The following is a 125,751-nucleotide window of genomic DNA, read 5'->3' as shown; positions in this document are numbered from 1 at the left end:
CATGGATGACTGCAGGATTTTGCTAATATTTAATGTTGAGAGGATGAAATTCTGAGGATTTATACTATTTATTTATTTGTAATAATTCAATCATAAACAACAATTTTAAATAATAATTAAAAAAATAAGCAATTTAGTCTTTTACTAACTTACATTACTGAATAGTAAGAAGAATCATAAGAAAACCCACAAAATAAGGTAACCCTGCGATACGTAAAGATATGGTTACAAATTAAAATCTGTTACAGTCACAGATGAAAGTCCACGTAACAGCGGGGCCGTGAAAGGATAGATAAAAAGTGAACCACAATTATAGCAAGGGAACACTGAACAAATATTTGCGATTGATTTGTTTGTTGAATATTGGCACTTATTATTAAAAATGACATCATACATCAAAGTTTCCACCCCATTATCAGCATCCACATGTCACAGATGATGGCCTGATACAGAGCTCAAATGTTTAGAAGCAATTCCAGGGATATGTATCATGTGCAACCTGCTGAGAGCAAATTCATGTTGGCAAGGAGGTTGCCCATCTTCTCCTTCTTGGTCATTTGTTGATCTTCAAAGACAAATATGGGTTCCAGTTTTGAGGTAATTTTGTAGTACAGTCAGGATCATGTAACACATAATTCTGAAGAAATCTGCTGCATTAGACAAAGATAAAAATATATAAAAAAAAAAAAGTGTAAGGAATAATTTTGTAAAAAGTATTAATTTACTTCGTCAAACATACTCCGTAAAATATAAATTCACCATGCTTGAAGTTTTAGGTAAAGATTTTTTTTTGATTTTTTGTGGCACTCTTGCTCTGAAGTTAAATCTGATTTTGTGATCAACAGATAAGAAGATAATACATACATAATACAATAGGACAATTATGCAACAAGAAGACAGTGAGTTAGATTAATACGAAAATGAGGCAGGAGGGTAAACGGACTACGATGGTCGTTGATAAGCTATACATAGATGGCCAACTATTCCGGAACCCCAACTCCACTCCTTGGCTGTTCTAATTGCCATTGGTGGAACTAAACTTTGTTTGATTATTAGATGTATACATATACTGTATATGTGGTTATAAAACCTAAAATATGAATACTTATTAGGTTTAGGCTATATTATAAATATAATATTAATACATAACTATATCTAAAGTATATTTAAACAAAAACTCTCGCTTAGGTTACCAGTTACTGTTGTAGTTTTATGTTTAATCCCCCGCTAACTTCCTTCACTTTCACCTCCCCACCCATTTTTTCACTGTTATATTTACTTACACGTTACCTCATATTTTACACAAATTACATAAATCACCTAACCACTTTGATTCTATCCTATAACATGCCAATATTGACAAATGGCCTATACAGATATGTACACAGGACTGAGTCTATATTGTTTGTATGCATAAATTAGTTCTGGTTTCCTGGAATGTTTGTGGCGCTCGCTCACAGGCAAAAAGAATAAAAACTTTAGACCATCTCTTAAAATTAAAAGCAGATATTTGCCTCCTACAAGAAATCCACCTACAAAAATCTGAAGAAAAATTACTTATTGATAAGAATTTTAGCCAAGCGTACTCTGCCCCTTATAACAGTAGACAAAGAGGAGTCTGTATACTCATACATAAGAATTTACTTTTTACTCTAAATAATACAATAACAGACCCAGAGGGCCGATACATTATTATTCAGGTGACTATATTTAATAAAATATATACATTTGGTAATTTATATGCCCCTAATAATGATGATCCGACCTTTTTCCATGAATTTTTCTCTCAGCTGTTTGATTTAGCAGCGAACTCTACTATTATGATTGGAGGAGACTTTAACACAGTCTTAAATCCATTAATAGACAGTTCTAATAATACAATATGTATAAGGCGATTACAATCTACTAAAGTAATAGGGGAATATATGGATGATTTTGGCCTCGCCGACAGCTGGAGACTTAAAAACCCAAATAAGAAAGAATTTACCTTATTTTCCGCTGTGCACCGATCTTTTTCAAGAATTGATTATTTTCTCACAAATAACTCTATTGCTGATAAAACTGTTATAAAAATACATCCTATTATTATTAGCGACCATGCACCAGTCTCCCTTTCCCTACAAGTTGATTATACCTTTAAACCACCACCGACATGGCGTTTTAACATCTCACTGCTAAACGACACAGAGTTTGACAAAATTATAAGAAAAGAGTGGGCAGACTTTTTGGAAATAAATGACTCTCCAGACCTATCGCCATCTCTTCTCTGGGAAGCTGGGAAAGCAGTAATTAGAGGTAAAATTATATCATATTCATCTTGTAAAAAGAAACAGGATCAAAAATTAGAAAAAGACTTGGAAGATAACTGACGGATGAGTACGCAATAAACCCAAATAACCAAATATGGACTGACTTACAAAATACAAAAATACAAATAGACGATATGCTAACTAAAAAGACAGAGTTTATAATACAACAATTGAGATACAACAACTTTGAATATAATAACAAATCAGGTAAATTTCTTGCAAACCAACTTCAACGCAATCGGGAAAAATCTCTTATAACGACTATTAAAGGGACAACTGGTGAATGCACACAATCACCAGAAGAAATTAATCAAAAATTGTATAACTATTATTGCAACCTATACTCAGAAACTAACAAACCTAACCCTGAGCATATTGAAGTATTCCTCAGTTAACTACTGAATATAAAGATATGTTAGATGCGCCACTCACTATAAACGAGTTGTACAGTGCTCTAGATAGTATGCCTAATGGCAAAGCACCTGGCCCGGATGGTTGTCCGGCTATATTTTTTAAGCACTTCTGGTTAATGCTTGCTCCACTATTCTTAAGAGTAGTAACAGAAATCAAAACTAATGGTTACATACGCCCACACATGAATACAGCAGCAATTAAACTTTTATTAAAGCCAGAAAAAGACCCCACCCTTCCATCAAGTTACCGTCCGATTTCACTAATTAACACTGATATTAAAATTATCACTAAGGCTTTCACATCTAGACTAGAAACAGTAATCTCGACAATCATTCATAGCGAACAGGCTTTATTAAAAATCGTCACTCTACTAAAAATATTAGGAGGCTCTTTAACCTTATTAGCATGTCACAGCGGCATGATAAAAAGGCAGTTATTATATCATTGGATGCAGAAAAAGCTTTCGACAAAGTTAACTGGTCCTTCCTCTTTGCTGTTTTAAATAAATTTGGCTTTGGGGGAAATCATTTATCCACTGGGTGTCAGTATTATATGATTCTCCTAAAGCTACAGTTACTACTAATGGGATTATATCTCAGTTTTACTCTAAAGAGAGGCACAAGACAGGGATGCCCACTGTCCCCTTTATTAGTTGCAATATTTATTGAGCCACTTGCATTAGCCATACGCCAGGAAAGAAGGATTCAAGGAATTTACTCTGGGGTAACAGAACATAAAATTAATCTATATGCCTATGATATTTTACTTTATTTAGAAAAGCCTGCTATTTCGTTAGGGGGAAGTATTTAACTTAACTCTTTGACTGCCAAATACGTTAAATAACGTTTCGTAAAATCCTACGGAGGACTGCCAAAGACGTTAAAAGACGTTCACTGTTTTTTTGGGGGGGTGGGGGTGGGTAGAGGAAAGCCTTGGCCAGCTGTGCTGAAAGTATCAAGCAGATCTTGTTAGTATAATGCCTATTTTTGGGCACTAGATGGCAGCGATGACTCTCTTTGGACAAGATTGGGTAGGCGTCAGTAGAAGACGTGATGCGGAGCTCGAGTGTTGAGGGGAGAATGGCTGAGTAAGCGAAAATGGCGACCGGTTCAAATCCTGCTGCTTCTCCTTGCACGCAGGGGAGTGTTACAAAAAGAAAAACTGTATTTGAAACATCCACACAATTGTAAATAGTACCACAGTTGCTCACATTTGTAAATAGTTTGCCAAATTGTTTTATCAAATTGTTACACTGTTGAATGTAAATAAACTTATTTTGCTATCAAAAAACACTTTTTCATTGTTGGTGGTAGTGTTTTACAGAAGTAAAGCACTGTTTAGGTGTTTGTGGCATCATTCATGGGGAAAAAAAGGTGTCAAATTCACTAGAGTGCATGAAATAATATCGTTTCACAAAAAGCTTGATTTCTCCGTATTTTGTTTCAAAACAGAGCATTTGGGTGAAACTAACCATTTTCTATTGTTGATTACTGAAAAACGGAATAAGGTAGAAACAAACTTTTTTTACTGATGAAAGATGAGAGTCCAATCTTTCATTTGGTAGTATGTGTGTCTCCATAGTCCAAACACATAATTTTCCGTGGACCTTGAAAGATCAGTCAAAATGCTTAAATCGGCTGGCACCCACAGCATCCCTTTTCTGAAAACGTCTGGCAGTCAAAGAGTTAATAACTAAATTCTCACAGTTATAAGATTATTCTATTAACTGGAAAAAATCAACACTTCTACCTATTACAAAAAATTCATGGAACCCTGCAAGCCAGGACCCACATTACTCATTTCCTATAGGTAATTTAAAATACTTAGGCATAAAAATCTCACCTAAATTAACTGATTTAATTCATTTAAACTTTTCTCCACTTCTGCAAAACATTGATAGTGACTTGGAGCGCTGGAATAATCTTCCTATTTCTCTTATTGGACGAATAGCCACCATTAAAATGAAAGTTCTACCCAAAATAAACTATTTTTTCTCAATGATTCCATTTAAACCTACGGCTAACTGGTTCCAGTTGTTGGACTCAGCCGTTACAAAATTTTACTGGAATAAAAAAAAAAGCAAATATTAGTCTATCTACTCTTCAGAAAAGTAAATCCAAAGGTGGTCTAGAGGCACCAAATTTTATGTACTACTATATAGCTAACCAGCTACAATATATCATTCTATGGGCACAACCCAACAGAGATACTAACTGTTGGCTGGAACTAGAACAGAAGGATTGTAATAACCTCAGACTTCTAGATTTACTCTTTATTACAACATTGATTATGCGACATAATTGTTTTAAAAACCCAATGATTTCCGCCACCCTGACTGCCTGGTGGAAGGCACTAGAAATTACAAAAGCCCAAGTGGAGCCCTGTGGGCTTTCTCCCCTATGGCATAACCCCGACTTTCAACTTAACAACCAATCGTTTCATTTAGGTGTGTGGGAGCAGAAAGGAATTACACATCTCCACCATCTCTTCTCAGATAATATGTTTATATCATATACATCCTTGCTCCAAAAATACAACATTGACATAGAACATTGACTCATTTATACTCAAAAGATAAAAGGTTCCTCTTCCCCTCCTAAGTTGATTAAAGGACAGACATGTCGACTCCTAGTGAACAAATGTGTGATGTTATTAGTAAGCAGACGTTTACATACAGACATGTTGATTCCAGGTTAAACAAAGGTGTAATGTTATTAGTAAAGACATTTACATACAGTTCCCCTTCTTGACTGGGGGAACATATGCAATCAGGATCTGACCCCAGACTTTTAGTCTCTAATGACAAAAGGCTCTGATAACATCATGCACATTCCTATCTTCAATAGCTTTGAGGGTGAGAGGATAAAATAAAGTTCACAAAATCATTATTCCACTGTATTCTTTTAAACACTCATGATTATATCACATCTATATGCTTTATAAGTAAATTCAAAAACAGTAAAATTATAAATTGAAAATATTAAATGTCTTCAAAATCAAGTGTACCGACTGTGGTAGTGACAGACATTTATCAGTGTTACATCCAGATCCACTTCCTGCTCCAGCTGAAAGTTCTGAAGCTGACAAAGATGATGGCGGGGAGACACAGAATAGTGAAAGTGTATCAGTTGTTTCTAAATGCACAGAAATATGTGGTGATGCAGATAGCCCACATTCATGTTCAAAAATAAGCCCTGTGTTCGTCTATCCAGTTGGCAAAAGAGACCAGGCAAGAAAGATGTACGCGGTGCTAGATGAACAAAGTAACAAGTCACTTGTTAAGTCACAGTTTTTTGAGCTCTTTAACATTAACACACGCTCAGACACTTTCAAGCTCAGAACATGCTCAGGACTGTCAGATAATGTCGGCAGGACAGCAGTAAACTTTATGATTGAATCGGTGGATGGTAGAGCCAAGCTCCCACTCCCAAACCTAATTGAATGTGACATGATTCCAGACGATAGGAGAGAGATCCCATCTCCGCAAGTTGCTATGCAGTTCCCACACTTACAGAAGGTAGCAGACAAAATACCTCCTTTTGAAGAGCAAGTACCTATCCTTCTACTTTTGGGAAGAGATCTTATACAAGTACATAAAGTCAGAGAGAGAATTAATGGACCACACAGTATGCCTTATGCACAGCATTTAGATCTAGGGTGGGTTATAGTTGGAGAAGCCTGCCTAGGGAAGACGCATAAGCCTCCTACTGTAAACGTCTTAAAAACACGTGCTTGAAAACGGCCGTGCCTCTTACATGAGCCCATGCCCGAACATATTTCAAATCAACTACCAGCCAAATACCACGTGCCTCCAGGATGTACAGTGAAAACAATCACAACGATAAATTAAGAAAAACAGTTTTTGCCAAAACAAAAGATGATGACAAACCAGCACTGTCAGTAGAGGATAGAGACTTTATTGACATAATGGAAAAGGAAGTGTTCCAAACCGAAGATAATAGCTGGGTGGCACCGTTGCCATTCCACTCTCCCAGACTGCAGCTTCCAAGTAACAGAGAACAAGCGTTCAAGCCTCTAAAAAGCCTCAGAAAAACACTGGAACGAAACTCTAAAATGAAAAGACAATACACAGAGTTCATACAAAACATGTTGGACAGAGACCACACGGAGATTGCTCCACCCCTGGACTCAAACAAAGAACATTGGTACTTACCGTCCTTTGGTGTGTATCACCCCCAAAAGCCTGACCAGCTCAGAGTGGTTTTTGACTCAAGTGCAGAGTTTCAAGGGCAGTCCCTCAACAAAGTCTTAGTGAGCGGGCCTGATTTAAACAATACGCTACTAGGTGTTCTCATGCGTTTTAGGAAAGAACCTATAGCATTTTCAGCTGATGTTCAACACATGTTTTATTGTTTTGAAGTAAGAGAGGATCATAGGGATTTTCTGAGATTCCTTTGGTATGAGAACAATGATCTGAGCAAAGACATTTGTGACTATAGAATGAAAGTGCACGTCTTTGGGAATAGTCCCTCCCCAGCGGTGGCTACTTACTGTCTAAGGCGTGCTGCAGTCGAGGGAGAGGAAGAGCATGGACATGTCACCAAGCAGTTCATAATGAGACACTTTTATGTGGACGATGGTCTTGCGTCCACAGCTTCACCAGAAGAAGCTGTCGAAATACTCACAAACGCACAAAACATGTTAGCCAAGTCGAACATAAAGTTACATAAAATAGCCTCCAATGACCACAAAGTTGTGGAAGCTTTTCCTTCTGCTGAGAGAGCAAAGGATCTCAAAGACTTGGATTTAGAACTGGACAATTTACCCCTGCAGAGGAGCTTAGGGATGCTGTGGAACCTTGAAAATGACTGTTTTACTTTTCATGTCTCCGCTGAGCAAAAGCCATACACCAGGAGAGGCGTGTTGGCCACCGTAAACAGCCTATACGATCCCCTAGGATTCGTATCACCCATTACGATGCAGGGAAAAGCCTTTCTCCGTGATGCAACGACAGAGCAAAGGGACTGGGATGAACCACTGCCCATTGAAAAAGAAGAGGAATGGAACAAATGGAAAAACTCCTTAAAAGATCTGGAGCAACTACAGATACCAAGATGCTACTTGACGTTTTACCAGATAACTGCCGGAAAAAAAATAACTGTGCATATTCTCAGATGCCTCCACTATGGCCATAGAAACAGTAGCATATCTGAGAGCTCTGGACAATAAAGGTCAGTGGCACACAGGTTTCATCATGGGCAAGTCTAAAATAGCCCCCCGACACGCGCACACTGTTCCCAGATTGAAGTTGTGTGCAGCAGTTTTAGCTGTAGAGATGTACGAACTCATTAGAGATGAGATTGAGCTAGAAGTACACACTGTCAGATTTTTTACGGACAGTAAAATCGTGCTAGGCTATATACATAACAACACAAAGAGGTTCTACACATATGTAGCGAATCGAGTGGCTAGAATCAGAAAAACCACACATCCTGCACAGTGGAATTACATAGTTACTAGCAACAATCCAGCTGACAACGCCACTAGACCTATTGCAGCTTCCACACTAGCTCACACAAACTGGTTTAGTGGTCTTTCTTTTTTGACGCAACCCAAAACAGAGACAGAGACATTTCTTTGTGACACTTTTAGACTGATCGACCCTGACACAGATGTAGAGATTAAATCAAAGGTAAATACCTTTATTACTTTATTACTGCAGCAACACAGCTAGAGTCACATCGCTTCGAAAGATTCTCTCAATGGATGAAATTATGTCGCACTGTTGCATCACTAAAGCGTGTGGCAGCATCATTCAAGAAAGCAAACACACAAAGTATAGGCTGGAAATGTTTTAGTAACATGAACACTGCAGATGAACTGTCAAAAGCAGCCAAGTTTATCATTCACACTGTACAGAGTGAAACATTCAAAGAAGCGTACAAGTGCATAACAGCAAAGCAGCCACTCCCAAGACAGAGCCGTCTTAAAAAGTTAGACCCTGTCATTGATGAAGCGGGCCTTCTCAGAGTAGGAGGACGCTTGGCACCTGCCAATCTAACTATGGAAGAGAAGCATCCACTCATTATCCCAAACGCTCACCATATAGCTGTTCTTCTCATCAGATACTATCATGAGAAGGTAGCGCATCAGGGGCGCCACTTAACAGAGGGAGCGGAACGCTCAGAGGAGCTGGACTTTGGATCATCAGCAGTAAACGGTTAGTTTCCTCTGTCATTCACAAATGTGTGCACTGTCGTAAGCTTAGAGGACAACTGCAAACTCAAAAGATGTCAGATCTACCCGTTGATAGACTGTCACCTATGGACGTCTTTGGCCCTTGGACAGTCACCACACGTCGCACCAGAGGTGGGAGTGCAGACAGTAAGCGCTGGGCTGTACTTTTTACCTGCATGTCTACAAGAGCTGTGCACATTAAACTCATCGAATCAATGTCAACCTCCAGCTTTATCAACGCGCTGAGAAGGTTTTTCAGCATTCGCAGACCTGCACAAACACTCCGCTCTGATCGAGGCACCAATTTTATTGGAGCGTGCAATGAATTGAAAATCGATCACAAGGACTCTGAACTAAACTCTTACCTGCAGGAGAAAGGATGTACGTGGTTGTTTAACTCTCCACACTCCTCTCACATGGGTGGGTCATGGGAGAGACTCATTGGAGTTGCTAGACGCATCCTGGACAACATTCTTTTGAAAGCAACACATATCCAACTCACACATGAAGTCCTAAGTACTTTCATGGCAGAAGTGATGGCTATGATGAATGCAAGACCCCTCGTACCAGTCTCAACGGATCCGGACATGCCAACCCTTCTCATTTCCGCAATGCTCCTTACACAAAAGACCAACACAGTATCTGCACCATCAGGAGTGTTTGCACCTCCAGATCTTTACTCCAAGCAATGGAAGCAAGAACAGTGTCTGGCGGACTCTTTTTGGAAACGATGGAAGAGTGAATACCTTTCAACTTTACAACAAAGGAAAAAATGGACTGATGATAAACCAAACCTAAATATTGGTGATATTGTGCTATTGAAAGATGCCTTAGCACACAGAAATGACTGGTCTATTGGAAGAGTTGTAAAAACATTTGAGAGTCAGGATGAAAAAGTGCGTAAAGCAGAAGTGAAAACTGTAAAAGATGGAAATGTAAAAGTATTTTTGCGACCCATTGTTGACATGGTTTTACTTTTACCAGATGAGAAGTAGATTGTCATTCATGTAAAAATGTCTAGAAATGTTTAAGTAAAAGTTCTAGTGGTACAATTGTATATTGTACCAGGCGAGGAGTATTCTGCCCTTCAGAAGGTCACCGTTTGAGTTTGTGCAACCTTAGAGCGCCCTCCAGGGGTTGCTTTGTTCATTGTTTTGGTAGAAGAGAGAATTCCAATCTGGCAGCACGCAACGCAGACTGGTTTATGTGCTACGCGAACTTTTGGATCCTGTTTTGTTGTTGCTTTAGACAAGAATTGTCCGTAAGTACATGTGATGTTAAGAAAATAACACTGTGTATTAATTTTAGTTAATTTAGGACAGTATTAGAGATAAGAGACTGTTGTGCAATGTAACTAGCTATTAGCATGAGAGTGTGTCGTGTACAGTTATCTAATACACATGGTTTGTTATTGTTTTTTTGTAGTTTTACGACGACCTAAAGAGGGTAATGGTCAGAGGCCACTGTTCAAATAAACAGCCCAAAAGGAAAACAGAGTCTGGTTATTTAGAACGTCGTTAACTCGCTGTCTAGCTGGTGAAATCTAGAAGCTTTGGAGCGAGGACAGCACATCCTTCACATTTTTTATGTTGTCCCTTTTATGCAAGAGCATACAGAAGGCTTTGGTGCAGCTTCTGACTTGAAGAAGTGGCTTGAACCAATGGTAGTTATTAGTGACGTTTGTTAGATATTAGTAACATTTAAATTCTTTATTTCCATATATTAACCATTGTTATACATTATTAACATCTTAATTCTTTATATTAACCATGTTGAAATGTTTTATAGATGTGTAAAGCAAGTAGTGTTGAACTACTACTAGTGTTGAATAATTTGACCTTAAGCTGGGACATATTATTTGGTCTAGAAGTTCCTTCTCTGTGGGAAAACACATTTGGTCCTTGAGAACAGAATCTGCTTCGAACACACATCCCTGACTTTGTTTTCGCTATCGCTCACGGAAAAGTACCCAGAGAGTATGTTTTGTCTACAAATGAAAGAGAGGTGGTCTATTTAACTCTAAGAAGCCATTTTACACGTGGAAGAGACACATTCGGCACTCTGAAATTCCACCTGTTATGTGATGTTTGGAGCCTGTCACGATGTCCAGATATCTCTGTTTTTTAATAAATCATCTTGCAAAGGTGTTTTTTCTTACATTAAATCTGTCTTCAAATTTTTGGAACACGCAAAGAGGACAAAATTATTTTATTCCTCTTCAAATGGTGACCCGACGTAGAACGACGTTTTGCAGCGGGGCGTTCACAGACGAATAGAATTTCCCGGCCACATTAATCACGGTAAGTGGACACTTTATCCACGTTTTAGAAATTCTGTCTGTCTGGGAACGCTGCGGTTGGTATATTCGTCTTGCAAAATTATATTGAAGATGGAATTTATGTAAGAAAAATAGTGATAAATTTTGAAGTCGTTTGGTTGGACGCGAAGTCCCAGATTTCGGATTTTACCACGGTATTTGAAGTATACACATGTGGTGACGAGCAATATTTATGAAAATTCTGTCACGTTGAATTGTACGCAATTGCTTTGTTTTGGTAGTCAGTTTTGGGGAACATTTTTGTGTTTTTACAAGACGAGAGATACTTGGACGATTGACATAAATTCCTTGTATAATAAAAGACGTTGAATTGTACGCAATCGTTTTGTAGTCAGTTTTGAGAAACATTTCTATGTTTTTACAAGACGAGAGATACTTGGAGGATTGACATAAATTCCTTGTATAAAATAGAAGCTGAAGAGGAAAACAGTCTTGTTCACGCAGACGAGAGGCACTTAGATAATTTGTTCTTAAAGGTCTTTGTGCAAGGAAGCAGTTTGTTAAACGCAAACGAGAGGTTCTTGGATAAAATTTCGGAGATACTACGATTGAGACAGCGGAATAGTACTGCCCTGATTGACATCGTTAAGATCCTTGAACATTTATTCAGCTTTGGTAGTCAGGTTGACATAAAACGGATTTAATACGCCGCTTTAAGATCAATCGGGAGGTCCTTGGATGATTGGATATGGATATTCATGGACAAGTCTGTTCAGCTGAAAGACAACAGAAATACGAATGCGCAGATGAGGATATATTACCAGAGATTGGTACGTAATGTTACGAGGGGTTTCTGCACAATTGAATCGAATAATTGTGAACAGACAGGCTATATTAGTCGAGAGACTGCTTCGTGATTGATTAAAAGCAGTATTTATTATTTTGAGGGGAGATCATGATATTTGTTGTGTGTTATTTGTATGTTTGGTATTTGGTAGAATAGTCGGACTTTAAAGGGACCGCGATGAGATATGTTGTTGACTAATTCTGTTATAAGTGAGACGTCACTTCATTTATAAATGTTAATACGACTTAACTACAATATAATATAATATAATATAATAAGTTATAAAATACGAGAGCCAATAATTAATAGAAATTAAGGACGCTCTTTTTGAACGCGAAACAGAATTGTTTGACCCAAATGAGCTTCCGTTAAGCGAGAACATGATGACGCTATGAAAAAGTTGAGTTTTGCCCACTAAAACAGAACCGTGAATTGAAAGACTAATAAAAATGTATGCACGATTGCGGTGGAATAAATCTTTTGGCGCCGTTATAATCTACGGTAAGTTAATTAAATTGATGAAAAACGTTAGAACTTGCATCGCCAGGCGTTCGACGTAAAATACGAGATAGAACCGGTAATTTCTTCGAGTGAAACAAAAGCGAGACATAATCGTGGATTGTGTATTTTTGGATAAGATGATGAATAATGCTAAAATACTAGCTTTAGGTATTTTTGTGAAGTTATAACCATTTATATAACTTTAATAAAGTAATAATGTTGGGGCTACGGTGCGCTTTTATTCTGAAGGACTAAAGGATTTTCCGCTAGACGTGACTAAAGCTTCTAGGTCATATAATCGACCGTCGAATAATGATATAAAATGTAATTAATATTGAACGACGGGACTTGAATTTATTGTGGAAAAGGTTAGTTTATTCTAATGAGATGTGTCATTTGTTCGGTGGTTTTGGGGGCGGCAGTTTGGCTGTGGATGTGCGTGAACGCCGACCGCTGATTGGAAGAGTGTTGGAGCTATATGTATTTTATATAGAGGAAAGTCCCGGACGTAGCTTTAACAAAAGTGTATTGAATAATGATTAATGCTGAAATGTTGCTTTGCAAATAAAACAGCTGTATAATACAAATTTACGTAATAAAACAAATGAAACCGTTTAATAAACGCTGAACGGGATAAATTGATTTGGACGATATATTACTAATAAAAATGTTAACGCTAAAACCGCGAACGTCAGGGTCTGCGTTAAATAATTGAACGACATTACATGAATTGTTAACGTAACTACTTTTTTAAGGCCTCATTTAAATCTCCTAGCTGACCGCCAGGTGTCACCCTTTTATAAATTAATGACGCAGGTCAATTTGAAAATTGTAGTTGCTATGACTCTAGCTGACCGCCAGATGTCACCCTTTTTCCAAATTAAAATTGATAACAGCCTTAAAACCTTTACAAATAGAGAATACAATTTTTTCTATAAAAGACAAGTTGTTAAATGTGTCATTGTTGCTTTTGTATGTGCGTTAATTAAATTTATTATTTAAATAATGAGAAAATATATATTTAACTTTTTTGGATTGTTTTTAGATTAAATAGTTTAGTCTCTACTCTCCGTATTTTAATAATAATAATAATAATAATATTATTAATAATTAAAAAATGAATAATTTGGATAGCAACTAATGTGGAATATTTTGTTATAAGATGATTGTTTTTCCTTTATAATTATTCTTGTGCGCGAGAACATTATTTAACCTTGAAATATCTTTTCAGAAGCGGCTGTCAGCCATTATGAGGAGGAGACGACAAGTTCCTTATCTCCCGTCCTGGGGATGAAGTAATGTGTTAATTATATTTTAAAAAGGGGCTTTTCCCATGTTTATAAGTAGGAAAATAATTTTAATCTCTCCTGAATATATTTAACCTTTGAATTCGACATTTGAAGTCCCATTTCAGAGTTTAGAGCAGGCCTTGCGAGTCCTGGAAGACTGGATTCCATGGGGGAAGCCATCTGGGAGAATCACATTTTTGACATAATTTGAGGTGCTATGTAATTAAAAAATCATTTCTGCTTGGATGTTTGACCAAAGGCTGACTAGGCAGGCTGCGGCCTCCATTGAGAAATATTAATTGAAAACTACACACTGGTTAATTGACTCTGTATTATATTCGTAAATTTTTAGAGCAAAGCTACCCTTTTTCATCTTAAATATTATTTATGAAAGTATGCAAAACATATTAAATTAAATATTGTAAAACATAACAATACTGAATTATAATTAGCAATTATTTAATTGTAAACTTTTATTGTTTTAATTATTTTTTAATTAAATAATAATAATTTAATTAATTAATTTTAATAAAGGAGGATTTTTTCTTCTGACTATTTACTGACATGTTATAACCTAATACTGTTGGGGCAGATTTTAATGTTTTCAGTCGAGTGAGGGTCATTTGTCGGGGTCATTATTTCAAAACAAGGTCAACTGGACCGATGCAAGCAAAGAGACCACAGCTGCTACCACCTGCAGAGGGGCGTGGTGCGGCCATCCCCTGATCAGCACTCCACCTGTTGTGCCTGCCACCAACTGATGGACAGCAGAGGTTCCAGGCTTTGGTGCAGCTTCTGACTTGAAGAAGTGGCTTGAACCAATGGTAGTTATTAGTGACGTTTGTTAGATATTAGTAACATTTAAATTCTTTATTTCCATATATTAACCATTGTTACACATTATTAACATCTTAATTCTTTATATTAACCATGTCGAAATGTTTTATAGATGTGTAAAGCAAGTAGTGTTGAACTCAGTATAATTTGACCTTAAGCTGGGACATATTATTTGGTCTAGAAGTTCCTTCTGTGTGGGAAAACACATTTGGTCCTTGAGAACAGAATCTGCTTCGAACACACACCCCTGACTTTGTTTTCACCATCGCTCACGGAAAAGTACCCAGAGAGTATGTTTTGTCTACAAATGAAAGAGAGGCGGTCTGTTTAACTATAAGAAGCCATTTTACACGCGGAAGAGATATATTCGGCACTCTGAAATTCCACCTGTTATGTGATGTTTGGACCCTGTCACGATGTCCAGAGATCTCTGTTTTTTAATAAATCATCTTGCAAAGGTGTTTTTTCTTACATTAAATCTGTCTTCAAATTTTTGGAACACGCAAAGGGGACAAAATAATTATATTCCTCTTCACGTTCCAAGACCGTTTTTTGGCCCCCGATACTGATACCGATACCCAGCTTTGCAGTATGCCGATACCATACCGATACCTAAGTTGTTGTTTTTTTCTCAACATGAAAAAGCTGTCCTGCCATCGGTTCAGAGCATTCAAGGGCCAATAGGATATCTTAGCTTGGCATGCAGTGAACATGTCACACATCAATGAATGTTGTGCATGAGCAAGACACAAGATGCTGCATCCAAAGTCCTATTTTAGCCTCAGAATGAATGGTATCGGCATGTTACTTGTTAGTACTCACCAATACCGATACTACTGTTTTAATGCAGTATCTGGGCCTCTGCCGATACCAGTATCAGTATCGGAACAACACTACTAGTTATTAGAAAAAAAAACAGCCAGGTGGCAGCAGAGTATAAGAGATCAGCCAGGGCCATGTTGCAACAAGCTCCTTTTGCCAGTGTTTTCAACAGGTTTGTGAATAATGATGGAACTTAGTTATGTTTTAATGCTAATTTCTGCAAAACTTAAACAGATACAAATAGACTTTTTTTCCTGGTGAAAGAAAATACTCAAATTTTTCTTTGGTAGGTTCCATGTTTTTATAGCAACAGAACACAATATTCTGTGGGACTTGCAAAATCAGTTAAAATGCAGTAAAACCGCAGGAGCGAAGGGGGTTGCTTCAGTGAAAATGGCTGGGAGTGAATGAGTTAAAAGGTTTGATTCATCTATTCAGTGGCCATTCTTTTTGGCTTCTCAGTAAGCATTCTGTAATCCTGTTCAGATACATTGAAATCTAGAGGATCAAGGTAATCTGTGGTGAAATGTTATTTATTTATTTATGTATTTGTTTGTTTATTTTTAATGAAAGAATGGCCAACAATTAAGACAATGTTTGTATATAGATTTGAAATGCAATCTCTATTCTTTGCGTAACCAGTCAATGCATTTGTGTGCAATTGCCATTAAATCGCCATTCGCGATTCCAAACGACTTCTTGTGGGGTGAGAACAACGTCCAAAAACCCGGAGCACAAAAGAGGGGAAACTCCAAAATATTAAGCTTAGACTGCCCTAGATCGCTTTCTGCTTTTATGTGGCTGCCATTTTTGTCACGTATTGCTCAAAGACACCACTTTTCATTGTACACCCAAACCTCAGTGCCATATAGTCTTTTCAAAGTTTCCCCATCCATTGCTAATCATCTTGTCACAAAAACAGTTTGGAAATACCTATTAAATCACTACAAATACAAATGTATTCACTGTAGCCTAATCACATTTTAATGCCTTCATTATACAGTATAATTATCATAGAAACCCCGTTCCAACAATAATCCATGTTGGACCTTTTAATTTTTACAACATTTGATTTTTAACAATCATTGTTCCATGCACACAAAAAGTGTACTGGTATATAGTTGAGCAGCATCTGTAGTTGCAGTCGTATTCATACTTTTACATCAAATGCAAAAACTAGTCTGTGGCTCAAGCAAATACATCAGCTAAACAAACCAATACAACTGCTATTAATAGGTAAACATAAATCATCTATACCATTTAAACCTTCCATCACACTGTGCAGGCAGTATGTGATGGTTCAGTGACTACTATGCGAACATATGGAATTCACTATGGCAGGAAATAAACTGAGGGAGATGAAGAATATTGTAATTGAAGTGTGATTGCAATCCCTCTAGGGGCTACAGTTTATTAATGTGTCACTTCCAATAAAGCTCTAGGTGTTCAGATTTTGGTTGTCATGGAGATTTCAGTCACTCCTGAAATGGAGGCAAAGGTTAGAGTGTCGCTGCATAATTGCGCAACGACAGAGGGCAACCGTGTTTCTGCCACTCACAACAGATGCTGATAACAGAGACAGTTTTAATTCATGTCTATTATTTTCTTCAAATTTTACAGTGTTGAACTAATTATTTAGACCACCTGCCAAGAGACCACCCAGTATCATGAATTACTTTTTTTTGCAGGCTGTATCTTTTTATTTGGAGCTCTTTTCCGTTTTGAGCAGTAGTAATGGGTAATTCCAAACTGAAGTCACCTTTTTGTAACCAATTTTGAGCTTTGTTAGTCAGAAATTAATAAAGCAGATCCTTCAATAACAAAAACTCAAAAAACCCCAACAGGCAAAAAATGAGAAACCTTGAGAAGGGAACCGCCATGAAAACTAATTAAAACTAACCACTAACTATTTCAAAAACAAAACTCAAAATAAAATAAAAACTAACGATAACAACATTTTCAAAACTATAATATATCGGATCCAGACATCCATTTTCTGCATCGCTCTCCTCAAACTCAACCTCCCATAGCGCCTGCCATACTTAAAAAGCAATACATTGATTCACAAAGCAAATTATAAAAGACACAAACACAAAAAACTCCCACCCACCCGCATTCTGTGGACCCTGACATCATCCAACACCCGTGTGTTAAAATTGTAGTAGCAGTTTTGAAAGATTGTTAAATCCATAACATGGCTACTGAGGCAAGTCTGAGCACAGAGGGGAGTGAAGATAGTGGTGGGCGGATCGATCCAAATATCGATATTACCGATAGCAAGTCAGTATCAATTAGGCGGAGGGTGGCTCGATCCAAATATTGATTTTATTGATTATTGGTCAAACAGATAACAGGCATGTCACAGCAGACACAGGCAGACTTGCTATCACTCTCCCTCCTCCTCTCCTGTGTTTCGATCGTGTGCTGTCACGTGATTTAGCATCTCAACTTTGAAGTAGATTGCCTGAACACATACAGTATTGTACTTGAAAAATAATTTGTTTTGTATGTTGTTTATGTTTTATATTTGCTGCATGATAATCTTTATTTTAATTTATGTTGAAAAAATCCACAAAAGAAGTGCAATGAAGGCAGATTTTTTTGTTTCCGAACAGTATATGATAAAGAATTTGTTTAAATTTGTCTTCCTATGATCACTTTGCCTGGGCTGTGAGTAGTTTGGCACACGGCACTGACCACAACAGTGGGCACGGTGGACTTTGGTCCTCGTACTGCCTGCGAGTTTCTGTAGGCCATGCCTGACCGTGGTTACGGCCGCACCGGAATAGCCGCGTTGAACACGTCAAGGCTGGAACCTTTTCCCGAGACACTTTCCCACTGTCTGCCCATTTGAGGAGGAGGTTCCAACCCCTTGCATTTTAAATCAAGAAACTGATTTTAACTTCCTCCTCTTGAGGAGCTTTAATATTTTATCCTTATTGTTGCTATTGATCCACCTGGCGCCCAAAAATAAATTGTTAATCCATCCATTGTATGCATCTCTTTGGTCCCTCAGTGTGCTCTTCGCCTGATTAAATTCAAAACTTACTTGTCATGCATTCCCTGCAATAACCACGTAAGGTATTTCCCAATTTCATAACTGTTCACCCCCCCTCCTATGTGATCAAAAACCCTCACATGTATCTATTGTGAAGCGTCTTTACGTGTCCAAAAAAAAGCACTAGCCGGAGCCCTCGAGTTACGTCGTTTCAACTTTATGGCGCCATTACTGTACAAAGTATTTTTATGTAAATATCAACTTACGGTGAAATCCGACTTAAGTCGAAATTTGGGTTACATCATCAGCGTAAGCACAGAACTCGTTCATAACTTGACTCCCTGTATATAAATCTGATGCATTATTATTATTATTATTATTATTATTATGCATGCTATGATAAAAAAAACATCTGATCCCGGCATCCATATACTGGCCAAATTGCTTATGTTTTGTTTTATTTACATTTTGTTTCTGCATCAGTTGTACAGCTTGTTAATGTATTTATCAGTATTTGCTTTTATTTTACAATAATAATAATAATAAATTTGATTTATGTAGTACTTTTCAAGACACTCTAAGGCAATTTACAATGGAATGGATAAATTATTCACGCATTCACACTGTAGTGGCGGTAAGCTACTTAAGTAGCCACAGGTGCCCTGGGGCAGGCTGATGGAAGCATGGCGGCCAGTGTGTGCCTACAGCCCCTCTGACCACCACCAAACATTCACACCTTCCATACACTAGTGTGAGTAGCACTGGAGTAAATGTGTGTGAAGTGCCTTGCCCAAGGACACAACGACACATGACTCGGGGAGATCGAACAGCCGACCTTCTGGTTACTGGACGGCCGTCTCTACACCCTGAGCCACGGCCCATTTATTTGATCTTGTTTTACTCTGCTTTGTGCAGCCAGGTTGGCATTGAAAAAATCTCGGCTTACCTAGAGAATTAAAACAAATCTTCTTGGAATGTTAAATGTAGAATTTACCTCATGTTCTATATTTGGTGCCTGAGCTGGGCGGTGAAACAATTGAGTGAGCCGGTGAAATGTGAGTGGAATTTGCTGTTGAGTTTGCTTTTAAGGTGAAGTCATTTCCCGGTTCCGCCAGCAGTCCACCCAGATAACCGCATGCATGTTTTTCTTAAGGAAGTGGCACAATGACCTAAGTCATTAGCTTTCACAGCTGGTTTTCAGTCTTTTTTTCTTCAACGAAGGAAAAATTAGAATGACATTGTTCAGTCTAATCACAGGTTACTTTTAGATCTTTCATTGTGACATTGCTCTCCATTAGGCACATTATCTGCCACCTCGCTCACTAAAAAAATCCTCCTTGGATATTTTTTGAATGTGTCATTTTTGTTTGAATTCTCGCTGTCTTTGAGCCTCGTGCAAATTATTAATTATAATGTCTGCTGGTTTCTCTTATAATCCAGTGATGTTGCTCAGCTGACCAGCACTTTCATGAACACATTCAACGTGATGTCAACAATGATGTCATAATTATAACAAGAGAGGAACAACGTTGATTTCCATCTTCATCTGTATGACCTCTGCTAGGTATGTACTGTATGTTGCACACAGTGAACCATGCCTTATGCATAGCAGGGGTGTGTAGAGGGGGCGGTGGCCCCGGGCATCAACCTGAAGGGGTGTGGGGCATCCACATTACCCCCGCCTCCAGCTCGACAAAAACTTTGAAACAAATAGTCCGTTGGCCCTGACTTCTCTGTCTTGTAGAAGGGGTAGCTGCTTTTGATCGAGAGGGCATAAAGCTAAAAATCTTCCATCTGTACCCCTTTGTCTCTGCACTCCCACACACCACCCTATACCATCACCCTCCCACCTCGTTTAAAACATTTTTTTCGGGGGCATAAATAACAGCCGTTCGCCCTGGGCATCAAGCGAGCTTCCACACCACTGCAGCTTATCATTGACAGTCAAGAATGAAACATTCCTCTTCCCTTGTCCTTCTGAGGCACTTGACCTTTACCAGACACTTCCTTGAAGATATTGCCCTGTGACAACTTAAAAGATGATGGAGATATATTTAATAGAATGACCTATTATAAATTGCATTACAAAGTTTGACCTATATCTAAAATCTCCAATGACAAAGCGATGGCACCATTACTTTACAGAGAAAGCACTGTCACCGACAACTGTCGGACAGCATTTTGTGGCAGTGTAAACAGCCTGACCTGTTTTCTTTTCTTTCTTTCTTTCTTTCTTTTGTTCTTTAAAAAATAAAATTAAAATTGCACGTTGGCATGGCCAAGTACGGAGCCCCTAAGGTGACATGGTAGGGGGGAAATTTTTTTTTGCGTTCCCTCGCAAAAAACTTTGCCTTCACTTGTAAAGATTGCGTTCTCTTGCAAAAAACTAGAGATGAGCGAGTACAGCACTATCTAAATCTGTTCGACCATCTAAATTATTTGTATCTGTATTCGGAATGGGGGGTGGCATAAACCGGAAATGGGTGTGGTTTAATCAGAGGTAGGCATGGCTTAACAAAAATGGGTATTTTCTTAGTATGAAATTGGGAAAAAAATGTTTGAAATTGATATGGATTGATCAAAAGTTTATATTTTTTGTTTATTTGAAAATTACAAAAAAAAACCTGCCTAATAAAGATTAAAATCACACAAAAAATAACTGTTTTTCAAAAAAGTTTTTATAAACTCAGAAAATGTATGTGTATGAATAAATATTTAGAGAACATTCTGAGAATTGAGACACACTTTTTTAAATCACAATAGTAAAAAAAACTTTACAGAACAGGGTTTTATAAACTCGGGAAAAGACTGTTGAATACATCTAATACAGTAGGAAATAATGATTATGTGAATAAACAAGAGTTGTCATAGCAACACAGATTTTGTTTATTTTGTTTAAAATGTTTAAATTTTTACTACCTAACAGTATTAAAGGGTGTTAAGCTGTGTATGTAAAGCTTAATGTGCAATATTTATATTTTTATGGACTGCAGTGGGATCACAATCTTTGCAAGAGAACGCAATCTTTACGAGGGAACGCAAAGTTTTTTGCAAGAAAACACAATATATGCGAGAGAACTCAAAGTTATTTGCAAGGGAACTCAAATATTTTTTTCCCCCTACCATGTCACCTTAGGGGCTCCGTAGCCAAGCAATTCCCCCAAAACTAAAAATAAACTCCCATTGAAATTGAATAGGGAAGAATCTAAATTACTACCTTTTTTTTCTAGGTGTGCCGCTCTTTTCAGAATAGTGTGCTACTCGTCCAGAAAGTGTGAAACTGCCATGAGCAAACTTTCAGAGTCAACAAGAATTACATTCCAGAGGTGGTTAAGCAACGAAAGACTTACGGTAATGTCATGGCAATGCATAAGAAAGGTCACTAAGAGTCAGTGGTCCAAATCAATGGCGTCTGTGTTTCGGATTGGTTTATGGGTAAAATAAATCCATTTAGATGCTCAATGTCTCTGTTTAATGAACATGATTTACCCTGCTTTTTACTAGATATGAACATTCTGCTTTAGGGGGTACTTAGCAATACACTATCAACATGCAGACATGACACATTTTGAATGTTACCTATTCTGATTTGAAGATGCACATATATGTATATGCACATTTATTTTCAATCATTGGGTTTACAAATGTTATTGTGGAAGTACTAATACTTCCAGTACTACAGCTGCTTAATCATCATATGGATAGTTTGGTCTAAAGCAACACAAAGGAACTTTCAGTTTACGTTGATTATGGAGGTGCCATATGGACAAAAACGGTAATGTTATTCCTGAAGGAAGACCATATTTCCACTGAGAAAATCGGATCTCGTCGTTTTTTGAGCTGACGCCAACAAGCGAAAGCCAGGCCAATATTTATTCTTGACTGTCCTTTTAGCTTCCCTTTTCCTTTTTTGTCTCCTCAGACACAACTTTTCAGTTGTTTTGCAGCTTATGCCAGGAAAGCAGTAATTGTGCGTCGACATTTAAATTGACTTCTGTCTTTGTAACGGATGGGGAAAGGGGGACGTGATGTATGCCATAAAGCAGTCAGCGCATTTGTAGTTTTTTGTGTGGCAGTGTTCCTACCATCATCCTCAAAGTTGCTTAGTGTCAGTAAAAATGATACAGACCCCGTCAGGCCGTGGCAAAGGTACCATTCAACTAGTTTTTAGTCGATGTTTCATCAGAAGAGTTATGAAAATATTTTATTAAGGTTGAAAAGTTCCTTAGTGCTACTTTAAGGTTAGCAGATTAGAATATGTAATGATTATTCATTATTTCTGGACTATGGCTGACTGATTAATGTAATTACTTACAATAGTTTTTTTTTTTAATCTTAATTATATTTTTCTTCCTCTGTATTTGTTTCATTTAGGTGTTGGAATCAGTGAGATTGTTTAATTGTAGCCATGCATACAGCCTATTTAAAGCTGCTCTTTGTAACATTTTGCCCCAAAATATAATAGCCATTTTGTTTGGCCATTTATGACTGGAACATCTTCTAATTAGTAGATGAACACCTCAGCTGTTCACAATGGGTACTCCTGCAAGCCTCTGGCCAATAGTTTTCAGACTGGTTTCGGGTTTGAATTTCCCGCCCTCTGTATGCGGATGTGACATTATGTGCGCATTGTGTACGTGAAGAAGGATGAGTGCAGTTTGTGAAAAAGAACAGAAAAATTAGTTTAGCCAAAATTCATGATTTAGCAAAGGGCCAAGTTTGTTTACACACAGAGTCAAAGTAGCTTTAAGTATTGTCGTACAGCTTTAACATACCAACATTTTCTCAAAAGTTGTTTGAAATTGTACAAATGTAAGACTTTTCCTTTTTATTGAGAATAAAGTTTGATATCAAACTATAAGGCTAGTCCAGCTGCAGACCCATTCAAAGTTTCCACAGCAAATATACTTAGTAGTATAACATTGTATATTCTCTACTCCTACTCTCTACTTCATTGTCGGTACTGGAAATGCATTTAAAAAAAATAGCCCATGTGTAGCTAAAATTACATTTTAGACACCTTTTCCTTCCTCTTCCCCTCACCATTCATATCCCCTGAACTTAATAATTCATCTGGCACCTCCATTAGGAGGCTGCCTAAACACGTTAAGCTACACTGATATTAAATCATACGTCCCAATAACAAAAGGGCATCAAGGAGCATAATTTTTGTGATCGTTTGTTTAGTTTTGTCACTGTGATTGTCCATAAAAATCCTGCTTAAGATATTAGAATTGCACTAATAATATAACCTGAAGTAGGCCTGTATGTACTTTTTCTCCAGTTACCTTTCCCTGTGGCGCTAGTGGTCATGTTTGCACTGTCCTGCTGTGAACCGACCTCCTGTGGCCTTTTACAGAAAATAAATGTCAATGTATCTCCTGCCCTGAAGCCCGACAGTAGTATTTTTCACAGTGAGACAACTTCTTGAGACCATGCTGCTTCTTAGTCTCCTTAGTTATTTCTCCAAAGTAGAGAAATCTTTTCTTGACAGTGCAATAAAGGGTAGACAGGGGGTATAACTTTGTTTGGAATTACTCTGGGTAAAAGTCCTTCTCCTTGTCTGGTTCCTGTCTTCTTCAAGTGAAATTAACAACAAAAAATCCCAAATAAAAATGCCCTCTTGATGTAATGAGTCTGTACATCATGTGAAGGTCAACAGTCTCATGTCGTTGCACTTGCAAAAACGTAAAATATATATTTTTAATTTTTATAAGGTTAATCTAAAAACGCAATTTAATTGTCCCAGTCTCACACAGAGAGGATTAAGAGTTTCAACAGAGGTAGAATATCAACAGCAGAAATTTCTAAGCCTTAACCATGGTAGCGGCCACTTCTTAATTAATGCTGCTAGATATTCAGCAGATGAAAAGGCAGATGAAAAGGCCGCTGCATTGTCCATGCCCAATCTATGATGAGTCAGCCTGACAAAATGATGAGTCAATTTCTAATCTCTTCCTATCTGGACAGTCTTACTACAAAACTATTACAACCTTCATAAAGTTATATTAATTGTGGTGACCTCTTTAAAGAGCAAACTCCAGTCAACAACCGTTTTCATACTGACAATCAAATATCTGCTGTTTTTTGGTCACTGTCCTATCTGAAAGGTTACCATACGGAATCATTTGCAGGCTCACAGTAGTATCAAAGACATATCAGAAGTGTGAATGTTTTAACAGGTATATCAAGGAAAATGGTGGCGAAACAGTGGGTGTTAAACTACAAAGGGTGGGTTGTAGGGCTGGGTTTAAAAAAAAATTATAATTGAAATAGAATTGATTTTCTTTTTCAAGCCTGATGTCAATTCATAAAAGCATGAATCAATTATTTTAATATCTCTTTTTTCCACTTTTTTTTTTTTTGTATCTTACAGTTTTTTTTCTGATCGGAGATGTGGCCAGAAGCTGGTTGGTGCCTGGCGTGGCGGCAATCCTTGAACTCGCTGGTGGACCCAGTGGTAAGGGATGCCGTCAAGCTGAAGGAGTCCTTTTGGGCCTTTTTGGCCTGTGGGACTCCGGAGGCAGCTGACAGGTACCGGCTGGCCAGGTGGAATGCAGCTTCGGCGCTCGCTGGGGCAAAAACTCGGACATGGGAGGAGTTTGGTGAGGCCATGGAAAACGATTTCCGGACAGCTTCGAAGAAATTCTGCGTCTTAAGAGGGGAAATCAGTGCACCATTAACACTGTGTGTAGTGGAGATGGGGTGCTGCTGACCTCGACTCGGGATTTCGTGAATCGGTGGGGAAAATACTTCAAAGACCTCCTCAATTCCACCGACATGTCTTCCTTTGAGGAAGCAGGGTCTGGGGACTCTGAGGTGGGCTCCCTTATCTCTGGGGTCGAAGTTACTGAATCTTGGATTCAGGAGGAGCAGTGTGTTTTTCGTCCCGGCCGTGGAACAGTGGACCCGCTCTACACACTCGGCAGCATCCTCGAGGGTGCATGGGAGTTTGCCCAACCAGTCCACATTTGCTTTGTGGACTCTGAGAAAGCGTTTGACCGTGTCCCTCGGGGAGTCCTGTGGGGGGTGCTTCGGTAGAAAGGGGTACAGAGCCCCCTGATACGGGCTGTTTGATCCCTGTATGACAGAGTTTGGTCCGCATTGCCGGCAGTAAGTTGAATTTGTTTCCAGTAAAGGTTGGACTCAGCCAAGGTTGGCCTTTATCACTGATTCTGTTCATAACTTTTAGGGACAGAATTTCGAGGCGCAGCCAAGGCGTTGAGGGGCTCCGGTTTGGTTAACTCAACATTGCATCTCTGCTTTTTGCAGATGATGTTGTGCTGTTGGCTTCTTCAAGCCGTGATCCTCAACTCTCACTGGAACGGTTTGCAGCCGAGTGTGAAGTGGTTGGGATGAAAATCAGCACCTCCAAATCCGAGACCATGGTCCTCAAGTTGGAATAGGGTGGTGAGCCCTCTCCGGGTCGGGGATGAGATCATGCCCCAAGTGGAGGAGTTCAAGTATCTTGGGGTCTTGTTCAGGAGTGAGGGTAGGATGGAGCGGGAGATCGAAAGGCGGATCCGTGCAGCGTCTGCAGTGATGTGGACTCTCTATTGGTCCATTGTGGTACAGAAGGAGCTGAGTCGAAAGGCAAAGCTCTCGATTTATCGGTACGTTCCTACCCTCACCTAAGCGAGCTGTGGGTCATAACCGAAAGAAAAAGATCCCGGATAGAAACGACCGAAATTAGTTTCCTCCGCAGGGTGTCCGGGCTCTCTCTTAGAGATAGGGTGGGAAGTGTTAGATATTATAACATTTTTAATACTTCATTTCATTTATTAACCATTATTATACATTGTTAACATTTTAATTCTTTATTTTAACCTTGTCGAAATGTTTTGTGGACGTGGATAGCAGGTGGTGTTGATCTCGGTATAATTTGACCTTAAGCTGGGACATATTATTTAGTCTAAAAAATTCCTTCTCAGCGTTTTGTGCGAAAACACATTTAGTCCTTGAACAGAATTTGTCTCGAACATACGCCCACACCTGACTCTGTTTTCGCCATCGCTCATGGAAAAGTACCCAGAGAGTATGTGTTGTCTACAAATGAAAGAGAGGCGGTCAGTTTTAACTATAAGAAGCCATTTTACACGCGGAAGAGACACATTCGGCACTCTGAAGTTCCACCTGTTATGTGATGTTCGGAGCATGTCACGATGTCCAGAGATCTCTGTTAGATTAAATTCATTTTTTTCAAAGGTGTTTTTTCTTACATTAAATCTGTCTTCAAGTTTTGGAACACGCAAAGAGGACAAATAATTTTATTCCTCTTTTAGAAGCTCGGCCATCCGGGACTCAGTGTCGAGCTGCTGCTACTCCGCGTTGAGAGGAACCAGTTGAGGTGGCTCGGGCATCTGGTTTGGATCCCTCCTGGATGCCTCCCTGGAGAGGTGTTCCGGGCATGTCCCACTGGCGGGAAGCCCCGGGGACGACCTAGGATACGCTGGAGAAACCATGTCTCTCAGCTGGCCTGGGAATGCCTTGGGATACCGTTGGAGGAGCTGGTTGAAGTGGCTGGGGAGAGGAAAGTCTGGGCTTCCCTCCTAAAGCTGCTGCCCCTGCGACCTGACCCTGGATATGTGGTAGATGATGAATGGATGGATGGATGTTTTCTTGAAATGTACTGTTCACATGAACTTAAAAGTATGTCTTCCATTTATGAAAGGCCTGACTTAAGGCAATTCAGAATCTTTTAAATTTATATTTACAATTATTGAATTAATTATGAAAATATTTTCATATTATCCTTGCTGATGTCAATGTTTGTGTAAGTGATTATAACATATGTTACTTTCATCAATAAACTCAATCATTTAACAAGTTACTGCACCCGCACAATTTATTTTGGAATTTATTGTTTGTGGAGATTTTATCATCTTCTTGATATCTAAGAAGAACTGATGTTCCTTAAAGGGATACTTGACTCATTGAGCCATTTTTAGCAGTAAAAAGTTAATATTTTGTCGAGAATTGAATTTGATAACATCATTATTTTTCATGTACAATTAATACCTTTAAAAGGTCACTGTCGATTGAAGATGACCTAACCCTAACCCAACCTACATAGGTCAGGACTGAATGAATCCCACTGTACTGTTCACACAATATTTCTTGAATAAAAGTTTACCCATGGAAGGGAAAACATTGTCCATTGATTGTCATCGTAATAAGGAGTTCTTAGCTCTGCTTTGTCTGGTAAATGGCAGTGGCTTTCACTTGTATAGCGCATTTCCACCTACAAGGTACAGTACTCAAAGCGCTTTGTCTGGTCGATTGCCTAGGACCCGCTTGCCCTGGGTGAGAATCAAGAATCTTTATTGTCATGCAAGCATAACAAAATTTCAGCTTTCAGCACAATTTAAAAAGGCACATAGTATAAAAACACCAATCTAGACTACATAATAAATAATTAAATAATTAAAAAGTGCAGACAAATTGTGCAAATAGGCAGGATATTGCAACATTTTGTTAAAGTGTAATACAATGTGGGTCTTTGCAGTTTAAAATACTTAATCCGTAGGTGAGCGGAGAGTGAGTATGTTTAGCGATGGGGTGATGCAATTCACCGCTCTGAGGAAAAAACTATGCAGCAGTCTGTTGGTGCGAGTCCTGATACTCCTGTACCTCTTTCCGGTGGGAAAAGGTACAAATAGTTCGCGTCCCGGGTGGGTGGGGTCTGCAGCTAACCCACTTCCGTCAATGCTGAGTCCGTGATTTTTCCAAGTTTCTCGTTAATCATCAACAAAATGGGCGTACATCAGTGACGGACCTACTGTCAATATTGACGGAACGCAATGAATGGAATCACTTCATTAATTCACTTACTTTTTTCTCAGTTCAGTTGAGCACATTCTGCATTAAAACCTCCCCCACAAACGAAGAGATGCCAGGTGGCGACGATGGCTGAGTGCGGTGGCGGCCTTCATGGGTTTTGCTGCACGGTGGCTATGACATCGTCAAAATATGCCGATGGCTCTACGCCGGTCCATGGTACAAAAAAGAATCAGGACTAGACCCGTGCACTAAAATTAGTCGTTCCCAACCTTTTTTTGGCTAGTGTACCCCCAAACATTTTTGTCATACCATGAGTACACCCCCTCATATGTTGATGAGTCTCCAAAAGTAAAATGGAACACAACTGATCATTAAATGAAAATCATTTTATTTTGTTTACCGTATTTTCACAACCATAAGGCGCACCATATTATAAGGCCCAGCCACAGTTACTAGTGCTATTTCTGTGTTTAACACACACATAAGGCGCACTGCACTATTGGGCGCACGCACGGTTAAACATACGCTAGCTCAAAACATATGGTAGCATGCTATTATACTAAAACATATGCAGAGTGCTAGCGCATGTTTTTAAAAAGGCAGCAAATGGAACAAGCGCAGCGCAGCAGGAGAGGGAGAGGAGGGGCTGGAAAACTCGTCACCAAGTGGGCTCTTCCGTGCTCTCGTCTGTCCTCAGTCAGGTCAGCCTTTCTTGTATATAAGCAATGTGTGCGGGAAGTGCTCTCACACAGTCAGTCAGATTTTGGACCTTGGTCCACACACAAGGCGCACCTCACTATTATTTTGGACACAGTTGCCTGAATCTCAGCCTGTTAGAGCTATGTTAGTCCATGAAAAGGCATAATTTATTTGTTTTTGTTATTTATTTATTCATTTATTTGTATGTTTAATGTTCAGTGTTTTGAACAAATAAATGTGTGTAAAATCAACATGGTGGTTATTTTTAATACTTAGCCATAAATTTCCCCGTTCGGTTTTCTTTTCTACTTTCTACTAATTGTGTACAGGTCAGTAACTGACATTTGCCTTATTGCCGCCAATTGGCAGAAAGCTCTATTGTAACTGAGCAACTCATTGACAATTGTAACGGCTCCAATGCATTGAATTCATAACATATGCTCTGAAATCATTTCATGCACCCCACTAGTCGGTGCTCGCAGCTCAAGGTCGGTATGCAAATGATATGGCTGCATGGTTAAGAACCACTTTTACATTTCAGGTATGAACTTATGGCCAACCCAATATGAGTCATGGTTTCACCCTGGCCACCCCAATGAAACATTTCTGGCTACGCCGCCCCTGTGTACAAGTACATTTCTGGTGCTGTCTTTAAGCTCCTCAATTGTTTTCTGAAATAAAAACACATTTTTAAACTTCCTGAAAAAACACAGTTGTCATTGGCCAGAAATAATGATTACAAGTTGGTAAAGCTTTTTGTTGTTGTCATTTGTAAATCTAAATGGTTGATATTCAGTATTGTGATGAGTTATTTATGGGAAAAATAAAACAACTGAACCAAGTCTCTGCTAACCTACCGATGCCATGGTAACAGAGCATACTGGGTGATTGTTTCTGGCTTGTGAGGTGACAATAACCAATCTACGTAAGGCAGCAGCAGTTGGAAAATAAGAGAAAAAGCTTTATTCACTGTTGAATTTGATACAGAGCAGTAGTAAATAGTACAGCATTCTGCATTCTTTTTTTATTGTGTATTATAAGAGTGAAGCCCCCCTCCGGGTGGTTTTATTGCCAACATATCACTTCTTCAGTACCCCATATAAGGGGTGTACTTCTCATTCTGAGGGGAGCTGCGGTTTAATCTTACAGATGATTACCAAGCTTTCTCCGACAACAACAAAAAAACTTTCAAAAATATATAAATTGCTTTCATATACTGATCAAATGTCTTTAACCATCTTGAAATGGGAGGCAGACTTTAGCTCCGGAATCTGACTTTTGGATTCAAGTTTGTGAAAATGCATTTAAAATGACAAAACACACAAATTTACAACTTATCCAATATAAATAGAACATACATTACTCAATATATGATGAAGAAAATTGGGACTCTCAGACTCCGACATTTGTCTCCAGTGTTTACAAAACACTACAGACACTTATTTTCATGCTTTATGGTTATGCACTCCGGTTATGTATTTCTGGACTAAAGTCTTAGAAAAACTTTCCGCTATCTTGGACTGAAGGATACCTTTATCTCCAAACTTGTGTTTGCTAGGTGACCTAACAACAACTGACTTACCACATAAACAATTTCAATCTACACTTGTAGCCCTTAATCGCAAAAAAAAAACAATTCTTGCTAACTGGAAAAATAAACAAACTCTGAATATTGACCAATGGTCTAACCCAGACATGGGCAAACCCCAGCCCGTTTTGCTTTTCAATCCGGCCCGCCGAACTTATCCAATAAGGCTAGAAAAAAATTCAAAATCATTAATTAAATTTTGTCCCTGCAATGCCGTGTTTCACCAATAGGTGGCGCCAGCCGCGGCGCCAGGATTTTTATTGTGGGTGGGCCTGAGGAAAAATGAGAGAAGAAGAACGGGAGGCTACTGCACAGCGGTTGGCGGCTAATTTACAGGCACAGCAGAATTTTTTTCACCGACAAACTTCAATTCAGGAGTCAAGTACCAAGGCAGATTTTTTGCTGGCGTTCAAATTGGCGAAGGTTAGCAAGCCTTTCTCCGAAGGCGAGTTTTTGAAAGAATGCATGGTAGAGACAGCAAGTCTCTTGTGTCCGGAGACCAAAGGCAAGTTTGAAAAAATCAGTTTATCACGCAGGACAGTGACTCGCCGTGTGGAACTGATTGATGAAGATATAGTGAGCACGTTAAATAAAAAGGCGGGGACCTTTACGTTATATCCACTGGCACTTGATGAAAGTAACGACATAAAAGACACTGCTTGTCAAAACAGGGGGCTTTAGGACCCAGATGCGGGAAGGCAGAGGTGTAGTCCAAAAAAAAGGGATTTAATTTCTATTGACCAACAGGTTTCCAAAGTTCAAAAACATAAAACAAAGCATGAACTTGAACAAAAGAGGGAACAAAAAACAGACAGCAACAAAACATGAACTTGAACTAAAACTAGGGAGGGAACAGAAAACAGGCAGCATGACATGAGGACAAACATACCACAATGCACAAACACAGACAGAGGAGAGACAGCAGACTAAATACACCAACACTAATGACGCAACAAGACACACCTGGACCAGACACAAGTGGCTGAGGGCACTGATTGGACAACACAAGGAAGGGCAGGGTCACAATCAACAAGACAAGGAAAACACACAAGGAAAGCAGAAACTGAACATGACAGAACCAAAACCAAAACATGACAGAACCCCTCCGTCGAGGGACGGCTTCCAGACGTCCCTTAAAAAGTTCAAAAACAGGGCGGGCGGAGGCGGGAACCTGACACATCCCTCCAGTCTAGTCCGGGGGACGTCCCGGGCGCCAGACGAGGCGAGGACGCCCGGGGTCCTGAGGCTGCCGTGGAGGCTGCCGTCCAGGCGCGAAGACTTGAGGCGGCCGACGAGACGCGAAGACTTGAGGCGGCCGACGAGGCGCGAAGACTTGAGGCGGCCGACGAGGCGCGAAGACTTGAGGCCGCCGTGGAGGCGGCCGTGGAGGCGGCCGACGAGGCGCGAAGACTTGAGGCCGCCGTGTAGGCGGCCGACGAGGCGCGAAGACTTGAGGCCGCCGTGTAGGCGGCCGACGAGGCGCGAAGACTTGAGGCCGCCGTGGAGGCGGCCGACGAGGCGCGAAGACTTGAGGCCGCTGTGGAGGCGGCCGACGAGGCGCGAAGACTTGAGGCTGCTGTGGAGGCGGCCGACGAGGCGCGAAGACTTGAGGCTGCTGTGGAGGCGCGAAGACTTGAGGCTGCGGAGCCGGCACGGAGTCCGGGGGCTGTCGTGGAGCCGGCACGGAGTCCGGAAGCTGCTGTGGAGGTGATATGGGAACTTGGAGCTGACGCGGAGCCGGAAGCTGCTGTGGAGCTGATTCGGAATCCTGGGGCTGCCGCAAAGCCGGGACGGAAACCTGGGCCTGACGCGGAGCTGATACGGGATCTTGGGGCTGACGTGAAAACGGGACGGAAACCTGGGCCTGACGCGGAGCTGATACGGGATCTTGGGGCTGACGTGAAAACGGGACGGAAACCTGGGCCTGACGCGGAGCTGATACGGGATCTTGGGGCTGACGTGAAATCGGGACGGAAACCTGGGCCTGACGCGGAGCTGATACGGGATCTTGGGGCTGACGTGAAAACGGGACGGAAACCTGGGCCTGACGCGGAGCTGATACGGGATCTTGGGGCTGACGTGAAAACGGGACGGAAACCTGGGCCTGACGCGGAGCCGGCACGGAAACCTGGGGCTGACGCGGAGCCGGCACGGAGTCCGGGAGCTGACGCGGAGCCGGCACGGGGACCTGAGGCTCCGACGGCTGACGCGGAGCCGGCACGGGGACCTGAGGCTCCGACGGCTGACGCGGAGCCGGCACGGGGACCTGAGGCTCCGACGGCCGACGTGGCTCGGAGACCTGAGGCTCCGACGGCCGACGTGGCTCGGAGACCTGAGGCTCCGACGGCCGACGTGGCTCGGAGACCTGAGGCTCCGACGGCCGACGTGGCTCGGGGACTTGAGGCTCCGACGGCCGACGTGGTTCGGGGACTTTGGACTTTGGCTGACGTGGTTCGAGGACTTGGGGCTGCCGCGGAGCAGGCACGGAGTCCGGGAGCTGCCGCGGAGCCAGCACGGAGTCCGGGAGCTGCCGCGGAGCCGGCACGGAGTCCGGGAGCTGCCGCGGAGCCGGCACGGAGTCCGGGAGCTGCCGCGGAGCCGGCACGGAGTCCGGGAGCTGCCGCGGAGTCGGCACGGAGTCCGGGAGCTGCCGCGGAGTCGGTACGGGAACCTGGGGCTGCGGCGGCCGACGTGGCTCAGGGATCTGAGGCTGTGGCGGCAGACGTGGTTCGGGGACTGAGAACAGCGGCAGACGTGGTTCGGGAACTGAGAACAGCGGTGGCAGACGTGGCACGATAGGGACTTGGGGCGGACGTGGCTGACGTGACACGATAGGGACTTGAGGCTGCGACGGTAGACCTGGCAGGATAGGGACTTGAGGCTGCGGCGGCAGTCCTGGCAGGGAAAGGGACATGAGGCTGCGGCGGCAGTCCTGGCAGAGAGGCTTGAAGCTGTGGCGGCAGACCTGGCAGAGGACTTGAGGCTGTGGCGGCAGACGTGGTTCGGGGACTGAGAACAGCGGCAGACGTGGTTCGGGAACTGGGAACAGTGGTGGCAGACGTGGCACGATAGGGACTTGGGGCGGACGTGGCTGACGTGGCACGATAGGGACTTGAGGCTGCAACGGTAGACCTGGCAGGATAGGGACTTGAGGCTGCGGCGGCAGTCCTGGCAGGGAAAGGGACATGAGGCTGCGGCGGCAGTCCTGGCAGAGAGTCTTGAAGCTGTGGCGGCAGACCTGGCAGAGGACTTGAGGCAGCGGCGGCAGGCGTGGTAGGACAGGGACTTGAGGCTGCGGCTGAGCCGACACGGGTACCTGGGGCTGCGGCGGAGCCGACACGGGGACCTGGGGCTGCGGAGGCAGACGTGGCTCGGGGAGTTGCGGCTGGCGACTCCGAGCGCCATCATCTGAAGCCCAACGACGCCCAACTCCCTTAATCAAAGAGGACAGCAGGTCCATTTGGGAGGCCATGGCGTGCTGGAGCTCCTCCTGGCGCGACAGGCGCGCCTCCTGATTCCCCATCATGGCTTTCAGCACTCCCGCTGGGTCCTTCTCTGGTTGGTGCATTCTGTCAAAACGGGGGGCTTTAGGACCCAGATGCGGGAAGGCAGAGCAAGGAGGCAGAGGTGTAGTCCAAAAAAAAGGGATTTAATTTCTATTGACCAACAGGTTTCCAAAGTTCAAAAACATAAAACAAAGCATGAACTTGAATTTGAACTTGAACAAAAGAGGGAACAAAAAACAGACAGCAACAAAACATGAACTTGAACTAGAACTAGAACTAGAACTAGAACTAGAACTTGGGAGGGAACAGAAAACAGGCAGCATGACATGAGGACAAACATACATACCACAATGCACCAACACAGACAGAGGAGAGACAGCAGACTAAATACACCAACACTAATGACGCAACAAGACACACCTGGACCAGACACAAGTGGCTGAGGGCACTGATTGGACAACACAAGGAAGGGCAGGGTCACAATCAACAAGACAAGGAAAACACACAAGGAAAGCAGAAACTGAACATGACAGAACCAAAACCAAAACATGACAGAACCAAAACATGACACTGCTCAGCTCCTAATTTTCATTCGAGGGATAAACGACAGTTTTGAGATAACTGAGGGGCTTTTGAGCATGGAGTAGCTGAAGGGGAAAATGCGAGGAGAGGACTTGTATGCACATGTGTCCGCTGTCATTGAGAGGATGAAGCTTCCTTGGAGTAAACTTTCCAATGTCACCACGGATGGCTCGCCAAATTTAACAGGAAAAAACGTCGGACTGCTGTAAAGGATCCAGGATAAACAAATTGCCTCATCACTTCAGCTGGTGTCCTGTTGTCCCCTGTCACAAGAGCCTGAAACAGCACCGCCGGAGCTGCAGTTGGAACTGATCGATCTTCAGTCCGACTCTGCTTCAAAGGAGAAGTTCAAGTCTCTTAAACTGAATGACTTTTATGCCTCACTGGACGAAGCCGCGTTTCCAAACCTCCGGAGGACGGCACAGAAGATGCTGGTACTGTTTGGCTCGACCTACGTGTGTGAGCAGACGTTCAGCATCATGAACATCAGTAAAGGCCGTCACAGATCCAAGTTAACTGACCAACACCTCAGATCTATCCTGAGAATTGCCACAACAAAACTAACTCCAGACTTTGATGTACTAGCAAAAAAGGGAGACGTCACAACACTGTTCCCACTGAAATTTGTGAGTTTTTCTACTTATGTTCTGTTATGGAAAATATGTTTGAAAGTGCGTCTTTTTATTGAGTGTGCCTTTATGCACAGCAGTGGAGCAGAAATAATTGACATTGAGTATTTCGGTGGGTAATAATGTGTTTTGAATGTTGAAAGTGTTCATCTTTTTTAAATAAATCTTGATTTCTTTAACTTTACGCCTTGAATTGAAATCTATTAAAAATAGATGCAATCACCAGGTTTGACAGATCACAGTGTATGTGCTATTATAATCTATTTACATTTCTCCTCCCACTTTGCCAAATAGTGTGTAAATGCCGCATCTCGCATATTCATTGAGGCAAACGTACTACCTGGATTAGGGCTATTTTATAATAATCATAATAATAATAATAATACATTTCATTTAAAAACAGCACCTTTCAGAACACCCAAGGTCACTTTACAAAGCATAAAAACACAGCAAAAGTTGAGCTAAAACAATAAAAATGAAGCTGTTTTAAATAAGTGGATTTTGCACATTTGAAAAACGCAGTCCTTAGTGTACACTATAAGTAAATCTGGTTGTACGTTTATCTGTGTGTGTTTACTGTGCTATGAGGTCCAAATGCTCCTGGTCCGGCCCATCTGTCAAAATTTCAAACCCATTGTGGCCCGCAAGTCAAAAAGTTTGCCCACCCCTGGTCTAACCTCCTCATAAATCACATTTTAACCAAATATCAAAATTTATAGAAACATGGTCTACGTATATAGAATATTTTAACCTAAATCTGGTTACTTAATTCTGCCTGTTAGCGAGAGCCACCACATCACGATAACTTACATTGCTGTTTCTGTATTTGGCAATTTGTAACTAATGGTTGTGTTTTTTTATAGTCACGAACCCAGTTGCTGCCAGCAGGATCCAGCAGACTACATCAAACGACACCTTAATCACCAGCTCCTCAAGATTCACCTCCAACGGGCACTAAGGGTTAATATTCGGATTCACTGCATGCCAGTGGGTTAATTCTATAGGTGCTGTCCCCCCCTGGCTGGGCGTGGGCGGCTCTGCCCCTCTGTTGGCTGCTGGGTGGCGGCTGCGTCTTGGCCGTTCCCTGGGTCTCTTGGGGGGTGCTGCGTTGCGGGGCTCTCAGTGGTGACATGACTGGGAGGCAGGTGGATTGGAGCGTTGGGATATCATTTCCCTCTGCTCCGGCTCACCTGCTCCCAATTTTAATGCAACACACACACACACTTGTATATACACTGGGTGGGGTCACATTTAAGGTGTAGGGGTAGAGTTCGCCAGTCGGCGAGCTGGCGAACTCAGTAACAGGGTTAGCTTTCACTAAGAACGCTGGAGTGATGACCGGGGCCTTTCCCCGCTGGGCCTGGGGTTCGGGGGTGCCGCCCGTCCCCCAGTGCCCCCATCTCCCCTTCTGTCCCCGGTGTTCCGTCCCTCCACGCGGCGGGTGGTGGGGTGGGCGCGGGTGCCCTCTCCACTCCGCTGCCCGGACCCTCTTTGGCACCGATGCCTGGGTGCGGGTGTTCCCGGGGTTTGGGGGTCGGGGGCTGGGGGTTGGTGGCATCTATCGAAACTCAGACACAATCTGCTTCTTTCTCTGGTCGTTGAATCGGTGGAGGCTGGTGTCTGTGGATCTCACTCTGCTTCGTGTGTCCTTCCTTCCTTTGCTCAGTCTCTCCTTTGGTCTCTTGAGGTCTTACTGATTTGTTGGAATTTTGATGTCTGTGGGGTTGGTGAAGGACTCTGGTTGGTGGCACGGTGGGTGGTGTCTGGCTGGATTCCACTTTCCTTTCTTTTCTTTGGTCCCTCCTCGGGTCTCCTGATGGCCTCACGGCTCTGGCTGGGTTCTGAAGTGTTCGGTTTAGGTGAACGATGTGGGATTTTTTAATAGGTTTTAGGTGAACTAATGAATACACACTCACACACACATGCACATACACATACTCACCCACATACAAAATAAAAATTAATTCAAATAAAAAATTAAAAAAAAGAATATATATATAAAGAAAAAGAGAGAGAGCAATGATGATGACATGTCAAATCGGTAAAATGACCGAATAAATAATACTGAGCTCTCCAGAAAAAAAATAATAATATTGTGACTGTAGTGTGGCTACACATCTGGTCCAAGACACAGAGCAAATTTATCGGATAATCTGACTAACGGACTGTCGTGAAAAACAAAAGTCGTGTAGTGTGAGATCGGCATAAGTACCTACCTCCCTTCTATACCAGAACTTTCTGAAGTGGAAATGGGGCTTATGTAGGCGCTGTTGGGGAACCTTCCAGTGGCAGAATATCTTTGACAATTTATCTCCTAGGATTATTAAGACACAAACCCCTCCAGCCTCTACCACTGTAAGGGAAGTTTTTAATGGTCTTCATCAACAATCAAGAATCTCATCTGCACCAATCAAATCGAAAATTTTCCATTCTGGACATTTTGCTTATGTCTGACTTACTGTCACTTCTGAAATACTCAATATTCACGGTCTGGAATAGCTCCTCACCCAAATCTGTGGGGCCTGGATACATTAAATTGAAATTTGTGTTCAGGCATGTTTGAAATGCAAATATTTCATAACCCTGAAATCAAATCATTTCCATACTTACTGAACCCAAAAGGGATTTTCTCCTTTATTTAAGCAGCACACAGGTAGTTTGCCTGCAGCACCGAGAAGGATCAACCTCAATGTAACTTTTACACCTCAGTGAATTGTCAGACTTTTAAAAGTTAAGTGTATTTCTTAGACAATTTTTATACAAATAGAAAGTAATCTTTCATCTGTGTCGCACAGTCTATCAAGGTACTCGAAGCACATTTATATTATTCTTCATTCACTTAATGATGATATAGCACACATAATAATAGGACTAACTGTTGGGTTAGTAATTTAAATAAAATAGTCGCCGCTCCTTCTTGTCGTCTCCCCCTCCCCTGGGGCTCCAGCACTGGCCCGGGTCTCAGGGCTCCGGGGGCCAGGCGGGCCGGTGGGGGTATTGCGTGGCCTGCCTCGCTCCAGTGAGCCTCCTAGCACCTGGGGCGGGCTCCGGTATCCGGGGGGCGATTCCTATCGACCCACTGTGCTGTCTCCATCTGTACGCCGGGGTTCCATTGGGGGCTGGGTTTGCGGTGGGCAGGTGCACCTCCAGCTCCCGCCGCGTTGGGAGAGGCCCCGCTGGTCGCTCCTCTAAATGAAAGAAGAGGAAATAAAAAAGAGTAAAGGAAGTAAAATGTATTGGTGTTGTAATTGATGCAATGCTGGAAAGGTCATATAGAAGAAGTTGCCGCCATGGAGATAGCTGCTCCGACCAACCGGGCTGGATTTGGATGAGGACCCACTTCCCTGACGTCTTCTTGCTTTGCTTCAATTTATTTAATGGACTTTTGCACTATTCTAGTTAATAATGTTTAATATCACAGACTATGTAAATTTTTGCCTTTTCGGCATCCATTGCAGCCTGATCATCTTGGAAGGTGGATTACCACATTTGTGGTCGAAGGGACCACAAATGTGGTAATCCACAAAAAATGAGAAACCTTGAGAAGGTCAAGGTTTCTCATTTTTTGCTTGTAAGTTTTTGTTTTAGTTTTTCCTTGCCCTCTTGTGGTTCGATTAGGGGATGTCGTTGATATTTCTCAACTGCGGACATGTGAAGCACTTTGGGACTCGTGATTAAGGGCTACATAAATAAACTTGACTTGACTTGAAAATAAAATATTAATTTTTTTAGGCATATTATATAAAACTAAAAATCTAAGCAATGCAAGACTATGCTGGAAATCTCATATAGCAACTGTTAAAAGAGAAATATCCAAAATTGTAGGTATACTATATAAAACCAAAGATCTCCTAAAAAGGAAATCATTATACACGTTATACTGTTCATTATTATTGCCAGACCTGACTTATTGTGTGAAGATACAGGGTAATACTGTACATACAAAACTCATACTCAGTCCATCTAAAAAAAAAAAAGAAGAAGAGCTATACAAGTTATTAAATGTTCCAATTATTTAGAACCAACCAATCCCTTATTTATCAAATTAAACACTCAAATTCACAAAAGCACAATTAATGTACAAAGCATAACCAACTTTGCCACAGTATCCAGAGGCTGCTCAAGGTCAGAGAGTGTTTCTGTTATAAGGTAAGGGGCAAAAGTCATTTTTAAAAATCCAAGATATGAACAAACATTAAGCAAATGTATGTTTCTGTAAAAAGTATTAATTTATAAAATAAATGAAAACACCCTATAAAGCCTGAGCATCATTTGAATTCCTTGTATGAAAAATGTAATAATAATAATTATAAAAATGTATTATTAATAGTATAAATCCAAATTATTTTATATATAAAAAAAAAAATTAAGTAGTGAAAATAGTTACTTTGCCAGGTAACCAATTACTTTCATTATGAAGTAAGTCAATTACTTATTGTTTAAGCATAATTTAATACAGATTTTGGAAGAAAATATAAATAAGTCTCAGACAGTTAATGTAGATGTACCAATGTCAAATACTCTATGCTCGCAGTTATAGAATGGAAAATGGATGAGTACAACAGAAGCAAAGTAATCCACCACCACTGATGGTTTACCTATCGACCATGTAGAAACTGCATTGAAGACTTGCATTTTCCAGGCACAGATTTGAGCTTTGAGATGGCATTATTGGGTCTATTTTACTCTTTACATATTTTATTGGAGCTCATTTTTGTGCACATACATGCAAGACAGTTTTGACAGATACAAATTGAAGCTAAGACAGATTGTGTATGTCTGTGCTCTCTCTTGAAATGCAACAGTAAAACCTTGCAGTGATTCTCCCCGTTGAGCTGAGACTAGCTTTATTCACCGATTTGCATATTCTCCATAGTCAAAATAGGCGCTCTGCTCCTCACTTTTTTTTGGGCTGCACAGGTTCTCCCGCCAACTTAAGTATGTCTCTGAACTCATCTTCATGAAATGTACACGCTCTGGGTGGAGTGACCTTGAAATGAGGGGGCTCCCTGACAAATCCAAAGACTCAAACATCTGTCTTTCACACTTCGGAAGCTGTACTAAGGTCTAGCACCTCTGGAAGGTGAAACATCATATTGCACGTTTTGAGTCATTTTGCAGCCACTGACTCGGCTAATTCGTGCTGATGGAGCAAGGGGCTGGGGGCACACCTGTCCCATATACACGCACTAACTGCCCAACAGCTGTATATGTGTCCCTACTGCTTTAACAATGACATATCATCATATTAATTGGTGAAAAAAAGGATCAGCGCCAGCAGACTTTTTTTCTTTACCCATGAGCAATATTTTGACATGCTGGTGGGGCTTGGAGTGAAGCGTCGATCATAAACAATGCAGTCATCGTCATAATGTGCCTGGGTTATCTAATTTTTTTTTTTGTATTTGATGCACTAAACATGCATTGTGTTGCCTGGTAACCTGGTCAACTCTCAGGTTGCATTTATTTTCCTTAAAGATAAAGTTCAACGTTTTCACTCAGAAATAAACACTAGATAACTACAGAATGTATACACATGAACTCCTTCTCAATCTACACTTCTGGGCTTCTGTTAATGTGTGGTGGTAATATTGTCCTCACATGTTGTCACTTTTAAACCTATAGGTAGTGTAGGCTTTCTAAAATGAAATAAATAATTAAAATAGAAAAAGCCAAACGGTTTCAACTTTCATTTCAGCCAGGGGTAGGCAGTGCCTACCTTGTCTATCCTGACCGCACATCACTGGAAAAGAAAATGTTAGCTTGCTGATTTAGCAACATGTTAGGCTAAGTCACATTGACAAGGTAACTCGGCAATATAGAACAAGGGTCGAACTTTTTTTTTTTTTTTTATATATCCTTATATTTACACATGGCAATAAGTGAAGCTAAGTTAAAAGACAAATGTCGTTATGGGCTATCATCCCTGTTGGTGATCGTATTAGTAATGTGACCATTTGCAAGATACCTTGTCACTCATTCTCGCAGGTACCACAGTTGAGACTTGAGTTGCTGCTATACAGCAAGCTACCGGTGCTTGGCTGAGTGTGGTTAGAGGCAGTGGGTGTGGACATTGAGCTCGTATGGGTTGAACCATGGGAGGGGTCCGTTTTGAATTGTTTACAAACAGAAACAGTCAAAACTCTGGACTTCTCCTTTAAGCGTTGTAGTTAAAGATCTGCATTTTGGCTATTTAGTGATGTTTGCCTGACCACAATAAAACACTGGCATCTGTTGGCTTCAAGCTTGAAGGATCAACATAGAGAGAACGATACACACTAGCGATAAAAAGGCACAGCAAGGCAGTTTTATTTCTATAGCACATTTCATACACAAGGCAACTCAATATGCTTAAAAGAAAAAGACGTTCCGTTTATTGGTGTATCACTTTCATGACCTCCCACTACTCATATCCTCAGTCTGGTAGCATCGTAACACTAGAGACCGGTCTTGGTTTGGAGACCACATTTTAAAAGTCTTGGTCTTGTTTTGGTCTCTACTCCCAAAAGTCTTTCTCTCTTGTCGGTTTCAGACTCTGAACTCTGGATTTTTCATCAAGACCGGTTGAAACCAGCACTGACCTGCTATTCTTCAACTTGATTGATGTGATAATGTAGAGAAGCACATGGCAAAATAACCAATACCTTCAATCCATGTGTTACTAACCCTTTCAGCCCCTGGAGTGACTGCAACCATTTTTTTAAGATTTTAAATTTATGCATATTCTTTGAAAAACTTGCAGACACTTTTTTGGGTGTCAAATGTGTTGAAAAGAAAATCTAAATTGTTCTGTTCAACCTTATCATTGTTTTTAATCTATTTTTTTTTTTTCTTGGGCTTGCCTCAGTCTTGTTCTTCTTGGTCTTTGTCTTGACTCTGTCTCAGCACTCAAATGTTTTGTTCTGAGGTGGGCTTTACAAAATTTTGCCGGTGCATCATTCGCTGGTACCCTGGGCACTCATACGTCATCATCGAACTGTCATTTTTTTAAGCCGAACCAAACTGTAATCCTCAGTCTTTTTTTTTTAAACCACGCTTCCGTTATCACTCCGTCACCACTATTTTAGGACCGACAGACAGAATGGAAACACAAAATATTGGTTCTGGTCCTTCCACGTCGCTGAAATATTTTAGTTTTGTTTTTTAAAATTACTGTCCAAAGTAGTTTGATGTAAATATTAGGGGTGGGACAAAAAACAACAACTATTCGAATGGATATCGTTCGTCAAGGAGAGTCATAAGGACCGTAACGGTAGCAGACTCCTCAATCGATATAAAATCCACCGGGAATCCTTAGATACATTGTAAAGCTGTGGATCGGATATCGCGTGGCTATGAAACGGTTGTGTGTGTGAGGCTTTATGATTTTCATCTTTTATAACAGCTCTGCACCGTGCTCTACTTGTTTTGTTTACATTTCAGTAGCGCCACTTTTCAAGTTTCTTCCGTGTTTACTGAGAGCCAGCAAAGTAGCGATCATAGACGCTTCATTTCCCGGATGTTGTAAACGTAATGCAACGGCACATTACACACCTTTTTGGGGGCTCCACCGCCAACGCCGGGCACGCACACGGTGTGCGCGCGACCGCGCGTCACAGTGAGTGACATCATGCAACTGGAGATAACGGCAGAAGTCCATACATCTTGGCATGTCCCATGGCTATAGAGTCCTCTCGGTCCATTTGTACGTTACGGTGTTGGTCCTGCGCGCAACCCAAATTCCAACTCCCGTGACAATCCAATGCATGGATTCAAACTTCACACAGTTATGTCCCAAAGCTAACACATCAGCTAAGCTAAATGCATGCCACAAGCATCTCATTTCTCTGTTTGTGGCTCCCTGTCAATGTACACAACTGGGACGAGAAGTGAAGTAGATAAGATCATTTAGACCTGCCTGCAATTACATCATCAAACCAAAATTTTTGACAAACATGATTCTGTGTGTTCTGGAGCTAAAAGGAAGGAGCTGATTCTTTCAGGGGGCTTACTGGAAACACGACAGTGTGCCGGTCAGAGCGCAGGCAGGAAGAGACAGGATTCCAGGGTGGGATTCAGCAGCCTTTACTGAATGGATGATTTCCAGGAATATACATTGACATGACCTGAGTTTGATTGAATGGGCTTTAAATGGACTTAACAGGAAATTGGACTTAATCTTGAAATTTTATTAGCATTGATATTGAGCTGCAAATTGAATGAGGCTGAAATTGAGTTTTGTTGTCATCAACTCAGTACGTAAAGGAACATCAATGAGGTAAGTAAAGGTGCTTTATAAGATGAACAGGCTTCAACTAGCTGAACTGGATTGCAACTGACTCAAACCGGAACAGGGAAAACATGCGTACTGTGTAACAATGCGAGACATCAGTGCGCGAACGTGAACTCACGTAACTAAATTCATTATAATGCTGAGCCTTTATTCCAGCCGCCCCCAAATGTGCAAGGCACATTTGCTTCCAAATAAAGGCTCAACAAAGGATACAAGTTTAGTCCTCCCCAGATGGTAAAGCGGGTAGCCAAACTAAGCGGGCGACAGGGCGGGTGTAAACATGACCTTGAATGTCAACATCAGCTGAACGAATACACCCGACATCACTTTGGTGAACTTTGATCACAGGTCCAATGGGACACGAAGCTCTGGGCCACCACGAGAGCAACGGACTTCTCCAGGAGCTCTGGGGCAGCAGAATGCGATTTCTGCCTGATCTGCAGTGTAGGAAGATACTCCCTGATGTACCTGGATAAGAACTGGTCAGCAAGCACCTGAGAGTGCCGCCAACGCTTGCGATACACGACTTGTGGGAGCGATTCATCCGGCCGCCTCATCAGCAGACTGTTGGGAGTCACAGGGTCGGCATCAGCTGCGTCGGCGGAGGCGTAGCCCAAAGGCTTAGAGTTGAGGATAGACTCTACTTCCAGCAGGACATCCTCGTAGACGGGTTGGGCTCGAACACAGATGTACAGGGCAGTCTTTACAGAGCGGATTTTGCGCTCCCACCCACCCCCGCCGAAATGAGGAGCCCGCAGGGGGGTTAAAGTTGAACTTAATTTTCTGACTTGCAAGCTGTTGCTGTAGAGTCGGTGTCATGTTGGCGAAGGCCAAGTTAGTGCCTTGGTCGGACCACAACTCTGCAGGGGTTCCGTGTCTGGCTATGAACCTACGGAGAGCCATCAGGTATGTGTCTGCATCCATGGTCCTCAAAAGGTCCAGATGGACAGCCCGGGTTGTTAGGCACTTAAAAATTATCCCCCAGCGCTTCTCTTGACGTCGGGCCACCTTGACCAACCTTGGCCCGAAACTGTCCACACCCGTGGAGTAGAAGGCTGGCTTGAATAATCTGAGGCGGGCAGATGGTAGATCTGCCATCTTGGGAATTGAGGGTTGAGCTCTCCAGCGCATTCAGCACAGGAATGCTGGCGTCTACGGACTGCTTCTCTGCCTCTGAGGATCCAGAACCACTTCCGCAGCTCAGCGTAGACCTGCTCTGGACCAGGATGGTGTAGGTCACTGCCGTACTTCTGGGTAAGCAGCCGGGTGACTGAATGTGATGGATCGAGAACAACCAGGTGTAAGATCAAGTCACAAAGGTCTTCTGAATGCTGTAGACGACCACCTACTCTTATCAGGCCAGATGACCTATCGAGTTCAGAGGATAAGGTCAGTAAACGACTCTTGGATAAGACAGGCTTCATGTTTGCTAGAAGCTGGTAATCTTCAGGAAACGATTGTTGTTGTGCCTCCAGCAACACTACTGTCTCCGCTTGCTGGTACTCTTTTGCACTTGGAGAAGAGTCTGAGGAACTCTGTCCATGAAGCTCCTGGGCCTTGGCTTCAATTAACCTCTGTCAAGTGTGGTACACTGGGTCACTTGGGCTTGTAGGCGAGGTAACTGTCAGGGCACAGAAGGTTATCTCGCGTAGCTCAGCTGGGACCTCGGTAAGCTCTGTATGGGGCTTCTGTGGCCAGTTGTCTCGACTTTGAAGGAGGAAGGGAGGTCCCTGGGAACATCTGTTTGGTTCGGTAAATTCTCTCAAGTACTTGCCTCGTGTCAGGTCGTCAGCTGAATTGTTCGCTGATCCCACATAGCGCCAGGTACAGTTCTGCGTGAGCTCTTGAATCTCTGCCACTCTCGTCCCCACGAAGACCTTGTAACTGCATGACTGGGATTGTAACGAGGTCAGGACTGTCATGGAGTCAACACCATTCGGGTCACTGACAGGGTTAACTCTTTCTCAAGGAGCTGGGCGAGCTGCGCAGCCACCAGGGCAGCACAGGGCTCCAAGCGTGGGATGGACTGCGTACGTTTAGGAGCTACACGTGATCGGGCAAGGATAAAGGATACGTGCACTTGACCCTCCCCATCTTTGGTTCTCAGATACGCTACAGCCACATAAGCTTTCTTGGAAGCGTCGGCAAAGATATGAACCTCATAGGTAGCGCCTTCCATCTTGGCACCTGTAGAAACGTAAGGGCGGGGGAGTTACAAGACAGCCAAACATTCAAGCTCTGCTTCCCATCTAGACCAGGCCTGCATCAGTTCGGAGGGGAGGTTCGTATCGATACGATACGATACGATACGATATACTTTTATTTTCCCCGTGGGGAACTTTTTCCTGCACTCCGTCCAGCTGCAGTTTACAGTAAAGAGAAAACAACAGAATAGAAAGATAAAATTAAAATTAAATAAATAAGAAGTGCAGCAATAAGTAGAAGACTTCCCAGAAGTCTTCACAGAAGTATACATGTGTAGCACATGCAATGGAGCACTGACAGTCAGGCCAGTACATTGCACACACCCATATACACACACACATATACACACGCCTCTATATATAATATATATATATATATATATATATATATACATACACACACACATGAGTATGTACACAACATTGCACCATATATCTTATTGCACTGAGTTAATGTCGGTTGTTAAGCAGTTTGATGGATGTCGGCAGGAATGATCATCCCACCCACGCTGCTTATCCCACAACTGTCTGACAATAAGCTTCGCTCGTGTGGAGTAGGGCAACAGGTAACCCAGGGGGTCGTATTGAGAGGCCAGGACTTTGTAGATGTTCCTCAAAGTTGGCGCTTCATAGGCCACAAGTCTCTGCTTGTAGTTCAAGGAATCTGTCTCCCAGTTCCAACTGAGACCAAGGGTAGATTCTTGGGGGTCGGCCTTATCTTGGGCCAACCAGTTGTCCAGGCTTTCGGACCGAGCTTCTTGGGGCAAGTGGCTCAGAACGTTTGCTTTGTTGCAGGCCCACTGACGCATGTTGAACCCTGCTGAGGCTAGCAGGGCTCTGAGACGATCCACTAGGGACTTGGCTTCTTCTGGCGTGTGCAGGCTTTGGAGACAATTATCTACATAGAAACACTTTTCAACTGAGAACTTGAGGTCTCCATCAAGTTGACTAGGATCTGCTGCATGGCATTGTAGGGCATAGGTTGCAAAGCACGGACTGCAGGCTGTGCCAAATGGAAGAACCTGCCACTCAAATACGCTGGGGGGTTTGTTCACCTTCAAGTCGCACCACAGGAATCTGAGTAAGGAGCGATCCTCAGGAAGAAGGTGTACCTGGTGGAACATCCCCTTTATATCGCCGCTTACTGCTATGGGGCACTCGTGGAACTTCAACAATGGAGCACTGACAGTCAGGCCAGCAAGTAAGTATTGGTTCAAGGATTGTCCGAGGTACTGGTGGGAGCAGTTGAAGACGAGGTGCGACTTCCCGTTATAGTTAACAAGATGGTGTGGAATATACCATTCCTTCTGATGGGGAATCTCAGATGTGACTTCACGCACTGCACCAGAGTCTATGAGCTTCCGTATCTCTGCCTTATAGGTGTCTGCCCGTTTAGAATTCCTTAGGAGGCGTCTCTTGGTGCTGCGTAACAGCGGAATGACAGAATCTTTGGGGGCTACAAGCATCGGCATGTCAGGATGGCGAAGCAGCGGTGTAGCGTACCTTTGGCTGCCATTCACGTCAAAGCGAAGGGTCTTAGCTTGAAGTATAATTACAGCCACCTGGTCTTGCTTGGACCGCACCACTTCCTTTTCAGGACGATGGGGGACAGAGTCCATTTTCCACAGCCTCTCAACGTGTTTGTATAGTTCCTCGAGCAGTGGAGGGGAAGAGGTGAACAGACACTGAACAGAGCTGGTGGGCCACCCCATGAGCTGAATTGGGCCTTGAAGGGTCCACCCAAACCTTATATGGACAGCAGCAAGACTACCAAGAGGACCTAGCCTGACAGATTGAACTGGTGTGACAAGGTGAGGCTGATCTGAGCCAATCAGGAGTGACCGCTCAGCTTCTTTGAAGGCAGGGATGGGCAAGGTTTCTGAACTCCTGCTGAAGGCGGTCAACGAGATAGATATGCTTGCCTAAGCTCAGACGGCCGGCTGTGAATGCACCTTCAATCTTCTAGCTAGTGCGAGGATTGGTGACTGAGGAGACATGAAAGGACACTGTGTATCAAGGAATCACTTCAACGTCTTGTCTTACTGTACACAGAGGAAGGTTTTCAGGAATGCCTTTCATGCCCAAAGCTTTGGCTGCCATAAGTAGAAGCATTGATCTTTCCGATCGATCATCTAGGATCGCAAAAGTGTTCAGAGTCCATGCCCCATAGTGGATGAGGATGGGAACCACCTTTTAACATGACTCTGTTCCCTGCGCCTGGCCGATCTAGGTAAAGAGAGCTGGAGGCAGAGCTAACTAAACAGCTCTCTTCTTTAACTACTACTTCTTGGGGGGCATTCCCTGTCTTAGTATTCACCTCATGGAGGGCTAGAAGGTGCTTTCTCTGACAAATGCTGCAGGGCTTCTTTAGGGTGCAGTGGGCAGCTCCAACAGTGTGTGTTAGCCTGGATCCACTCTTTAAGCTGCTCTGTGGAGAGTTTCGCAACTTCAGTAATGTTCATTGCTCTCGCAGTAGGCGCAGTATGGGCTGGCCTTAGACTTCCCCTTTTCTGCTGTACCCCCAATAGGAGGGGGAGCTACGGCCTCTCCAGCACCATGCAGAACTGTCACGGATTGTTTGGCAGGCCGACTGTCCTTCCCGCTTGGCCTCTCCTTTCCAGCTCGTGTGGTGGTTTGGAGGATCCATCTCCTCCACTGGATCCATCATAAATCCGGCTCGAAGGACCACTTTGTTCTGGAGATAAAAGGAAGGAGCTGATTCTTTCAAGGGGCTTACTGGAAACATGACTTGATGAGGCAGACAATGCACGGACATAAGGAAATCATGACAAATAATATCTCACCCAAACTTTGCTGTTGTCGTAGGTAACTACAGTATGAATAGAATCCCTAACATACAGGTATCAGTATCGAGCTCATTTATGCCAATTTTCTTCTTTGACCTATTTTAATAATCCTACGTCATTATGAGCTAAAAATTACGTCGGGAAGCCACAGGATCTTCCATAAACATTGGCGATAAACTCTAGCATAGCAACAGTTGCTATACTGGAGTTCATGACCCCAAAATGCTGGCCTCTGATTGACCTATTGGAATTGGTGTGAATAGCATGTGTGATAATCACAGATATACACCAGTGGGCTGTAGCAGCCCAACTTTCCCATCAAAGGCAATGTTTGAAAATAAGTCATTACTTGTTCTAATTGGGGTCTTTGTAAAAGATCGCAATTAGTCGATCATGCGTAACACGCCCGCCAGCAGTGTGTGCAATCTATTAGTGAACATTTTAATGCCTTTTATTTAGGATTTTAGAAAATCAAGCTCTTTGTCTCAATAAAAATATATAGCTATTGCTTACAAAAAGAGGAGACGAGATGGCAGGGTTAACTTACATTGGATAAACAAAATTAGTTGGTTGGAAGAACTTGTGCATGCGAGCAATCTTGTTTCACAATTTGTTTACTTTGTGTGTATGTACAGGGATGTAGTGCATTGCGGCTGGCTCAATATCCACTTTCCTCGACGGGTAATGTTCCCATTTCTTGATTAGCATGTGTTGGGGCAGATGGGAAGCAGAGGAAAAAACGCCAGTTGTGCCAGATTGCACCATTTCTGACACTTTGCGCTGTCACATTTGCTCTACCATTGCCTGGTTTGTTTCTGTTGCCTCTCTTGGTGAAACTGAAAATATGCAGGTCATGGAGTTGCGAATTGTGGTTAAATTCAAGAAAAAATATTGAGCCTCCCAAATGTACACACAGGGTTCCAGGTCAATCATCTCGATGGAAAAGATGAGAGCAAAAAAAATGTTGATTATGAGCATCTCGTATCCTGCTGCCATATACTGTTGGTGAATTATTTATTTGCTTGAGTGGTTCATCATAAAGCTTTATGATGAACCACCCAAGCAAGGTCATCAGGAAATATCACTGTGACTATGTGTGTGATGCTGGGTTGATCCCATCACTAGCAGGATATCAGGTGGTCTTTTAATTACTCCTCTGGTATGGGTAGAAATCACAAATGTGGCAGATGGGATACTTCAGTTATCAAGGTCCAAATATCCAGAGCACCTTGAGTGTCATTCAATAACAGAGAGCCTTCTACCTGTGGTTTTAGATGCCAGAAGGAATGTCAATATGAAAATATAACCGCACGCTTTCACACCCCTTGACCTGCATGCCAATTCTTGCAAAACACTCTTGGTTTCCTTCTCAATGACGCCCACCTCCCTGGGCTCACAAACGCAAAGCAGCTGGCTATCCATCTGGGGCTCATCAGATGACTTAGAGAATTAAAGCAGTCCTATCTTTGGTGGACTGGGCATCAGAACTATATTATCATAGGGCATGCGCGAGGTGGGCATGCGCGTGGGTGGGCATGCGCGAGATGCTGTGATTATCGCGAGACCTACAGCGAGACCGGGACACCCCAACATGGCAGCGCCCTGCTGCTAAGATAGAACTAGCTCTATTATGCTAAACTAATTCGAGTTTAACCATCATATATCTTGGCTTTTCTCTTTTCTCTTTCATCCGACAGATTTGGAATACCATCCAACGTGGAGGACCTCGAACGCTTCATTGACGGTTATTTTTACAACTGCGCGATGGAGGACTCTTCCGTCGAGAAACCGTCTAAGAAACCCTCTAAAAAGAGAAAGAATGACTCAGCGACGGACACGGATGACCTAACTACTACGGAGGTCTCGGTCAGTATGCTGGAGTCCATAAATAAAAAGTTAGAGGTCCTCTCCCTAATCTGCGAGGAGGTGAAGGGATTTAAGGTAAGTATGGAATTCCTCAGCCAACAAATAAATGATCTCCAACGCAACAATGCCGAGATACACGCTACACTCGTGACTGTTTCAGCCGAGTTAGAAACCATTAAAAAGGAAAATAAAATGCTAAAAGAAACTATTCTGGATGTTCAATCCCGTAGCATGCAGGATAATTTAATATTCTTAGGTATATCCGAGAACACCTCTGACAATCCAGAGGTTGAGATAAAAAAAATTATGACGACATCGTTAAAAATTCCTCAGGAGACGGTAAATAACATCTCCTTTCACCGGGTACATCGGCTTGGAGCCCGTAGGGGCAACAGACCCCGTCCTATTATCGCCAAATTTGAGCATTTTAAACAAAAAGTATTTGTTAAAAGTAAAGGACGGGAGCTTAAAGGGACCTCATTCGGAATGAATGACCAATTCCCTAGAGAGATTAATGAGCGGCGAAAGGTACTGTTTCCTATAATGAAACAAAATAGGCAGGAGGGTAAACGGACTATGATGGTCGTTGATAAACTATACATCGATGGCCAACTATTCCGGAACCCCAACTCCACTCCCTGGCTGTTCTAATTAGCATTGATGGAACTAAACTTTGTTTGATTATTAGATGTATACATATACATATACATATAATGTATATGTGGTTATAAAACCTAAAATATGAATACTCATTATGTTTACGCTATATTATAAATATAATAATAATACATAACTATATCTAAAAGTAGATTTAAACAAAAAAAAAAAAATCTCGCTTGGGTTACCAGTTACTGGTGTATTATAATGTTGTTTAACTCCCCACTAACGTCCTTCACTTTCACATCCCTACCCGTTTTTTCACTGTTATATTTACTTACACATTTCCTTATATTTTACACAAATTATATAAATCACCTAACTACTTTGATTCTATCCTATAACATGCCAGTATTGACAAATGGCCTATGCAGATATTTACACAGGACTGAGCCTATATTGTTTGTATGCATAAATTAGTTCTGGTTTCCTGGAATGTTTGTGGCGCTCGCTCACAGGCAAAAAGAATAAAAACTTTAGACCATCTCTTAAAATTAAAAGCAGATATTTGCCTCCTGCAAGAAACCCACCTACAAAAATCTGAAGAAAAATTACTTATTGATAAGAATTTTAGCCAAGCATACTCTGCCCCTTATAACAGCAGACAAAGAGGAGTCTGTATACTCATACATAAGAATTTACTCTTTACTCTAAACAATACAATAACAGACCCAGAGGGCCGATACATTATTATTCAGGTAACTATATTTAATAAGATATATACACTTGGCAATTTATATGCCCCTAATAATGATGATCCGGCCTTTTTCCATGAATTTTTCTCTCAGCTGTTTGATTTAGCAGCGAACTCTACTATTATTATTGGAGGAGACTTTAACACAGTCTTAAATCCATTAATAGACCGTTCTAATAACACAACATGTATAAGGCGATTACAATCTACTAAAGTAATAGGGGAATATATGGATGATTTTGGCCTCGTCGACAGCTGGAGACTTAAAAACCCAAATAAGAAGGAATTTACCTTCTTTTCCGCTGTACACCGGTCTTTTTCAAGAATTGATTATTTTCTTACAAATAACTCTATTGCTGATAAAACTGTTATAAAAATACATCCTATTATTATTAGCGACCACGCACCAGTTTCACTTTCCCTACAAGTTGATTATACCTTTAAACCACCACCAACATGGCGTTTTAACATCTCTCTGCTAAACGATGCAGAGTTTGATAAAATTATAAGGAAAGAGTGGGCAGACTTTTTGGAAATAAATGACTCTCCAGGCCTATCGCCATCTCTTCTCTGGGAAGCTGGGAAAGCAGTAATTAGAGGTAAAATTATATCATATTCATCTTATAAAAAGAAACAGGATCAAAAATTTGAAAATGACTTGGAAGATAAAATTAAACAACTGACGGATGAGTACGCAATAAACCCAAATGACCAAATATGGACTGACTTACAAAATACAAAAATACAGTTAGACGATATGCTAACTAAAAAGACAGAGTTTATAATACAACAATTGAGATACAACAACTTTGAATATAATAACAAATCAGGTAAATTTCTTGCAAACCAACTTCAACGCAATCGGGAAAAATCTCTTATAACGGCTATTAAAGGGACAACTGGTGAATGTACACAATCACCAGAAGAAATTAATCAAATTTTTTATAACTATTATCGCAACCTATACTCAGAAACTAACAAACCTAACCCTGAGCATATTGAGGCATTCCTCAGTAGCTTAAATATGCCTCAGTTAACTACTGAATATAAAGATATGTTAGAAGCGCCACTTACTATAAACAAGTTGTACAGTGCTCTAGATAGTATGCCTAATGGCAAGGCACCTGGCCCAGATGGTTATCCGGCTATATTTTTTAAGCACTACTGGTTAATGCTTGCTCCGCTATTCTTAAGAGTAGTAACAGAAATTAAAACTAATGGTTACATACGTCCACACATGAATACAGCAGCAATTAAACTTTTATTAAAGCCAGAAAAAGACCCCACCCTTCCATCAAGTTACCGTCCGATTTCACTAATTAACACTGATATCAAAATTATTACTAAGGCTTTCACATCTAGATTAGAAACAGTAATCTCGACAATTATTCATAGCGACCAAACAGGCTTTATTAAAGATCGTCACTCTACTAATAATATTAGGAGGCTCTTTAACCTTATTAGCATGTCACAGCGGCATGATAAGAAGGCAGTTATTATATCGTTGGATGCAGAAAAAGCTTTTGACAAAGTTAACTGGTCCTTCCTCTTTGCTGTTTTAAATAAATTTGGCTTTGGGAAATCATTTATCCACTGGGTGTCAGTATTATATGATTCTCCCAAAGCTACAGTTACTACTAACGGGATTATATCTAAGAGCTTTATTTTACAGAGAGGCACAAGACAGGGATGCCCACTATCCCCTTTATTATTTGCAATATTTATCGAGCCACTTGCAATAGCCATACGCCAGGAAAGAAGGATTCAAGGAATTCACTCTGGGGTAACAGAACATAAAATTAATCTATATGCCGATGATATTTTACTTTATCTAGAAAACCCGGCGATTTCGTTAGGGGAAGTATTTAACTTAATAACTAAATTCTCACAGTTGTCAGATTATTCTATTAACTGGACAAAATCAACACTTCTACCTATTACAGAAAATTCATGGAACCCTGCAAGCCAGGACCCACATTACTCATTTCCTATAGGTAATTTAAAATACTTAGGCATAAAAATCTCACCTAAATTAACTGATTTAATTCATTTAAATTTTTCTCCACTTCTGGATAACATTCATAGTGACTTGGAACGCTGGAATAATCTTCCTATTTCTTTAATAGGACGAATAGCCACCGTTAAAATGAAAGTTTTACCTAAAATAAACTATTTTTTCTCAATGATTCCATTTAAACCTACGGCTAAATGGTTCCAGTTGTTGGACTCAGCTGTTACAAAATTTTACTGGAAAAAAAAAAGAAGCAAAGATTAGTCTATCTACTCTTCAGAAAAGTAAATCCAAAGGTGGTCTAGAGGCACCAAATTTTATGTACTACTATATAGCTAACCAGCTACAATATATCGTTCTATGGGCACAACCCAACAGAGATACTAACTGTTGGATGGAACTAGAACAGAAGGATTGTAATAACCTCAGACTTCTAGATTTACTCTTTATTACAACATCGATTAAGCGACATAATTGTTTTAAAAACCCAATGATCTCCGCCACCCTGACTGCTTGGTGGAAGGCATTAGAAATTACAAAAGCCCAAGTGGAGCCCTGTGGGCTTTCTCCCCTATGGCATAACCCTGACTTTCGAATTAACAACCAAACGTTTTATTTAGGTGTGTGGGAGCAGAAAGGAATCACACATCTTCACCATCTCTTCTCAGATAATATGTTTATATCATATACATCTTTGCTCCAAAAATACAAAATAACAAACGGAAATTTTTTACATTATCTGCAAGTTAAAAATATGATAAAGAAACAAATTCCAACACTTCAGGGTACGCTCCAACCGCCTGGCTTAGCTAAAGATATTACCAAGCTTTCTCCGACAACAACAAAAAAACTTTCAAAAATATATAAGTTACTTTCATAAACGGATAAAATGTCTTTACCCATCTTAAAATGGGAGACAGACTTGTCTATAGCTCCGGAATCTAACTTTTGGATTCAAGTTTGTGAAAATGCATTTAAAATGACAAAACACACAAATTTACAACTTATCCAATACAAAATAATCCATAGAACATACATTACTCAATATATGATGAAGAAAATGGGCCTCTCCGACTCCGACATTTGTCTCCAGTCTCCACAAAACACTACAGACACTTATTTTCATGCTTTATGGTTATGCACCCCGGTTATGTATTTCTGGACTAAAGTCTTAGAAAAACTTTCCGCTATCTTGGACTATAGGATACCTTTATCTCCAAACTTGTGTTTGCTAGGTGACCTAACAACAACTGACCTACCACATAAACAATTTCAATCTACACTTGTAGCCCTTACTATCGCTAAAAAAACAATTCTTGTTAACTGGAAAAATAAACAAACTCTGAATATCGACCAATGGTCTAACCTCCTCATAAATCACATTTTAATGGAAAAAATATCGGCCTCAAATAAAAAACAAATATCAAAATTCATAGAAATATGGTCTACGTATATAGAATATTTTAACCTAATTCTGGTTATTTAATTCTGCCTGTTAGCGAGAGCCACCACATCGTGATAACTTACATTGATGTCTCTGCATTTGGCAGTTTGTTACTAATGGTTGTGTTTTTATAGTCAGGAACCCAGTTGCTGTCAACAGGATCGAGCAGATTCACCTCCAATGGGCACTAAAGGCTAATATTCGGATTCACTGCATGCCAGGGGACTAACTCTACAGGTGCTGTCCCCCCTGGCTGGGCGTGGGCGGGTCTGCCCCTCTGTTGGCTGCTGGGTGGCGGCTGCGTCTTGGTCGTTCCCTGGGTCTCGTGGTGGGTGCTGTGTTGCGGGGCTCTCCTTGGTGTCCGGGGCGGCGCCGCCCCGGCGCGGTCCGTCGCTCTGGGTCCGGCGACGCGGGTCGGGGCCTGTGGGCCGCCGGGGTGCCCCGTGGTTCCCTCTCCCCTCCCCCTTCCTCCCCCTTGCTTCCTCTCCCTCTTCGCCTCTCCCCGCCCGTCCTCCGCCTCCCTGTCCCTTCTCCCTCGTCGCCCTTCCTCCTCCTCTCCCCCTCTCTCTGCGGCCCTGCCGCTGCCTCCTGCCCTTCCTGTCGTCTCCTTCCCCCGTCCCCTCCCCCTCCCCTGTCCGCCCTCCTCCCCCTCCCCTAGGCCGGGGGTTCCATCCGTGGCCCGGATCTCGGCGCTCCGGGGGCCGGGGGAGTGGGCGGGATTGGTGTTGTGCCCACCCCGCTCCTGTGGGCCTCCGGGCACTTCGGGCGGGCCCCGGGGTCCCGGTGGGGTGGGTGGGGTTTTTGGTGGGCGGGTGCGCCTCCCCCCCCCCGCCCGGTTGGGGGGGGCCCAGCTGGTCGCTCCTCTTAACTCACTGCACTAGTTTTGCACAATACATTTTAGGGCACATAACACACTTTGGGGGGGAGTGGGGTGGGGTGGAGACACCGTCTCCGCCCTGCAGCTCCCCTCTAAATTTTAATGCACCACACAACTGGGGGGGGGGGGGCATCGGTTGGGGCGGCCGCGGTATGGAGCAGTGCTGCGGTCGCCTGTCCGTGTGCACCCCCCCCCCCCATTAATTTATTTTAATGCACCACATACGCTCATTGACATGCCTGAGGGGCGGGTGGATCGGAGCAGGGGGGGATATCATTTCCCTCTGCTCCGGTTCACCTGCCCCCAATTTTAATGCACCACACACACACACTTATGTATATACACTGGGTGGGGTCACACTCACGGTTTAGGGGTAGAGTTCGCCAGTCGGCGAGCTGGCGAACTTAGTAACAGGGTTAGTTTTTCACTTAGATCGTTGGGGTGACGACCGGGGCCTCTCCCCGCTGGGCCTGGGGTTCGGGGATGCCGCCCGTCCTCCGGTGCCCCCATCTCCCCTTCTGCCCCTGGTGTTCCGTCCCTCCGCGTGGTGGGGTGGGCGCGGGTGCCCTCTCCGCTCCGCTGCCCGGCCCCCTCTTCGGCGCGGATGCCTAGGTGCGGTGTGTCCCCGGGGTCTGGGGTCGGGGCTGGGGGGCTGTCGGTTGGTGGGGGTGGGGGCGGGGGATTTGGGGACCTGGGGGCGGTTGGGGCTGGGTTGGGGTGGGTGGCGGGGGTGGGGGGGCGGTGGGGGGGAGCGGGGGTTGTGGGCCGGTGGGGTGCCTGGTGGGCCTGCAGTGCCCCGTCCTGCTGCGTTGGGTTGGGGGCGCGGGCCGCGTTGGGGTGGGGGGCGCTCCTGCTCCGGGGTTTGCTCTCCGGCCGGTGGCCCCTGCGGGACCCGGGGGTCGTCCTTTGGCGCGGCCGCGGCCTGGGGGGCCCTGAGGTGTTGCGCTTGCTCTGTCCTGGCGGGGGTCGACGGCTCCCCTCTTTGGTGGCGATTTTCATGCATGCTAGATCCACCACACCAGCATCTATCGAGACTCAGACACAATTTGTTTCTCCCTCAGGTCATTGATTCGGTGGAGGCTGGTGTCTGTGGATCTCACTCTGCTTCGTCTGTCCTTTCTCCCTTTCCTCAGTTTCTCCTTTGGGCCCTTGAGGTTTCCCTGATTTGTTGGAGTTTGGATGTCTCTGGGGTTGGTGAAGGTTAGTGGCCCGGTGGGTGGTGTCTGGTCGGTGCTGGGCTTCGCTTTTCTTTCTTTTCTTTGGTCCCCCTTCGGGTCTCCTGGCGGCCCCACGACTCTGGCTGGATTTTGAAGTGTTCGGTTTAGGTGAACGGTATGGGAATTCTTATTTATTTATTTATTTTTTTCTCACGCACGCACGCACGCACGCACGCACGCACACACACGCACGCACACACGCACGCACACATGCACAAACACACATACAAAAAAAAAAAAAAAAAAAAGGGAGAACAATGATGATGACATTTCAAATGATCAATACTGAGATCTCCCAAAAAAAAAAAAAAAGAAAAAAAAAAAGAACTATATTATCATCAGCGACAATGAGGATCCATCCCTTCCTTATTCAACTGCTACTGTATGTTATCAAGCATTCAATCACCAACTCAACAGTATAAAGCACTGTAAACTCAAACATTTCACTTTTTTTTTTTACACCCATTTTGTGAAATCTAATCTGGCGCTTTATGTGAGAAGGCATTTCCCAGAAACATGGACAAAACGGTTGTCTGTAGATTAGCAGTGCATCAATGGTGTAACAACACCAAGACATACAAAATAAATACATTAAAAAAATAATAATTTCAAGTGATTTTTCTTGAAATATGCATGGTAAATAGTTTTTCATCTTATATAGTGCTTTTCCACCTTGCAAGGCCCTGCTTTACATTTGACTACTCATTCACCAACTGATGACGCAGGAGGGATACTTCGACATGGTCACAATGAGTGTAGACCATGAATGGTTCTCTTGCTCCCTCCAATCAATGCCTCGATTACTGTAGCGCCGATACGAAGGCCAGTAGTACCCTGTTACCTACGTTGTAGTTTACTTCGGCCAGGCAGAGACGTCTAGAGTAGAAGGCACAGGGGTGGATCACCTGGTCAACTGGGGAGCGTTGAGACAGCACGGCCCCCCATTCCTGAATCGGATGCGTCAACCTTAACAGATGGAAAAAGAGGATTTGGACGGCGTAACACTGGCGGGCATGTAAACCATCCCTTAAATTCCACAAACGCCTCCTCTGCCTCCTTAGTCCAACGAAACTGTAACTTTGTAGACGTTAACTTATTAAGTGGTCTCACCCTTTGACTATAGTTCCTGATGAAGCGACAATAAAAGTTAGCAAGCCCCAAAAATCTTTGTAATTGTTTGCGTGTGGATGGTCGTGGCCATTCCAATACTGTTCGAATCTTCACGGGATCTGCCGGATGCTGCCCATGTTCAGCCACAAAATCTAGGAACTGGACTGAGGGGGAATGGAATTCGCATTTCACAGCTTTTACAAAGAGGTGATTCTCCAGAAACCTTTGGAAAACCATCCTAACATGCAGTCGGTGTGAAGATAAGTATATCATCAAGGTACGCAAAACAAAAAACATTAAACAAGTCACGAAGGGCATCATTGACGAAATGTTGGAAGACAGCTGATGCATTTGTTAATCCAAACGGTATAACCAGATACTCAAAATGACCCAGCGGAGTCTTAAGGGCCGTCTTCCATTTGTCGCCCTCGCGTACCCGGATAAGGTGGTAGGTGCTACGTAGATCAAGCTTAGTAAAAATCCTAGCGGTTTGCAGAGGAGCAAACCCGGAATCAAGCAGGGGTAACGGGTACTTATTTTTAATAGTGATCTCGTTAAGTCCTCGATAATCTGCGCATGGGCAAAAAGACTTGTCTTTTTTTATCCACAAAAAAGAAACCAGCACCGACAGGAGAAGTGGAAGGGCAGATTACACCAGCTGCTAATGCAACCGAAATGTATTCGCGGAGGGCAGCCTGCTCAGGTCGGGTAAAGCTGGGAGCTAGGTAGTGGACCATTGGGGATCAAATCAATAGCACAGTCATATAGACTGGGGAGGCATTGATTGGGCTCTATTCTTACTAAACACTTTATACAGATTGTGGTATTCCTGTGGAACATTATCAAGGCAGATGGTTTTGACAGGAGGACTGGCGGACGCAAGACTGCGGACAGGAGGCAATGTGCATGGCAGTAAACGCTCCAGTTCTCCAAAGCAGGTTTATTCCAATTAATCTGCAGGTCGTGGACTTTTAACCACGGTAACCACAGGACTACCGGTGCGGAACGTGAAGGCATTACAAGGAAGTGCAGCATCTCAACATGTTTGCCGGAGAGACGCAAGTTTAACGGACTGGTGGTGTGCGTAACAACCCTAAGGAGGCGCCCATTGAGATAATATACTTTATGCTCTGCAGGTAGAGCCATAGGCAAGTAGTAACTGAAGACATTTAACATTTTCAATTTATATTTTTACTGTTTATGAATTTACTTATAAACATATATTGGAATATAACTGTGTATTGTAATGAATAACACTGTGATAATGTTGTTGTGAAGTGTATTGGAAATTTTACTCCCTTCAAGTTCTCATGGAGATAAGAAATGTGTGTTGCTGAAAGGGAGTCAAGTTCTCATGCTATTACTCATTATGTCGTAAAAACTGAAGGTCCAAGATCATTACCTGCCTACATCATATATCCGGGAAGGTAGGAGAACTGGAGTAAACATGTCAGTAAATCACTTGTCTGTCTATTATAATTACTAACCCTTTGTCCAGCCTCAGAGGAGGAGTATGCTTTTTTCATCTATAAAACGACTGTGTTTTCATATTGACACACTCGAGGCTTAACATCACATTAGAATGTAAGCATTAAATCTTGTGTCTTTTAGGAGCTCCTAAAATAAATTCTCTTTGCAAAGAAGGCTTCTTCATCAGATCTCATTTTTCAATTATTTTTGAACACGCAAAGATTACATTTAATATAGTAATCAAATAATACCTTCATAACCCAGAGCTTCTACGACACTGGGATCAATAAAATTGTCATCTGCCCCCGAATCCGCTAAAGCGACCACCCTTATTCTTTTAACCCCAAACGAAACTTCTCCCGACAGTTCTAGTCTCTTAACTCTAGACTCGCAGGGTGGAGACTTACAGGAGTCAGTCCGGTTGTACTCACACTGCTCATCAGGTTCAGAAGATGTGGATTCTGGGCCTGCTGGGTTCTTATTTGGACCCTTTGAGGCAGCCGTCGAGGTGTAACGGGGACAGGTGGCCACCAGATGGTCCAGCTGGCCACAGTAAAAGCAAGCCCTGGACCAGAGCCTCCGCATTCCGTCAACGGGCCGCAGGCGTCCGCCACCAAGCTGCATGGGCTCCACCTCCGGTTCGGGGAGACTCCGAGCTGGTTGTGGGTCAGAGTCCCTGGAACGCCAGCGCCCAACTGGGAGTGCAGTCCGAGTGGCACGTCCCTGGCCACGTTCCTGCTGCCTCTCCCAGATCCTATTATCGAGTCGGATGGCAAGAGTCATGAGTTCCTTGAGGCTTTCCGTGTCGTCACGTACTGCAAGTTCATCCTTCACTACTAAACTGAGTCCTTGCCAGAAAAAGCAACGTAAAGAGGGTTTGTTAAAACCGCTCTCAGCGGCTAATGAACGGAAGTTAATAGAGAAGTCCGTAACAGAACAGTTCCCTTGTACACACTCAATTAGTTGACTACCGGCCTCCGTGCCCCTAACCGGGTGATCAAATACGTGCCGTAATTCAGAGACAAAAGAATGATAAGATGACCAGTCAGGAGATTCATAACAAAAGCCAATTTTGAATTCTCACTCGAGTATGTAAAAGAATGCTGATCAAAAATTAGAGAGCAATGATGCAGCAAGAAAGTCTCACAATCTCCCGGTTCTCCCCTATAGCGGGACGTGTGTGTCAGAACTGGCTCTCTGGGATTGACATGTGGCAGGGGCGCCCCCATAGCAACAGCAGCTTCCGACGCCGGCCTAGCGCCAGCTGTCCCACCCGGGTACCTAGTTCCTTGAACTGGTGAGAAACTGAGAAAATGAAACAGCACAAAGCTGGGAAACATAAAGCGACGTAACACAACATAAGTGAACTTTGGAGCAACTATGAAGTAGACAATTACTATAACAAAGCCTAGAAAACCACACTTGACGACTGCTGTAAGCAGGTGAATTAACCGACGAAGACAAGCTGAAGTCCTAGTCCCTTTATAGCCCTAATTGCTGATGTGCCGCAGGTGTGTTATAGTGACTCCTTTGAATGATGCTGAATGCTTTTATTTTGTGAAGTTCTCGGATCTGCATTGTATAGTGATGCTCATGCTTTACTGCAACAAAGCAGTGATGCTGCTTTACCGCAACAAACGAGGAAACGATATCAATGTTACATACACTTAACAAGGCTTTCCAAATAAGGAGCGGTCGTTAATCGAGCGTTAACAAAATTTGTGCCATTAAAGTCACTTTAAGTTAACTCAAAAAAAAAAAATATATATATATATATATATATGGCAATGCTATACATAGCTGCAACACTTACTGCAAGCGATTGACAGCTTGTATATCTGACAACCAGACATTTTTAGAACGGCTGTATTTTGGAATGCAATGAAAGACAAAATGCTGTTTCTGAACTTTCACAGCGATAAATTACCCAGGCCCTGGTGAATTTCAGAAATGGTCCTAAGTGCCTCATTTATATACTTTGTTGTCGAGCAAATCAGACTAAGTGAGGTTATTGACCCACATGGCCTGAGGATTTTTGTGTGATGTGGCCACACCATGCATTGCAATGGGATTAATCAACGACTGATAATCTACCCTCAACTTGCTCTGATTAGAGATGCCTCCAAGGTAACATTTGCTCTTGTGCAAGCTAATGTGCAAGGGTAGCATGACATTGGGCAAATAGAAAGGCTATCTTGTGTGTACTGTACCTGCAGGCATGGACAGATCTATTTTGTTCCTTTAACTTGTTGGTGTGTGCATGTTTCTCAAGAAAACATCAGTATGCACTTCAGCACATTTGCTGTAATATCAACCAGGATTTGAGTGTCATCTATGTTTTTGCAAGAAACAAAATACCTAAAGGAGACATTTGGAATTTTTTACTTCAATTGTGTGTATACAAAACATGAGTTCTTTGGAAAGCCTGCAAATTTAAACAAGCTTGTTATCTCTTTATGAAAATGTGTGTGAGGGAGCATTTTTCGTGCCCAGCGCAAATTAGCACAACCTAATAGTGTGGACTTTTCCTTTTTTTTGTTTTTTTCCTAGAATTTTACTCGTTGAATTCCAAAAGATGAGATTGGCGCGCCTCAAAGTGAGTTTATACAGGTAAATGGCAAGATCTCTCCTTGCGGATGATGTAGTCAGCCACATGTGTGGTGGGCAATTGGAGTCCGTCTTGCACCCTCAATCGAGACCCACCGCCTAGTTGTGATGCGAGGTCAGGGAGGTGCTATTAAAATTATAAATCAAATGCAGCGTAGGCGTAATGCATCTGGTAAATTCACAAACACGAGACATGCCCCGGCACGACGATGAAGATGTGCCCGTTTTTTTCACCGAGTGCAGTCTACTTTTTGTCACAAAATTGCAATATGCCTGTGAATGTCTTCTGCTGTTCTGTTTGGAATTGCTCTTATGTTTTGTGCTTTTGGTTGTGTGAAGCATATTGATTTGGCTTGTGTATGAAATGTGCTATATAAATAAAGTTGCCTTGCCTTGTGCTGTACAATTATTTCATAGTATATAATCCCCCCACTCCCCTCCCCCACCCTCTAGCTATAGCACATTTGACAAATTAGAACTAATGAGGTCAGGGACCTCTATTTGTCAACAGCAATATTACTAACTCAATAAATTCTTAGTTGACATTACCAAATAGAAGCTGTAGTAAAAAAAAAAAAAACTAGACTAAATGCAATTTCTGCAGAAAATTGTGTGGCAATGCTGAAAGCTGAATACTAATAGCTGAATGATAAGATGAATGCTTATGAAGTAAATTGAAAGATAAAATATGTGAAAATTACAAAGTATTGATTGTAGTTGAAAGATAAATGAATAAAGAGAACACTTGATCCGAGGCGTGTATTTTTGAAGCAAGCTGACATTTATATGAAAAATAGTTATTGAAAGTACCCTCCATTCATTTAGATGGAAAAGTTGAACTAATAATATACAATGGAAAATAGAAAAAAATTTAATTAAATAAAAAAAAATCACTCAATAGCTCCACCTATGCATGCAGTACCCACTATTCATTTAGATTAAAAAATATGTAATTAAAACAGTGTTTTAAAAAAAAAAGATGGGGGGTTGGGCTGGTGGCAGTGCAAAGTGGCATTAAGTTGGGTAGGCAATTTTAAACAAGTGTGTTTTGGGGGGTGGGTGGGGGGAAGGCAGGCAGGTGAATGGAAGAAGATGATCCAAGAGTGCAGGAAGGAGTGTGTACTTTGAGAAGATCGTATAGGTACGGGGTGTGGAGGGGGGGGGGTTAAGTTATGGATGGCCTTGAATGCTAACAAAGGATTTTGAACCGGGAACCAGTGGAGCTGGTGGAGGACAGGAGTGATGTGTTGGGTGGAGGGAGTTTGAGTTATGATGCGGGCAGCTGAATACTGGAAAAACTAAAGTTTATGGAGATATTTGTGAGGGAGGCCAAAAAGGAGAGAATTGCAATAGTCAAAATGGGAGGTGAGAAGACTGTGGATCAGGATGGCGGCAGTGTGAGAAGTCAGGGAGGGGCAAAGATGGTTGATGTTACATAGGATGAGTATGCGGACCAGGTAATGTTATTGATGTGGGATTGAAAAGATAGCGTGTGCTGTCCAAGTTGACTCCTAGGCTTTTAACTTGGGTGGAGGGTGAAACAGTGGTGTTGTCAATGGTGAGGGAAAAGCTGGCTGTTTTTGAGAGAGTAGTCTTGGTGCAGATGAGAAGAAATTCTGTTTTGCTATTGTTAAGTTGCAGGAAGTTTAAAGTAAACCAAGTTTTTATTTCAGAGATGCAGTCCATGAGAGAGGTGGGTGGTAGAGTGGATGAGGGTTTGGTGGAAAGGTTTCATCAGCATAACAATGGAATTGGATATTAAATCTACGGAAGATTTCTCCCAAGGGGGAGAAGGTAGATGATGAAAAGGAGGGGCCCCAGGACAGACCCTTGAGGCGCACCTGAGGTAACAGAGGAGGGGACAGATTTAAAGGACTTAAGTTGAATGAACTGAGTGCGGCAGTAGAGATAGATGAAAACCAGTTAAACGGTGTGTGGATGATGCCAATGGAAGAGAGTCGGTTGAGAAGGATGGTGTGATTGTGTCGAAGGTGGCTGCACTCAGGTCAAAGAGGAAGAGGATAGTGAGAATTCCAGAATCAGCTGCCATGAAGAAGACATCTGTGATTTTGATGAGGGCTGTTTCAGTGCTATGAAGTGGGCGGAAACCGGACTGGAACTGTTTATACACCTGAACTGAAAAGAATGGGTGACGCAATGGTAGCAGGTGGCAGCAGAGTATAAGAGATCAACCAGGGCCATGTAGCAAACAAGCTCATTTACCATTTAAGCTCATTTAAACAGATTTGTGAACTTGGCTCTATTCTAATTGCTGCGAAAAGGAAACAGATGTAAATAAACTTTTTTTCCTGATGAAAGAAGAGTCTCAAATATTTATTTTTGTAGGTTCCATGTTTTTATAGCAATAGAACACAATATTTTGTGGGCCTTGCAAAATCAGTCAAATTCCAGTAAAACAGCCAGGAGCTAAGGGGGTTGCTTCTGTGAAAATGGCCAAGATTGAATGAGTTAATATGGTGATTTGAACAGTGTCCTGTGAGTAAAGGGGACTGAATAATTTCATATGTTTTAGGTACACATTTATTTTATGCATCAAATTTCAGTCACCTAAGGTAGCATAAACACTTTGCTCATGCTATGGTAAAGACTCTCTTGTCAAAAGTAGCTGTCACAGATTCAGACAATCATTATCATTGTGCCAAACACTATCCATTATTGTTGAATATAACTATGCGTAAGAGTGGCTTTCAAAGATTTTTTTTTTGTCTCTTTTAACAACATCCCACTCAGCCATTTGTTTTAGATTCTGCAGCCTGGAGGTGTGGACTTTTGCCATAATACAGATCACAGTATTCACTATGTGACAGATTTAGGACTCAGCTATAGAGGAAACATTGTAGTAACAGCATCAAATTAGTGGTCTATTGCCATCAACATTTTCCAAGCGTGTGCATCTTGAGGAGGGATGGAGGTTTCTATCATAGTGGCAGTTGTCTTGACTAGCAATCTGAGGTCTATAAGATCACCCACACCTCGAGCAGTCACTTTAGATGAGTCTCCAGGAGCTGATCAAAGGCATTTGTCTTGGGCCACGCAGGATGCTGATTGCTTCAATGCACTTACTGACACCACTAGGATTGTCGAAATGCACCCTAATTAAAATGGACAGTACTGTGAGATGAAGAGAGCTACTGTCTGTTTTCTGCTTTGTCTTTCTTTGTTCTATTTCTTTTATCTTATCAAATGACCTTTCATTGACTAGCGCACCATTTGTGTTGTACATAGATGAATTCTTAAAGAAGAATCGTTTTTCACTGCCAAAGCCCCCTTTTAACCTGTACGTACTGGCAAAGCCATAAGCTCAATGTCAATGATGGCACTGTGCATTGTAGGCTTTCTGCTTAATGGAGAAGTGGGTTCACATCACAAAGCAGGGCTTAATGGTCTGAGTGAGAGTAGAAGTGCACTGCATCAATATCGTTTTAGTATTGATGCAGTGCAGTAACACTCACATTCCGCAGAGACCCAAAGTTGATCAAATATCTTTCTTTCTTTTTTCAAACCCCAATAAGCATTTGTAGAGAGGGAGGCACCGCCAGTCATTGCCCTTGACCGAGCTGTTTCAGGTAACCAGACTCTTTGCTGGCCACTAAGCAGCAGGAATCAATATCATATCAGGGCCCAATGGAACACCTGACAGTTCAATTTCACAGCAAGTCTCAAAATCAATACCTTTGGAATAGTTTTGTATTTTCCCAAAGGGTACCCACTAGAGTTAATCTATAGTGTCATTAGTATGGGTCACAGCATGCATGATCATTACACTGTGTAACAATAAATGTTCATAAAAGACAACACACTTTATCCTCTCGTGCTTGACTGAAGCCTCTAATTGAAGAAAATGTGTTCTCCATGAGTCTTTTTGACTGCTTGTGCACCTCTTTGTAATTCACGTTAAAGAGAATATAGGGGAACGCTGTCAGGCCTATCGAAAAGATACAGAGCATGGAAAATTAAACAAGGGTTTATCAAGCAGAAAAGGAATTTAAGTGTTTAGTTTGGGATAGAGTGCTTAAGGGAAGGATTGTTTACCCCGAAACATGGTACTTAGTATTTTTTTTCCACAGTCCTTCACCATTAAAAAAGTTTTAAGCCTTGTAGATTTCTATGATCACAATATATTTCCTGACTAGCGACTCAATTCTGAGCCAAACACGAAGCAGCAGTTTCTTCAAGTGGTGACAAATAGAAAGTGTTGAGATATTAAGGGGCTATAAAGAAATAAATCATTTTGATTTTACTGGATCCTTCCAATCTTATAGACAAGGTCACAAAACAATTCTTTAATGTCACAGATTCTAAATGGAAATTGGGGAAATGGAATTTTCTGTGGAAAGAAATGATTCAAGCTAACCAAGCTTTGAGAGGCATGGTTGTTTTGCAAGGTCATCACCACTCTGGAATTATCCCCCCTTTTTATTACATCCAAATGTAAGGAGGGGTGAAGGCAACTACCAGCGGCAGAACAGAAAACAGGAAATGGCAAAACAAAGCAAAAGACTAATAAATCTCATGTCGTTGGCATCAGGACGAAACGTCTTATGTAACAATTTGTTAAGTTTTTTTAATTTTTCACAAATCTGGTCAATCCACCTGTGTGGGTGTTGTTATTATTATAAATAAATTTGCAAATTATTGGCCAAGTAATGTAATGAAAATGGCTTGCTCTCTTTGACGTTCCAAATATTAGTGGTTGAGCCAGCATGCCGTTTGTGGGATCTCCTGAAAAGTTATGATTTTGGAGGTACGAGGATTCCTCGTTCCACCTTATGCCAGTGATTGCAGTATACATTTGGGATCTCAAACTTGTGACCCAGGGGCCATTTTGCGGCCAGCAGGATGATATTTTGTGTCCTCCTACTTGATATCAAAGTGTTAGTTAGTTAGTCATGTTGAGGTTTTTATGGTATTAGATAAATTAGCCAGCGAAATTCAGGAATGGCTTGCTTATAGACACTTGATTCAATGGCTTGAAAAACTACCCCATCCCCCCATTTTTTTCCAGTCTTAAAGGATTTTTGTGCAGTTTGTCACTTTTTTACTCACGACTGCCACCTTTGGCCCAAAACGTAACTCCAGCATCCCAACTGTGGAAAGTTAGCAGCTAATGCGTGCAGTGTCATATGCTAGCTAACACCACAGGCAATGCTAGCACAATGCCACATGTCCGCTACTATGCGAGGACGTGCGTGACGTCACCCTCTACCATGCCACCCCTCCCCTCCCCAAAGAAACTGTGGAGTGTGTGTGTGTCCGCACACTCTACCATAAAGGGAAGATAAAAGCTGATAGGTGCAGTCAGAGTAAAACAGACAGGGCTCTTCATACTCTGACCTTTTTATATAGCACAATGCACATTTAAAGTTGTTATAGCTGTAGGTAAGTCTGGTAACCAAAAAGTGAGAACATATTGTTATATGATTTCTGATACTGTAATATACAGTAGTGGTCCGCAACCACCGGGCCGTGGACCGATATCGGGCCGTGGGACACTTTGGACCAGGCCACGGCGGGCCGCACAGTTATTTCCGGTTAATTGATTAGCCGAGGCTTAAAAATATTCTATTTTGAAAAGTGACCGGATTCTGTCTGTTTACAATGGACTCGATGCATGTCAAGATGCTAAATATCTCAGTCGCGTAGCGCTGGTACTAATCGACAAGTTATTAAAATGAGTAAAAACCAGACACACTTGGAAAGGTTCTTTGCAACGGAGAAAAGGCCCAGTGATGAGACAACACAGGAGCCTATGACCAAGAAGAAAAAGAAAGGTGCATGGACTTGCAGCTACAGGTGATTCCCACACATGATGGCCCCACTCTGCGGCAAGCGGCTCTTAATTTAGCAATATGATGAGTGAGTTACTCATAGACTTTAGATTTGTTCTGTGGCGCATTTAAAGAGGGTGCTGCTAATATAGTTACATTAAAATGTGGCTTCACATTTATTGTTATACGAGGGTCATTCAATAAATAAGGTGAATTTTTCAAAAAAAATTACCTTATTTATTGAATGACCCTCGTATTTACAAAATACCCCAGTTTTTGTGTTGCTCGTCTAATTCATAAGCATTACCATAGTGAGCTTACCATATTAAAGCTTTGTTGTTACCCTTGTTATGGTGTTTGTACTGCTACTAGTACAGGTACATAAAAATGGATTTGCATTTTGCTGTTGTAGCCTTTTATTAATTAGCCGCCGAACAGCCAAGCATCCCCCCAACCCAACCCACTGGGTTGCCGTTCCGCGAAAGTTGTGGACTTGTATGAACTGGTCCGTGGTGGAAAGAAGGTTGGGGACCACTGATGTATAGTATATTCATTATTAATGCCTCACATAACTGTGGTACAGCCAAAAGTCCTATAATGTGTTACCTAGGGGTGTCTAAGTCTATATAACTCAGCGTAATTTGACGTGAACCGGACCAGTAAAATCATATTATAATTAATATGAAAAACAATAAGTTGTTGTTGATCCCTTTGTTTTAGTGCAAAGAAATACAAACATTTTAGGTAAATTATAATCCTTTTTCGAAACATTAACAACAACCTCAGATTTCTCATGAAAAACAGGCAATTTATATCACTTACTGCTGATTGTCTGCTGCCAGTTTGGCAAAACAAATATGAATCTTTTTTAAAAAGCCTGACCTGAATAAATTAATTTGAACTAAAATAAATTAATCTACCTGTGTGCATTATTATTGTCAAGTCACCTTTTATTTATATAGTGCTTTGAAACAGCCGCAGCTGTTACAAGGCGCTTACAGAACACAGCTGTAAAGCCACACAACTTAAAGTCACATATTTGTAACGGAAAAATATAGAACAATGTTGCACTTTAAAATCACATGTTTTGAAAACCAGTTAAAAAGATATAAAGAAACTGCCCTGGAAATAACTTTTTGCCTTAAACATACAAGTGGCGGCTGCCGGTCATTCAAATGAGGGGGAAGCTTATATTTTACACCACAGACAGATCATCCAATCATCACGCAGTAGGAGACTGTCTAGGCTGGCCCACTGTTCCATAAACCCCCAGAGACGTCTGATGGGTGGGATAAAGTCCAGCATTTATCCAATGACTGTCCAGTTTCGGGCAGTGGAACAACCAACTCGACGAAGAAGCGTCTGACTGTGTAAAAGTGCCGTGGCACTGCAGAGATTAATAAGAAGGAAGTTGTCAGTTATTTGTGATAAGTAGCTAATTCTGAACAAAAGATGAAGGTATTTTAGCACATAAGTAGTACACACAGCAGTGCATATATCATCACTTTTATTTTTTCAAGGGGAGGGGCAATTAAGGGGAAGCTGAGCTTCCCTTGCAGTCTTAGAGCAATCACCATTGAAACATGCATATACTGTACATACTGGAATAACTGCAATATTGTCGCACAAGGATGTGCAAAAGCTGCACACCTTCGCAAAAAGCCACAATGGATTATGAGTCAACTGTTTTAGGGAGTTTAGGTAAGAGGGGAGAAGATATTGTAATGTAATCTTTGCTGTTTTTTGTGTGTATGCTATAGTTTGATAGTTCCTACCTGAGAGAAGGAGCTGGAAGAGATGGTGATCAGGATGTAGAGGATATGGGAGAATTTCGCCTGCCCTTGTCTTTGTTCTTGCAGCATGAAAGTCCCCAAGACTGGATAGGGAGGTTACCACCTTTTTTTTTTTCAACAATCCTAACTGTCTGTTGTGGTGGCACCAAACCAGACTGCGATGGAGGAATCCAGGATTGACTCTACGACTGCCGGGAAGACCTCCGGGATATGTTCATTGAGCCAAGTTTCAGTGAAGCAGAGAGCGGCAGGATGTGCAAAGTCTTTGTTGGAGGAGAAGCTTGTGCATTTTTTTGGGCAGCAAGCTAGGTTTGCAAGTGGAATTGGTGGGAACGGAGTTCGAAATCCACGCTGTCGAAGCTTGACTAGCATGCCTGCTTGTTTCCCCCTTCCATGCACCATACAGTGCAGCTGCTCCATCGGCTAGCATCTCTGAAAAACTTTGTGAATTTGTAAAAGTTCACCAAAAAAGGCAGAAAGTAAACTACCTAATGCTGAGCAAGTATTCTCTCGTGCAAGTAAGTATTGTAAGAGTTGCTAAAAGTGAGCAAAAATAACAAACAAAAGCAATACTAGAGAGCTGTCTGCACCATCTTGGTATATTGTTATAAGGTTATATGTGCATGTCACAGCTGCTTTAGCTTAGTGGGCATGTGTTGCTTAGCTCAGCTCCTTGTGCCATGTCTTGTCACTCAACAAGTCATTCGGTCAGACTGTTTCTCTCTTTCTCCATAATGAACCACCAGATAATGGCCTATGAGAGCTAGGGAAAGACATGTCACAAATTGCTATCTCCTCTGACTGGGATTAAAGGTAATTACTATTCGCCGTGGCAAATCAATGGGATAGGAGTGCAAGACACAGAGGCCACACACTAGCTTCATACCAACACTCATAAGGAAGCATGATCTCATAGGGCAAATTTCAAGCATAACTGCAAATGTTATTATGTTATGATGCTGGATGGACTTCTCTCATTTTAATGGCTGGTGATCTAACAGTTATCAGTCAAGTTTATTTTATGTGCAAAATCACCATTGTCCCTTTACACATTACAATAAAAATTACGCACAATTAAAACACTTAACAATGAAATCAAGTACAAGGGAAAAAAATAATAGAACACTAATGTAGCGATTATTTGGGTTGCCGTAAGGGCGAACGAGAAATTTAGACGGTACTGAAGGAAGTTGTAATTTCCTCAGCAACCTCAGGGGGCACCACGTTGACTTTGCTTGTTTTTAGGAGCAAAATAAACGATAAAAATCCTATTATCAAGTATTCATAATTTGAAGTTGTTACTTTAGTTAGTCATGGAGTCCTTTGCTTTAATAAGAGAATTACTAATCCACTCAGTAAACACAAATGACTTGGCAGAAATTTAATTTCTAGACAACAAATTTATTAATTAAACGCACACATATATCAGTCACAGCCTAACCTATTAATGAAACCGAATTAAAAAAAATGTGAATCAAAGATAAAAAGAAAACATGCAACCTAACTAACTAATAATAATTAAAAAAGGTAGATGAAAAAGGTAGATGGGGAATAGAGATGGAAGCGTTTTGAACTGTCCATCCTTTTATATTTGAATCAAAGCGATTGCAATGAAGGCGCACTTACGGACTGGTTCAGTTGCACGGAGAGAGAGCGACTCGGCGAGCGTCGATCCTCAGATGAAGAAAACTCTATTGGAGGCAATCTGGGCAGTCGGTGCACGCGCAGCTGGAATGCTGCACTGGAGTCTGGCTGATGGTGATGGCCGCACGACTGAGAGGCCGCTGCAGGTCTCCGGTTGGTGGCGAGGTGCGCGCGCGGTTGAGAGGCCGCAGTCAGTTGGTTTGGGCGTTGCGTAGCGTCTCGGGCGCACGGCTGGAGCAGAAATGGGTCGTGGCGCGCAGCGGCTCGGTGCCTAACAGCCATTGTGGAACCGGGTCAGCGGGGCGCTGCGTGATTCAGAGAGCGGAAGGTAGGTGGGTCGGCTCTCGGCAGGAACAGACGCGCGTTTTGGGATGCGCAGTGTCGTTGTGAGTCCTTGCGTGATGCGTGCTTTGGGGCGTGCGGTGTGGCCCAAGTCCGGGGCTCAAAGAAGGAAGCCACGTGGTCGCTCTCAGCGTCTTCGGAGACCACGTCTCTTGAGATGGTCAGGAGAAGTTCATGGCGCAAGAGGAGAAGAGGCGAAGAGGGAGAAGAGCGAAGAAGAAAGGGAAGTTCCTTTGCGCGCTGGCTTTTAAACTAGTGTCCCAGGGAGGACAGAGTAGTAGTCCCACCTCTTCTGTGCGTTGGAAGCAGACTTGGTTGACTGAGACCAAGCTTTTGGGATAGCATTTGATTTTTTTATTTATCAGAATTGACAAGCCAGATGCTTCATTTATCATTCTGAACACATTTCAAACATTACCGTGATCATAAAGTTATTGAATCCGCTAAGCTTACTAATTAGCTAAACTTAGATGGCTGCAGAAGTTAAACATATCATTCATTTGAGATAGACATACAGGTCGTGTACAAAGATAAAACAACAGATGTCACTTGATGTCAGTCAAGTACATAGATTCCATTTATGTCCCGAATTCTGTAGACTTCAGATTAATTACGAGGAGCAGGATTCTTGAAGATAATACCGATAGTGACCGCTGAAGGGCACTGTTGTACCGTATAACTTCCAAGGGTTTTGTTTCCCAAAACACATGGGTGATTCCTGTGGATAGCCCAAACCATAAATGTGGTCTGGGGACTGATAAGCAGTGTTATCGCTAGTCTGCTTGCTAAACAGGCTTTTAGATCTCGGTAGGCACTGAGGTATGTGTTTCCTGTGGGTTGTAAAAAATAAAATCCAGTCCCTGATGGAGAGTAATTCAAAGAGATTCCCCAAAAAATTGAGGGTGACAGGCAATATTTGTTACACTAATAATATTATTATTATTAATAATAATAATAATAATATTATAAGGCACAAGAGGACAATGAAAAAACAATCACAGACTAAACTGGGTAAAAAAAAAGCCCACTTAAAAGAGCATACTGTGTAAATATGTGGTGATATTCAGCGACTTAGGCAGACGGTTCATTTTTGACGCAAGTGGCGTGTCATTTTTACGCCATGTCATGAAATTGACAACATCGAGAAGTGATCAAAACGACATTTACGTATGTAACTATGGTTCTATGAGTCCCGTGCGACCGCCAGGGGGCGGTGCTGAAACAGCACGGAAATCCTCCATGCGCATGCGTCACTCGAGAAATAATTCATAAAAGGACATTTCCAGGGTTCCGGCTGATGTGATCCTCCTGTATAATAGGGGATCGTAGCCTGAACCGAGTCACTTCCGGCGTTTACTGCCGTTCTTCATCGCCGTCACTGGTGGCCTGTGATCTTGTTGATCGGGGCATTGGGGTTCCCCGCCCCCCTTGACTGCGATGGCTTGGTGTATTTGGACTTTTGGAATTTATGTATGGACGTTGGAGCTCCCCTTCCATCATTACATGATGTCCACTCCTCATCGCTGAGTGCGCCTTCAAGTTTGTGAGTACATCTGGTGGTTGTTAGCGACTGTTGACGTCTTTCCTGCGGTTACTTTGACTTGTTTTGACTGCAACTCGCTAGTGTTGGTACGATTATTTTGTATCCTTTCCTAGCTTGTACTGCCTTGCAACCTGTGTGGCTCCATCCGTGAGGTCGCCAGCCGACTTGATGTTGTTTGGTGGCTTTTGATATTGTCTGTCATGACTTCTGCTAGTTTCTGACGACACAGACGTTCACTTACGTGTTGCTGTGATTACTTGTGAATGTGTTTGTTCCGTTGGTGAAGAGGCCGTTTTTTTTCCACTTCCTCTCCCACACAAAGCCTGTTGACTTGCTCACACTCATTGCAAGTCAATCGGCGGCTGCTATGAACGACAACGCTTGCTGCAAGCTCTGTGACGGCTCCTTCCTGCCCGAAGAGGGACACACAAACTGCTGTCGCGCAGTGGCGACCGCTGACCGCTGCTGCGGCGGGCCACACTCCGGTGAACACAACTGATGTTGCGCCTCACCAGGACGCAGCGGCTCTCCAGTGGCTGTCATTGTCGGCGTTGGAAACGTCTGGCTTTCCTCAGCCTCCTACTGAGTGTGGGTCAAGTTTGTCACGTACTGGGATACAGGCCTCGTCATCCCACACAAGGTCATGTCACGGACGGCCGTGGGGTTCGCCCCCCTTTGCCCCATGGTCGGCCCTGAGGCTCACTCACCATGCCCCATCCCTCCCAGACCCCTAAATTCGGGAGAGCCAGGGATTGAGCCTGAGGGGCCGGCAGTCGGTTACTTTTCCTGTCGTCAGCTCAACTACTAGGCTGCCCTTGCTTCGGACCCATGGGTGCTTTCAACCTTGTCTCTTGGGTACAGGATTCAGTTCCGACGCCGGCCCTCTCTATCCATCCGGGTCCGAGAGACTGTCGTCAGCGACCCTGAAAAGGTTCTAGCTCTCCAGAGCTAGCGACCCTACTCACCAAGTCCGCTACAGAAACAGCGGATCCCTTGGCTCATCCAGGGGAATTCTAATCCCCCTACTTCCTCATTCCAAAAAAGACAGGCGGACTATGCCCTATCTTAGATCTGAGAGGTCTCCACCCTTACTTCAAGGTGTTGCCCTTCTGTATACTAACTACGTCGGTCGTGTTGGGGGAAATGGTTTACGTCAATCGACCTGAAGGACGCTTACTTCCACGTCCCTATTGCTCTTCAGCACAGGACGTTTCTCCGCTTTGCCTACAGTGTTCACACGTGTAGTGAAGACGGCACTTGCACCCCTGCAGTCGAGGGACATAAAGGTGCTCCCTTACTTAGACGACTGGCTGATATGCGCTCCGTCCAAGTATCAGGCAATCCGAGACACGTCTATGCTTCTACAGCATGTCACGACTTGGGCTCAAAGTCAACCTGCAGAAGTACTCTCTTGTTCCCTCTCAGCAGACTCTGTTCATTGGAATGTCGTTGGACACCACCTCCATGACAGCTCGACCGTACCCACGGAAGGTCGACGATGTGCTACGTCTCATCTCTCTCTTCCGTGCCAATGGGATGCTGTGATATGTCTTTTTTCTGCGTCTGCTGGGCAAGTTAACATTCCTGACGGCACTTGTGTCATTGGGCCTGCTGTCGCTGCGACTATTGCAACGGTGGCTGCTCGGCTTCCGGCTCACCCTGCTGCTGGACCGTCGGAAGCGTCTCCGAGTGTCCAGTCGGTTCATTGGTGCTCTCGCACCTTGGGGTCTATCAGAGTCCCGTTGGGGGTGGAACCCACACGTCACAAGGTGGTCACCACCAATGCCAGCCTGAGTGGATGGGGTGCAGTTTGGCAACACAGGACAGCTCGAGGCCTGTGGTCTGTAGGGGACAGATGGCTGCACATGAATGTGCTGGAGCTGCGGGCTGTGCATCTGGCCTTCATTCATTTTCTGCCCTTCGTGACAAGGCGCCATGTCCTGGTATAATCGGACAACACCTCCACTGTGTATCACATCAATCATCAGGGCGGGACAAGGTCCGCCCAGCTGCTACAGGCCACATGGAGACTCTCAATAGGAAACCCCCCCGTCTTGCCAGCCTGCGGGCCTTGTTTCTCCCGGACATTGTCAACCAGTTGCTTCGGAAAGGCGAGAGTGGATCTTTTTGCCTCCGAGGAGTCCACTCACTGTCCCCTCTGGTTTTCCCGGACGGAACAGAGCAGCCCGCTAGGCCAGGATGCTTTGGCACACCCCTGGCCAAGGGGCCTGCTATATGCCTTCCCACTTCTCCCTCTCATTCATCTGACTCTTTAGAGGGTCCTTCTGGAGGGTCACACGTTGTTGCTGGTGGCCCCGCTTTATCCAGCCCAGACTTGGTTCCCTCTCCTTCGCAGTCTCTGCTCCTCCAAACAGTCCGCACAGTCGTTTGGATCTACTGTACTGTCCCAACAGCGGTGTCAGATTTGGCATCCCGATCCCCGCCGGCTCTATCTGTGTCTCTGACCGCTGAGGGTCAGACAGGGGTCACATTGTGGCCAAATGCTGCTTTTGTGCCCAAAGTTTTGTCTGGCTCTCAAGCCAACCACCCTATTCGTCTCGCTCGTTTTGCGCCAGCGTTGATGGATGGAGATGACGCTCCAGGTCTTTGTTGTCCTGTGAGGGTGCTCCGCTCTTTGTATGCTATGTCAGGTTTTCGTACATCCACCCAGCTTTGTGTGTCTTACGAAGGCCCGAATAAAGGAGCTGCTGTGTCCAAGCAACGCCTCTCCCATTAGATCAGGGAGCTGATTCGGCAGTTGTATTGGGTCTCTGGTCGTCCCCCTCCTCCTGGGGGGCCGACTTAGTGACCAGTTTGTCCATCAAGTGCCACTGAGGGCTAGGGCATCTCACAGCCTCTCTAAGGGCCTCTTCCGGGGAGACAATGAGTGAAGCCACATAATACTCTACATTAGGCATACGGTCCAAACCGCATTACCAATTCGTTTGAAAATTAAGTGGAAAAAACATTGTTTATCCGTAACTGTTACGATTTATTATAATGTCTGCAGTGCATGATTTAAGTTTGTCATTTTTTTACCCATAAAGCAAGGGGGTATTTGCTAGCGGTGGGATCTCTGACATAAGTCCAATTTGATATGTATTTCAATACACAGGTTGCGATTCAATTGAAAAACTATATATTTCAGAGCAGAACGGTTCGATAAAGTTTAGAGGAGTGATATGATTTTCGATTCGATTAATTTCAATATTCAAAACAATATTATATATATTATATACATATATTATAGACATTTGTTGCTTGTAGACAATCATAAAACACCACAAATTCTCACAGTATCTTCAAACATGTTTAAAAAAAGAAGAGAGACAAAAACGTCTTCTATACTTTCATATAATGAATTATTTAAATAGACCGCAAAAAAGGGCTCGGCGAAGTATTTATTAGTCGTTATTGACAGTTACAATTGGGTTTTTTTTTATTCAAAAAAGGATCAGGAAAAGAAAAGGCTGATAAATTCAATGTGAAATATAAATATTTAACCTTTAAAAAGACAAAACAATTCAACAAAATATGCGCACCGTGCAAAGTATTTCAAAAACATAAATTTGAAACATGAAATAAACCTAGCCACCTGATTGAAAAATATATCCATCAGACACATTTTTACCACTTAATAGATATCCAAAAGCTGTTGCAAAAAAGTGACCATCCCTTTTTAATCAACAATTTTAGTTTTTCTTTTGTCGTCACATTTATTTCCAATTTTGGTTATTTTACGACATTATTATTTATTTTTTGAAATACGTTCTGAGACACAATGACCACGGAATCATGTCTGTCAACAGATTTTAGTTTGATGACGTAATTGCGGGCAAGTCTCAATTCTATCTTAAATCTTTGTCTCTTCTCATCCTAGTTGTGTACATTGACAGGGTCACAAACAGAAAAACGAGATGCTTGTGGTGTGCTTTTAGCTTAGCTGGTGCTGGTGTGTTAGCTTTAGGACATACCTGTATGAAGTTTAAATCCATGCATTGGATTGTCACGGCAGTTGGAATTGGGGTTGTGCGCAGTACCAACACCGGAACGTACAAATCTACACTTCTTTAATCTTCATTCTTCCTCATGAGAAGAAAAGGAGACACAAATGGCTGAAAGCAATCAATCTTGGAATAGCAGGCGGTACCGTGGACGATTTTAACCTGTAGGAACCTAAATCCAGGCACACTTACGTTTGTAGCCAACATTTTATTACTGACGAGTAAAAGTTTAATCAATTTTTGCCCTAATCAGCTGCTAGTATTCAATAAACTAGGCAGTAGTTATTATTACCGTAACCGGCAACTAACTCTCTTATTAGCGTTGTTTTGCCATGAACTGCTCTGATTGGTCAATCGCCAGAGCGATATATTATTTGCCTGGCGAGAATTGGTTATTTTTCAGTGACGTGAGTCATGCACTGTGTGGTTCCTGCCTCCTAACACCCCACTTTGTATTACCGCGATTCACGGCAAAATAACGCTTGGAGGCAAATTGCCAGTTCCAGCAAATTAACCACTTTGTAAATACTACCAGTTTGCTCACTTCCACACAATACATATCACATGTATTATTGCAAGAAATTATTGTGGTTCCCAATTAAAAATCGTCACTTCTTTCTAGGTGTTAAGGTGGTCAACATGGAGAACCACCCAGATTATTAAAAGGAAATAAATAAAGTCCTGGCTCTGGTTGTAAGGTGGTACGATATGAGAGAGCATCATGGAGATCACAGAGATCTCAAACAGGTACATGATTACTATATCATGCATGACAGGATACAGGATCTTGAAGTAATTTTATTTTATTTCTTAATGCATTACAGTTCCTGGCAGATGTCAACCCTTGAAGTGCCGACAAAGAGCATCTCTCAGAGCCTGCACGCCTTCAACTCTAAATGAAACAGAACCTTAGTTTCATGATTAAATTGCCTGACAAATATTCATCAAATCAACTCTCCTGTTTTTCGTGCCAAATTTCCTAGACTAACCACAATTGTTGACTGTTTTGAGATCTTCATCAAATAGCCAAAGAACCTGCTAGCCAGAGCTCGGTGCTACAGTAGCTACAAAAAACATTGTAATGTTAAAGTATTTGTTGCTTGCAATCCATTGGGAAATGTCACATTTTTGTCTAGTTGTTGGGGTGGGAGGGCTTCTGATGTGCAGACAGTTCCTGAGTCTGGTTTTATTGATTCAAAGTATCACATGCCTGGTGACCAGATACTTGCCGACAGGGGGGTTAGCCTTCATAGGGACTTTGCTACTCGTTGCAGCTGTGAACTTTTGACTCCAGCGTTTACGAAGGGTAAAAAACAGCTACTTGCCAGGGAAGTAGAAATATCAAGGAAAATTTCCTCAGTGAGGATGCATATAGAATGTGTTGTATAATATAGATTTAGTGTTCTGAAAGGTACACTGCCAATTCGATGTGTACAGAGTTTAAAAGATGAAGCGCTAGGATGTACTTTATCGAATTGCAGTAAGATTGTGCGAGTGTGTGCCATTTTGGGCAATATTGGGCCCCAGCTTTGAATATGATGAACAGTAAATTGAGATCATCTTACAAATCATTGTTATGTATTTATCATATTCAATTTTGGTCATTACAGGTTGACCACTGTAACCACAGAGCATTTTTTCTTAATAGTTATATTAGTTTCTTAGTCAAAATCTCATTTAATCTGTAGATTTTTAACTGTTCGCTTTTCTGCTGATGTACTGAGGGCCTCGAAAGGCGCTTCCAATTCAAATGTATTTTTATAGTTTGGAATCTGTCTTTTGATTGTTGCAGCAGATGTGCTCTGATTTGTTTTATTTATTTATTTATTTTTTATTTACACGAATAAAGTCTTATGACAGTAAATGGTACCTCATTTGTTTTATTAGCTATTTTTTTTCCTCCTATTATTTGCAATGGAACATAAAACACAATATAAAGTAAGTATACATTTTATTGCACAAAGATGAGGTAGAACACCATAAACAATATTTACATGCTATGTAAGCAAAAAAATGCAGACAAGCTCACTTTGTTTTACAGCAGTCTCAACAATACAATTTTCTTGCTTTTGGCAACCTTTTAAGTCTCAAACACACCAAGTGTAATCAGTTGTCGCATGAGTCACATCCCACCATAGGCCCTTCTTCTGAGGTGGTTTTACACTCGGAATTAAGTGTCTGGCAGTGACTCATGATAATTATAAATCATACTGAACGAGTTTTTATGAAAAAAGATGCAAAGCACAGCTGAAATATATTAATTTCGGGCAATGTTTGTCTAACGATGTTTACTTGTGCGTGCCCTCTTTTCAAAATGGCCGACACGTTGCTACACAAGATGACGTCATCGTGACATCACGCCGACTGCGGGAATGTTGTCACTCGCTTTGACGTGCGGCCGCACGTGCGTCTCCGGCATTGACGGTGGGTCCCCCAAAAAGGTGCGTAATGTGCCATTATGTTTAAAACATCCGGAGAATGAAGCGTCTATGAGCGCTACTTTACTGGCTCTCAGTAAACACGGAAGTAGCTTGAATAGTGGAGCTACTGAAATGTAAACAAAATATGTAGAACACTGTGCAGAGAGCTTGCTCATGTTATAAAAGATGAAAACCATAAAGCCTCACACACGCAACCGATTCATAGCCACGCGATATCCGGTCCACATCTTGACAAGCAATGTATCTAAAGATTTTGTATCGATTGAGGAGTCTGCTACCGATACGGTCCTTGTGACTGTCCTTGACAAACGATATCCGATCGAATGTTTTTTTTTGTCCCACCCCTAGTATTTGCACACGTGCAGCTGTGCAGTACAACCACTTATTGGTGGCAACGATGGGACAGGAGCCTCACCGACTAAGTAAGTAAATAAAAGTAAAAATAATTTATTCGTAATTTTTATCGCTTTATTGTGTCTGCATTACATGATATCCGTTCGGCCAACTTGTTGAAACGTATGCCAAACGCAATGGTTATTTTGTCGTGGCCGGCAACAAGCCACCTAGCCAAGCGAGACAGTATAAAGAAAACACTCGCAGTGCATCACTCACTCATAACCGATTCTCAGCAACGTACACATCAGCCAGCACTATTAGTCTTTGTTTTGATAAATCACACTGTGTGTGCTAAAATCATGTCTTTGGAAATACTCTTCCCACAACATGCAATAATGAACTGTGTAGCAATTGGCAGATACATTCCTGGTTGTGCCTGGTTAGTAGATACAGTAACCTTCCACATCTGTTTGTATGTGCAGTCAAGTTTGCGACCTCTTCCTGTAGGCTGCCTCACTCTTTCCCTTTCACTCATCTCATTCATTCATATGCATGCCTCCACCTGTTCCCTCCTCTCGCAGCAGATCACCACGTAGTCTGTTATATTAGTGGAGATTCCAGTTTAACCTCATCTGTCAGTCTATCCATCATTTTTGCAAAGAGGAAGATTCTCAGAGCTGATCCCTGATGCAGTAACCCATCCACCCTAAACTCGTCTGTTACACCTACGGCACACCTCACTGCTCTCATACAGGTCTCATGCATGTACTGCCCTATTCTAACATACTTTTCTGCCACTCCAGACTTCCTCATGTACTGTTGCACAACTGCAGTTCTTCTCTGGACAGCCTACTCTATCTAGGGGTGTAAAATTTAGTGCGTTAAAATTGCGTTAATTTAACGTTTCTTTAATGGCACAAATTTTTTTAACGCTCGATTAATGACCGACCGTTGTTTGGAAATATTCTACTGAGGGATGCAGCAGAAACGTCCACGTCAAAATTACCCAATAGAAATGCACTGTACTGCACTGAAACTAAAATACACAATGTTTAAGGGGCAGAATGTTCGAGTGGAGGAGCCATTTGGACCACCAGTTCCCTGCTTTGACAGAATGCGCTCTTTAGCGCCAGTGTTAGCGATTAGCACCAAGCTAGGATGCTACAGCTCTCCAACAGGAGTCCAAGGGCACTCTCAACCCACTGTGAGAGCCAAAAGCCGAATGGATAGCGTCTTGTCACTTGGAGTGACTGCAAGACACTTGATCTTTTGATGTAAGGTGTATTTTATTCAGCAACTCCAGAAAAAAGCTCAAGTGTAACACTTCAATATCTTCTTTTGGTGTGCTTGCAGTAAAGCTGCATCACTTTACAATGCACATGCAAGAACTTAACAAAATAAAAGCGTGTAAAGTAGTCACTATAACACAATTTAGTAGTAATAAATTGAATAATAATACATATATTTAAGGGGACTGGCGTCAAGTTGTATTTTACAATTTGAAAAATGTGCAGAAGTTTGCAAGTTACTTCATGGTAAAAATTAGAAAGCTCTTAATATGAAAATAACATAACAATCTCTTCTGGTTCGTAAGCAGTTAAGTTGCTCCATTGTACAATGTTCATCCGTATTGAACTTAACAAAATAAAAGCATTCAACGTTGTGCAAAGGGGAGTCACTGTAACACAATTTAGAAGTAAGAAATTAAATAACAATGCATATATTTGTGGGGACTGAGGTCAAGATGTTTTTTGCAATTTTAAAAATGTGCAGAATTTCACAAGTTACTTAATTAAAAAAATTAATTAGCTCTTAATATGAAAAGAAAAATGCACTGAGCAGTCACCAATGTCTTACAAACGCAATTATGCCATGTACTTGTAGTGACAGAAAAATGACCAACACAAATCACACTCGTTTTTTACAGTACAGTACATATTTTTAATTTTAAAACAATGTTCTGAATTATTATGAAATTACTGTATCAATGACTAAAAAAATGCAACCATATTTCTAATAGATTAAAAAAAATTCACACTTTTATGTTTACAAGAGTATGAAAAAATTTGCAAAAAATATTTTATTGTGCATTTTATTATAAATTTAGATATAAATTGAGATATAAAATGTGCAATTAATTTGTAATTAATTGTGAGTTAATTATTGATGTCATGCGATTAATTACAATTAAAAAATTGAATTGATTAAAAAAAACCCTATCATATGTTTCACTAGGTCTACAGACATTATGCGGCTCCTTCTGCCCTTCTCTGCACTTGTCCAACACACTGAAGGTAAATAATGCATCCGTGGTGCTTTTTTGGGGGGCTTGATAACATACTGCTGCTCACAAATACTCTTATTTTGCTGAGTCTCACCTCCATACTGATACGTCTACGACAGGTGGAATGTCCCTTGAAGTATTTGATCTGTGGAGAAAACATCGTCACATCAGAGAAATGATCCCATACATAATGGACAGCTTTGAGTACCTTGTCCAGAGTATGGCAGGGTCCTATCTAAAGTTTCTGATAATAATGGCAATGTCGTGATTCTGAGCAGATGGTGAGGTGACGGGAAAAGCTAAATGAAAGCTCAGCAAAAATATGGCAGAAGTAGATGATGTATGGCTGTCTCAGTGCCCTTCTGACATTCTCCATCAAGCTATAAAGATTAAATGGTGGATATTGTCAGACCTGAAATAAAAGGAGAGAGCTAGATTGCCGAGGAAAGCAAAACTGTCACTGTGAAATAGAAAACTGAGACTAAAAAGGAGAAAAAAAATCTTTGTCCTTTCATGTGGAAATTTCAAGCGCAAAAAACCCATGTGTTATTTTTTGTCAGGAAAATCTTTATACCCAAACAGATTTGCATACTTGCATTATTTACAAATAAAGTATGTGTGCTGTCAGGGCCTTCCTTGATGAACCAAACACTATGGCTACAACTACAAATGGCTATAATTTATTTCCAAGAGTGTTTTGTCTTCATTTGTCTTCATAGCATGTGCCTTGGCCGCACCGCTTCCAGTTGTTTATTGGTTAAGTTTTGTCAATGAGTTTTAGCTTTGATGTGTTGCCATGTAAATATTATTTCTTACAACGCTTTCAAAATCTCCGTTGCAGGCTCTGACCACACATACACACACATGCACACGCGTGCGCACGCACGCACGCGCACGCACGCACGCACGCACACACACACACACACACACACACATTAGGTCTACATTTCTAGTGGGGAGATCTCATTGAAATAATGCATTTCCTAGCCCCATACCCTAACCTTAACTATCACAACTGATTGCCTAATCCAAACCCTTACCCTAACCAAAACCCAATTCAAACCTAAACTCTAAAACCAAGTCTACCCTCAAAAAGAGGTCTCTGGGGACCACAAAAATGTCCCCACAAAGACACATAGAGCCCACAATGATAGTAAAAATCCAGAAAATGCTCGCCATGATGTGATTTAAACCCGCCCACTTTATTCCCCACTTTAATATTTATTCCCATTTAAGAATTAACTGGTGTGTCTGTGCAGGAGGCATGTTCCTTTTTTGCGCTTGCTATTGCTGTTCATCTGCTGTGGCCCAAATATCAAGTGGGGGAAGGTTGTCATAGAGCTCTTGATGGATGGTAGACATCTTGCTCATTTACTATGCATCTGCAGAGTCATTCTGTTAAGCGCGTTTTATGTGGTTTTGGCACAGAGACATTGGACATATATTACCAATTTTGAGATGAGGACCTGTGAATGTGTTGGGTTTGGTCTGTGAAAAAACGTGGCATGTTTTGTCTCGAGTTCTGCTGTTTAACTAGAAAAAGTGCAATTTCTGCAGAAATTGCGTGGGAATGCTGAAAGCTGAATGCTAATAAAAGCTGAATGCATGTGGAATGTTTGCTTATAAAGTAAATCAAAAGATAAATTGTGTGAAAATTATTAATTATTAATTGTTAGTTGGACAATTTAAAAAAAAAAAGAAAAGAAAACTGCATTAACGCTAATAAGCTTCAAGCGGGAATCGATCCCCGCGACCTCCTGGTTACTGAACAATGCACTTTACCAACTGTGCCACTGAGCAGTATCAGAGAGCTGGTAATGATGATCAGTTGTTGATGGAAGTGAGCGTGGAAAATGGTACTTAGAAAGAGTTCAATGTAGTCACATTGAAAATGAATGGGGAAAAGTTGATGTTTAAACGTTAAATTGTGCGATATATACCCAGGATTTTTTAAGTGCAGTTTTGCGATTGCATTACTACTTTTTTACTTTTCCCATTTAACAAATACTCATGCACCATCTGGTTTTACCTTTTCTACATCCTCGTTAAAAAAAACAAACATCTTTGCATTCCGATTGATTACGTTCGCTTCATTGCAGATGCCATTTCAAACAATCATGTGGGTCAGAAAGTTCTCTAACAGGCAAAGTGTCTTTGCAATGACTGGTTAGAGTTAAGTCATTGATATAATAACGCATCGGATTTATATAGCGCTTTTCTAGACACACATAAAGACGCTTTACAACGGAATGGATACATTATTCATGCACTGACACATTCACACTGCGGTGGCGGTAAGCTACTTAAGTAGCCACATTTCTCCAGGGCAGGCTGACGGAAGCGTGGCTGCCAGTGTGCGCCACCACCAAACATTCACACCTTCCATACACCAGTGTGAGTAACACTGGAGGGAATGTGTGTGAAGTGCCTATCAACCATCGACTATCGATATCGACCAATATCAGCCCTCTGTCAGAGGTACAGCAATGTACTGCTGACTGCCAGACTTTGTTGCTTGTGTTAAAAAAGTGTTGTTGTTTTTTGTCAGCTCTTCCATGCGGGCCCCCTTCAGCTCGGGCCCCTACGCAATTTCTAGCCTTGCCTACTGTGTTGCAACGCTTCTGTGCAAACCTCACACTGTGTACAGCAGGGGTGCTTAAGTTTGGTCCTCGAAAGTTCCTATCCAGCCTGTTTTCCATGTTTCTCTCCACTAACACACCTGATTCATGCTCAGGATCGTTATCAGGCTTATGCAAAGCTTGCTGATTAGCTGATCATTAGATTCAGCTGTGCTGCAGGAGGGAAACATAGAAAACAGGCTGGATAGGGGCTCTCGAGGACCGAACTTGAGCACCCCTAGTGTACAGTATGATGTTCTGTAAATTTTTCATTTGTAAACTGTCTGCTGTCAGGTTTTGGGTTTGTATAGGGACGTGTACAGACACATCTCTGCCGAGTACACTGCCTTGGTAGCAGTGTATGATAATGACAGCGATGACACTCAGGAATAAAGATGTTGTTGTAAGATGAAAGATGCAAAATATAAGAGCCATGGGATCTTAGATGTCCTCTGAAAGTCATTATAAGCATAAATCTAGCCTATGGCATTTGGTGGCATATATATATATACACAGTGCTGCTCAAAAGTTTGGGAACCTCTTGAGCAATTTGGACTTTCCAATTTTTTTCCAACTAATTTTGTTATTCATTCTGAACCATTACATTTTATAAGAAATGACAGGTGTAGGTTTATCAATTCAATGCATTGTTCTTTTTTCAATCAATTGTGTAGTCAGAACTTATTTTTTTGGTCAATTAATGTAGGTGCAATAATAAGTGAACCCTGAGCTGCATTGCTTAAAACAAGCAGTCAAGTAGGATCAGGTAGGACAAATTGATAGTTAAACTAACCAATGAAATGAGAGATTTAGCAAAGAAATTGTGCATCACTGACTGAAACAGAGACAAAACCATGTCACTTTAGTCTTACCCAGGTGAACCCATACAGGTCACTCATGCTGAGAAGAAGAGAAATCTCAGGGGACCTCAAGAAGTCAGGAAGCAATTTTGCAAGTTCACCCACTTAGAAATTATGGAGGGGTCTGAAATTTTCCATATAGGTGCATGGGCACTGAGAGAGTCACAATCTAAACAAAGAAAAAATCTGAAAATCACATTGTATGATTTTTGAATAATTTATTTGTATGTTAGTGCCGAAAATACAGGGAGTCTTCCAAGTTACAGCGGAGTTCCGTTCCTACGCTGGCGATGTAACCTGAATTTCGACTTAAGTCGGATTTCCCCGTTAAAGTCGATATTTACATCAAATTACTTTGTACAGTAATTTTAAAAAACATATTTGCACGACCTGGAAGAGCCATAACCAACGACATAACTCGAGGACTCCCAGTATTTGAACACGTGATAAAATAAAGGTTAATATTTGGTAGAGAAGCCTTTGTTTACAATTACAGAGGTCAAAGGTTTCCTGTAGTTCTTGACCAGATTGAATGCAGGAGGAATTTTAGCCCACTCCTTTGTACAGATCTTTTCTAGATCTCTTCAAGTTTCAGGGCTGTCGCTGAGGAATACGAACTTTCAGCTTCCTCCAAAGATTTTCTTTTGGATTTAGGTCTGGAGGCTGGCTTGGCTACTCCAAAATCTTGATATGCTTCTTACGAAGTCGCTTCTTGATTATACTGGCTGTGTGCTTTGGTTCGTTGTCATTATGGAAGACCCAATCACGACCTATGTTCAATGCCCGACTGAGGAAAGGAGGTTGTTGGTCGAAATCACGCAATACATGGCCCTGTTCATCTGTTCACCTGTTCATCATCCTGTCCCCTGTGCAAAAAAACAACCCCAAAGCATGATGCTTCCATCCCAATGCATTACAGTAGGGATGGTGTTCTTGGAATAGTACTTGTCCTCTTTCTTCATCTAAACATGACGAGTGGAGTTAAGACAACAAAAAAAAAAATCAATTTTAGTCTCATCTGACCACATGACTTTCTCCCATGATTATTCTGGATCATCCCGGTGGTCTTTGCCAAACTTCAAACGAGTCTGGTCATGTGCTGCTTAAGCAGGGGAACCTTGCGTGTGATGCATGATTTTATACCAATGACGTCTTAGTGTATTAGCAATAGAAACCTTTGAAACAATGGTCCCAGCTCTCTTCAGGTCATTGAGCAGCTTCTCCTGTGTAGTTCTGGGCTGATTCCTCACCCCTTCTTAGCATCACTGATACTCCACAAATTTGAAATTTTGCATGTAGCCCCAGTCCATGGGAGGTTGACAAGTCACCATTACCCTCTTTTATTTTCTACAGTTGTTTTTTTGTTTCTTTTTTCTTTTTTTTCACCACCTTGCTAATTGCCCTGTAGCCCATTTTACCCTTGTGGAGAGGTCTACCTTTTTGTCCCTGGTGTCTTTGCCTGGTGTTGCTAAATTAGATTAATAAAGGCCCGTTTCCACCGCAGGAACTTAAGGGTAAATTTGCCCCTTATGTGCGCGTCTCTACTGCAGGAGCCTTCCCAACCGGGCCACATTTACAGGGACTTACGGGGACGAGCGGAGCTCCTACTTGAGGGTAGGTACTGTTGTAAATGGCAGGATTCTTACCATTTGCGTGTTCATGCCGTTGATTAATAAACATACATGAGATCAGTGAATTCAGGCATTTCTTCACATTTATTCACGACATAGCCGGACAGGAGAAATAGTCGCCAACCCGCGCCATCTTGTATCTCTCAACTGTAAAGTTCCCATGCCCCCACCTGTGGCTAATATCCCTTTGCCCTCCAAAACGTCACCTCCCAAAGTTACATGACTACACCCCCAATTGTCACACTATCTCAATACATTTGGTCAACCATGCTCCCCCCTCTCTGACCCACGATGGAAAAAGGATGGAGTTTTCAGCCTTTCAGAACAAAGGGTCTAATTAACACACATTCACCTCCCCCCATCTCATCTGTCCTGTAAGAGACTCACCCTCTAAACATTTGAATTGTCACATCAAAACTATACTGAGTAAATCAAAGCAATTTTGTCCAATTCTAAATAGTCATAACTAAATCAAAACAGTTATAATTAAATAGAAAGAAATATTCTGTTTCAGTACTCTGCTGGCCCGAACTCCCGATCGGGCTTCGGCGCTGATTGGCTAAAAATTATTTAATATAAAAAATTATTTTACCTTCGTGACGATGCATTCTCGGCTTAAGTCTTGTTAACATTATTAACATTTTTAATTCTTTATTTCATATTTTAACTATGTTGAATTTAGTTATAGATGTGTAGAGCAGGTGTAATAATGTTAAACTCAGTATAACTTGACCTTAACTTATCTGGTACCTTGTTTTTGTCTAAAATTTCTTAGTGTCCTGCGTGAGAACATATTCTACCTGAGAGAGCACACGCACACACACAGTTCCCACAACTATACTACATTAGGAGCTGTCAAGTTCAATTTGTTTGTGAGAGTTTGTTTTGGGAAAAAGTACGAGCTGGTACACGGAAGAGTATATTTTGTCTACAAAGGGAACACAGGTGCGAACTGTGTACTAAAATTCTGTTATGTAACATATTGTGTGAGAACCAATCTGTTTTTCTTATTCATGGGAGGAGAAAAAGGCGTTTTGCTTTCAAACTGGGGTGTATAAGAGCTCTCTCTCGCAAGAGAGGGGGCGCGCACTCTTGGATTGACACACTCTTTACGTGATATTCAATTTGTGTGACCGGAGATCTCCGTAATAAATCATCCTTCGAAGGAGCCTTTGTCACAAGGAAGTCTCATCTCCAATTTTTGGAACACGCAAAAGATGACAAATTATATCAACATTTAACAGATGGTGACCCCCGACGAAAAAAGGACGTTTTGCGAGCTGGGCGTTCACGGATGGATAGAATTCCAGGCCATATTAATTACGGTAAGTGGACATTTTATCCACGTTTTAGGAATTCTGTCTGTTTGGGAGCGCTGCAGCTGGTATTCGTCTTGCAAAATTACATTGGAGATGGGATCTATGTGAGAAAGGTAGTGGTGAATTTTGAAGTCTTTTGGTTGGACGCGAAGTCTCTGATTTCGGATTTTACCACGGTGTTTGAACTGTACACGTACGTTGTGACGAAAGCATTGTTTACGGAAATGCCGTCACGTTGGTTTATACGCAGCTGAATAGGAAAACCGTTTGTTCACGCGAACGAGGGTACTTGGATCATTTGTTCTTAAAATCCTTGTACGCAGCTGCCAATGTAAGTGCGCAGCTGCTAGAGGAAAACAGTTTGGTTACACAAACTAAGGTTCTTGGATAAATTTCGGAGAGACTACTGATTGACACAGCGGATAGTACTGCCCTGTTGAGACATCATTAAGATCTTTGAACATTTATTCAGCGTTGGAAAACAGTTTGACACAAGTGGATTTAGTATGCCGCTATTAGTGCAATCGAGAGGTCCATGAGTGATTGGATATTAATATTCATGGACAAGTCTGTTCAGCTGAAAGACAACAGATTTACGAATGCGCAGATGAGGATATATTACCGGAGATTGGTACGTAACGTTACGATGGTTTTTGCACAATTGAATCAAATAATTGTGATAAACAGGCTGAAGTGGGCGCTTCATTAAAATTACGGAAAACACATGGCAGTCTCTTTATAATAAGGTCTGCTTCAAAGTTGGAAACAACGTTTCGCTGCAATGGAGCCGATAGACTGCTTCGTGATTGACTTAAAGCAGTATTTATTATTGTAAGAGGACAGAGATCATGATATTTGTTTGTGTGTATTCCATGTTTGTCTAGTACAATTGTCTGACGTCATTTATTATTTTTACGGGGGCGCGATGAGCTATTTTGTCGACTAATGATATTGTATTATAAGTGAGACGTCACTGCATTTGTAACTATTTATATAACTTTAATATAATAATAACTACATAGGTTAATGTTTAATATAAATTACGGGGGCGCTTTTTGTCTGAAAAACAGAATGGGTTGACCTGATAGTACTTCCGCTAGACGTCTTGAGAAGCTTCCGGGTTAAGTAATCAGCCGTCAAATAATGACGTGAAATGTATTTAATATTGAACCACTGGATTTAAATTTATTGTGGAAAAGGTTAGTTTACTCCAATAAGATCTGGGGTTTGCTTGATGTCTTTAAAGGCGGCAGTTTAACTGTATATGTACGTAAACGCCGATCGCTGGTTAAAAAAAAAAGCGTTAGAGATATATGTATTTTTTATATAGAGGAAAAACCCGGACGTAACTGTAAGAAAAGTGTATTAAATGATGATTAATGCTGAAATGTTAACTTTGGATGGTTTTGTAAAGAAAGCTCGTATGGTTTTGATGATATCTAAGTAAATAGCTTTCTATTTTTCTCGCTTTGCAAATAAAAACAGCTGTAGACGACGAATTTACGTAATAAAATAAATAAAACCGTTTGGTAAAAGCTGAACGGGATAAATTGATTGGGACGGTAATATTACTAATAAAAATCTCCAACGCGACTCTGTTGTACAGGCTGCGAACGTCAGTGCCTACGTTAAATAATTAGACGACATTACATAAATTGTTGCCGAAACTGATTCTCTAAGGCCCTCATTCACATCTCCTAACGACTAATGTTAAATACTTGATCTGGCTTCACAGCGCACATGCGTCATATCTAAAATTATGTTTAATACAAAACGAACGAATACATGGAGGTACAGTGTTGGATGCATACCTCACGTTTATTACACATACACAACTGTAGGACTGAATGTATTGCTGTGATATTAGAATATAAATTAATTAGGTGAATCACTTTGAAGATTATAGTTGCTATGACTCTAGCTGACCGCCAGATGTCACCCTTTTTCCCAAATTAAATTGCCAACAGCCTTATATGTGCTCTAATTAGATCTGCTTTTAAAGTTTAATGAATATATAAATATATATTTAATTTTTTTTGGATTGTTTTTTACATGAAATATTTAAGTCTCCACTCTCCGCATTTTTAATAATAATGATAATAATAATAATAAAAAAAACGAATAATTCGAATGGCAACTAATGTGGAATATTTTGTTATAGTTGATTGTTTCTCCCTCATAATTTTCCTCGTACGCGAGAACATTATTTAACCTTGAGTCTCTTTCCAGAATCTGGTGTCAGCCATTATGAGGGGCATTCCCGACAAGTTCCCTATTCCCATCCTGGGGGTGAAGTTATGTGTTATTTGTATGTAAAAGGAGACTTCCTCCCTTTGTTGATCACAATTTAAAAAGGGGTCTTTCCCCATGCTTGTAAGTAGAAAAATAATTTTTAATTATTCCTGTATATATTTAACCTTTAAATTTCTGCCTGAAGTCCCATTTCAGAATTTGGAGTCGGCCATTTTGCATGTGAGTCCCTGAGACTGGACAGGACATTACATGAGGGCGTCATCTGGGAGTTGTCACATTTTTTACATAATTTGAGGTGATATGTAATTAAAAATAATCTCTGACTTGATGTTTGACCAAAAGCTGACAAAGGGGTACTCTTGTGAAATATTAATTGAAAAACTGGACACTTGCCAATTGACTCTGTATTATATTTGTAAATTTTTAGAGCAAAGCTGTCCTATCTCATCTTAAATATTATTTACGAAGGTATGCAAAACATATTAAATTAAATATTGTAAAACATAACAATACTGAATTATAATTAGCAATTATTTAATTGCAAACTTTTATTATTTTTGATTTTTTTATATATATATTTTTAATTAATTATTTCTTTTATTTTTCATTTTTTATTATTTTTTTAAAAAAAAAATTAATTTTTATTTTTTTTCATTAAAATAAAGGAGGACTTTTTTTACTGATATGTTATCACCTAATAATGTTGGGGCAGATTTTAATATGTTTCAATTAGTGCCGTTCATTGATCGAGATCATTATTTCAAAATGAGGTCAACTGGCCTCTGGGTGGATCGATGCCGACAACAGTCACGTGGCATCTGGAGCAGAGGCCGCGGACAACAGAGAGGACGTGGCCTCTATCAACAACATGATTGTGACCTCTATCAACAACATGCACTACCTGGCGCCGCCTGATGAACAACAGCAGTCCCGGCCGCCACCTGATGAACAGCAGCGGTTCCTGGCGCCACCTGGTGGACAGTTTCCGCAATGACTGTACCCTGACATGCAAAAGTTTTAAATGAAAACAAACTGCTCCAATACACAGTGCTCCGCACAGACTTCCTTGCATGCATTCCTGCGCCCCGAACTGTCTTGAGAATCCTATGGGAGAGCATCTTCTCATAAAAACTGTTCCACTGCGCTGGTGACTCCGCCCCCGCCAAGGATGTTTCCTTGAGTTAGTGATCTCAGACCATGTGATGCGGTATCTGACTGTGTACACACTCTAATTTTTGACAGGTATAAGGTGATAACATATACAGTAAAACATTCCGTACGCAGAAGCAACTGATTGGCAACACTCTATACACATAGATTTATTATATTCTAAAACTCTTGATGCCTATTTTGATTTAATCTGATTTGTTTGTCTCTATGTCTGTTTTAGAACAATCTGCTTTTGGACCGACATCAACAAGGGGGACTAGCAAGCTTGATGGTGACATGTTAAAACTACAAAACTAAACTAAACTGCGGCACTGTGGTCTATTGACCCAACTGATGTGGGCCTGTCTAAAGTGGCTCTAATAACTTTTTAAAATGAATACCCTACTCCGTTTGGGTGCCGCAATATTAATGATAAATGAAGGGCGACTTCATATCTTAATAATAATTGATGGTTGGCTAAAAAGGGGGTTCTTTGTAAATTTATGGGCTTAAGCTACAATATTTCTATTTTTTTATAGTAGAAAAGATAATACTGGTAAATTTCGTGTGGTTTCGGAAATTGAAAACAGCTTATGTGAATAAGGATAGGATAAAATTTATTTCAATCTTAATTATTATATTTTCCGTTATTTGACGCTTATTGAATTTGGTCTTCTAATATTTTCTCTTTTGAAACTTAAACAACTGAGTTGGGACTCATTGGCGAATTTACTGGTTAAATTGAAAAAAAATCCCTCTTTTTAAAGCAAAAATGTATTTACTGCTGCAGTTCTATTTTTATATATTAGTCTGAAAATGATCTGAGTCGATCTTTTTCAGATGGGGGAATTATTGGTCTGTCTGGGTATATCGTCGCGAAGGACACAAACAGTCCATGTTGAATTAAATATAGAATTATAAGTTAGTCTCAATGTGATAATTATATAGTCCGTGAGAATGAATGAATTCAAGGGAGGGGGCGCGCACTCTTGGATTGACACACTCTTTACACGATATTCAATTTGTGTGACCGGAGATCTCATCTCATCTCCAATTTTTGGAACACGCAAAATATGACAAATTATATCAACATTTAACAGTCTCTACCTCCAAAACAATTCTCCTAATAATCCTTAGCCTATTTTCGTGGCTCATTTTGGGTTGCCGACCCCTGGTCAAGAGCAAATTAACAACTGGATGGACCAAAATTTACTTCAGCTGAACGACAGCAAAACAGAGGTCATTGTTTTTGGCGATAAACAAAAGACAATTGCTATTACAAAATACGTTGAGTCATTGTCTTTAGAAACCAAAGACCAACTTCGAAATCTTGGGGTGCTAATGGACTCAGACCTGACTTTCAGCAATCATATCAAATCAATCACTAAAACAGCCTTTTACTAGCTGAAAAACATCTCCAGAATGAAGGACTGCATGTTCCAAGCAGACCAAGAGTAGCTTATCCATTCTTTTATCTCCAGCAGACTCGATTATTGAAACCATCACATAGAGATCAAAACATATCACTCCAGTCCTTAAGGCTTTACACTGGCTCCCAGTCAGCTGTAGAATTGATTTCAAAATTCTGCTACTGGTCTGTAAACCACTGAATGGTTGGGTCCTGAATATTTTCAAGAAATGCTGATTGAATACAAACCCAGCAGGGCTCTGAGATCTGCAGACTTGGGTCAATTACTGGTACCCAGAGTTCATAGTAAACATGGTGAAGCTGCATTTAGCCGTTATGCTGCACACAAATGGAATAAGATGCCAACAGAAGTGTACATGCTTTTAAATCCAGTTTAAAACTTTGCTTAGCCCCATACCTTTAACTAAGGTCTCTTCAACATTTTTAAATCATGTCTTTTTTTCTTTTAATTATTTTTTAGAAAACTTCTTTACTCTGAATGTTTTTCAAGTTTGCTGTCTAATGTGGTTTTAACATTGTCAATGTGTGTTCTTTTAATAAATGTTGTAAGCTACTTTTGTTTTCTCTGCTTTGCTTAACTGCTATGTTTATTGATGCTTATAGGTGTTGTCTTTCCTTGTGTAAAGCACATTGAGTTGCCTTGTGTATGAAATGTGCTATAGAAATAAACTTGACTTGACTTTATCTGCCGGTGGTGGCATGCTGATGCTAGCGAGCATTAGCAAGAAAGTATTTCTGTCGCGACCTGAGGAAGAATGAAAACGGCAACATTGTGTCATTTGGAATTGTAGTTTATTACATTTTGGAAGTAACTTGCCCAACATTGCTGATGACAAGGCCTCGGATTGTGCATGTGTGACATCATTGGTTCATTCAATGTATCATTACCTCATAAGACTGGAGACCCCGTGCCGCTTTACGGGTGTTGTCAGCGTTTGTTGTTAGCTTCAAATTACTTGGCGAGTTAGGGAGTCACTGTGTGCGTGAGAAAATAATACTTGGTGTGTAGAAGTACATGACAAATTTAGTCTTTGTATGAAATTAGCATTACTTGTTGCAAATTGTTACGTTATGATGCAGTTGATAAAGTATTCCACTTGTATTCACAGTGACCTTTGTTCAATCCCCGTCTCAGTTTTATACTCATTCTTATTTATACCCATAAACATTGTATTATTTATCACATTTATTACTTATGTCATATTTGTACTACACACCTGCTAAAACTGCAATATTGCTACTTATGGGCGTCTTGTCACTATTTAGCCTACAATCTTATTTCAGTCAGCATATTTTACTGCTTGGTCTTTTGACCACTTAATGGAGCCATAGATAAATGAATCCTAATGAAGCATCATTAGTTGGCTGAAATTATTGATGCTTCATGGGGCTTTATCTCACCATCACGAAGGGTGTGGCTGTTTTAGGACCCAGAAGCAGATACTGATGTCAAAGTGACAAAGAGAATTTATTAACTCATTTTACTACCAAAAACATCAAGGACACGCTCACTGTATACCGCCAATAACGTCAATTGACGTTCATCTATTTTATTTCTTTTTTCTCAATGGGTTGTGCAACGTCTTGTGAAGCGCTAATTTGTGAATGGGCTGGAATAATCCAAAAACACCCACTAACTATGGAACAATGAACAAAGCGTTTGTCATATTAAATCTAATTTCACAGAGCATCACTAAACAAAACATTTTAGTGTCAAAGTCACTGTTGTGCAGAACATTTATCTTTTCATAAAAAGCTTGTTTTCTCCCTATTTTTTCCATTTTCGCTTGATGGTTCAAATTACTTATTTTCAAATGGTGATTACTAAAAAACGAAATAAGGTAGAAACATACTTTTTTTAATGAAAGAATGGAATCCAATCTTTCAATCTTTCCATTTATGTAGTCATAGCACACAATATTCTGTTTGCCTTGAAAGATGTGTGAAATGCTCGAAATTGACTGGCACTGTAGGGGTTGTTTTTTGGATAAGATTTGGCAGTAAAAGAGTTAAAGTAACAAACAAACAAAGTAGTAAACAAAAGATGACTGGGCGTGGCACGTCGAGACTGGACAAGGGAAAGCACTGGGAATGATTTTAGTTAAAGTGAACAGCCAGTACCATGAAAATGACAAGACGCTATGGCGACCAGATCAGACCAGATCTTAAATAGTGAGGGTGATAATTGGGAAGCAGCTGAGTGAGGAGCCCAGCAAACCTGACCACACCCAGCCATGAAAGCAAAAACAAAGGCAAACACAGGAAACAGAACTGCAATGATGTCAAGGTAAGGGGGAACCAAAAACAACTCACATCACACATAGACTATAGATGTGGCATTAATGACATTCATGTAAAGGATGATACATTTACTTTTAGTACAGAGTACAGAAATGAACAAAGCCCAAGGTGTAGATTTGGAACTTGAAAACCAAATCTCTTCAGTTGGTCTTGATTATAATTGTTGAAATTTCAGCCCGGCTGAGTGATAGCATTCAAGGCAGGGTTGATTGTGATCATTTCACCAGGGAAATCAGTCTTAAATATTCAGGAAGTTGGTGTAAGTCCTACTAAACATAAAAGAGCAGGAGCATGTGATCATTATTATTATTATTTAAATCATTGTATAAATGCACCTTAGTAAAGACCATTTACCCAAGTGCCATGAAGATGTCACGTAATTGAAGACAAATGCTACCTGAATATGGAAATGACTTGTTTGAACAGGTTAGGACAAAATATAATTTATCAAAATGTTATCAAAATTGAGTTAATGGTGTTAGACTCAACTCTAAGGAATTGAATAGTGTGAACAGAGAGATGCAGGTCAGAATTCTGTTGCGGATTAAACAGGTTGATGGAGCGATGCTTGTCTCCTTTCTAAGTAAAGTTAATGATGAAAAAACATAAATATATATGTTTTGTACTTCATTTGAGTGTTTTTTGACCTGCATCTGTGTGTGTGTGTGTGTGTGTGTGTATATATATATATATATATATATATATATATATATATATATTATAATAATAAATAACAAATGACATTATTGTTTTTATTACTATGCTATTATTACTGAAGTGGAATAAAAATAGCACACAAGAAATTGGGAGACTATTAAATCGTATAATTGAGAATGGCTCAAAAATATAATATTCAAAATATTTAATGACATATGAAGATGTCGTTATTGAAAAATTGGCTTTAACACAAAAAGGACCACCTTAATAGCAAGAGGCCTAATATAATTTGTGATAGTGATATCTACTAGTATGGATAGGAAATAATTTGTGTTTGGTGTTTTGATAAATCTGGGTGGGGAGCATTTGATACTCTTGATCCTATTAAACTAATGAAAAAAAAAATGGAGAGGGTTGACACATACAGTAAGTTACTTGGATGACCGATATCAATATGTACTCTTCAACTCTATAAAATCCAAGCTATTAAAGGTCAGTTTTGGGGAACCTCCAGGGTCTATACTAGGTCCTAAATTGTTTATATATATATTATTTATATATATTATATGATATAGTCGTGACTGAAAAAACAAGATCCCGGATACAAGCGGCTGAAATTAGTTTCCTCCGCAGGGTTTCAACTTTCTTGTTGGGTTCTTAAACTATCCATAATAAATTATCATCAACGGAAACGTACCTTTTTTAAGTTGCAATGTAGTAAACTTCATATTCTTAGTTCCTGTCGCTCTTCTGCACTTAACTCTTTGACCGCCAAAAACGTTAAATAACGTTTAGTAAAATCCTGCGGAGGACCGCCAAAGACATTAAAAGACGTTCACTATGTTTTTTGGGGTATTTTCTGGAAACGGGTGGAGGAAAGCCTTGGCCAGCTGTGCTGAAAGTATCAAGCAGATCTAGTTAGTATAATGCCTATTTTTGGGCACTAGATGGCAGCGATGACTCTCTTCGGACAAGATTGGGTAGGCGTCAGTAGAAGACGTGAGGCGGAGCTAGAGTGTTGAGGGGACAATGGCTGAGGAAGCCATAATGGCGACCGGTTGCAAGAAGCTCACGCTTGAGCATTTTTTTCAAAGACGAAAAGCATCGACCAATGCTAAAGAGCACATTGATGACGACGATGATGATGATGATGGTGACTCCGAGGTTGACGCCGAAGTTGGAAGCGTTGACGCGGCGGCTATGATCACGTCATAAAGCCTCACCGGCTAGCGATGCTAACGCCGGAAAACGCGGAGCACAACCGAGCACTTCTGCACAGGCGGACGTTCAATCGGACGACGAAGAGTACCCCGAGTCCAATGCATATTCATCGGAGGAGTGGGTACAGTCTGATCACGGAGAAGACACTGGTTATGGACTACGATGCCACCATGAATGGAGCGGATAAGATGGATCAGAACATCTCTTACCACCCGGTATGGGACCTGAAGGACATGAGGAAGCCAGACGTAACACCACCGTAACGTCACCGTATCATGATCCTGATAGTAGACTCGATGGCAACATGGCCAAACACACACTGCAGTATATACTTGCTATTCCCTGGAAAAAAAAGCCAGCAAGAAAGTGTAGAGTCTGCACGCGAAGGGGCCATCGCAGTGAAACTAATCTGTTGTGCAAATCCTGCTGCGTCGCCTTGCACGCAGGGGAGTGTTACAAAAAGAAAAACTGTATTTGAAACATCCACACAATTGTAAATAGTACCACGGTTGCACACATTTGTAAATAGTTTGCCAAATTGTTTTGTCAAATTGTTACAATGTTGAATGTAAATAAACTTATTTTGCTATCAAAAAACACTTTTTTTTTGTTGGTGGTAGTGTTTTACAGAAGTAAAGCACTGTTTAGGTGTTTGTGGCATCATTCATGGAAAAAAAAGGTGTCAAATTCACTAAAGTGAATGAAATAATATCGTTTCACAAAAAGCTTGATTTCTCCGTATTTTGTTTCAAAACAGAGCATTTGGGTGAAACTAACCATTTTCTATTGTTGATTACTGAAAAACGGAATAAGGTAGAAGAAACAAACTTTTTTTTCTGATGAAAGATGAGAGTCCAATCTTTCATTTGGTAGTATGTGTGTTTCCATAGTCCAAACACAAAATGTTCTGTGGACCTTGAAAGATCAGTCAAAATGCTTAAATAGTGGCGGAGACAGACTTTTATAAATGGGGAGGGGGGGGGCTCATGGATTTATTTTTAGCTTGTGCAAAACAACTTTAACTTATTGATGTCTGTTCAAAAGAATCTATCTGAATATAAAATATTTTAAACAGTCACTCACATCTCACAGGGAAACCAACATGACATTGCCAAAAACGTGTCATATTGATGCACTGATCTTATGTGTCTTGATGGGGCTTGGGAGATTCTTCTTCTCCAGACTCCTATTTAGGTGGATTACAACATATTGTGGTACACAGCGCCACCTACTGTGCAGGAGGGGCATAGCAATTAGTAGGCATCTGATAAAAAATGGGAGGTTGCACTGGCAAGACATGAGGCGCCACTGCGGCGGTGCAGTGTTATGTCAATCATTTGGCGCCTGTGGGGTCCAATCTCATTTGAGCAGGGGCACGTGCCACCCCGGCCTCCTCTCTGGCTCCGCCAGTGCATGCACTACAAGGGGATTGTGCGAGGGACCCATGAGAAACCAAAATAAATGTAAAGGCTCAATACTAGCTCTTTGATATGGATATGATACAGATACTAACTTTAGTATAGATTCTATCGATACTTGATCGATCTGCACAGCCATAATCTAAATTAACCTAAAACTCAATTAATAAACAAAACATTTGAAAGAAAGAAACAAAAACAGTGGGAGATTACTTTAATTGCATTACTAGTAAAACTTCAATACTGTTTGCCATTATGTCCTGTCCAGTTGTTTTTTCCAAAAATGGCATTCTCTAATGTAGGCTATATTCAAGAATCAATTGTACAGTATTCCCATATGACGAGAACAGCAATGAGTTAAATCAATTGTCTATTCCTCATATTTATTGCCAAGGCAATATTTCTTCAAGTACAAAAAAAATGCAGAGCCCCCCCCCCACACACACACACACGCGCCCTCTATTCAAACAAAGCCATTGTTCTGATCATTTTACAAGGATTAAGATTATTTTTTTGTGGGAGAGTATAATAGCCTCTGTATATTTTAAAATCCTTTTAATCAGAGGCGAAACAATCCAATCAGATACTTTATTGAGACAGAGAGTATTGGTTTCTGCCCAAGCCAAAGTGTACTGCTTATTTATTCATCATCTGAGGCTCCCTTGGTTTATTTTATCTGAGTGAAATTCCAGTATCAGTCTTACTTTCTAAGGGGAAGCAGGCCTTGTCTGGCTATTTTCAGTCAGAGCAGATGTGTGGATGGGAGGAGGGGCGGGGTGAGTCAGCTTGCCATATGAAAAGGTGAAAATCAAATGCTTAGAGTTGAAATGATTGGCTAATCAAAAAGGCACAGCACTACACACGTCAATTTTCATTTAGTTAGTTAGCAAAAAATCATCTTTCTGAAACTGTTAAAGGAGACATATTATAAAGATAACATTATTATAAAGAAAAATTATTAAACTCAAAATGTCAAATTGAGCTGTTTAATTTATGTCTATAATCATCGCTATATTACTGAGAAGTAGGGATCGGTGTCTTTAATTTAAGGTAGCGGTACTCGCAATGGTGGCCGATACTATTACCAATACTGCCCCCTTGGGGCTGTTTTACGATCAGGAACTACAGTAGAATTTAGAGAAATAGAAAATGTCCATTAATTTCATGCATTTTTAAGGAAAAAAAATACTATATTGGGATATATATGAGGGCAGCACGGTGGCTGACTGGTTAGCACGTCCGCCTCCCAGTGCAGAGGACGTGAGATCGAGTCCAGGCTTCGGCCTTCCTGGGTGGAGTTTGCATGTTCTCCCCGTGCTTGCGTGGGTTTTCACCGGGTACTCCGGTTTCCTCCCACATTCCAAAGACATGCATGGCAGGTTAATTGAACACTCCAAATTGTCCATAGGTGTGATTGTGAGTATGGTTGTTTGTCTCTGTGTGCCCTGCGATTGGCTGGCAACCAGTTCAGGGTGTACCCCGCCTACTGCCCGAAGCCAGCTGGGATAGGCTCCAGCACCCCCGTGACCCTTGTGAGGAAAAGCGGTCAAGAAAATGGATGAATGGATGAATGGATGAATGGATGAATGGATGGATGGATGGATATATATGTCTTTATTTAAAATTATCTGGGAGGGTTATGGGAAGAGGGGCGTATTTTATGGATGACTGGTTGAGTTGAGTATAAATCTAAAAAAAGTGAAATCAAACCCCCCTAAAAAGTGTAATTCAGTGGCTTGGTTTGGTTGCTACGTATGTTGGGTGCTGATGAATGAATGCACAGATTAGTATTACAGAAACGTTATGTTCTAGTATCTCTCGTGGGTGGCATTTTCAACAATCATAAAGCCCTTACACAGTATGCCAGCGTCCAAAGTCTCTGACTGGCCTTCAAAATGAAATATGAAATATGTGGTGCTTTTATTTTGAAAGTTGCGCTTTTATTTTACTTTTATTTTATGTGCACACATATAGATTATGGATTAAATTATTAAAAATAAATAAATGGCTAAATGAATAAATAAATGACTAAAAGTGAAAATAAAAATGGATATTAAAACATATAATTAAAATTTTAAATAAAAAAATTAATAGAAATAAAAACAACAATATATATATATATATATATATATATATATATATATATAGTTACATTTACATTTGTATTTAATTTTTTAATTTTTTATATTTGTTTTATTTTTCACATTTAGCCATTTATTTATTTATTTTTAATTTTGGTCGAAATGTTATTTAAATGAGGGGGCGGTCCTAAGCGTGTCTTGACTCCACCGTTATAAACTACCTTTTAATGGTCAAGTGAAATAAAAACGGATATAAAAAATATATAATTCAAAAATTAAATACAAATGTATTTATTTATGTATATATATATCTTGTTGTTTTAATTCCATTTATATTTATTTAATTTAGGAATTGTATTTTTTATATTCATTTTTATTTTCACTTTAAGTCATTTATTTATTTAGTAATTTATTTATTTTTAACTCTTTCACTGCCAGACGTTTTCAGAAACGGGTTGTCGCCAGTGCCAGCCGATTTAAGCATTTTGACTGATCTTTCAAGGTCCACAGAAAATGTTGTGTTTGGACTATGGAAACACACATACTACCAAATGAAAGATTGGACTCTCATCTTTCATTTGGTAGTATGTGTGTTTCCATAGTTTGTTTCTATCTTATTCCGTTCTTCAGTAATCAACAATAGAAAATGGTTACTTTCACCGAAATTCTCTGTTTGAAACAAAAAACGGAGAAAAAGGGCTTTTAGTGAAACTATGTTATTTCATGCACTCCAGTGAATTGTACACTTCTTTTTGTCCATGAATGATTCCACAAACACCTAAATAGTGCTTTACTTCTGTAAAACGCTTTCACCAACAATGAAAAAGTGTTTTTTGATTGCAAAATACGTTTATTTCCATTCAACAGTGTAACAATTTGACAAAACAATTTCGCAAACTATTTACAAATGTGTGCAACTGTGGTACTACTTACAATTATGTGGATGTTTCAAATACAGTTTTTCTTTTTATAACGCTCTCCTGCGTGCAAACGTTACACGTTACACTTTCCTTTTTTTCCGGGGAATAAATAGCAAGTAGCAGACTGTACACATTCTTCCGATGAATATGCATTGGACTCTGGGCACTCTTCGTCGTCCGATCGAACGTCCGCCTGTGCGTGCTCGATTGTGCTCCGCGTTTATGACGCCGTCATAGCCGCCGCGTCAGCGGTTCCAATTTCGCCGTCAAGCTCGGATTCACCTTCATCATCATCATCGATGATGATCATCGTCGTCATCAATGTGCTCTTTTAGCGTGGTCGAACCCTTTCGTCTTGTAAGTGTAGAGAGCTGCATTCCAAACGGGCATCACTTCCTCCACAGCCATCTAGCTTCCCCGCCCCCACGTCTTCTACTGCCGCGTCAATGCTTTCAATCCACGGAGTCATCATCATCATCATCATCATCGATGATGATCATCGTTGTCATCAATGTGCTCTTTTAGGTTTGGTCGATGCTTTTGTCTTTGAAATAAAACGGCTCGGCTGTGAACTCCTCGCAAACGGTCGGCATTTTTTTTCCCTTTGTTTTCCATTCTGATCTCCTGCTCGACGCTCTAGCTCCGCCTCGACTGACGCCCACCCGATCTTGTCAAAAGAGAGTCATCGCTGCCCTCTAGGGGCCAAAAATAGTCCTTAGGCACAACAGACCGGCTGGAAACTTTCACCAGACATGCGGAAGGGTTCCCTCTACCCCTTTCAAAAAAAATAAAAAATCATTGGATGACGTCTTTAGACGTCATTGGCAGTGCTCCGTAGGTTTTTACTTGACGTCTATAAACGTCAATGGCAGTGAAAGAGTTAATTTTGGCAGTTTTGGTCCTCCATAGTTGATTGGTGCAAGCGAGGTGGCAAATAAGATCTTTTGATTTATTTTTGGAATGCACAATAACTGTTTTTTCCCCCCTCACCGATATTGATAACCAATATATCCCTGCTCTTCCACACAGATGACAATATCGATACCCGATAACCTTTTTTGTTGTTGTTGTTGCAGCTTAAAAGAATAAAAAGGTCATTGACGAATATGTTTGTCTGATGATGCCCATTGTATGAATTATGTGGTATGAACAAAATGAAAAAAACTATTCGGGACTTTTATTTTGAAATACATTTCTATTTTAGGTGATTGTATCATCCACAACACAGCATAGACAGAACCCGAAACACTCAACTGAAAGATGACGTGGGTTAATCTGGTTTCTCATGCTTGCCAGTCTTCAACCAGGGCCGGGTTTCCTGTATATAAGATACAGTTGGACGTTTTGGTGCGCTCTGCTTTCGCTTTATTCGAACTGCTCAGGTGAGTTATGCCACAATTTGTGAATAGATTGTGCATGTTTGGGCTAAACGTGTCTGCTTGCACTAATGTTTGAGCTTTCGCAAAAGCTGGCATAGTTTCTGAGGAGCTGCATGGTAACGAGACTCTGAGAATACGGATGAACGGAAAGAAGGAACCTGGCATGTTTGATGGAGAACTTGCCCAGCTGTTCATTTCAAATACAAAAGATGAGGACTTTGAGAGATTTGTGGATGAGGACTGATCAAAAGTAACGTGAGTAGTGGTACATTGTTAAATACTTCAAGAGTGGAACCTCGGAGTTTGAACGTCTCGGAACTCGTACAAATCGGACTTCAACCAAAAAATCTGAGTAAAAAATGCCTTGGAGTTTTAACTCATTTTCGGAGTTTGAACATCCAAGCAAAGCAGGCTGAGCCGAACGTACCTTGAAAACGGATAGAAGAGTGAAGCTGAGCGAAGTCGAGCAATGCCGAATGCTCACGTTGCGGTAGTTGAGACGATACACTGCTCATTTCCAGTCAGCTCGTGAATACTCCCGAAGGTGCTCCATAATCGCGAGTGCTTTTTGATTTTTCCAGTGGCAGCAAAGAAAAACACACAGGGCTACAAACCAGTGGAATTAGGAAGATTATCGTGTCGTTGTAAATACTGGCACGAGGACCTCACTTAGCTGTTCAACAACGTGCCTGACGTTAAACAACGCACGCAAGGACCGCTTAGTAGTCTAATTATATGCCCAATGTAAAATACACAAACTCAGCACTGAACTAAAGATAGCTGTTGGTGCAGTTTGCTGCGTGTCATGGTTTATGCGCATCTACTGTACTTTATCCTGGTTGTTACTAATCCACTTGAGTCCGTTCTTGTCCTTAAGACAATTGATTTAATTTCTAACAAAACAAACTGACAATAAACATACAGTGAGACACGGTAAGAAAACTCTGTGTCCCCGCAGCTCAACACTGCCTGGCTTAGCTTCTTACTGGACAAAACATACATCAGCATGAATAATAACATGCATCATCATAAAGAAAGAATAGCATCATAATAACTACAACTTGTATGACATGTCTCTTGGCCTGTACCCATACACCCGCATTAACAGAGCATTTATCATCCACTGATGCCATCACACCACAACAAAAAAGGTCAGGTATTTTTTATTGTTTGAATACTGTACTGTACTGTAAATGTAAAAAAAAACATAAATGGAAATTAAAATAGGATTTTTTTTTGTTTTGGAGCTTGGGAACTGATTAATTGCATTTACAATTTAATTATTTTTTTCGGAGGTTGAACAATTCGGACTTTGAACACTTCGGAGGAACGAATTATGTTCAAACTCTGAGGTACCACTGTACAACCGAACTTACTGTTTACATTGTTAAATACTTCAATAAAGTACAACCGAACTCAGTTTTGCTCCGCTGCCCTTTTAAAAACATACACTATCATTTTTAGCGTGAAAGCATTCTACCATATGTGTTGAGCTTTCGTATGTTTAACCGTGCCTGTGCCTAATAGTGCGGTGTGCCTTATGTGTGTGTAAAATGCTGAAAGCACCCATAACTGAGACTGCGCCTTTTAATACGGTGCGCCTTATGGTCATGAAATTACATTACATTGCTGCACTTCTTATTTATTTAATTTTATCTCTTTCTATTCTGTTGTTTTCTCTTTACTGTAAACTGCAGCTGGACGGAGTCCAGGAAAAAGTTCCCCACGGGGAAAATAAAAGTATATCGTATCGTATCGTACATTAGTTATGTTTATTGCTCAATCACAACCTGCTCTACCTTAAACGTAACCATCCGCTGTCAACTTAAGGATCATGTGCGATCAAAATTAATAGTGTGATTAATACATGACAGCATTCATTTTTATTGTAACTTTCCTTGTGTGGCTAGCTCGCTTGTTCTGTTTAAATGGCTAATCGTTAAGACTAATAACTTTGACTTAAATTTGAAATATTATGTGGTGTGACCAACCATCATCTGGTGCAACCATTGTAGAAAGCTTTCCATAATAGATGTATGTCCTAAATTAGATGTCCAAAACTGTAGATAATAGTAAAAGAGTAGATGATAGTAACTGAATTTTATTTTTTATTTTTTTATAACTCTGCTTGGTCTGGTTAAATCATTATCCGTCAATGGCCTTAAAACATTTAAATCCTGCTTCAGACTAATATAGCGGGGTCGGAGGATGACATTTAAGTGGTCAATGACAACTTACAGTTGAGTGTTTTGCTTTCTGAATTGTCACTTCAGACAGTGAGGCGATGAGTTATCTCAAAAGCTCTTATGCGTGTCAGTAATTATTATCGGTAATAAAGTTGGCTGTGTTTTGTTGCATCTCCATTAGTATTTATTAATGCTTCAATGAATACATTAGTCACAAAATTATTTACTTAGCACTAGTGACGTTTGAACAATGCACATTGCACACACATTTTAAAATCAGGGGCGTGCAGTGACCTTTAGAGGGGCAGGCGCTCAATGCAAAAAAAAAAAAAGGGGGCACATGCTAACGTGCTTGCACTATCCACTAGGGGTGTTTAAAAGATTGATTCAGCAATATATCGCGTTATTACGGTACACAATTCTCGAATTGCTTCAATATGCGGCCAAATCGATTTTTAAACATCCCTTTTTGATGGAAATATTCAACAAAATGTCTTACTTTGGGTTAGGGTTCACACTTAAAGCATGGAAGAATGTTATATTAATGGAACATTAAGCCTTAATATTTTATTCAAGTGCTGTTCAAACATGAAACAGACTGCAACCTGTTAAATACAGTGGCTTATAAGCCTGAAGTTTTAGATAAATACATTTTCATACAAATCTTACATTGTACATGCACAAGTTTACTGATAAGTATTTTCTAAATTTGATTAAAAGAAGAAAAAAAAGCAATAATCAATAAATAGATTTGGGATTAATCGAAATTATTAGAGGGTGTCTATGTAGATAGTATGTGTGTGCGTACGTGTGTGTGTGGGGGGGGGGGGCATTGTAAAATTCTTAATTAAAATAATGGCTAAACAATAAATCACACATAATGAAACTGTTGTTTGTCTGCAATGCCAATGCCAATCACCATAAAAACCTTTGACATTTGTGTATGAAGAATAATTTATGAACAACAAATTTACATGAATAAAAACGATATAAAATGTACATGAAATGTACATTTTAAATAACAAAAACTAGGATTTTCCTATAGTGCAAGTAGCATAAAAAATGTCTTACTTTACATTTAGCTTGATTCGGGTAAGAGAAAATGCCTTTTATATTTTTTTCTGCAGGTGTAGATGTTAATATTTCATTATTGGGACTGTACCCAACAATTAACTCTTTGACTGCCATGGACGTTAAAAGACGTCAAGTAAAAACCTACGGAGGGCCGCCAATGACGTTAAAAGACGTCATCCAATTTTTTTTAGAAACGGGTGGAGGAAAGCCTTGGCCAGCTGCTGTGAAAGTTTCAAGCAGATCTAGTTAGTCTAATGACTATTTTTGCCCCCTAGATGGCAGCAATGACTCTCTTTTGACAAGATTGGGTAGGCGTCAGTAGAAGACGTGAGGCGGAGCTAGAGGGGACAATGGCTGGGGAAGGGAAGAAAACGACCGGTAGCAAGCAGCTCACGGTCGAGCAGTTATTTTCAAAGACGAAAAGCATCGACCAACGCTAAAGAGCACATTGATGACGACGATGATCATCATCGATGATGATGATGGTGACTCCGAGGTTGGAAGCATTGACGCGGCAGTAGAAGACGTGAGGCGGAGCTAGATGGCTGAGGAAGCAAACAATGGTGACCGGTTGCAGGCAGCTCACACTTGGGAATTTTTTTCAAAGACGAAAGGCATCGACCAACGCTAAAGAGCACAATGATGACGACGATGATCATCATCGATGATGATGATGGTGACTCCGAGGTTGACGCTGAAGTTGCAAGCGTTGACGCGGCGGCTATGACGACATCATAAAGGTTCACGGGCTAGCGATGCTAACACCGGAAAACGCGGAGCACAACCGAGTACGCTCAGGCGGACGTTCAATCGGACGACGAAGAGTGCCCCGAGTCCAATGCATATTCATCGGAGGAGTGGGTACAGTCTGCTACTTGCTATTCCCCGGAAAAAAAGGCCGTCAAGAAAGTGTAACGTCTGCACGCGAAAGGAGCCATCGCAAGTGAAACTAATCTGTTGTGCAAATCCTGCTGCGTCTCCTTGCACGCATGGGAGCGTTACAAAAAGAAATACTGTATTTGAAACATCCACATAATTGTAAATAGTACCACAGTTGCACACATTTGTAAATAGTTTGCGAAATTGTTTTGTCAAATTGTTACACTGTTGAATGGAAATAAACGTATTTTGCAACCAAAAAACACTTTTTCATTGTTGGTGATAGCGTTTTACAGAAGTAAAGCACTATTTAGGTGTTCGTGGCATCATTCATGGACAAAAAGAAGTGTACAATTCACTAGAGTGCATGAAATAACATCGTTTCACAAAAAGCTCTTTTTCTCCGCTTTTTGTTTCAAAACAGAGCATTTCGGTGAAACTAACCATTTTCTATTGTTGATTACTGAAAAACGGAATAAGGTAGAAACAAACTTTTTTTTCTGATGAAAGATGAGAGTCCAATCTTTCATTTGGTAGTATGTGTGTTTCCATAGTCCAAACACAACATTTTCTGTGGACCTTGAAAGAGTCAAAATGCTTAAATCGGCTGGCACTGGCGACATCCCGTTTCTGAAAACGTCTGGCAGTCAAAGAGTTAACTGCCACATCTCGGCAAGCTACATTGTTTGTTTTTGATAAAACGCTGTGATTGTTGTTGTTTTTTCTTAACGTCTCGGAACTCGTACAAATCAGACTTCAACCCAAAAATCGGAGTAAAAAATGCCTCGGAGGTTGAACTCATTTTCGGAGTTCGAATACCAAAGCAAAGCAAGCCAAGCCAAACGTACCTTGAAAACGGGTAGCCGAGTGAAGCTGAGCGAAGCCGAGCAATGTCGGATGCTCACGTTGAGACGATGAACTGCTCATTTCCAGTCAGATCGTGAATACTCCCGGAGGTGCTCTATACTCGTGAGTGCATTTTGATTTGTCCACGACAATTTTCTTCGCCATTGACCCAAAGAAAGACAACAGTGCCAGTGGCAGCAAAGAAAAACATACAGTGCTACGAACCACTGTGGAATTAGGAAGGAGATTATCGCGCCATTGTAACTACCGTGACTACTTCTGTAAATACTGGCACGAGGACCCCCCTTAGCTGTTCAACAATGTGCTTTACATTAAACGACGCACGCAAGGTAGTAGTAGTTTAACAATATGCCCAATGTAAAATATACAAACTCAGCAGTGAACGAAAGCATTTATCATCCACTGATTCCATCACACCAGAACAAAAAAGATGAGGTATTTTTTATTGTTTAAATACTGTACAGGGTGTAAATGTAAAACAAAAAAACATAGACATTGATATAAGATTTTTCAGTTTTTGAAGCTTGGGAACGGATTGATTGCATTTACATTATTTCCTATGGGAAAAAATGTTTCGGAGGTTGAACAATTCGCACTTTGAATACTTCGCAGGAACAAATTATGTTAAAACTCCGAGGTACCACTGTAATTAATTAAATAAATGTATCCAAAGTTTCATCCAGAAGGAACTTGCATAATTATGTTTGAAATAATTTTATTTGTCTTAATATTTTTTATTAGTTTTTCATGATTTCAATTATTTCCAAAATAATCGTGATTATTCTGTTTTCCATAATCTAGCAGCTCTACATGCAAATCTCTAATTTGGCCCACATCAATCTCTTAAAATAGCAATATGATTGGTTTGTTTACGATTGGTAAATATTGTCAACTGTCTACTGATTCTCATTGAATTCAATTCCACTTCCTATAATTCAAATTCAATTCACCATCCTGTGGTGTGGAGTCTGTTCAAATCGAAATTAATCCATTAAATTGAATTCAATTCTGAAATTCAAAATTTTGTACAGCCCTGATCGGTCACCGTAGTAGTTGGAATCCTCCATGACATCAATGAACCACAAAAAGCAAAAACGCAATACATACAAAAAAAAGATAAGATTTCACACAACTACGTACGTACTACAAAGTGAACGGTTCTATAAAAAGCCACCATTTAATACAAGTGTTGATATAGGCTACACACCATCTTGTTAACATTTTTTGTTGAAATTGATGTAGAAATGTGACGTCTCAAAATCCCCCGCTGTTTCTCTCTGCGCTTGTGACTTTCCTGTCTTCCGTGAGAGGCATAACTGAAATTACCGTAATAACAATACTTTTTCTGTAAAGGGCAAGGTCTTAGCTTTCAGACACTGTTGGATTTTTTCAGATAGGACAAATGGTGTCAGAATTACGGTAATCCAAACTGCCACACACACACACAGACAGAGCGAGACAGAGACAGACAGACAGACAGACAGAGACACTCTGTGACAAAGCGCTTTTAATAAAGGAAATCAAATTAGTTTTGGTATTTTTCCGGGACAAGTTGTGTCCCGGGAAAGATTCTTATTTTCCCGGGACAGCTGGTTAAAAAAGAGAAGAATTTTGGGAAAACGGGACGGGTGGCAACACTAATAATGCAAAGAGAGGCTCTGCTATGTTTAGTCTTAGGACTCTCACTTTCTCTAGCGCTGTCACAAGCCCCCTCCTTCCGAGTGTTCAGTCAGTTAATAATAACAAAGTGCTGTAGCATTACACGAGTAAAATATATTGATATTCCATTGGTAGTAAGAAGCATTATTATTTAAAGACTTAAGAACTTTTTTTTTTCTTCAACAATCCTTTTAATGAACTGATGTAGATTTAATGTAGAATAGCTACTTTTGCTACATTTCTCTGGTGGGTAGCGTAGTGAAGCTTAATTTAATACAGAGTACTTGTATCTTAGCTCCCTACAATTCAATGTACTTTGCTCAACACTGCTTGTACAGCAGTTACCCAACGAGAAATCGCACGAGTAAAAATGTGACAGAGAGAAAAAAAAGCAACAAAATAGCAATAACCTCTTAAATCTCAGTGGTGAATGTTCCATGTGGTGTTTTGCCATTTGAAAGGGTTGCCATGTCACTGTAGGATGGCTTTCCTGTATTCTCTTTCTTTCACTTTTGGCTTAAAAGTACACAGGAGCAGATAAATTCAGCCCAAGATGTCAAATAGCAGAGGTGCCCCAGCAGAATTCTTCATGACTTGCAGAAAGAGCAACAGCAGGTTCCCACCGCCATCGTAACAACTGTGAAAAAAATCAATCCCTCCTGGCTTTCCCACCCTATGTTGCACGCATAAAGGATCAAGAGGCTACCCGCTGCTCTAGTGTGGTGTTCTCACATGCCCCATCTTGCAGGAGACTTTCAGAAGATGGTCATTCTTCAGCTTGACTTATGCTCATGCTGCCATTTAGAGACGTCTCCACAGCCATCAACAACAATCCTCTTAAAATTGCCTTCACCTTCAATGTTGTTTATTCTCTTTCTTTTATTAAATGCCGTCAAAATGAAAAAAAACTCACCTTTTTCATGCCCTGTCAGCTTGGGGAGCAAAATGGGGACAACCTGTGTGTTTATATTAGTGTGGTGCTTCTTCCCTACTGTGGTATTGATGTGGCATTATGGGTCTCGGGGGTTGAGGAGCCGCTGAGAGGTAGACAGAGAAGATGAAAAATATGAGTTCTAGAGAGCTTAATAGATCTAAGGGTCTGTGGGAGTGCAGTTTGCCCCCCTCTGTGTTATTTTTCTATCTCACAGCTAATAAGATTTAACTTGATGAGATGAAGAGCAGAGGAATGATGAGAAGAAAAGGGAAAGAGACAAAGTGAGTTTCTTTTGTTTTCATATTTTTGCAGTCAGCAGCATCCCTAGTGGCCATTACCAGAATTGAGAGCTGCAGCTAATCTGATCATTTCAACATACTTCCATTCTTATAACGTGAATCTTATGTATGGGCCAATGATATCATGCCCCAGTTACTCTAAATGGACTGTCTTGGTGTTTATTCATAGATGAAGACATATGTGACTGGAATTTTTTATATTTTTATTTATTTTTAAAGAACATTTGTTGCAACGGATAATGTTATTTTATTTGGCGTGTTTTACTGGCTTGCAGGATATATATATATATATATATATATATATATATATATATATATATATATATATCAGCAAAAAGATAATCAGATGAGACCAGGAGGATTATCAAGTTTAACATTGCCCACAATATAACGAATTAAGATTCCCATTAGCAAATTCAAGTCCGAAATAATTTTTCACCAAAAAATTGGCTTGAACGTGAACTCTAAATACAGCAATGATGCTGCATGCGCCCAGCTTATTTTAAATAAAGAGCTTTGTTGCCTGGAATGTTGTTTACCAGTCGACACACCCTAAAATATTTTTTTTGTTTGTTTGTTTGTTTATTTAATTAAATAAGATTAAACATGTAAAACTGCAGTGTAAAATTCATGATGCCAAAAATTTTGGTGCACCCAACTCAAGAAAAAATGTTGGTTGCATCAGTACAAAAAAGTTTGTCAAGACCAAGATAAACTTAAAGCTCTGTGATGTTGTCATAGAGGATTCCAGTGGCAACCTGTGAACTCTGAACTCCATGCCCAAGAGAGTCAAGGCTGTGAAGGTGGCCGCACAAAACATTGACACATTTAGCATTTAGCCCTTTTGTTGCATGGGTTTAGCTAATAATGACTGTGTTTTATGTTATTTTAACAGAACAATAAATTTAGAGTTATATAAGCTGTACAATGTCTACTTTTCATTGGGTCAAAGTGCCATTTTGTCAAGGGAATAAAGTTTGGCCATCTCTTTGGACATGTACAAAACAAATCTATTCATAGCATGACTGGGTTCAAGACATTCCATTTTAATGCCTTTTGAACCATTTAAAAGGATTCATGAGAGTCGTTTTGGCATATTAAATATTAATATTGAGATTGTTGTGATGCCTCCATTTTACATTTCAGTGGCTAACCGCAGAGATCTGCAATAACAGAAACAGATGGAAAAATAGAATACATTTGCAGCAAAAAGCGTCTATCTGTAGTGAGAGTGTATGTGTTGGAAATGGAAGTACATACCTCAAAGCATTTTGTGTTATTTATGTTCCTCTAATAGCTGCTCATCGTGCTGGTTTCTATGGAGTAAACAGTGAAAAATAAAAGCTTGCTAAAAATACAATTGTAAAAAAACAACTAGAAATGTTCCATTTGTCTGATTGTCATGTTCAATTATTTATATATAAGGAATGGTACAGACTTTGTCAGTACAGATGCACGGAACTGTAAGGAGATAGAGATGGAATCATATTGATGCTATATTTGTAATGGTTGCAAATGTGTGTGTGTGTGTGTTTTTTCAGTTAGTTTAAGATTAAGTTAGTCACATGATGTCAATATTTCATGACCTCCAGATTAGTTAAAGTCTCATAAAATTAGATGAAATGGTTATTAAGTGACACAGTATTCGTATTTGAAGAGTTCATAAAATTAATTTAAAAAATTTTTTTTTAAACTTCTGAAACTTTTCATGGTGACTTACACCTTCAGACATATGATCCTTACTACTACTACTACTACTACTACTACTACTACAACAACAAAAAAAGCGTCCATAAAAGCAGCATTACTTAGGACTTATTGGTGAGACGTTATTGTCAGATTTAGCTAACTGAAGATTCTAAATTGCCCACAGTTGTCAATGTGAGTCAAGAATTTTATAGCTTTGGAAATTTCATTGATAGTTTTTATTTATTAATATTATTTTTTATTTTTTTTATTTTTCTTATTTTTTCTTATTTAGCAAATTTGAATTAGTTTTCAAGACGGCTTAGTTAGTTCTTATAAGTTTTACATTTTTTTTCCAAAACCTTTTTCTTATTTTTAACGTGTATTAATTGTGTGCAAGATTAACAAAATTTAATTTAACAAAAACACCATGGTTACCATTGTGTAGTAAAATGTCAAAAATATTTTAAAAACAACCATCTATTCACAAATCAAATACACAACTTCTAATTGTCGATTTGTGGCTTGAATTATTCTTGAAAAGTATTAAACCTGGTTGTACGGTGTACTTTTTTTTTTTATACTGTATAATTTAAAAAATATATATGAACCAAAAAAGGGACGCATTTCTTACCTGACATTGAGTTTAATTTTTGTGTGACAATTTCAAGCGTCCTTTTTATGGTTAATAGGAAAATAAATAGACTTAAAATCTACCCCAAAGGCTCATTTATTAAATTAATTACCAAAGACGAAAACGCAATAATTCGCTGTAAGTATAGTTCGCTTTAGTTAGTTTTGTCAGCATAAAATGGAGCTTGTTAGTTTTTGTTTTTTAAAAATCATTTTCATTCATATTTTATTTCGTCAATTTTGGTTTTAGGAATTTTGTTAAAATAACTGATGTGAGCGTGATGCTTGTCTATACATGATTGGTTGGATTGGTTTTTATTTTGGTTTTGAGTTTTTGTTTTTTAAATTTTGTTACCGGGTAGTTTTAATTCGTTTTTAGGGTGCTTCTGATAGTTTTTATTAGTTTTAGTTATTTAAAAAATGCTTAGTTTTAGTTTAGTTTTAGTAAGTTTCAGTATTAGTTTTCGTGCGTGTATTACTTATGTGCAATATTTAATAAACACCATGGTAAAATGAAAAAAGTAGCTAATTTATTACCTAGCGTTGCATGAAAAAGCAGGTGAGCCAAGCCGTTGGAGCCAAAAGTCAAGCACGCAACATTGTCGCCTAGGAGCGACGTCATCTGAAGGTGCTTTTCTATTGGATGCTGCTACATGACGTCACTTCTGTGCGACACACTTTCAAACGCTCCAAACACTTATCGCTATTCTAAATAAATATACTTAAAATCACATTTCAAATCATCCCCAAAGGCGCATGCATTAAATTAATGACCAAAGACTAAAACAAAGCACATTTTCGCTATATAGTTAGTTTTAGTTGGTTTTGTAAACATAAACTGTAGTTTCAGTTAGTTGTTGTCTTTAAAAAGCATTTTATTTCGATAACAAAATTGTTTTTGCACCAGAATTTTAGTTGTAGTTTTTTCGTTAACCTAGGTAATTACAATAGATAAATATTAGTTAAAAGCTTAATTTAAAAAAAAAAGGCTACACACCATCAAAAAAGGGCCTTCAGACTGTTTTCAAAAACAAGACAAGATACTGTATGACATGACAAGATCAGAACCCTGCTCTGCTTGGATAAGCTAAAGCCCACCTTATGAGACGTCACCAACATGTACAAAAATGTCATTTCCAAGTGGAAAACTCTAACGTATTAAGTTGAAATGGTCGCATTCTTACGCATTCATTATTAGATTTACAACAAGTAAACATCAAGTGTCTTGAGCAAGTGTTACAGAAAATGAATGTATGGGCACTGAGCAGTGTCTATAAGACCCCCACCAAGACAGGCGTCCTGCACATGCATGCACGCACACACTGCACACGCATAGCATACATAAAACTAAATTTTTTACAATGACTTATTTATCATTTATCAACAAATTTAAATATGAAATAAATTACCCACATTTTTACTTGTGCAAAACCATTTGACTTAAAAATTAAAAAGGGACATCATTTATATTTCAGTTTCAATTATAATCAGGCTTTCTGAAAATCAGATTTTTTTATTCTTTTTGCATATCCTAAGGCCCACTGCCCCACCCCAAGGCAATTGGAGGATTCAAGTTTTGGAATCACATCGTTTTGTTCTCTAATGTACCCAACTTGCATAAGGTATCAAAACGGGCCTGCAGATGGATTGTATTCTACAAGGTCTGCTGTGACCAGCTTTACAGAGAAAAAAGGGGGGGTTGGTTCGGGATCCGATGTATGGCTTAAATGTTGTGAAGAGTAAGCTTAACTTTATTCTAGATAAAAGCTTGTGAATGTGAAGAGAAAAAGTGAGAAGCATAGATATTGTTTCATTGATGATTCAACCTTGTGTTTCTCAAATGTATAAAATAGAAACCAAATGAACCACAACATTTGTCATCAATCACAAACAAGGGGTCGATTTGTCAGATTTGTCAAGCTTTATCCCAGGCCACTGCTATAATTTATTTTTTTCACTGTAAATTACAAATGCCGGTTGCTTGCATGCTTCATTCATAGGCAGGCAGTGGGATTAGCTGAGAAAAAAAGAGGGGGAAATCGGCCGTTAAACCCCTCCTTTTCTCAAATCTCACCAATGGCTACAATCCATAAACTTGTGCCAGCTGTTGCCTTGCGCTAAATCCTGCTTAAGAGAAATAGACCTAAAAAGCCCAATCAAGAGAGTCACTCAACTGTGAGGTTGTGGTGCCACCATAAATGCTGGTTGGAGCTGCAACTGAAGTCTGATGGACAAATTTGGAACTCTTAAACACTCACTCAAGTCAACAGGTAAACGTTAACATTTATATATATTAAAAACACACACACACAAATATTTATATATATATATATATATATATATATATATATATATATATATAATGATGGAAAAAGAGTGAACTGATAAATGCACCAATAAATGCAGTACATAATTTTACAAGTCATACGAGCAACTCGCTGTGGCGACCCTTGAAGCCTAAAATCGCAATGCCAACAACAATGCGTGTGACAAAACCTTATCCAACTTTTTAAACGTCTGTGTCGCAGTTGAAGCACGGGTAAATAGACACGTCATGAGTTCAAGCAGGGGTTAGTGTGGCAGGAGGAGGTGGGAGCGCCATGCATGCAGACTGTTCTGTCTCCACCACATCATCGTCACCTCCATTCTCAAATCTGCATCACCATCATTCAACTCTACATGAACCCGGGCCAGTCTGATCATTTGACAGGAGGTCGAGAGGTTTTTAGGATAAGTTGTTGGTCTTTTAATCCACAATACAAAGGGTCAATCAGGGGGTGCTTAGGCTTGTATGTATATATATATATATATATATATATATATATATATATATATATATATATACACAATTATTATTATTATGTAACCTTAATATAAGTAAAACTTTGGGTATGAGTATTTAAATACAAAAAACGTAAATATATGCTCTATGTTGTTTTTACTATGAATATTATTCAATTTTGAATCAGAACAATTTATATTATTGTTTATTATATCTGTAACTATTTCACATTTTTATTACAACTTCCCAATTTATATATCTTTAATTCCTTTTGTGTGTGTTAGCATTGCATGGACAGGGGTGTCAAAATTAGTTCGTTTTGACTTTAATTTTGAGTTAATTTAAAGTTCCTTTAACACCACAGTTCTTTTTTTTACGCGTGATTAATGCATAAGCCTGTACTGCCTATTCCAGTCTCAACGCAGCAGACATGTCCACATCAAAATTTAGCAGTAATAAATTTAATAATGATGCATATATTTGTGGAGACTGGGGTCAGGTTGTATTTTACAATTTTAAAAATGTGCAGAATTTCACATTACTTCATGTTAAAGATTAGATAATTATGAAAAGAAAAATGCACAGAGCTGTCACCAACGTCTTACAAATGCAATTATGTCATCTAGTAGCAACAAAAATTACCTCAACACAAATCAATATCACACTCTTTTTTTAAAAGTAAGTACATCTTTTAATTTTAACTCAATTTTATGAATTATTCTGAAATTACTGTATCAATGATTAAAATATGCCACCATATTCTATTAGTTTAACATTTTCTTCCACTTTTCTGAAGTGTATGAAAACTTGTATGTGTTGTACATTTTTTACACACACAACAACAGCAGCAGCTTCGTATAGTATTTCTACTGTTTCTTGCAAATGCATCCGACACCATAACTCCCAACAGAATGATTCACACAGTTTATAATGAAAAAGAAAATAATTGCTGTTTCTCAGCGTTGCAGTGGCCAGACTTTTAGAGTGAGACATTTTAAATATTTATGAGATATTTAATAAGCCTGTGGATGCAATAGCTATGTTGTTCTTAAATATGGGTCTGTCCAAACCTGGATTTAGCCGATTTGGAGCCCTGACCTCATCCAATCACATGGCCTGATCTTCTCATCTCATAAAGATACAAGCGAGTTCATCTGGAGTTCATCATGGCGGCCGTTGAGGCATTGGCGAATGAAAGTGGCGAAATGAGGGCTGTTTACTTCAAACGCTCCCCGCAGCCATGGAGTACCCGTTGAGATAAATTGTGTTGTAAAGCAAATAATCAAACTTATCTATCTGACTTATGGATGTTTAATAAGTTAAGTCTTTAGGGGTTTGTCCAAAGACAGTTGTTTTATCCCTGCGGTTGAACATGTTGTTCTATATTAGATTCAGATTTCCCACCACATACTACCTGAAGTTAGAAATTGTTAAGTAAAATCAGAACAAAGTACATTAAATAATATCATTGTATATCCCCCCCAAAGCATTAAAATTCATTAATACCTCAGATACTGTCGCACCACATCTGGAACAGACTGGAAACCTTTCACCTTCTAATAACATCAAGCACGCACTGGAGAGCAATAACTAAACCCGGTCAGATATGCTTCAGCATGATTTTATCACTACAAATGTGTATAACTGATTTCAATGTTTTATTTGATTCAAATCCTGCACCACCCCCATCCATCCATTTCAATCCCATTTTCTGGGTATACCAGTCGCATGGAACATTTAGACAAATAACTATTTACACTCACATTTACACCTAGGAGCAATTTAGCGCCTTCAATTAACCTAACGTGTAGTTTTGGAATGTGGAACCCAGCACCTCTCGAAAAGTCACGCAAGCATGGGGAGAACAAGCAAGCGTCACACAGAAAGGTCAGATCTGAGTTTCAAACCCAGAACCTTTGACTCTGAGGGAGACATGCCGACTACACACTTAATTGTACTGTGCAGCGCAACAGCAAAGCAGTCCTATCACATAAATAAAAAAGGTTCGATTTAAAATAAGAGGGGTCGCAGTAACAGCTAAGTCACATTGGCCATCACGGGCTTTGCTGTGTACAATATTTTATAAAGTAACTATAATTACAATACCTGTGTAATGACAGTTTGGTCATGACAACACAGGAGGGACAAAAGGTAGAATACAATAATACAGAAGAACACATGATGATTTAGATGGAAATCTGAGTCTAAGCTCTTTACACGCATATTATAGCAGTAATAAACGGGCTCTCATGTTAAGGCCAAACATTATTATAATTTTTTTAAATATACGACTACTCGTGAGCCTTGAATTCTCAAGAGGATATTTGTGATATTTCTGGGTAATTTAATAACACACACACAGAAACCTTATAAATGTTAGATTACATTTATTTTCACGATTAAATGGAGTATAAAGATATTGTCTAAATGTTTTGTCGAATTTTGTTTCAAACTGAGGGCCAGGCAGTGCTGAAACTTTGTATTTCTTCAAAAATATTTTTTTTTGTTAAATTACTCGCCATGGTACACAGTAAAATCAAAAGTGTAAATTTTCCCCAACCCAAATCAAATTATTTGCTCACTACCAAGGCTGTTATGTAAAGCAATTACAGTCTAAATTATTTACACATTTAAATTAACACTAGATTTGTAACTAATTTTAACGCTGTATATTAATGACATTTAGCTAAATAAACCTTTTATTTTGTGTTTTATAGACGTATAAAGCAGAGATACAAGATTCTACAAAATATATTTATTCTTTAAAATATTTGAAAATGTAACAGGGCAGTTCAAAATAATTGTTTGCGTGTAATATTATAAACCTTGTACCTCCAAAATAGTCACTTTTCAGGAAACCTAAAAAATGGCAGGTTTATTCAACCATTAAAATACAAGAGAGCAAACACTTTAGATTAGTCAATATTTTTTTTAGAATAGTATAGTAATAGTGGTCAATAGTATAGATTTTTCTAAGAATATGACATGAACCAAATTGATGTATGAGTTTTTGGCCCAACATCAGCGATATGAGACCACCCTTTTTTTCTACAGTTTCCTGCTCATTTTAAATGCCTGAACATCTAAATGTACATTTATTTGTACCTATATACTTTGTATTAATGACAACAAAAACATTTTGTAAGAGTTGAATTAAGAGGTAGCGGACCTTTTTTTGGAATAACCAAAATCAATTCACAAGTCCTTATATCACTACCTATGTCATTGTACTGCAGTTAGTTAGTCGCTTGATACTTTTTTAGTAGCATCAGAAATTAAAATGAACAAGAAATAAATAAAGCATGGTGGTCTGATATTTTTTCCTCATGGCTGTAAATATGTAATTGTGGGAATGCTGAAAGTAGCATTCCCATAAAATTTCTGCAGAAATTGCACTTAGTCTAGTTATAAAGGCGGTTTTCATGAAAATCTTTATTATACTGTATATATATATATATTATTTTCTTTTTTACAAGGTGTACTTATTGTCTTTGTAAATATATGTAACCAAGCAATATGTATACTGTATACATTCGGGGGAAACCCAGTATATATTACTTTTTGTGATAATGACATTATTTGGATGTATATTATAGAAATTTACCTTTGGTATTATATGTTCAATAAATAAGTGTAAAGTGTAAAAAAAAAAAGAAGAAGTTTTATTAAGAATTTGATCACGTCACAATTTTAGATCTGGGAAGTAAACTTGAAAAATCGGTGATTACAAATTGGTCATCCTTGAGTTGAATTAAGAGGTGAGGAGACATTTTATTTTTTTTTTTTTTTTGGGGGGGGGGGAACCAAAATCAATTCACAAGTTCTTATATCACTACCTATTGCTATTGTACTGCTGTTAGTCGCTTGTTACACTTTTAGTGGTATCATATGAAATGAACAAGAAATTCAAGAAAGCATGGTGGTCTGGTAATTTTTTCCACGGCTGTTAATATGTAATTGCACTTAGTCTCGTTATAAAGGCAGTATTCATGAAAATCCTTCTTTTTTTTTTTTTTTACAAGATGTATTCATTGTCTTTGTAAGTATATATAGCCAAGTTGCCATTTAAGGGAAACCCAGTATACAAATTAACTTTTTGTGATAATGACATTGTTTGGATGTATCTTACAGAAAGTTACTTTTGATATTATATGTTGAACAAATAAATGTAATGTGTAAAAAAAAAAATTGTGTTAAGAATCTGATCACATCACAACTTAAGATCTGGGAAGCAACCTTGAAAAATCGCTGATTACAAATTGGTCATCCTTGTACGCCTACTATAGAAATAATATAGTTTTGATTAGGCTAGTAAATTGTTCAGAGCATTATGCTTGAGTAGCTAAACTCAATACTGCTCAATCAAGAGTCTATGCTATGTCATTAATGGACTCAGTCAATGGGTCCAAATGGTCCTTCATTACCATCCATTGTAGGCCTTCATCATACCTGTATCAAGCCGGGTTGACGAGGTCGACGCAGCACCAAGCTGCTATGTAGGTTAACCCCAACAGCACTTTGATCCATGAGCGGGAATAAATAAAGCGTTTAGAGAGAGGTGAGTGCTCGGTCAGCTCGTCTGTGCGTATAAGTGTCACACTTGTGTCACGCTGAAAGCAGCCATGAGGCCTTGGTTGAGGTAACGTGGAGCAAGTGGGCCGCCTACAGGACAAACTGGCAAGCAAACTGAATGAACCCTGGCAACAAAAATACCTCCAGCAAGGCCACACAATCACAGATCAGTCTAATTGACTGTCATCTTTACTCTCAAAAGACACCGTTTGCATGCCACAACATGAATGAAATACCAAAATGTTTCCATTTATTTGTTTTCATAACAAATCAAATGGATTCAACTCATGCAATGATTCCGCCCAACTATTTATCCTCCTTCTCAGAGGTCCACAATGTTCATCAGTAGTTTTGCTAGATAACTGCAAATACATCCAGTCATTTGATAATATTTTTGGTTATTAATTTTAAATAATCAATTTTTTTATGAGACTTCTTAACAGTCTAATTTCATTTCAATGAATGTGAGATGATTTACATGATCTGCATTTTGAAATAAGCAGCATTTATATGTATATATAAAAACAACAAAAAAACTGTACCTTAAACAAACATTATGTAATCGATACCAAATCATACAATATATAACATATATCGATCTAGCATTTTAGTTTCAGTTTGGCTCTTTTTGTTGTTGCATGAAAATCTTTAAAATCTTGTTTATTTAGGTTGAAAAAGAAGTGATGAAGGCAGAATTTTTAGTTTTGTATTTATAGTTTCTGAACAGTATGATAAAGTACAGTATTTGTTTAAATTTCTTTTTCTATGATCACTTTGTGCACTTAAGTATTTTCTATTTGTCAATAAACTCTGTCCTAATGTTGTCCTTTGTTTAAAAAGGAAACAACACATAACACTTACAGGTTGAAAATTGATTGTGAAAGAGGAAATTGATGATACAGCTACCTTAGTTAAAAAATAATACCATAATTTTCAAAAAGTATCAATATTAGTATTGGTATCGGCAATACTGGCCCTGTATTTACTTGGTATCGGATTGATACCAAAATTTGCACACCACTATGATTTAGGTTTAAAAAATAAAGTCGTCTGAAAATTGTCATGGTTTTGGTTGGGTCTTGTTAAGTTTCATTTCCTTATGTCATGTTCTGGGTTTTGTTTGAGTTTATTTTACCTTAGCGTCAGTCATGATCTGTGTTTTGTTATGTTGTCCTTGTGTGCCTCCCTAGTCTCGTCAAGCATTGTCATGTCCACCTGTGTTTGTCTGCCCTTCCTCATGTGTCAACCAATCAGCACCCTCTGCCACTTGTGTCCTGCCCAGGTGTGTCTCTTTGTGTCAATTAGTGTATGTAGGCCCCGTCCACACAAAAGCCAGTTTCAATGTATCCTCACAAGTTTCTTACCGTTTAAGCCGTTCGTCCACATGACGGGGCGGTTTCGGAGCTTGAAACCGATCACTTTTGAACCCGGGCTCCGGAGTGGAAAAATTTCAATACGCGTCAGTCTGGAAGTGGAAACCTTATGCAGGATATTCTTTCAGCGATGACGTAATGGTCGCAGCTCGATGATGACGCATTGTTGCAGGTTGATGCCGTATGCGCCAATTCTCGCGTGACTGCGCGCTTACCGTCAGTCTGTCAACAACGATGACGGATAGCCGTGTCGTAGTCGTTTTGCGCATCCTCCTAAGCTTGCTTATGCTTTTGCAGGAAAATATTTTGCTTCTTTATTCTCACGTTCAACAAGTGGTGTTGTACTTGAATCACCCGCCATTGTCACTTCTCCTGTGTTCGTCTTTTTCATGTTGTTTTGATACATGCAAAGCCATGTTTGTTCTGTAGATTGCAATAAGGTTGTTTTTTTTTTAAAAATGGTGCGTCTTCTTCGCTGATTCTTCTTCTACGCTTTCCATTAACTCCCTGTGGCTGCGCTACAGCGCCACTCCAGACTTGGCATATACATTACAGCCGTGAAATGTCCTCAGCGTCTTCTTTTGGACACACGCAAGTCTTGAAATGCTTCTGTGTGTACGAGATTTATTTGAGTAACGAAGCCGGCTTTGCTTCCGTCTGGACAGGGCCTTAGTCTCTTGTCTCCCTTTTGTCTGTGTCGATTCATTATGATTTCCTCCTCTTGTGCTGCCACACTTTTGCCCTGTAGTTCCCCCATGTTTTGCCTTGCTTGTTTTTTTACCTCCTTGTTTTTGTTTAATTAAATCCTTTTTTCTTTTTTTTTACTGCACCTCTGCCTCCTCACCCCATTCCGATCCTCATCCCACCACTTGGTAACAAAAAATTTTAAATAAATTGCCATGACAGTTGTATTTCAATTTTACTTTTCCCAGCCACATTGAGGCTTTTTTCCGTTCTTCTGGTCTGTACAAGGTCAAGAGCTTATGGCACTCATTTTTCAGAAGCGCAACTACATTTTAAGTGGGGCATTTTAACGACAATGGAAATGTCAGAGAGGCTCTCACTTCAAATGCAATACATGTTCATATCACGGTGCCTTTAAAAAAAAAAAAAAAAAAAAAAAAAAAAGTTCCTTCTACTCTTACTGGAGGAAGAAAAAAATCTACCGCGCCGCAGTGATACAAAAATATACCAGAGGTGAATTTGATTTGTGTGCAGTGAGCATGACGCTTATTCTGTACGTGTTGAATGCTAGTGGGATATTTTCCACTCTTTCTGACTTGTGTTGAATGCGTCTTTCCCTGTCATTCTTCCGATAACCTCTCTGTGACCAGCCACTCTCACCCACTCCAACACCAAGAACATTTCCACTCAGACAAAAAAGCACTCCTTCACCAAATTCATTTTATATGTGGTCTAGTACTTTTTCCCCTCTGGCAATAAATGTTTGATTTAAAGCGCTAAAAAGTACAACCAACTAAAATAAAAAGTGAGGACGGAGTTTCGCCATGGTCACCCGAATATCAATGTTAAAAGGACAATACGTCTGAATGTAAATACACAGCATAAATATATTGGCTCATAAGAGACAAGAAACATATCAGATACAAATAAAGATTTTTTTGAAATTTTATTCTTTTTCAAAAAAAATTAAGAAAATGTATTTGTAACCAGTTACAATGTAATATATATATATATATATAAGTGAGCAAAAAGTGCACGTGTATTGCAGTTCATATATACTATATATATATATAGTATATATATACATACACACACACACACACACACACAAATTTTATTTTCATAGTATTGTGATTCTTTTAAATGTATTTGTCGTAATAAAATAATATATTTAAAAAATCAACTCAATATAGTTAATGTAATGTGAAAAGCAATACTTAAAAATCGGATGAAAATAGGTTTATGATAACACGTGTTTAAAAATGTTTGACTGTAAATTAAATATATATATATATATAGTGATCAGCATATATGAGTACACCTCCTTCAAAAGAAATTAAGATTTTATTCAATATCTCAATGAGCATAACAACAATTTCCAAATGTTTTCTGTAGAATATGCGCTTAACTCACATGAAAGTAAGGTTGATAATAGAATGCATAGATTACAAATTCCTTCGTTTAATCAAATTACCTAATGCAAAAAAAATGAATGCATTCCACTACAAAAAAATGTATTTTCTATGCCCTCCTTGACTTCTATGGATAGTAACATGTCTGCTAGGCCTAATATTAACAATCTGTCAGTCTTTTTCCGATGGTCTACTTAATTGTGCAAAGTGTTCTTCAACAAATTTGTTAAGAAAACTCCTTTTTTTTATGTGTACTAATTAACAAATCTTGTTTGGAAAGCCTGTACTGGGGGAATTCCAGTAGCAACGCAGCAGACACATCCACATTGTCAAAATTTAGCAGTAATAAATTTTATAATAATGCATATATTTGTGGAGAATGAGATAGGATCAAGTTGTAATTTACGATTTAAAAAAAGTTACTTTATGTTAAAAGATTAGATAGCTCTTAATATGAAAAGAAAGATGCACTGAGCTGTCACCAATGTCTTACAAATGCAATTATGCCATATATATATATATATATATATATATATATATATATATATATATATATATAGATCATGTCAAAATAGTTTTTAGTAGTTTTTCTGCATCACAATAAACATTCTGTTTGAATCACACACACACACACACACACGCACACACACACGCACACACACACACACACACACACACACGTTTTGTGTGTCACGAAGGAATGAACCTAATATTATCCTCCTAGAATAAGGAGTCAAGTCAAGTCAAATTTAACTTAATGCTACAATACCAATGCTACCTGAAATG

At 40.4% G+C, this 125,751-nt stretch overlaps 2 long non-coding RNA genes across 2 annotated transcripts; one reads left to right on the top strand and one right to left on the bottom strand.

The window, feature by feature from the left end:
• Positions 1–37,699: 37,699 nt before the first annotated feature.
• LOC144060747 (uncharacterized) lies at positions 37,700–121,501 on the bottom strand. Its single transcript, XR_013295999.1, has 5 exons — positions 121,374–121,501; positions 82,784–82,834; positions 60,338–60,660; positions 58,172–58,292; positions 37,700–38,465 (listed from the first exon to the last, which is right to left on the bottom strand). It is a non-coding gene; the product is annotated as an uncharacterized LOC144060747 (long non-coding RNA).
• On the top strand, positions 78,249–78,577 carry LOC144061000 (uncharacterized). Its single transcript, XR_013296059.1, has 2 exons — positions 78,249–78,375; positions 78,453–78,577. It is a non-coding gene; the product is annotated as an uncharacterized LOC144061000 (long non-coding RNA).
• Positions 121,502–125,751: the final 4,250 nt, after the last annotated feature.

Source organism: Vanacampus margaritifer, chromosome 11 (assembly GCF_051991255.1).
Source record: "Vanacampus margaritifer isolate UIUO_Vmar chromosome 11, RoL_Vmar_1.0, whole genome shotgun sequence".
Classification (NCBI taxonomy): Eukaryota; Metazoa; Chordata; class Actinopteri; order Syngnathiformes; family Syngnathidae; genus Vanacampus; species Vanacampus margaritifer.
Note: the sequence above shows the minus strand (reverse complement) of the source record. Positions and strands in the feature narration are given on the sequence as shown.